This window comes from Cupressus sempervirens, chromosome 11 (assembly GCF_028749045.1).
Source record: "Cupressus sempervirens isolate cs-2001-9-10 chromosome 11, ASM2874904v1, whole genome shotgun sequence".
Taxonomy (NCBI): Eukaryota; Viridiplantae; Streptophyta; class Pinopsida; order Cupressales; family Cupressaceae; genus Cupressus; species Cupressus sempervirens.
This window is the reverse complement of record NC_143128.1, coordinates 220,008,702-220,152,880: the sequence shown is the minus strand read 5'-3', so window position 1 is coordinate 220,152,880 and position 144,179 is coordinate 220,008,702. Positions and strand designations below refer to the sequence as shown.

Genomic DNA, 144,179 nt, shown 5'->3' with positions numbered 1-144,179 from the left:
TCTACTTCTATAAGTGGTCATGAAGAGATGATTGCACTAGTACATTGAGCATAGAGACTCAAGGAGACTAAGCTTTAAAGGAGGGCAAGCTATCAAAGTTGCAGAGATTGAAGGCTAGGCAAGGGTATTAGCTGAGAAGTGATCTAAGATCTACAAGATAAGTTGTATGTTGTAGTCAAATCAAAGATTATCTAATACTCTCTATCAATTGTATTAGATCTAAAAATCCTATGGACTTAGGTTGATTTAATAGCCATTTATTAATCCTTTAACAAGGTGGCATTCCAAGTGAATGTTCTAAAGTCCTCTAACTAGGCCCACATCTAATAGGGTGGTTAAATCCTCTAACAAGGTCACATTTAATAGTGTGTTGTAAGCCTTTAACAGGGTAGGCCTTTCAGAGGGCATCATTTTAGAAGAGTAAGAATTGAGTAGCATGTTACTGGTGGTTTTTTTTAAATTGGGTTTCCACGTAAATCACTATGTTATGTGTTGATTTCTTATGTGTTATGCCTACATGTTGATTTGCAGTAACTTGCTAATTAGAAAAGTCAATGCTTGGATCAATGAATGGTTGAATGGGCTCACTATACTTAGTGAAAAGTTTGGACATGACATTTGGACCTTGAATAACTTATTCACACCCCCCCCCCCCCCACCTCTCAATTATTCCAAAGAAATTTTAACAATTTGTATCAGAGCCATCTACTAATTTAGTTTCAAGGTACTAGAAGCAGAAATATCAAGATGTCCAAGAGATAAGTTCCCAAGCTCAACAAGGACAACTTTGTTGCATGGTAGAGTTTGATAAAATTGCACCTTGGATCAATAGGTGAGTATGCTCAAAGCTCAATTAGAACATAACATGTAACTCTAGCAGGACTTCTTACTATAAATGATTTGAACAAAAAGAAGGAGCACAATCAAGCAATATTGGAGATTGTCTTTGCACTCAATTATGTAGAATATGATGACATCAAAATTTGTGACACTACATTCAAGATGTGGAAAGCCCTATCAAATATCTATGGAGGAGATCAAAATGTCCAAAGAGCAAAAAGAGAATGCCTAAGAGGAAAGTTTGATGACATGAAAATGAAGGAAGGTGATGATGTTGCCCAATATGTTGCAAGAATGAAAGAAGTGGTAAGTGCAATAAGAAGTCTAAGTGGTCAATTGGAAGAAGAAACTATCATCAGCAAGTACTTAAGAACTCTACTCCCTATCTATGATATTAGAGTTTTAACCATCCAAGAGCTAATGTGTGTACAAGGAAACACACTAACCTTTGAAGGAATAGTGGGAAGACTTACTACATTTGAGCAATCCAATTTTGATAACTACAGACCTGAGAACCTTGAATCTACTTTCAAGGCCAAAATGATGATAAAAGACACTGAGGAGGAGACATCAAGAAAAAGGAGAAGAAAATTCAAACATGCATCTAGTGATAGTAGTGTAGATGAGGAAGATGTGGAACAATTAGAAGCACTACTAGCTAGGACATTCCATAGAGGCAAAGGTAAATTCAAAGATAAGCTCCCTATCATATGTTTCAATTGCAATGAAGTAGGTCATATTGCTGCAAGATGTACACAGAAGAAGAACTAAAAAGAAGGAAATAAGTACAAGAACAAAAGAGAAGATGATAGCAAAAACTACAAGGAGAAAGGCAAGAGATTCTACATTTTTGAAGAAGATTCTGATGAGAATGATGATGAAGTAGTCTATGTGGCCCTGAAGGATGAATCAAACAAAGAAGAAGATGAAGCAACAACATTGGTTTCCTATGTAAACAAGAATGACAAGTGGATCATAGATAGTGGATGCTCACATCACATGATAGAAGACAAAAGTAAGTTCATTACCTTTACTCAATATGATGGAAGTAGCGTTAGATTTGGTAATGATTCTCCATGTCAAATCAAAGGAAAAGGCTCTATTAAGCTCACAGAGAAATTTTCATGTGTTAATGCATATTATGTTGAAAAATTGAGCTATAACTTGTTGAGTGTATCACAGTTAGGAAATGTAGGTTGCAAAGTTAAATTTGGAAACAAAACTACTAAGATCTATGACACTAATGGAAAGCTGATAGGAAAAGGTGAACAAACTAGGAGTAATTTTTTTTACCTAGATATTGAAGATGCAACATGTCTTGTTGCTAGACTTGATGATGTGTGGTTGTGCAATAATAGGATGTGTCATGTTAACTTTGACAATCTGATCAGCATTAGCAAGAAAAAGAAAGTCAAAGGGTTGCCCAAATTGAAGAAACCTAAAAACACAATGTGCAAACAATGTCAACTAGGGAAGATGACTAAGTCTAGTTTCAAAAGAAAAGCATACACTTCCAAAGAGGTACTAGAGTTATTCCATACAGACTTATGTGGCCCAATAGAAGTGCAAAGCTACCTAGGAGTAGATACATAATGCTATTTGTAGATAACTATTCCAGGATGATGACTGCTATGTTTTTAAAGAAAAAATATAATGCATTTCAAATGTTCAAGAGGTATTTGGATAGAGTTGAGAAGGAAATAGGAAAGAACCTAAAATGCCTAAGGTCAGATAGAGGAGGTGAGTTCACATCAAAAGAGTTTGAAATATTCTACAATGACAAAGGTATCAAAAAGAAAACATTAGTACCAAGAACTCCACCATAGAATGGTATTGCAAAAAGGAGGAATAGATCAATTGTTGATTGTGCAAGAACCTTGATGATGGAGAAAAATGTTGCACTCAAATACTAGAGAGAAGTTGTAAGTACTGCAGTCTACATAGTGAATAGAGTTCAAGTCAAGAAAGGTACAAATGCAACACCTTTTGAATTATGGTTAAGTCACTCATCTAATGTGAAACATTTCAAAGTATTTGGTTGTAAATTCTATATTCTAAAAGCTACTAGAAATGGAAAGTTAGATGCTAAAAGTGATGAAGGCATATTCCTTGAATATTCCACAAGAAGTAAGGCATATAAGTGTTTGAATACCAACACTAACAAGATTGTGGAGAGTGAAAATGTAAATTTTGATGAGCATGTAGAAGTTCAAGTTGATGAGTCCAAGAAAATAGAGGATTATAGATCCTTTGTATACTTTTATGAAGGAATGACTGTCAAAGACAATGCTACAAATCAAGTTGGGAACTAGCAATAAATTTTAGTATCTGATGAGTCTCAAATAGTGAATGTCGAGCTACATTTAGAAGCTGAGCTGTAGAATGTAGAAAATGCACATTTTGATTTTGAAAATAGTATACAAGAAAAGAATGATGAAATTTCAGATGAAGAAGAACAAAATAGCTCTAAAGTTGAAGGATCAAACATGGAAAAAAGGATAGAACCTTGACTAGCCAAGTATGTGAAAAGACATCACACTATAGATCAAATCATTGGTGACAAGGATGGCAAACCAATGACAAGGAATAGGCTCAGGAATGAATGATGTCTGTTAAGCAAGGTTGAACCAAAAATAGTGAATGATGCACTACAAGATGATGACTGGTATAAATCCATGGAAGAAGAGATTGATCAGATTGAAAAGAACAAAACATGGTCTCTAGTTAATAGACTAGCTAATAAGAATTTGATTGGTACCAAATGGATGTTTAAAAACAAACTTGATGAGAATGGTGAGATAAGAAGAAACAAAGCTAGACTAGTTTGCAAAGGCTATGCATAAGAAGAAGGACTAGATTATGGAGAAACATTTTCCCCTGTTGCAAGAATGGAATGAGTAAGAACATTACTTGTATACACTACATATAAAAGTTTCAAATTCTACCAAATGGATGTGAAGTCTACTTTTTTTAATGGTATACTAGAAGAGGAAGTCTACATAGAACAACTAGAGGGATTTGTTGATGAGAAGAACAAGGATATGGTCTACAAACTACACAAGGTACTTTATGGATTGAAGCAAGCACCTGGAGCATGATATGAGAGGTTGCACAAATATCTTGAGAATATAGGATTTGAGAGAATAGATGACAATAGCAACTTGTAGATTAAAGCTAAATAAGGTAAACACATTTTGATATCAAAAATCTTTGTTGATGATATAATATTTGGACAAAAAGATGTTTTATGCAAAGATTTTGCCGATCAAATGAAGCATGAGTTTGAGATGTCAATGTTTGGAGAAATCAAATTCTTTGTTGGATTACAAGTACATCAGTTGAAACATGGAATATTTGTGACCCAATCCAAATACATCAAGGAAGTACTCAAAACATTTGGGTTAGAAGACTCAAAACCAATCAACACACCAATGGCAATAGGCCATAAACTATCTAAGAATGATGAGTCTACTGAAGTAAATTAGACATTATATAGGTCAATGATTGGAAAGCTACAATATGTTGTACATACTAGACCAAAAATTGCATTAGCTATTGGAAGAGTAGCAAGATTTTCTACAAATCCAAGAAAAAATAACTTAATGGCAGTAAAGAGAATATTGAGATACCTAAAAGGAACTGATGACTTTGGTTTGTACTATAAAAGGAGTAAGAAATTTGAAGTAAGAGCTTACACTGATGCAGATTGGGGAGGTAACATTGATGATAGAAAACGCACCAGTGGAGGAGCACTTTTCTTAGGAAATAGGTTGATTACATGAACCAGCAAAAAGAAAAGTTGCACCTCACAATCCACTACTGAAGCTAAATATGTGGCAGCTATTATAAATTGCACCAATATTGTATGGATCAAACATTTTCTACAAGGTATGAAAGAAGAAGTAACTAAGCTTGTGATACTTTATTGTGATAATACAAGTGCTATAAACATATCAAAGAATCCAATAATGGATGCTTTAAACAAAGCACATTACAATCAAGTATCACTATGTAAGATAGTTGGTGGAAGACAAACAAGTGAAGATGGAATTTGTTAGCTCAAAGGAACAGATTGTTGATATCTTCACAAAGGCACTACCTAAAGATGCTTTTGAGTATTTTAGAGGTAAGTTAGGGGTGATACCCCTAGCCAAGGCTACCTAAAGAAAAACAAAGACTACCCTACATCAAATGACCTAATTATAAAAGATTTTATATATTGATGCAGAGGATGTTTACTTTTGGATTCATGCATAAATTAGTTGATGTGGTGAAGTCCCGAATCAATCACAAGCAAGGTGATAGAGGGAGAAATCAAATGAACCTGCAAAGCTACACTTGCATACTAAGATGCTTATATGTCTTTGGCATTGTTGTCAAAGAGGAAGAAATAGTAGAAAACTAATCAACAACTATTGAAGATAAAGAATCAGAAAAGAGGGAGAAATTGATAAACAAGAGAAGTTGTGATCAAATGAAGATAGAGGGAAAAGTTGACTGAAGTAATTAGAGGTTGATCAGAATAGCAGAAGATGAGCAATATAGAGGGAGAAAGATAAAGAACAAGGATACAGTTGCAAAGAGGGAGAAGAAAAAATGAAACAATTAGAATAGTAGAAGGAGATGTGAAGCTACAATTATTTTTTGGCATTTGACTTACTGTTCTAACCTAGTTAACTTGTGGATGAATAGTTTAGTCTGATGGTTGATCAGTTTTTTTTTCCATCAATGCCAAAGAGGGATATTGTTGGAAATCTAATTGAAAAGCTCATTGTTGAAGATCAAAGAGGGAGATTGTTACAAAGGAGGAAGATTTTTGTTATAGAATATGTTTAATCATTGTTTTGTCATTGATGTCAAACTTGCTATTTATAGGGATGATATTTACTTATAAGATCCAAGTACTATCACTTAGTTGATTGATGAAGAGGATTTGATCAACAAGATGTAACAAGAGAACCTAAGGGAAAGGTTGAGTTATGATGTTGTAGTGAAGTGCAAGGATCAGCTAAGACAATGGTTAAATGATGTATTGATAACATGCTCAAGGATACAGAGGTTGGTCACACTTAGAAACATTGGAGGAAGAAGTTGTAACAAGGATGAATGCAAAGCTTAAACTAAGATCATTAGTGGATGTCTAGTAAGTTAGTTAAAGCCAAGAAAATTCTCAGTTGGAGCTGAGTAACAGAAAATTCTAGTGTGTGCCAAGTGATCTTTAGGTGCTAAGCATCAGGAAAAGCATAGTTGATGCCGAGTAACATAGTATGTGTCAAGCACCAATATTCAATGGTGCCGAGCTACTGCATTATTTCAAATGATGAAGATTTTCCAAATCTGAGCTGACACAATGGTTACATTGAATTTTGTGAATGAGTTGGAAGATAAGGATGATGAGCTAGTGGCACAGAATCCTATGTAAACCATTTTTGAGAAAATTCTAAAGGATTATTCAAGAAGTTTCTAGTGGAAACAAAATATGGGTTAAATGCAATGAATCCTACCAAATCCATATGAACTGAAATTAAAGAATGGAAGAATTGAACAAGAAAAGGAACTCCAAAAATTTTATTTAAGAAGTCATAGACCAAGAAGCAAAGAGCTATTGATATTGTTGCTGCTGAAAAGCCAAATCTGTGAAGTAGTTAGACGGGTGTCAAGGAGGAGACATCTAGGAGAAGGAAGAGCACAGAGGCTCTGCTTTTATAAGTGATCATGAAGAGATGATTGCACTGGTACATTGAGCATGGAGACTCAAGGAGACTAAGCTTGAAAGGAGGGAAAGCTATCAGAGTTACAGAGATTGAAGGCCAAGCAAGGGTATGAGCTAAGAAGTGATCTGAGATCTCCAAGATAAGTTGTATGTTGTAGTCAGATCAAAGATTATCTAATACTCTCTAGCAATTGTATTAGATCTAAAAATCATATGAACTTAGGTTGGTTTAATAGCCATATGTAAATCTTTTAATAGTGTAGCTTTCCAAGTGAATGTTCTAAAGTCCTCTAACTAGGCCCACTTCTAATAGGGTGGTTAAATCCTTGAACAAGGTCACATTTAATAGTGTGTTGTAAGCCTTTAATAGGGTAGGCCTTTCATAGGGAATCACTTTAGAAGAGTGAGAATTGAGTAGCATGTTACTGGTGGCTTTTCCCAAATTGGGTTTCCATGTAAATCACTGTGTTATGTGTTGATTTCTTATGTGTTATGCTTGTATGTTGATTTATAGTAACTTGCTGATTAGAAAAGTTAAAGCTTAGATGAATGAATGGTTGAATGGGTTCACTATACTTAGTGAAAATTTTGAAAAGGACATTTGGACCTTGAATAATTGATTCACACCCCCCCCCCCCCAAGTTATTCTAAAGCAATTCTAACATTGAGTAGATTGTTAAGCTTGGCAGACATACTTTTTTTAACTTTTTCTTTTGAACTTAATTAGTGTATCCATCCTTTGCAACCTTAAGTAGATTATCAATACACTATAATATCACTTTCTTAACAAATCCTTGTACTCATTTTCCATATCATAACTCAACCTTCCCTCTAGATGCTATTGTTACCTCATTTGATCAAATCCTCTTCATCAATCAAACAAATGATAGTTCTCGAATCATCTAAGAAATTGTCTTACTAACAAGTATCAGGTTTGACATTAGTGATAAAATAATGATTAAAACACATATTCATACTTGTATGAATCTATTTTCAACATTGATTCCTTTTCTTCTTTTTGATCTAAGCTTCTTTTTTTTGGTCCTTTTTTCCCAAAGTTCTCTGAGTGTGTCCATTTGATTAGGAGTGAGATCAGAGATATCCAAAACTCGAATCACTATGTCTTATCCAAATCAATTTCATCATCCAAAATTTCTTTCTCTTTTTCTTTATCCTTTGGAATAGGTGAAGGAATTATTTCCTTAACTTTAGTTATATCTTTAGTGCTTGGTTGAGGCTTGACTTCAACTATCATTGCACTTGGTTTGGAATCACTTGCAACATTAATAACATGACTAACTAGAGAAACACCAACAATTATAGAAGTACTTATAATGCCTTGCTATAACTGAGTCTAACTTGATCCTGAGATGAGTGAACCCTATAGATTGGTAGATGAAGTAGAGATAATAGTACTCATCTCTATACTTGGTAAGATAGATCCAATAGCCAATCGAGTGCTTAGTTGAACTGTGTTTAACCCAATGGTCTGATTAGAGAGATCAAAATAGGTGAAGGAATTCTTTCCTTACCTTTAGTTATATCTTTAGTGCTTGGTTGAGGCTTGACTTCAACTATCATTTCACTTGGTTTGGAATCACTTGCAACATTAATAACATGACTGATTGGAGAAACACCAACAATTATAGAAGTACTTATAGTGACTTGCTATAACTCAGTCTAACTTGATCTTGAGATGAGTGGACCCTGTAGCTTGGTAGATGAAGTAGAGATAATAGTACTCATCTCTATACTTGGTAAGATAGATCCAATAGCCAATCGAGTGCTTAGTTGAACTATGTTTAACCCAATGGTCTAAGACTTGAATGGATTCTTCTATGAACTTGATGTTACTAAGGCTTAGCTTGAAGAATTAGGGAGGCCATTACCTCTATTATAATCTTTTCTGGATCTGAATCTTCAATGTTCTAAATTTCATGTAGATCCTCACTGACTATTTGATCTCCCCTATCATCTTCATCATCATTCACATCATCTATTTGTATTATTTCCTTAGTGGCCTTCAAAAAAATCAATCCATAAATGTTTTTCCATGCATTTGTATTGGATTGCACAACAGTTTCAATATCATATGACAAAATTAAGAATACATTGAACTTAGGAGTTAATTTTTGTTCATGCTTTTTCAATGCCTCCTTCACTTCTTTGTTTGATAGGTTTGGTAGTAGCTTCCTCAAGGTTTGATCACATGTATCCTTGATAGTCATTACTACATTATCCCAAAGATGTGATACTACCTTAAGTAGAATATCAGGAACTTGTCCTCTTAATTCACTTGGAGATTGTTTTTATTTTGTCATCTTTGCTACTAAGGCTTCTTCTATCTGCATCTACTCTTCTTTATTTCTTATCTCACATTTAAGATATTTTAAATCTACCATACCTTCACCTTGCTTGAGTAGATTCAATCTTTCTTCAAAGGTTGGTTTTGACCATTTGAATGATATATGTTCTTCTTCTTCATCATCTTCAAGTCTAAGCTTCCTTATTGATTTGGTGGGTTTGATGGTGGTAAAAGCATTGGTTGACCTTGTAACTATCCTTGATGTAGTTTTGCCCTTTTTCTTAGGTGGTTCTTCTTTTGTTTCTTCTTATTCTTCTTCATGTTCCTCTACTTCTTCTTCCATGGCAATGTCATCACCCTTACCTTTTGTGAGCAGAAGAGGGAAACCAGATTTCATATTATCCTTCTCAATCTTATCTACCTTCTTCCTTCCTCTCTTCAGAATTTGAGGAATCTTGATTTCAAGTGAAATCTTTGTTTTAGCTTCTTCGTAGGTTACAAAATAAGGTTCTTCTTGGTCCACAGGTGCATTAACAAGAGATTCAATGATGTCCTTAGTATCATCAATATTCACCTCATAAGAAAGAGGTCTTACCCATGCAACTCTAGGTCTGACTACTTGTATATGTAATATATCATAGTCTATAAGGAAATATATGTCTTGTTCATAGTCTTCTACTAGTTGCTTAGGAATTTTGAATCTTCTTTGCATCCTTTCCTTGAAATTTTCAAAGTTGCATCCATGATGCCCTCAAAGTTGTCTCCCATTTCAGTTATGTACTCATTAATTTGATACACAATGGGTCTATCCTTCTTCCATGCTACATTTCCCTTGGAAGGGAAAAAATTATGAACATAAAAGAATAAGCAGACGAAAAGTGAACCAAAATTACATGGATTTGTCTTTGATGCCCAAATGCTTTCCATATTTTTACTCAACTAGTTTACTTGCAACATGGAGAGGTCAAAAGAAAGATTATTCTTGACTACCTTGTAAGCCAAGTCCACAACTTCACATGGAACATAGTTTCATTGGCTAGAACTGTATATCTTATGTGTAATCACATAAATACCAAACTTAGTTTCCATTTTAGTGACACCATTTAGCTTCATTTGGCTTTCATCCCACTCGACAAGAATCTTCTTTGCTAGCTCAACCTGACCTAGGGTTTTTGTAGTCTTGGATTTATCAAGAATGGGAAACCTAGTAACCCTACTAATCATTTTCTTCATGATCTTGATGGGTTGGTCAAGCCAAAATTACATATCATGAACATGACTTAAGATTAACCTAATCCATTTGATTTGAAAATTCTTTAGCATATGCAAAATATGGGTTATGCCCTTCACTTCCAAGTGTTTATGCTCAAGTTTGAGGTTGTTGTCCACACACAATGCATCATATGCTTGATTCAGCTCTAGTGTTCCTAATTCCTAAATTGAACAGTGATAAAAAGATTTGATGTCAAGAATTAACATTACCTTTGGTGAAATTTGTGAGTACGCACTAACTGGGTCCAATTCTACTACAATCATAGGAAAAACCTTAAACTTTGGGTCTTCATGCACAATGTCCCTTACTAATATCTTGGGTCCCTTCTAAACCTTGTTGCTAGATGAGGATGCCATAATGCTCAATGATGGAAGGATAATCCTTGACAAATTTTCTATGAATTGCTCAGGGCTTAAGGTTGCTTTGCCCTATTCACTCTTGAATTGATGTTGAAAAATGAAAATGTTTGATTCTTCCTTTTATTCAAAAATTTTCTTTAAGTTAGCATAAATGCATTGTACAATAGACAACTTAGTGACAAACTATTTAACTTGGCAGATATGAGATGCTCAGCTAATACCTTTAGTCTTCAACTCGGGTCTCCAACTTGGTAAGCATAAGCTTGGTTAGGTCTCTAAACTTGGCATACGATATCTACATTGAAGCTTAGTTAGAACCAACTATGACTATGCTCAATTTTTCTCAATAAGGTCATGCAATCCAAATTTTTCTTGGTTATGTGTAAGATACTTGGTTCAAACTGACTTTCAACATGGTAATCCCAATGCATCTAAAATATTGATTTGGATCTTCTTTCTTACTTGACTGGAACTAATATACTATGTTTCTTTGAATCATAGTTCCACTAATCTTAATGGATGATTAGCTTGAAGTGGTTGAATCACCCAATTCATTGACTTGGGTGTCAATGCTTGCATGACTTTGACTTGTATTCTCTAGAGATTTCTTTACCCATTACTGCCTCATTTGATTTCTAATATTGTCAAACTTTTCTTTATTTTCATCTTCAATTGTAAGTTGGTTCATACAGTTATTGGCTAGATGACCAAGTTCTTTGCAAACAAAACATCTCTTTGTAGGGTCTCTCTTCCTCATGTGATTTCTTATGTAATTTTCTCCAATGTATCCATGCTTACCAGACAAATATCATCTACACCATGTGTTATAATCCCAACCAAAGATATCTTTCACAATTTATTCTATTGGATTCCATTTCTTGGTTTTGAATTTTGAAGATTTGTGCCCTTGTTTGTTGCATTTGAAACATTCTCCTTCAAACTTGGTTTTCTCTATGCATTCACTTGCTCAATGTCCCTTCTTCTTACAAGTGTAACATTTTCCACTAAATTTTTATTTACCATTACTCCAACACTTGTTTAATTTATGCCCTATCTTTTCGCAATGATTACATGTAGGTTTTTTGTTCTTCTAAGATCCTTGTTGTGATGATTCATCTTCATCTGTATAGCCTAATCCAATTTTGCCTTTGTGTCTGAATTGAGTTTGTTTGTTCAATTGATTCATGTTTTCTTGAGATTTCATCAACCTTTCATTGGTTTTCCTTTCTATGCTAAGATCATTCTGCAATCTTTCATTATTTTTCCTCAAGTTGATAAGCTCTTGACTTTCACAATTGAGTTGATTTATCAAATCTACTTGCTAAAGAGATAGGTGATTAATTTCATTATTTTTTCTTCTATCTTTTTAGTTAGCAATATTTTATCTTCTTTGTCCATGTCTCTTTGTTCCATGTCTTCACACATTCTGACCAACTAAATTTCTTGTACTCCTTTCATTATTTTGACTTCTTCATGTAGAGTGAGATTATTTTCAAGTAGATCTTTAATTGATGCATCAGCTTCATCTGAACTTATGTCTTGACAAATGTCTTTAATTCTTTCTTCGATGTAGATATTTTCATTCATTTGTGTTACTAGCACTTTCCTTCTTTGCAAGTATTTAGAGATTTTCTCCTTCAATTTCTTCAATTGTTCCATGGCCATATGCAAATCCAACTTTACATTTTCAATAGCTTTCTCTAGTATATACACTTTCATTGCCTTTGATCTTTTCTCAAGTTGCTATACTTCTAATATAGGAGCCAATAGCTTTGATACCAATTGTTGGAAATCTAGAGTAGGCTAGGTGACTAAGGGGGACCTGGGGGGTGTGGGGCATTGGGGGTGGGGGTGTGAATCAGAAACCAATAAAACTTCTTACTTTAATTCACCATTTAATCCTTTATGAACTAATCTGATATAATTGCATGCATGAAAGGATGAAAGCAATAAAATAATCATAACACTTGATGCAATATTTGGTAACCCATAAACCTTCCAAATAGAAAGTAAAATTGGGGTGGGGATGATACCCACAAGCTTTAGTACTGCAATATAAAGTTGGCATGTTAAGGCTTACAATTGATCACTTTTGGTGATCTGCCCTATTAGGAGAAATAAGGACTATTAGGTCCACCTTGCAAAAGGATTTATACAATACAATGAATTATGTACTAAGTTAGGAGATTCTACATTAGACTATTAAGTCCACCTTATTAGAGGATTTTACTAATCCACCTATTAGGATGAACTAGTAGCTGATCTCTACTATGCAACTCAATTTTCTGAATGAGATTCCTTTAATGTAGAATGATCAGCTTAATGTGATAGATGAGACTCTTTTTTTCCTCTTATACTACTTGTAGCCTTTAGTCAATGTTCATCTTCAAATTTTCTCTATATCATACTCTTTTTCATGTTTCTTTTTTGCATATATTCATTTGGATTAGAAAATATATCTCACATTTATACCAATCCAAATAATTACCTTATGAGGTCAGCTACAATACAATATTAAACAATCTTCACCTAGTTGGCTCGATTCTAACAGTCGAGTTCAAAAGACCACTTGGGTGATATACTAATAAACGAAAACACAATGATCTTGAAAATCTCTAGCACTTGGCTAACACTGGTGCATGGTCTACATTGAACACTTGAGAGTAGGTGTGTAAATCGGTTAACACTAATGACTAGACAAGCATTGAAGAGCTTGGTTGATACTACAACAACTCGGTTACTATTGCAGCTTGGTCAACACTACTTTTTGCTTTTCTCAGTTTACACTCCACTAGCTCAGTTTACATTTTCTACAAGGTTTACTCTATGGTGCTTAGCAACAATGTAACCAACCAAATGACTAAGTGTTTTGGCACTAATTAACAACTAGTTTGTTCATAAGGTTAAGAATTTTGATCCCTACAAGGATGAACCTTTAAGGTTGTTGTTTCATACAATGTTTGAATCTAAGCTATCAATACATCAATTCATTCATTCACTTGGGATTTAGGAGTGAATATATTTTTTGTCTCTTGATGTGCCTTTATGATCTATGTCTCTGTAGTGATTTTTCTCAGTAGAGAAGGAAGGGTATCACTACCTAGCATAGTTGTTTCCTTCATTAAGACCTTCTAAGTTTGTGATGTTGGGATGAAAAATTGCATGCTTCATTTTTAGTCCCATTTCAAATTTTGAGTCAATACAAGCCCTATAAGTGCCCTTTTGATGAGATTGTACCCGACTATCAGTATGAGGCCTAAAAGGTGTTCAATGTTTCTAACACCTTCCATTCAGCCCATCTACCTATTCTATAATGATAAATCAATATTCTAAGATGTTTGGCAAAGTCCTATTTTAAGCCAATGTCTAATTTGCATTTTACCCTAAGTATCAAACAGTGACAGGAAGCCCTATTTGCACTTGAATATCTCGCACCCAGAATTGTGTCATGATTCGCCACTTTGGGAGTATCTAATATCCATACTGATAACTTATGTTTCAGATTTCAAGTCATTTCAAGTTCAGTTGATTAGATTTTGAATCCCTCAAAGTTGGTAGTTTACTATTTTCACACATTTGCAAATTGTTCACATTTTCGGGAAGCCCTTTTTGACGTGTTATAACTTTTGACCAGTTGACCCAAATGTTGAGATTCCTATTGTGTTGCATTATAGATGTCAGAGACTTGTTATATATCAATTTTTAAGTATTGATGAATCTGTTTGATTAGTTTTCAAATGCGATTCCAAATGCAATTTTTAAAGTTTTACTGGTGTCAAAAGGTGCAGATTGTTCAGTACCCCTGTTTGAGGTGTCATATCTTTGTATTTGTGATTGGTAGGACTAAATGGTTTATTCCCCTATGTTGTCCTTATAAAATACTATAAGTGTGTCTATTTGCAAGTCCTGACAAATTCATCTTCACACTTTTCCAGGGTCATTCCATTTGTAAAAAAATGATATTTCATTGATGTCCTATATCTTGCAAATCTAGGTAGTCAACTTTGTGCCCTTGCCAAATTTACCCATTTTTTTTTCCTGAGCCAAAACTATAGAATCATATTTTCCTAATGGCAAAGTACTAGTGTTCCAATTTTCAAAACCTCAAGTGCTTATTTGCACAATTTTTCGAGCCAATTCTGAGCCCAGTTTGTTGTTTTCTGACATGGTTTCTTGCAGGTAAATCTAAGAAGGCAACTTTGATAGTCAATATCTTTTGACTAGGAATTCTTCATGAGATGAGATTTGACAGGGTACAAGTGTGTGGAACAGATATTCAGTACGCCAATTTTTAGAACTCAATCAAGTGTTTGGATCAATTTCTAAGGCCAGTCAATGGACCTCCTGGCGCTAAATTCTCAATTTGCAAAATAATGGTAAAGTCATTTTTGAATGATCAATCAGCAGTAAAAATTTGTTTTCAGTCAATATTAGGTGGCGAATAGATCAATCTGAAGGATCAGTTGTCTGGAAACCAAAAAAAAATTTAGCCAGACCCACTTTGGGGCCCGGCTAAGTTCATTAGATTTGTGACAACTAATAAAGATCTGGTATGCTTTGAGAAGAGTGGTCATAATGAATTTGGTTGTTATAAACTTTGAGTATATGGATATGGTTTGGAGAGACCAAATGGATCTATGGAAGCATGGACTTAATGAATTCAGTTTGATATGGGTGACCCCTTTTTTCATATAAATCTAAATGGCTCGTGATCCATCATTTGTGTGCTAAGTTTGATATCAAACTTTCATATGATGAGAAAAGAGCACATGACCCATGCAAGGAAAATAAGAGGCATGAGGAAGTAATCTTCTGCCATATTATGCCATAAGCAAACCTGCAGTCTTTATTAGAAGCCCCACAAGTGGTTAATGAAGATTGCCATGTAGGCACTTAGAAAAGAGGGCCTTCACACATTCATGAAGATAGAACCAGAACCAAAGCAACTCCAAGTAAAAGGCATGAGCCTCATGCATAAAAGAAACCAAGGATCATCCACTAGTTTTAAAGAAGGAGACCCATATGTGCACAAGAAGTATAAGTGGACACGCTAGCACTTTGGAAGCCGCTATGCATTGAAGAGAAGGGTGCCAAAACAAAAGGAAACCCATGCCAAAGACTATGAAGAGCATCCATAAAAGACCCCACTACTGCCAAAACAATAGAGATGCTCGCAGTTGGCAATAGTCACACCACACAATGCAATGAAACCCACACATTTTTAAAAGGAAATACACCTAAGTCAAAGGCAGTAGACTTGGAGGTGGTTAATGACCAAAAAATCCACATGTTTAAGTAAAGAATCCATGTCAACTATAGGCGGCATACAGAGCACAACATAGAATGGATTTCTCAAGTTTTTGGGATAAGCGTTCAAGGAGCAGCAGTGATGAAAGAAAGGTGCCCACATTGAATGGAACATCATGCCTATAAAAAGAACCATCCAAGTTCAAAGCTTGCTGCTAAAAAAATAAGATACTCACACCTACAAAAGACAAAGCATCCTAGCACTAAGGTAAAGCCACCATTCATAGATTCATGCAATCAAAGTGTAAAACACACGCCGAAGATTATGAAGAAAGTCGACATGTTTTAGCATAGGGAAGGCATTCTTTTTTAAAATGTTGTAAACCTTTTATCTGACATTGTATGGGGTTAGGATTTTTAGGTGTTTAAATATTCTTGCACACATAGAATGAAATAAATAAAGAGAAGCGCCTTTCAAAAGGCAAAGCCAGTGCTCATATTGTGGGTCGGACCTAGATAGTTGGCAGAGGCCAAGTACAAACTTTTGATAGAACACAGTTGTAAAGGATGAGATTAGTAGATGTTGAAGGTGCTAGAAAAGAAAAAATTTTGCCTACTCGCTATGGTGCTAGCTAGAAAATTCAAGAGATTTCGGCTAGCGAGATAGTGACTAGCCGAAAAACTCAAAAATTGGCAAGATACAAATGGAGATTGTGGGTCCCGTGTTGGAGTAACATGGCAGATTTGGTAGCAAATCAACATGCGACAAATGGTAGCGATAGAGTGATCGGGTGATGATGTGCTAAGAAAATACTAAGACACACTAGATCATGCCACGTGGTAGATCTGAGGGTTCTTGTTAACTCGCCAAGCAGAAGATGCATGAGATTTAGCATAGCAAGTTAGCGAGAAGATGACATGTGGCATCCATTGTGCAAGCCTGAACCAATTAGAGTGTGCCACATGGCATTGGTCAAACATGGAGTTAACCCAAAATTAAAGAGGCTAGGAAAAATAAAATGATTTTAAAATTTTCATTTTAAAATTATTTTGTCAAGAGACTGACGTGCGGGATTTTTAAATTCAAAGGACAATTAAGCTAAAGTCTAAACTTTAGGTTAATTTAAATTTTTCAAATTTAAATTTGAAAAGTCATAGACCTGAAGTTTCTGGTAGAGGAGGACTTTTTCAAACTGTGATTCTAGAGGCTCCTGGTATGCAAAGTATGCCTTATCATATGTCATCAAAATTGTGAGAAGATGAACTTTTTGATTCTGAGGTTATTTTTTGCACAGGATGTAGTGGGTTCAGGTTATTCAAGGTTTTCTCTCAGGTTCTTATCTTGCAACTAAATTCAAGTATCAGAATTTAGTTGTGATTTTTAACATGGAAATAACTTGAATATCAGTAAAAGGTGGTAAAAAATGCAGTTAGGGTCAGGTTCACTTAGTAAAAACCCAATTTCACTGGTATTCTCATAAGGTGGATCAAATATTTTGGTAACTCAACATAGGTTTTCACCATTCAGAATGGGATATTTTCAAATCAGTTAGAACAATGATGAAACCAAAATTAGATCAAAGGGAGAGAGATTAGAGAGAGTCTTTTTAGTGAAAAGGAGGGAATTTCATGTGGATAGATGTTAGTTGCAGAACAGATCTGGGAATCCCTTCTCCTATATCTATCTCATTCTTTCTCTTTGTAAGGGTTCTAGTTTTTTGGAGAAAAGAGGCACATTACTGTGGTACCAAGGTTATGGATCCAGTTTTGGATGCATTCCCATGACTGAGAAACCATTTTCTTTCAGCAAATTTTTCTCATGCAAATAGCAATTAAGAAGTATAGTACAGATAGTTCTGATATGTTTGGTATTTTCATGTTTTCATTTCATGCATCTGGTTGTATTATTTCAAGCAGATTAATACAAGGAACAACAGATTGAGTTTCATCTTGAATCTTGTCTCCAGTCTCAGTGAATTTGTAATGTTTTATGACTTTTGAACAAAGAGCCTAGGTCATAGTTGTAGTCCCTTAAGGTTGTATGTTGTTTCATTGTTTCTGATAATTCAAGTAATTATGTAAATGCTTCATAGATTCAACAGGGTTGTAGATTTATTGAGAAGGATATCAAGTAAGAATGAAGTTTAGATTGAGCACAGATGTCTATTTACAAGTTGAATAGATAGATTTTATATCTGAATATATGTATAAGTATCAGATATCCATATGTATGCATTTGATTCATGGATGTGCCCAATGGTTAAGGCACTATTCAGCTACAAGATCATTAAAGTCTTATTGCAACATATTTGAGGGTTTTTTTGAAATCAACATTATTAATCAAATGTTGTTTCTATTTTATGTTGAAGGACCTAATTGTTTTTCCCTCACTCAACTTATGTGATTCATAGATCTACATTTAGCTATTGTATATCTATGTTATTGCATGAGTTATTAGGAGATATAAGGGTTTCATAAGCTTTGAATAGATTCAGGGATATGTTTGCACTGGTTTAGTATTAATTGAATCTGAGATCTACCTGCCTAGATCTTGCAGAGCCTGAAGTAGAAGAAGGGTCATGCCTTATAGTTGGCTTGTTGTCAGAAATGGCATGTTGACAATGGGAATTAGCTACCCCTAGATGTGTCACTTTCTCAGTGGGATAATTGAAAACCCTCCAGCGTTTTCAAACACCAACATGTGACATATTATATGTCCCAATTGGTGATGTGTAATCGTTAACATTATCCTGTGAATTGATTTAATATTGAATGTTTCTATGTTTATTATTTGTATGAAAACTCTCATTTATTTTTTATGCAGGTTAACCCTAAAGACATTCATAAAGGACTTGCATTAGAAGTCATTCTACTCTTCTTAAGGTATGTTATCTCATTGGTTCACTATAACTGTTGAGAGGAAAGAACATTAATTCTGTAAAAAGATTCTTAATATCTATATGTTGTATGTTACAACTCTTGAAGTCGCATAATCAACAAAACCCACATCAATAGGTAGAGACAACATAAAGGTTTGCATCTTTATTGTCAAAAACACATAATAAAAGCCACAAAAAAGGGACCTAATAGTCAAATTTAGCAAGTACAACTCATACCATGCTATACTATTTCCATATCCACACTCATATATAGATGGTTTCAATGGTTATATTCACTAGGCACAATCGTAATTTATCAGTATTAAATTTGTTGTTCATTTTTAAGGTTTTATCTCTAATATTTAGATTAATTCAAAAATAGGTTTTGAAGGGACCAAAGACCCTTTACAAAAGCTAAAGATAAAGAGGACACATCACCAGGTCTTACAAGGACCTGAAACCTGAAGTTCACCATAAAACATCAAAAAAATAGGTTTTATAGGGACCTGAAACCACTAGAGTAAACCAAATAGAAATAAACCCAGGTTTTACAAGGACCTGGAACCTAGAGTTTAAAACAAAAAGTTGGAAACAACAAAAAATAGAACTGGTAAACTAGCATAGACCAAAAACCAACACACTAGCAAACTTGACCAACTCTTAAAGAAGCTCTTTAATGATGTTTGCTTCCTCCTTGCCTACCTCCTTAGTACTCTGGATGATATCAACTGTAGTAGACCTAGGAACCTCAGGAGCCTTAGTAACCTTTTTCTTCATGCTCAGCCTTGTTCTCTTACTTGGAGCACCTAGACTCTTAGCTCCAATAATATTTAGAGACATAACCTCCTCATTGCTTTTCTTACCTAAACAAGTTGCTACAACACATAAACTAGAAGTAAAAAGCTCCATCTTCTACCCACTATCCTTGATCAAATGTCAAAGTTCCAATTCATACTCCTTAAGTTTATTAGGAATATTTCCAACTTGGCTTTCCAGATGGGCTCTCAGCATTTTTTCATGATCCAAATCTTTCTACATATCCCCAACTTTTTTCTTTAGCACACTAATATCATTATAGAGGCATGAATCACCTTGAAGAGAAGCATCGGCTTTAAGCTTGGATCTATGGAGGAAAGACAAGTTCACCTAATTAGAATCATCCATAATCCCTTTAGCAAACCTGTTCATAGATTCAATGGTAGTATCCTTGTTATCCTTGATATTGACCTGATTCTCAGTGTTTAAGTCTTGCTTCTCCTTAAGCTCCTCTTTATTCTCCTTACTCAGGATATGCTCTTTCATGATAAGGGCTTTTTCCATCATCATTCTTTCTAGTTTCTATGTCCTATTTATCCTCAGTGGAATCCTTTTTAGTATATGTAGGGTGAACACTTTGGTTCCCCTCTTCATGCCCCAAAGCTTCTGACCCAACATTAGACTCTATTTTCCTCTCTTTAATATTATCCACATTATCTATGTTAGTTGTACCTCTTCTTCCAAAATAACCATCCAAATTAAAATTGAGGTCCCCCATTTCCATTTTATCATCATCTTCAGCAGTTTTATTAGACTTCATAACTTCTTCCACATTTTTCTTCTTTATCTCTCTTTTGTTACTCTTCTTAGCATCCTTATTGTCGCTAACTCCATCCTCATTTTTAACCTTAATTTTCCTAGCATAAGGGTCGCTACCAAGAAATTTATGCTTCTTTTCCATAAGAGGAGAGAGTTTAACAACTTTTTTTAATAGTAATTTTCAATATATAAAATTAACCCATCATGGAGTATAGGTCTAGAGTCCTTTTTTCTATGGGCTTGGAGACTTTGAATCAAAGAGAACTTCAAATAAATGGGAAAGATAACCTATCTTTATATCGAGAGTGACTTAAAAAAAAAAATTAAAACTTGTGTACCCTCTTATATCTACCATCAAGGATGAAATACTCATGAATGTAGGATAAAACATCCCTCCATATAACCTTAATCTGGCTCAGGTCATAGAAATCACCACTCTTCTCTAGCTTTTTCTCCTCTTCATCACTTTTTGGGAATTTTCTTGAAGGCAGGATTTGAAATGTTGGTCTTCTTGCTAAATTTTAGACCCTCCATAGGAAGTCTTGTAATCTTGGCAAGAAATTCCTTAGACAATTTCATTGTAACCTCATGCATCATAACCCTATCTTCAATCCAATTCTTGTAAAAATACTCCATAATGTGGGGCTTGTAACGATGAAGCTTCTCAATATCTATTACTTTCCCTTTTTGTAGAATATCCCACATGGCCAAACTTTCCTTCCATTCCTTGCATGTCTATGGCTCTTTTTTTCCTTGAGTCTCCTCCCATCTTGTATTCGGCTCTACACCTACAACTAATCTGAGAAATGATGACCAAAAAGGAGAATAAATTATATTTAATTTCTAAGAAACTTTTAACCTTGAAAACATGCCCAGTTCTTTCCATGATGGCATAATTGTACCACCTCAGGATACACAGATAACCCACCATAAAACCATCACTTCTCATCATAAATTTCTCGATCTTGAGTGATCTTTCCTTCAATAGCATGTGCCATATCATAATTAACAATTTTCATCAGCTGACATTCTTTGCTAAGGTAATCTTGCCAACTCATCTTTTCTTCCCTTTAGATTGCTTAATTCGCTACCCAATCAGCCACTTTGTTACCTTCACAAAAAATATGAGTAAAAATAACATTATCAAAAAACTTAGTAAGGTCTTTAATTTCCATGATGTTTCCCTCAATGCTCCAAGTTATCAAACTAGATTATTATTCAACATATTCACAATATTAAGGGAATCCCCTTTCTAGCCATAAATTCTGGCATCTAGATTCCACAACCATCCTCACCATGAACAGAGTAGTTGTAGCCTCAACTTTATGACTATAGAATGACCTATAGGTATAGCAATAACATCCACTACTCTATTGTAATGGTCTCTTAGTACTCCACCACATCCTTCTTTTCTAGGATTTCCTTTTGTTGATTCATCAAAATTACCTTTAACCCATCCCAAAGGGGGAGATCTCCATTTTACATACTATCTTTGGTCATCTTGTTTAGTTTTAATAATTTTATCATTCAAAGGATTACTTAATTGGGTTTCATCAAAACAATTCCTTTGAGATGTGAAATTCTCTTTAATAGCTCTAATAATATTTTGACTCAAAACCCAATTAGGAGTTTCCTTATTTCTAAAGATTCTATTGTTCCTCTCTTTCCAAATACCCCACCAAAGATGGACAAAATATATCTTTTAGAGAAAACTAATTTTAGCATCATTTATAGGACATATCCAACTCTAAAAACACTGATCAATGTTATTATGTTGAACCCAAGATATTTTCCAATACTAAAGAAGATAACTCCAAACATTTTATCTAAATCTATAATTCAAAAAAGGTGATTCCTATCTTCTAAATCCAACTAGTAGACACAACATCTATTGACCAAATAAACCCCTATTTTCTACAAATTATCCATAGTTAAAGTTTTATTTTGAAGAATTGTCCAAAAAAAAATATTGATTTTAGGAATAAGTCCTTTGATCCATGCTTTAGGCCACATTGGAGAATTAACCTTATCCTCTTATTTAAACATAGAAGAGACCTTAAAGCATCCTCAAGGTTCAATCCCCCAAAATATAAGATCCTCCCACTAAGGATAAATGTTGCAAGCATTCAGGGCACTTTGGATATTGGAAAATTCTTGATTAATCACAGCAATATTAACCCACTCATTGTTAGTCCAATAATTCTCCACAAATTCACCATAAATATGTTTGCAAATTTCTATAGAATTCAAATCCTCAAAATCCTCAATTATAGGGTGATCCAAAAGCCACTCATCATCCCAAAATCTGACTTTACTACCATTACCAATTTTCCATTTACAACGTTTATTCAAGATATGTTTAGCACCTTGGACAACATTCCAAATAGAAAAAGAAGTGGGAATTATAGGGTAAGATAAAAAGTCTAAAATAGTAGGAACCTCATAAAGATACTTATGTTTCAAAATAAAGCTCTATATCTTTTTGTTATGATACACTCTTCACCCTTGTTTAGCAAGTAAATCTATATTCATACTTATTATAGATCTAATACCCAAACCACCACCCATCTTAGCTTTATAGATCTTTTCCCAAGCAGTCAAATCTGTTCTCTTCCTTTCCTTAGTTCTAGACCATAAAAAATTCCTTTGAATTTTATCAATTGCATCTGCAAATTTAGCTGGGATCCTAAAAAGACTTACATCATAAATAGGGATACTTTGAAGACAAGAATTGAGAAGAGTAACTTTACCAGCTTGACTCAACATATTACATTTCCAACCAATAAGTTTCTTATTGAATTTCTTAACAAGATCCTCCCAAAAGGTCTCTAAGGGACTAAGCCCTAGAAGGAGACCAAGATAGGTACACGAAAAAGATCCTACAGAGAACCCAAGAATATTAGAAATATTTCTCTATCTAAATTTAGGAGTGTTAATTAAAAATAGAGAGCTCTTATTCTAGTTAATCAACTAACTAGAAGTAGAGGAATAAATATTGAGAGCCTTTTTAAGACTTCTAGCCTCCCTAACATTAGATTTACCTAGAAAAATAGTATCATCCACAAATTATTCATGAGAGCATTTAAGAGGATGTGAAGATGGTCTCAAACCTTGACTTCCCGTCTTAAAACTAGCTTCCCAATAAATATTCCCAAACTATCAGCCATAATAGTAAAGAGGATAGGAGATAAAGGATCGCCATGTCTCAACCCCCTAAAGGGTTTTTAAAAAGTTTTGGACCTCCCATTAACCAACACAGAAAAAGAAGTAGTGGATACCATCTTCACAATTAACTTAATAGCATTAACACTAAAGCCAAAAGAAAGTAAAACCTTGTGAAGAAAAGTCCATTTGGCTAGCTATCATAAGATTTAGCAATATCATTATTCAAAATAAACCCCTTATTGTTAGAAAGAGATAAAGAATGGATATTTTCATAAAAGATATAATAGACTTAAGGATTTGTCTTCTAGGAGTAAAAATATTCTATTGCTTAGAATTTAGATTAGGAAGAATGCTCAGTAATCTCAAAGTGAGGACTTTAGAGATGATTTTATAAATCAAATTATAGAGACTAATAGGTCTGAACTATTCTAGGGAGTCAACTCCAATCTTCTTTGGGATAAGAAAAAGAAAGGTAGAGTTAATTTCCTTCAACATTCTTTTAGCTCCAAAGAATTCTTTGACAACATCACACACCAACTAGTTTCCACTCTTCATGAAAGAAAAACATAGGGAAACCATCTAGTCCAGGGGACTTATCTCCTTCAAAAGAGAAAATAGCTTTGAAAATTTCCTCTCCCTTTGGAATAGCACTTAGCATTTTATTTTGGTCATAAGAAACCAGATGGGGGATAGCTTCAAGCAACTCAACCTATTTAGTTTCATCAATATTTGAGTCAAAAAATAGCAAAGATGAAAAATGGAGACCATTTCATTAGAAATATCCTTTTCATTAGAATTTTTTTTTTCCTCCTTTAGTAAGGCTAGAAATACTATTTTTGGCTTTGTGTTTCATAGTAGACAAATGGAATTTTTTTTTATTTCTATGCCCTTCTTCTCGCCATATGGATCTAGACCTTTCCCTCCAAAAGATCTCTTTTTTAGAAATGATGTCATGGTATTCTGCCAACTTTTCATTTTCTTCCTTTACTAACTCCATCGAGTATCCTTCCTATTGAATTCTATCTTGGATAGATTTAAGATCATCTTTCAGATTTGATTTGCTTTCAAAAATATTCCCGAAGGATCTTTTATCAAATTCTTTAACTTCTTTTTGACATTGTTAAGTTTAGAGGCAACAAAGAACAAAATCGTTCCTTCAATATTAATATTCTACCATTCTTTCATCAGATCCTCAAATTGTGGGTGTTGAATCCATATATTCTCAAATCTGAATGGGAAATTCTTCCTAGCTTGAATAGCCTCCACTTTAAAAAAAAAAAGAGGAAAATGGTAAGAGGCAATCTTTTGAATAGGATTGAGATTACACACAAAATATTTAGTCCAATCTAGAGATATAAGGACTCTATCCAAGTGAGCTTGGATGCAATCATTTCCAACTCTTTTATTACTCCAAGTATAATCAACCCCTTGAAGATCTAAATCCATTAATCCTTCATTATTAATCAATTCCATAAAGTCCAGCCTTCCTTCTAGTTGACTAGCATTACCTCCTCTTTTTTCATGTTGATAAAGAGGAATATTAAAATCCCCCAACAATAATCATCTACCATAATATTCAACATTCTTAATCTTAGATAGAGAATTCCAAAACTTTTTTCGTGTTTCCTTATTATTAGGAGCATACACATTAACAATATACCAATAGTTATCCTAGGACAAACTTTAAAACTTAACCGCAATAAAAAATTTATTAGTGTCCATCAAGGTACCAATCAACAAAGAATGCTTCCACATAATCATTGTTCTCCTAGAAGCACCTTCAGAACTACTAGCAAAAATATAGTAGTTATTAAAATATTTCACATTTTCATTTGTATCTTTGTCCATTTTAGGTTTTTGGAGCACCAATGTATCAATTTTGTGATCTCTAACAAAATTTTGAACAACATCAAGTTCATGCATACTATTCATCCCGCTAATATTCCATGTGATAACTTTCATTATGACTTTTTAGCAGTAAAATCTAGAATAGTTCCCTCTTTCCCATCAGAAATATTTTGCAAACTTTTACTTTCCCTAGTCCTCCTAGTTGATTTTTTGCCAGGTTTCTTTAAAGTCCCAACACTCGGCTTCAATTTAAGAGAGAAAATTTCCAGTTTACTTCTTCGGGTCTCAACTCCTATGGGAAATGGGTTAGCTTTTTTTATCTATTTTCTTCCTTTGACCCTATTCCTGTTTAGGTTCTTTCTCTTTAGTTATCAGATAAAAACACTTAGAATCTAATACACTTTCAAAAAGAGGAAAATCTTAACATAGAGGACTCAACAAAGAAAGGATTTCTTCATTTTGTAATTCCTCTAAAATTTCAATCTCATCCAGTTGACCACTTCTTTCCTCAAGAATTTCTCCTTCCTCAGTTTCCTTAAAATCTTCTATTTCTTCTAGCTCGATATCCTTATTTTGATATATGACCATCTAATTCCTTGGAATATCAACATCCTTATTATCCTTGATACTCATGTCCTTAGTGTTCTAGATATTCTCCTCTACTTCCTTTAGCTTCTCCTTATTTAGATTAGCTTGATCATATTTCAGTTCATTCAAGACCACCTTATCGGGGAGGGCTTTAGGTTTCCAAACTCTTTTTTGAACCTTTTTTCCACATTTAGCATCTTTTGTTTATTTTAATTTTCAATAGACAATTTTTTGCACAATGACCCTATTTTTTGTAGACAAAACAAGCATTAGGAATATTTTCAAAAGTTATCTCTTTCACCCACTTTTCTAATTTTGAATTTAATTCCACCTTCTAGGCAAGGTCCTTGAGGTGAGAAACTTTCACATAGATTCTAGAACAATGAAGTTTAGATCTAGATGTCATCATATTATCAATAGCTATAAGTTCTCTAAAACAACTAGCTATACCTTTTAAAATGTCTTCATGCCAAAACTCAAGTGGGAGCCCTGGGAGTCTAACCCAAACCAGAGTAGTAAGGAAGAAAGCATCAGAGAGATCCATATTTGGTTCCCACTTTTTAATCATTAAGATTTTATTACCAAAAGATCAAGGATCTCCACAAAAACCATATTTAAATCTTCCTTGCAAGTAAAAAAAAAGGAAAGGAACCCTTTCATCATTAAAGCAATATCCACTTGACCACAAATAGCCCATTTCCTTTTAATCATTTTTTCTAACATCAATATTTGGGTGGGCCTCTAGAAATTTTCCAACTAGGGTAAAATCCATAGTCGAAATAAAATAATCAGCTATCGAATCCAGGATCAAGATTTGAAACCTCACCTTTTTCCCAATAGGATTTAGAAGTAATAGGTGGAAAACAAAACTTTCCTCCTGGCCTCCAAACAAGGAAGACCGCTTTTGTTGACCTACTTCAAAATCTTCCTTCTTCTACTCCTCAACACGTGATCCTTTAGCATTCTTGCCCACATCCAGTGAGATATTCCCTTCCTTTAGTGGGTCCCTATTTTGGACTAAACTTTTGGTCAAGGGATTAGAATGATCAGAATTAAAGACCCCACATCTTCTAGAATAGAATCCCAACAAAACTTTGTCCTCTTCTTGCTCCAGAAGTCCACTAAACCCTATATCTGACTTCCCTATAACCCCCTATTGAACTCACTGCTTCAAATTCCCTATACCACTAGGGTTGATCCCTACTGCTAAAGTCTTGCCAACTAGATTCTTACCTACCAAAGCTCTCCCTAACATCTTTGTAAAGTGTATGGTGAAATGGTTATATCTAATGTTAATGTGTATGGAAAAAAGGTTATCAATGATAGATCTAGCAAGTACAACCAATTGAATAAGGCTACAAGCATAAGATATTCTTGTAAAGAAGGATAATTTCACCTAACAAAAGTGAATTAGATAAAAATAGGGACAAAAATGCTAGATTGGTGTCTAACTTTCAAAGAGAAGGAAACGGAAAATGTTATTGCCCCTACAAAAGATGTAAGAGCTTAAACACTAGAAGACTCCTAATCAAAACAACTAAGATACATTGTAGGGACAATGGTCGCGTTGAAGGGGGGTTTAAATATCCTCCATTGGTAAGTTGTTTGTTATTTTTTTTAACAATTAATATACATATGAAATCACTTGATGATGAGATCATGATCATGGTTTCATTATGTTCATTATTTTTATATTGGTTGATCTCCCTAGGAAAATTAGTGATATGGGTGACCACATCCTTTGGAATATGGTATTGGAAGTGGAGGAACAAGGAGGTGTAGATATTGGTGTTGAAGATCATGATTCCATAGAAGTTGATGATTATGACTAAAAAAAACATTTGAAGATGATGATACAAATGCATTTATCCACAACACATTTGATATTGATGCAACTAACGATGATGATGAACAAATGATTATGATTATCATGATGATGATGGCCATGATGACATTTATGTTGTTAATGATACAAATCTACTTGAGACTACAAACATGGCCCTTTACAAGGGTTCCCAAACAACACTTCTCTCTGTTGTATTTTTGTTTGTGAATTTGAAGGCTATGAATGGTTTATCCAATACAAATTTTTCATGTATGCTATGGTTTCTCATACACACACATACACATATATTTATATGTGTATGTGTGTATACATGTTGGAATTATTTAGAATAACTAAGTGGGGGGTGAATCAATTATCCAAGGTCTAGATGTATAAATAAAACTTTTCAATACTAATTAGATCCACATCCATAAAACCTCAACATTCATGCATCCATTAAATCATGCAATACTTAAACTTTGTAGGTTACTATCCTAAGTCAAAACAACTTTTCAAAAATGTAAACATGAAATGCCATAAGAATATTCACACAATATGACACAAGGATTTTACGTGGAAACCCAATTTGGGAAAAACTACCAGTAACATGTTGCTAATTCTCACTCTTCTAAAGTGATGCCCTATGAAAGGCCAACCCTGTTAAAGGTTACAATACACATTGTTAAATGTGACTTGGTTAAAAGATTTCAATCACTCTATTAGGAGTGAGCCTTGTTAGAGGACTTTAGACCATTCCATTAGAATGCCACCCAATTAAAGGATTTACAAATGTGTGTTAGGTTAACCTTAATCCAAAGGATTTACTCCACACTAGTACAATTATTAGAAAGTAACAGTAGGACTTGATCTAATAAAAACTTACAACTCAATTGCAAATTATAGATCTTTGTTTCAGTCCTCCATTTTTCTTGGCATTCATACTCTTCAGCTCTAATAGCTTATTCACCCTTCAAGCATTCATACCCTTCAGCCTTATTGCTTTGTATGCCAACTATAGTCTCTTGTATTCGGCTACTAGATGAAACAATACCCTAGACTTCTTGTCTTCATTAGGTTCTCGCACATGATAACCTTTTCTTCTGACCCACTATCTCTATAAAAAATACACTATAGTATCAATGTCTTACTTGGTCTTAGTGCTTGTTTTATATACCAAATACCTCAACCTTTCTCTAGGTGCTATTGTTATCTCCTCTTTTCAAATCCTCTTCATCAATGAACCAAATGATAGATTTCAGACCAAAAAGAAATTGTCTCACTAGTAGGTAGCAAGTTTGACATCACTGACAAAATAATGAGTGTTCCATTATAGGTTCTTCACTTCAAAATAATCCCATATCAACAATCTACCTCTTTAGCATTGATGGAAAACAAATAGCAACAACAATACCAAAAAGAAAATAATATTTTTGAAATTTATCCCTCTATTAGTATATGTCCTTGCTCTATATAGTGTAATGTAAGCTTTATCAATCTCCTTTAATGTATCTCTCTTATATCTCCCTTATTAGGTACTTTTCTCCCTCTTTCTTATATCTCCCTCGTTAGAGTATCTTCTTCCTCTTTGACAACAATGCCAAAGACTCGTCATCTCTGTATGCAAATATAATCAATTCAGGTTCTCCCTTTGTCACCTTGCATGTGATTGTAAGTCTTCTAATTTAGCTCCTTTATTACTTTAGGTAGCTCCTAAAGTAATATCCATTGCATCAAGTTGTAAGATACAACATTCATCTCAGTTGATGTAGGGCACTACTCATACTTCTTAAGTATCTTTGGATAGGGGTATCACCCCTAGTTTACCTCTAAGATATTCATGTGCATCCTTAGGTAAATATTTTGTGAATATATTAGCTATCTATTCTTTTTTATTCACATATTCCATCCTCACTTCTTTGTCTTGAACCAACTCCCTCAAGTAATGATACTTGATTACAATGTGTTTTGTCTTTGTGTGCACCATAGGGTTCTTTGATATGTTTATAGCACTTGTATTATCGCAATAAAGTACCACAGGTTTAGTGATTTCCTCCTTCATACCTTTGAGTAGTTGTTTAATCTATACCACATTTGTATAATTTACTACAACAATCACATATTTAGCCTCAGTAGTAGATTGAGATATACAGTTTTGTTTTTTACTTGTCCATGTGCCCAATATCTTTCCTAAGAAAACCTTCTCCACCACTTGTGCTCTTTCTATCATCAATGTTTCCAGCCCAATTAGCATCTGTATAGGCTCTTAACTCAAATTTGTCATTTTTCTTGTAGTATAGACCATAATTTTTTGTTCCTTTTAGATATCTTATAATTCTCTTAATATCCATCAAATGATTCTCCTTAGGATTGGTAAAAAATATTGCAACAATCTCAAAAACTAATGCAATGTTAGGTCTGCTATGTACTACATATTGCAACTTGCCAATCATATACCTACACAATGTTTGATTCACATTAGTAGAATCATCATTCTTTGACAATTTGTGTCCTATCACCATGGGAGTGTTAACTAGTTTTGAATCCTCTCAACCAAAATTTTTCAATATTTCCTTAACATATTTAGACTGAGTGATGTATATACAATATTTCATTTGATATACTTTCAAACCAACAAAGAACTTGATATATCCAAACATAGACATCTCAAATTCTTTCTTCATTTCATTTGCAAATGCCTTACATAATGCATTTTAGCCTCCAAATATGATATCATCAACAAAAATTTTAGCTATTAAAATACCTTTACCTCCTTTTGTCTTCAAGTATAGATTTTTGTTATCATCAGTCTTCTCAAAACCAATCTTTACAAGATAATTATGAAGCCTTTCATACCATGCTCTTGGAGCTTTCTTTAAACCATATAAAGTTTTGTGTAATCTACATACCATGTTCTTGTTGTTTGGATCAAAAAAATCCTTCAGGCTATTCTATATAAACCTTTTCTTCTAATATACCATTCAGAAATGTTGACTTTACATCCATTTGATAAACTTTAAATCCTTTGTATGTAGAGTAAGAAACCAAAGTTCTTACTCCTTCCAATCTTGCAACTGGGGAAAATGTTTCTCCATAGTTATTTTGTTCTTCTTGTGCATACCCCTTGTAAACTAATCTTTTCTTATTCCTTATGACTTCACCATTCTCATCTAGCTTTTTTCTATACACCCACTTGGTTCCAATCACATTCTTGTTCTTTGATCTAGGTATTAGAGTCCATGTTTTGTTCTTCTCAATCTAATCAATCTGTTCTTTCATGGCTTTACTCCAGTGTTCATTGTGTAAGGTATCTTTCACTATCTTAGGATCATGCATGCTCAATGAACATGTATCACTTTTCATTCTATTCCTTGGTATTGGTCTAGATTCTTTATCTCCAATAATTTGTTCAGTAGGGTGATGTCTTCTAACATATTTTGACAATCTTGGTTATTCTCTTCTTTCTTCAATGGGTCTATCAACTTCAGAATCACTATGTACTTCTCTATCAAATTGATCGACATTCATTTCATGTACATTTATCTCAAAATTAGAATGTACCTCAACCTCTATTTGTAACTCAGCTCCTAACTATAACTCGATTCCTAGATGCAACTCGACATTCATTGTATGTGACTCGTCAGTCATTGAAGCTTGATGTTGATTTATAACTTGGTTTACAACACCTTCATAATTAGGCATACCTTCATTAAAATATATAAAGGATTTGTACACTTCAGGTTCCCTCATAGGTTCAGCTTCATGTATTCATCAAACTTCACATTTGCACTTTCCACAACTTTGTTAGTGTTAGTATTCAAACACTTGTAATCTTTACTTCTTGTGGAATAGCCAAGGAATATACCTTCTTCACTTTTAGCATCTAATCTACCATTCTTGAAATCCTTAAGAATATAGCACTTGCTTCCAAATACCTTAAAATATTTTACATTGAGTGAGTATTCATATAATAGTTCAAAAGGTGTTGAATGAGTACCTTTCTTGACTTGTACATGGTTCAAGGTATAGATAGTTGTACTTACAACTTCTCTCTAGTATTTCAAAGCAACATTCTTCTCCATCATTAGTGTTCTAGCACAATCTATTACAGATTTGTTCCTTCTTTCAGCAGTCCCATTTTGTGGAGGGGTCCTAGGTGCAGAAGTTTGTCTCTTGATTCCTCCATCATTACATAATATCTCAATCCCATTTGATGTAAATTCTCCACCTCTATTAGATCTTAGACATTTCAAGCTTTTTCCTGTCTCCTTTTCAACTCTAGCTAAGTACCACTTAAACATTTGGAAAGCATCTATTTTTTGTTTTAGAAACATAATTGTCATCATCCTAGAATAATCATCAACAAATAGGATAATATACTTGTCACCTTTGTAGCTTTGCACATCAATTGGTCCAAACAAATCAATATGAACTAATTCTATAATTTCTTTAGAGGACTGGGTCTTACTTTTAAAACTAGATTTTGTCATCTTGTCTAACTAACATTGTTTGCAAATCATATTGTCAGGTTTCTTCAATTTAGGAAAATGTCTGATTCTTTTCATGTTACTGATACTCGTTAAGTTATCAAAGTTAACATGACATAACCTACATTTCCATAGCCATACATCATTAAATTCTAAGACAAGACAAGTAGCATCATTCATGTCAAGATAAAATAGATTGCCTCTAGTCTAATCACCTTTTCCAATTAGTTTCCCATCAATGTCATAGATCATTGCTATCTTTTTCTCAAACTCAACTTTGCAACCTGAACTATTTAGTTGTGAAATACTCAACAAGTTATAGTTAAGTCCTTCTAAATAGTAAGCATTGTCACACATGATCTTTTCTTTTAGTTTGATTGACCCTTTTCCTTTTATTAGACATGGTGTGTCATTACCAAATCTTGCACTATTTTGATTATAATAATCAAGGGTAATGAACTTAATTTTATCTCCAGTCATGTGATGTGAACACCCACTATCAATGATCCATCTATCTCTTTTACTTTTGTATTTGTCTCCACTTCTATTATTCTTCTTCTCTGGACATCTAGAAGCAATATGACCAACCTCATTACAATTAAAGCACATGATGGGTAGCTTACCTTTGAATCTATCTTTGCTTCTGTGAAATATCTTTGCCAGTAATGATTCAAGTTTTTCTACATCCTCCTCATCTATATCACTATCACTAGAAACATATTTGACCTTTTTCTTTTTCTTTTTAGGTTCTTTTAATGATAGTTTATCTTTGAAAGTAGATTCAACATTTTGAAATTATCAAAGTTAGAGAGTTTAAAGGCAGTGAGCCTACCCATCAATCCTTCCAGGCTCAAATTACTACCAGGTATACATCTTTTTTCTTTTATGGAAGAAAATCTAATAGCATAGATAGGCAGTAGTGTTCTCAATACTTTTCTTATTACAATCTCATCATCAATGATACCATTAGCTCCTCTAATAGCATTCACACCATATTTTATTCTAGAGCAATATTTAACAATGTTCTCACCTTATTGCTTTCTCATGTCATTGAACTTCCCTCTTAGAATTTTAGATTTGGCTCTCAAAAAATTTGTATCTCCTCCATAAATTGTGTATAAAGCATCCCACATCTTCTTTTCAATGTCACAATCCTTGATGTTGTCAAACTCTAAGTAACTTAGAGCAGAGACAATCTCCGACATTGCCTAATTCTATTCTTTTTTCTTTTTCAGATCATCAATAGTTAGGGATCCAATAGGATCAACATGCTTAGTGGTGATGGTAGATTGTACATGGTCTCCAAGACCTCCTAGGTATAGCTTCATCAAACTTTGTCATGCAGGAAAGTTTTCCTTGTTCAATTTGGGCACCTCATGTTTATACATCTTGAACCCATTTCCTCTCAAGCACTATGGCTCTGATACCAATTATCAAAATTCTTTAGAATAACTAAGAGGGGGGATGAATCAATTATCCAAGGTCCAGATGTATAAATAAAACTTTTCAATAATAATCAGATCCACATCCATAAAACCTCAATATGCATGCATCCATTAAATCATACAATATTTAAACTTTATATGTTATTGTCCTAGGTCAAAAAAACTTTGTAGGAATGTAAACATGAAATACCATAAGAACATTCACAAAATTTGACAAAAAGATTTTACATGGAAACCCAATTTGGGAAAAATCACCAGTAACATGCTGCTAATTCTCGCTCTTCTGAAGTGATTCCCTATGAAAAGCCAACCATGTTAAAGGTTAGCCAACCATGTTAAAGGTTACAATACAAATTTCTAAATGTAACATAGTCAAAGGACTTCAATAACTCTGTTAGGAGTGAGCCATGTTAGAGGACTTTAGACCATTCAATTAGAATATCACCCGGTTAAAGGATTTACATATGACTGTTAGGTCAACCTTAATCCAAAGGATTTTCTCCATACTGGTACAATTATTAGAAACTAACAGTAGGACTTGATCTGTTAAAAACTTACAACTCAATTGTGGATTATGGATCTCTGTTTCAATCCTCCATTCTTCTTGGTATTCATACTCTTCAACTTGAATAGCTTATTTACCCTTCAAGCATTCATACCCTTCAACCTTCTTGCTTTGTATACCAACTATAGTCTCTTATGTTTGGCCACTAGATGAAGCAATACCTTATACTTCTTGTCTTCCTTAGGTTCTCACAAATAAAAACCTTTGCTTCTGACCATCTATCTCTATAAATAGAGAATTTATATATTTTTTCGCTTAACCACAATTGTCCATTCTAGGGTTAGGTAGGATTCAATGAATCTAACCATTTTTCCATTTTATTCCTTTAGAAACTTCCTCAACAATCTTCCTTGAATTTGCCTCAAAATTATTTACCTTGAATTTTGTGCCACCATCTCATCATAGTTATCTTCCACACGCCTCACATAATTCAAGAATGAAAATTAGTCATCTCAAATTCATCAAATCTTTGATTTAACACTGTTTGCCATCACTCGACATCCATATTATTCTATCACTCGGCCAACACTAGTTCACTTGGTAAAAACTAAAGTTTACTAATGCCTAGCACCTCTTGATTTTCACTCAACTTCCACTGATTTCTTCTTGGCTTGCATAGACTACTCGACAAAGCTTGGCAGACACTTTTCTTACTTGATCTTCTTATAGTGTTTTCTTAAGTAATATTTCATTTTAGACTTTAAGTGGATAAACAATACACTATAGTATCAATGACTTACTTGGTCTTAGTGCTTCTTTTATATACCAGATAACTCAACCTTTCTCTAGGTGCTCTTGTTATCTCCTCTTTTCAAATCCTCCTCATCAATCAACTAAATGATAGCTTTCAGCCAAAAACCAATTGTCTCACCAATAGGTAGCAAGTTTGACATCATTGACAAAATAATGACTTTTCCATTATAGGTTCTTCACTTCAAAACAATCTCATATCAACAATACATACATGTGTGTGTGCGTGTGTGTGCACTCCATTATTTTCATTAAATGGTGAAAAATGTACCATTAATATTGTTTATATTAACAACTTATATTTTTTGTTGTAGATTGATTAAAGAGTTTTTGTTACCACCATCAAATACTCTCCTTCGCTCACACCAAGAATTATGTGCCACTATGAAAGATATTGGAATGGGGCAATAGATACTTGTCCCAACGACCATATTATTTACAATAAAGAACATGAATTTGTAATAGAATGACCTAAATGTTGTATGAGTATATATTGACCAGATCAAGTAACAAAAAATGTCCCTTGCAAATTTGTTCATTACATCCCCATTATTCTATGTTTGCAATGATTATTCAGGTGCCATAACTTGGCACAATTTATAGATTACCATGCATGCAATAGAAGTTGAGATGACATTATTCAAATGCCTATGGATGGTATGGCATTTATGGACATACAAGAAAAGTAGCCACAGTTAAAGATGAACCTTGAAATCTTAGACTTTCATTGGTAACAGATGATGTAAATCCATTTGGAGAGCTAAGATCTATTTACTCGACGTGGCCTATTTTTGTTATCAACAATAACCTTCCTCCATTAATGTCAATAAAGAGGGATCATATCATGTTGGCAATGATTGTTCTAGGTATTTTATCATTTTATAGTTATCTACATGAAATTATAAGTCTTGCAACAAAATAGTTGCAATAATTATGCAATATTGTTGTTGTTCATTGAACTAGATAAGTACCAAGTTAAAGATATGAACATATATATTGAGCCTCTTATCAATGAGTTGGTGGAGTTATGGAATGGTGTCACTATGTACAACATTAAAATTTCAACTCCATGCAATGCTTTTATGGAAAATACATGATGCCCTAGGGTTGACACATTTTTGTGGTATGTTATGGTGAATTCAAGTTGCACGTGATAATTCTAATTATTAAAATTAACATATTTAATACAATTGTATCGTTATCTTATATGTCTTCAAATAAAGGGAAATTTTTCATGTCCAGTTTGTGGTCCAAAGATGAAATCTTGTTATTCAAAAAGTTTAGGAAAATAGGTTTTTGATGAGTATAGGCACTTCCTCCACAGAGGTCATAAGTTTTGAACTACTAGAAAGCACATTTTCAATAGGAAAGAAGAGAAAAAATCAAAGTCACAAAGAATGACACCTCACCTATGGAAGTTGGAATATAATAGAATAAATCATCGAGATAATGTCATTCCATCTAATGGTTTCTATTTGAAATTTATATTTTGATATTCTCTTTTGTTTACTAATGATGTAATTGATCTCATGAAGGTCATCAAGGCTTTACTGAGCACCTTTTCAAGTGACTAAAATGTTATCCCAAATAATTTAATAGGTTTCCCTATTATGAGGACCTACAAATCGTACATATATTTGATACAATACATATTGGAAAGAATTTAATAGAGACATTGTGGAAAATATTGGATGGAAGGCATGACAAAGAAAAAATTGTCAAAATTTCTAGTGGCATTCATGAATCCAATCATGCACTCAAAATTTTAATTTAATCAACTAATAATGGAGACTAGATCAGTATGAGTTCCCTTCCCTGGTTTTTAATGAAGTAGTAAAGTAATTCCATAAAAGAAGTCATATGAAAAACTAGATTTCTCATAAGATTTTTTGCAAACATAAGCAATCTCATAAAAAAGAAAGATGATATTGGGTCAGGGTTCAAAATGCATGATTGGCATACCTTCATCAAGGTAATCCATGTTCTTCTCTACTTACAATATATTTGTAAAACTACTTGTACTTTTCATTTTATTTTGTTAGAAAATAATGAAATCATCAGTTTATAATTGTTACACTACGTGCTACCCTTGTCTCTCCCTGAGAACTTTGATAATAACATCAAAAAAGTGATATGTGATCTTGTAAACTACATGATGTAAGAAGTGATAGCTATTCAACTTGTTGTATATATTTATTATATTCATGATATGTCTTTTATTTTTTAAATATCTGTGTCTTGAATCTCTTGTAGATAGTTGTCATCCAAGGAAATCTTTAAAAAATATATTAAATATTGGAAGACAATAATTCCTTAACTAATGTATGAAATGAAAAAGTGTCTACATCAAACTTTTTTCAATTCATAAGAACACTACCTCATAAACTAAGTTGAGGATATTGAATTGCGTGGTCCTATACAAACTAGGTCAATGTATCTGGTGGAGCGACACTTGAAATTTTTGAAGGCTTTGGTTTGACATAGAGCACATCTTGAAGGTTCTATGGTGTAGGGATATATGGTTTACTAAACTATGGTGTACATTACTCAAACTCTTTCTAATCTTGAAGTAAAGACCCATATAGATTGTATTAGGGATCCAAACCCCACTAAAAAATTCCAAGGGGAGTACTTGGTGGAGAAAGGTAGATTGAGGAAATTGAGAGGTAATAAATTACACAATGTTATTGTAGTTAATCATTTCTTAATCTTCTAAATAAATTAGTTATAAGTCATGTACTTTTTTTTTCTGCAGTTGCTCGAGAGCAAGATGCACTACATTTTTATATTGTAAATAATCAAGATTGGATGACGGTATGGATCGAATGATGTCAACAATCTAGTTGCACATTACCATGGGAATGTGTGTCTTCATTGGTTCAAGAAGCTCACCATAATGGATATTCTAATATTACATAAAGACAAATAGATTTAGCAAAAGGTTTAAGAGATCCCAAGTACATTGAAATTTATTAATCACCTGCATGTTTGTCAACTCATGATACAATAATTTTAAGATGTTTGACATATTATTGCAGGTGAAACACCATGGATATGTTATGCAATGGTTATAAATTTTACATCAAGAAGTTGGATTTCATGAAGAAAATAGGTGATTATGGGATTAGTGCAGTATTTTGAGTCACTAATATTTCTTCTAGAAATGACTTACATCCTCAAGAGTCTAAAAAAATTGATACTATGGCATCTTGGATGTTATACTTGAGTATGACTTTGATCCTTTCAAATTAGTTCTCTTCATTGTCAAATGGTACAAGCTATGACTTAATCAAAATGATCCTGATAAAATTAACATTGAACAGGATAATGGATTCCCAATTATTAATACAAGGTTGTTTGAGCCAATTGGGGATGAGCCTTATGTTCTACCAAGCCTGTGTGAGAAGATATTTTACTTGGAGGTTTCACATAATCTGGGTTAGTCATTTGTTGTTACACATGATCCAAGATGAAGGTTGATAAAGTATCATGCAATAGAAGAAGAAGATGTTGAGGAAGAAGAAGGAGAATATGGTATAGATGATGGTCACGATCGAGAGTTAGTTGATCATGATCTTTCTTATAAAAATTTTCTTGAAGAAGATGATGATGATGATGATGTTGAACCTACTACTACTAATGATGATGATGATTATGTTGTTTTTGTTGTTGTTGTTATTGTTGTTGTTGTTGTTGATGAGGATGATAATGATGTCAATAATGATGATGATGACATTTGATGTTGTTGTTTCTAAAAATGATGATCATGATGATGAGATGGATGAAGACTATCAATCACATGAATGAAATGTACAATCATGTGATCAACTCTTATGTTATTTAATATTGATTTCTTGGTATAAATGGACAATTATGTGATCAATGCTTAATTTGATTAATTTTTTATGTACCTTTTAATATTTTTAATTCATGTGTGATTCTTATGGTGGATGTGATACATTCAAACTTATTTTTGGTGTTGATTTCATGTTTATGTTTTGTATGATGATGCCACCCTTGGTTGAATTAACATGCAATGGACTATTGACATTGTCAACCCAACTTTTCTTTAGAGTCCTTTAAAGACAACATAATGTAAAGGTAAGGAGTACAAAAAATACATGATGATTATGATGTTTGCATATTTTACTCCATGTTGTCTACTATGTAATATTGAGTATATGTATTACAATTTTTTAAACTAACATAACATAATTGAATTACATGTGTAGGAACCCAAACCACTTTCACGAGCATCCCACATAGTCTCATGGATCATCAAGTATAACTCAATATACTGTATAGATTAGATTAATGTCTTTTATCATTTGCAAAATATCTCTCTCATTTCATTGAGTGCAAGTACCAACAAATAGGTATTTATCAAATGTGTCTTCCTCAAGTGAGGGAAGTATAAGAATGGAACAAGAAAGTGAGACATGTACTATGTCTACATTAAGGAGATCAACTAGAGGCCAAAAGATCATAAATAAATTCAATAAATGCATAAAATTATTCCTTTCTCAAGGGGGCTCATGTTCTTATGATGTTGAGAGAAAAGGTGACTCTGAGGTGTCCTTTAGGTACCAACATCTATAGAGATAGTGGGTCCCTAAGGAGCTTCCTCCAACAAACATTGATTTTTGTGTTGGAGAGAGGATATATCATATAGTATCATTGTCATTACATGGTTTCAACCTATTTTGCATGGATGGAATCAAGGTCTCTTACAAAAAAGTTGTCAAATTGATGGAGTATATCGAAACTTGTTAAGATTATAGTAGTTGGATGCATATTGTTTTTGATAAGATAAATAGGTTTTACAAGGATCATGAAACTTGAAAGTTAAAACATAACAAGTGGCTGATAATAAGCATAAAAATCCCATCCAAAGTTCAAAAGCCAACCAAAGGGCTCGTTAATACATAACAAGTGGCTGATAGTAAGCAAATAAAGTCTAGCCAAAGTCCAAAAGCCAACCAAAAGGCCAATTCAATAGACAGACAAAAAAGCCTACTAACTAATAAGCAATAGCAGTAAAAAAGTCCAAAAGATAGGAAAACAAAAATCTAAGTTAATCCTCTGTCTTTCTCTCTAGCTCCTACATTATTTCCACTGCTTCATAATCTTTGTGTATCTCTTTAGCCATCTACTCTTGTTTCATCTAACCTTCCCGATCCAAGTTATGTCGGTAGTTACATCCTCTTCCATGTTGGATGCATATTGTTAGATATAAAAAAATCATGTATAGGGATACACTCTCAACAAATTATATACAAAAAAAAGAGAATACACAAAGTAAAAGAGTAGCTATTTACATTGATAGAAGGCTAAAATAGTTAAGAAATATTGCAAGTTTTATAAATAGTCCGTGAACTGCTTCAACTATTAAGAAACTCAATTGCATATTTGAGACACATAAGGGAAATCATATATTTGTATGTGTGATAAAATCAATACGTGCCGGGGACAATCTACTTATCGATTACAATTTGAATTGTACATATACAAATAAAGTTGTTATCATGGTCATGGTGGTACATACTATGCACCATTTAAATAATTGATCATTGATTCCAACATACCATTAAATTTTTTATTTTTTTTGCTAACATTTCTACTAATATATGTTTCTACCAATTAGATTTGTGTTAATATGTCTTAATAAATCTTTGTTGAAATATAGATCGACTACATTATGGATCAACAACCACATATATGTGATGATGATGATCCTCATGGTATTTCTTCTTCCAAATAGGTAAAACTCATTGTTATTTTTTATTATGTTTTTTTCTTCACTACTATTTTGTAGTTTTAAATATAGTGTTAATAATCTTGTTCTTACAAATGATTATTGATTAGAGTAAGGAAAAGGAGAACGTAGTCCCTGAGGAGTAGTCCACAAAGGAGAACACATTTGCTATTGATTTTACATCAACCCCTAATCCTATGGTTGAAATTCGAAAGGCCCTTCATAAAATTTCATTAGAATTGCAGCGATTGGAATCTCAATAGCCTCAAACTTCTCAATCAGTGAGGAGAGGAATTGAATTGATGTAGCTAGCTAAAAGTTATCAAGTAAGTATTAATGTAATTTTTAATTATAACAAGAGTTCAATAATGATATATATATGTATGTATGTATGTATGTATGTATGTATGTATGTATGTATGTATGTATGTATATGTATATATATATATATATATATGTATATATGTATATATATGTATATATATGTATACATATATATATATGTATATATATGTATACATATATATAAATGTATATATATGTATACATATATATATATATATATATATATATATATATATATATATATATGTATATATATATGTATATATATGTATACATATATGTATATGTATATATATGTATACATACATATATATATACATATATACATATATATATATGTATACATATATATACATATATATATATACATATATACATATATACATATAAAAATATACATTTATACATATATACATATATACATATATACATATATACATATACATATACATATATACATATATACATACATATATACATATATACATATATACATATATATACATATATATATATACATATGTATATGTATACATATATGTATATGTATACATATATGTATATGTATACATATATGTATATGTATATATATATATATATATATATATATATATATACACTACTCCTTTAGTTATGTCATTAACTAAAATACTGATGTGTTAGTTTATAGGCTTTTCTAGCTGGTGATGTACCTCATGTCCCTGATGATGGTGCTTTAGTTGGTTCAAGTAAATGACAAAATTTATTTTCCACTTGTCTTTTTCTCAAAATATATGTTATTTATGCTCTAAAAATCTTGTTCATGTTATTTTATGCTACAACAATCTTATTTTTTACAACCTGTTATTGATCATATGTTGACACTGCCTACAATGAGGACTAGAATGTCAAATGTATTGCCAGCTACAATGTTGACAACATGCACCATGGCCACAATCACTACTACACCACCTATGAGTACATAGATCCCTATTATCCTCTCATTTTTTATACGTATATTTCACTTAATCTAACTATTCTTTCTTAGGAGTTTTTTTTCAAATTGGATTCATTTTATGCAGTTGGAGATGCCACACAAAATGAGGATGAATTTGTTGGATGTACCTATATTAAATGTATGGGAAAGGCGGACAATTGTGTCTTTCTCATGAGTGATGAGGATGGACTTCCCTTGAGAGTTTCTCAGGTTCTAGGTACTTTAGAGATTGCTCCTTTCTTACAATCTTACACTCATAATTAGGTTACCTCAAAAAGCAAGGCAGTAACTGTTGATCCCATGAAAAATTTAACGTTGATTTTTTTCATATATTAGGGCCACCATATGTAAAGGGTGGAACATTCTATCTAGTCTAAAATTCCCCAATCCTTTTTCTTTATTTCATATAATTGCTAGAATAGTTTTCTTTTGATCCATTTATATATGAATCTAACATTTTTTTTTATTAAAAGGTGGCAAGCCCAAACTCCACAATTAAAGGAGGCTCTCATTGAGAGTACAATAAGCTATTTTGGCCCTAGTGCATTTTAGAGAATTAGGCACTTTAGAAAGAAGGGCACAATTTGATGTCTATTAGAGACCACTACATGGCTACATTAGAAAAGAAACCTAACTAAGAGTGCCCCCCTTGCATTCATATTTTAGAGTGGGACAATATTAAGTTGGATGGGGCAAAGAGATTGAAAAGACATAAAGGACATGAACAACCAATCGATGAAAGAAGGTATGTGATACTATTAAGAATTTAATTATATATGTACTAATTACTCTTTGTATTTATATGACTTAACATATTTTAAACTTTTCATAGATTTCCTAACACATCAAAGGCAATAGATTCAAGAAAACAAAAGCATGGGCAACACAAGCTCAGCTTTGGTGGTTATTCAAAACTTGTTGCACAAGTAGTAAGTATTAGTAAATAAAAAATAATATGTAAATATTTAAAAATTGCAATGAATTATTTTTGATGAAATAATGTAATAAAATTTCATGATACCAAACAAAAATGTAGGGTGTGGAGTTCAAAAGAAAACTCTCAAAAAAGGACAATAAATTAGCCTACAAACATGGCTATGGAGTTGTGGCTCAAAGATTATGAGCTGAAATGAGTGCACAAGATTTTGATGATGGATCCATCGTGGTATTTGAAATTGAATACTTTACCGATATTTCTATTTGATGTTAAATTTCAACATGAATTGAGTCAAGGTATGTGACATTGGAATGCAACTTGGTGCCAATCTTGGTTGTACACCATCCAAACATGGTGCAGTTGTTGGTTTGGATGTGCATGCATAGTGGTCAAGGTATACATTTGGTATTTAATTTTTTATATTAATAAAAGAAAACAACTTAAATTGGAATTGGTGTACTAATATAAATTTAATTATTTTAGGTCATGTTTGGATTAATGCAACATTTTGTATTGCAGTTGTTGAGGATGTAGATGCTGTTGTTCATGATGACAACATTGAGTTTGAGGGTGCCAAGCAAGATGATGTGGCTGGATCAAGTAAAGAGTGCCATGATTATGCTCTTTAAAGTACTCAAATACTTGTAACAATCATAATAAAATATTCTTAATTTAACCCTTTTATTTGTTATTGCAGAGGACCCCGCTTTTGTATCATTAGAAAAGAACCAGGCATGCACACCATAGATCATGAGCAAAGCATGAAAAAACTATTGACGAGGGACATGAATTTGATGACATGGATGTTCCTCTTCAAGATTACAAGTGTCATTCTAAGTAAGCCTCAAAGAAGAACAAAAAATTATTGTTATTTAATGTGCAACTTAATTGTTAATTACTAATTTTTATGTCTCAATGGACTTAATTATGTGTTAATGAATATTCATGAACTATATAATGTGTTAATGAATGTTGATTATTGTTGTGTGTTAATGAATGTTAATTAATCTTATGTGTTAATGAATATTATTATTTCATAATTAATTAATATTACATTTTTTAATGGTTGAAAGAATGAATGAATGATGTTAGATGTGAAAGGGGAATTTAGATTGATTTATTTTTTCTTTTGGGGGGGAGAGCGGGGGGGGAGTGAAATTGAGCTTCCACCTTCACATGGTTGGCCTTGTTTAGTAGAGAATACTAAAGTATTCTAAATAAGGTTGTTCCTTATCTAGGGTCTCAAATATACCTAAACACTTGTCACTAATTATTGTAGGCACACAAAGATTACAAAGGACATCTTTTGGTTGGTATTATTAATTCTAAGCAATTTTTTTTTTTTGTGATTTCAATAGTCTTAGATATTTTATTGCACTTTGTAATGATTATCTTTGTATTAACATGACAGGGCTCATCAATGAAGGTTGGAGAACAATGAGGGGGCATAAATAGGACACAAAGATAGCCTCATCATGGCTTACAATCAAAATGGGTAGTTTTCAAGTGAAAGCACAAGTTAATCTTTTCCTTTGAAAATGTTGCTCCAAGTTGCAAACAATAAGATGCATTTCCCATCCCAAACTCATTTTTGACCAATCATTTTGTTATTGTAGATATACAAACACATACTTCTCTAGCACTCCTCTTTCTACACATTTTGCACTTCATTATTGGGGCCTTATATATTTTAGGCATATACATAATTGGGCCATCTCTTCATATATTTGTCATTTCACTTCATCAATGTGCTTTTTCTTCTAGTTAGCTCACCCTCCTAATTATTTAGCTTAGGCTAGAGATTGTTCTCCATATTTTGAATCTTCTTTACGTATTGTAAGTGTTAAATCATAGTTGATCTCGTAAAAGGGGAAGAACATTTTCCAACCAATTATATCTCATAGTGAACAAATATTAATTTTGAGGTTGCTTATATTTAGGTGCTTCTAGATTCTTTCCTATTGCCTCAATTGTTTATCTGACATGTTTGTTGCTCCAAAAATCACACTCATACATAATCCCTTTCTTGCCTAATTGAAATGAATATTACACATTGTAGAGACCTACTAGATGGTTTGACACATAGCAAAGAAGTTGAAGAGTGTAATGGAATACAAATTTACACCTTGTTGAAATTACCATTTAGTATTAGCCTCACCTTAGCCTATGACTTGTAAACCCACATAATCTACCTAAACCCACTCAACATAAAGTTTAGAATGAGATTTTTACAAGACTATTAAGGTATGAAATACTTTAATAAAATTTGTTAGTTTAGTAGCATTAGTTTGATTAGTCAATGTCAAAGTTTTTTACTAGGTTGGATAGTGTTAATGTACAAGGGACAAGGGAGCTATGACTTTAGGATTAAGAATTTCGGCATAGCATCCATGGTTAAGAATTTCAGCATTACAACCTCAGAACACCAAGGTCAAGTTAAATATTGTTCAGTTTTTTAATATTTGGGGCTTTGGTGTATTTTTGGTAATTTTGTTATTTGTTGATAAAAACTTATATATTTTGTTACACTTTTTAAAGATTTATAAATGCATTTAAGGTTATTCATTACCCCAATTTGGTACAAGTAAGGTGTTAGATCTTACTACATTTGTACATAAGCCCATTGTTTCATTTCCTTGGAATTCATTATTTCATTTGATTGCTTAGCAATCTCACTGTAATAAAAAGGATTCTAATATTTATATTTGTTGCATGCTTAGATTTTTGTGAATCAATAATATGACCCTTCTATTTATAGTTGGTCAAAGATTACTTAGCTTTCAAAAGAGGTTGATAGGATTATTATTACAATTATCACTTAGGAATGTCTTTGGTGTATCCTTCACACTTGGGAAATAAGGAGGCTCAAAAGACATCTAAGTGAGATGATAAAATACACCTAAACATGATCTCCAAATAATTTTTGAAATATCTCAATTTGAAAGTCAAGATATATTTGAGCTAGAGCATTGGAAGTACATGTATATGCTGACACATTCACTCCATCCCTACCCATAACAATAATAATAGGCTTCCATGCACTTCAACCCTATCCATAACAACAATTATAGGTTGTGCATGACAAGTATATTTCTTCATGTAAACTAGTTTACTTATTTCTCGAATAGAGGGTATCAATTTAGCTAACTCCTTCGTAGTTGCCTTAATTGTGGCATGATTTGAATTCTCCATTTTCACTTTGTTTATTTTGTAGTATTCTTTGACTTGGGCGTTTTCTTTCTAGACCTTTCACTAATCAATTTTCATACCAATTTTTTCAAAAGATATCTCTAGCTTGTTGGTTAGGGGTTTGCATTTATTTATTGCAATAACTCTAAATCCAAATTTCCACTTCTTCATATCCATGATGATGCTATCAAGAGTTCATGCAACTTTATATTTAGTTATTGACTTTCATTCACTATAACATATTTACAAATAACACTTTTCACTATTTTGTTGCACATTACAAAAAGAACTTCAATATAGTAAAGAAAATTTTATTTATTTATTTAATGGTATAGAAACATCCTCAACCCCAACTTTTAAGTCTTTTAGAATGTATGAAAGGAAATAAATTAATAAGTTTTAAGTCATATGACAAACATGGTGGAGTTAAATAATGTAAAGGTGTTATATTTTGAGTAAAGACTTGGTTTGAGTAATAACATCATAGCTTATGTGGTTGTGGCTGTGGTTTTTGTAGAAATAGATGTAATTTGAGTTATGCATTATGGTCTTTGATAGGGGGATTTTCTTCTTGAAGATCACATTTGATACACCTGGCTTGAGTGCAATATGGATAAATCTCTGGCATTAATCTTTGATCCCCCTCGCAATGGAAAGAATTTGATAGCTACAAGAGTCATCTATTCCCTTCTATAAGTTAAAAATTATAGCTTTAATTTTTAACATACATAACAAACCAAATGACTCTTGTGACTATCAAATTCTAGCCATTGGGGGGGGGGGATCAAAGACTAACACCACATAGCTATTTGTCCTGCACTCAAGCTTGGTATCTAGAAGGTTATCTTTGAGAAGGTGATGACCCTAACAAAGACCAATCATAGGTTGTCATAACTGTGATAGAAAAATGTCGGACATGTAGCACAACAACAGACTTTTTGGCAACCCATTATTGTAACTTGTGATGCTTTTCCATCACTATTATAGTAACAACATCGTAAATTCCATTGCACTACAAGGGCGACCAAATGGACTTTCTGACAAGTTGATGTCTCAAGTTTATGATAGCTTACCATCACTTTAACAACAATGCCATCAAAAATTCTATCACAATACAAGTGTGATTGATGGAGTATCTGACAAAGAGGCATCACAACTTTACAACACTTGTCCATCACATATATAACATCTCCATCGAAATGTTGTCAAACATCAACATCAAATGACGTGATCTCTAACAAAATTATGTCACAAAATTGTGACACTTGGCTATCGTAATATTTGACATTATCTTATTTTGCAACGGATTCTATGTCACACCATATGACCATCAAAAGTGTGATATACGACGATATTTACTATCTCAATTGTGGTAGATATACAATAGGTTGAGTTTCTATCACGCAAATGAAAGATTGGATTTGACGCTTTCAATTGTCGATCATGTCATAGTTTCCTATTGCAATTGTGATATTTTCACATCAAAAACCACCCTCAAATGTAGTAGCATTTTACAAAAGGTTTATCAAGAGTTTTAGCAATACTTTTAGACTCTTGAATGAATAAAGAGGGGATATGAAAGAGTTTAAATGGACTACAAGGGAATATAAGAGTTTTAATTTGTTGAAATAGAAGTTATAGAGCAACCTATTTTAACAGTTCCAAATTCTAATAAGATGTTTCAAGTAGACTCTAATGCTAGTGGTACTGCAATAGGAGCTATTTTGAGCCAAAAAGGTAGACATGTTGCTTAGTTTAGTGAGAAGTTAAATGATAGAAAAAAGAAATATTATGTTTATGCTCAAAAAAATTATGCTATAGTTCAAGCATTAAAGAAGTGGAGACATTGTCTTCTTCTTAAGGAGTTTGTCTTGTATATTGATCATCAATGTTTGCAATATTTGAATAGTCAAGGAAAGGTGAATTAGAGGCATTTGAAGTGGGTTAAATTTTTGCAGAGTTACATATTTTTTTTGAATCACAAAAGAGAGAAGTCTAATAGGGTTGTGTATGTTCTTTGTAAGAGACAATTTTTTCTAACAAAGATGTAGATTGAGGTGGTTAGGTTCAAGGAACTCAAGATTTTATATCCAAAGGATCCTGATTTTGGTGAAGCTTGGAAATCTTGTACAAAAATGATTACCCTTGATAGGAACAAGTGGTTGGATTTCATCATCTAGAATGGAATACTACTTAAAGGAAGTCGCTTATGTATTCCAAGGAGTTATATGAGGGAAAATCTCATCAAGGAGAAGCATAGTGGATGATTGGTTAGACATTTTGGTTGGGATTGAACTATTGCTTTTGTTACTGAGAATTATTATTAGACACAATTGCAACAAGCTATCAGGTAGTTTGTACATAGTTGTAGAGTATATTAGACGGTGAAGAGAGCTAAGCATAATACAGAGTTGTATCAACCATTACATGTACCATATAAGTCATGTGAAGATGTTGGCAAGGATTTTTTTTTTGACTTACCAAGGACTGAACGAGGGCATGATTTAGTCTTTGTGGTGGTTGACAAGTTTTCAAGGATGACCATTTCATTCCCTGCAAGAAGACTAGTGATGATGTTCATGTGGTAGAGTTATTTTTTAGAAAAGTGGTGAGACTACATGGTCTACCAAAGAGCATAGTTTTAGATTGAGACACAAAGTTTGTTAGGTATTTTGGTACACATTATGGAAAAAGTTGAAGACATATTTGAAGTTCAACTCACCACATTATCCACAAATTGATGGACAAATAGAGTTTATGAATATAAGGAGTTTGGGGAACTTGTTGAGATGTTTGGTTGGAGATAAGCCAAAAGAATGGGGTTTGATTTTACCACTAACAAAATTTGCATATAATAATGTCAAAATAAGCATTGATGAATCACCATTCCAGATTGTATATGGAAGTAGTCCTAGAAATATTTTTGAATTGAGGATTTTGGATAAAGGAGAGCTAAGTAGTGTTGAAGTTGAGGATTTTGCAAATATTTAAAGAACATCCATGAAGAGGTGAGGCAACATATCACAAAGATGAATACATAGTACAAGGCTAAGGAAGATGAGAAAATGAGGTATAAGGAATTTCAAGTAGGACCAGAAGTCATGGTTCATTTGAGGAAGGAGATATTTCCAACAAGTACATATAACAAGTTGAAAATGAAGAAATTTGGACCATCCAAGATACTAAAGAAACATGATTCAAGGAATGCCTATGAAGTTGAATTGTCCATTGAATTGAATAATTCACTAGTATTAACATTTTAGATCTGATAGTGCAGCATGAAGGTGTTGAAGATGAGATCCCAGAAGAATAGTAGAGTATTATGAAAACTACTTCAGCTACAAAGGAGATTGCAAAGATATTAGACAATCATGTTGGTAGAAGCACAAGGAATATAACATATGAAGAATATTTGGTCAAATGGAAAGGATGAAATGTAAAAGATTTATCATGGCTAACAAGGGAGGAGGTTAATCATATTAATTTTCCTTTGAACTCCTGAGATGTGACAGGGTCACTCCTCAAATTACCCTAGATGTCTGATGCATGAGCATCTTAGGTGAAAGGCCAATCTTGCATCACCCAAAAATATTTCTATTTTTGTCTTTTCCATAAGGATTGTTTCAATGCAAAGTTATTATTTATGAAAGCCTAGTGTGTTTACTAAGTTGGTCATATGATCTTAGAATGTTGCAATTTCATAGGTGGAGGTTCATCTTAGATATATTAGTTTGTTAGATGAGATTCATTGCCTATCATATGTATTGGAGAAGTTATTGCAGATTTTTGGGATGCATTTTTTGTATACACACTTCAAGCTCAGTTTTGAAGCCCTAAATGACTCCAAAGTGAGGTCAAACCTCAATCAATGGCCACTTGCATGATCAACCATTGTAGAACAAAACTTGTCAATTCCAAAAAAGGAATTCTAATAGCCAATCAAGTCAATAGTTTGTAAGTTATGGTCTCTAGAATTTGGGCTACTCGAATATGTAATTTGTAAATTATCTTGAGCTAATTCTATGTAATAAAATAGTATAATTTTAGGTTGGTCGACCTGAAGAGTTAGGGCTAAGTGTCTAGAACCTTCTCGAGTAGTGGAAAATGCCTATATAAAGAAGGCCCATAAGTTTTTTTGGGCAGTTCTAGGTGGTATTTGTGGCTCTATCTTGAAGAATATTGTAATGAAAGAGTCCATGTGGCTTTGAATATTGTATTTCTGAAAATATATAATTCCATACTTTAGAAGATAATATGAAGCCCATTTTCTATTCTTGTGAAAATTCTATTGTTTCTCTATTTTTTATGTGTGTTTGTGGTGTTAAGGGGAGCACGCCTCATCAATAAAACGTAGTTTGAAAGCAATTGGAGAACACACAATATGATAACCCTAAGAGATAGTCTAATAGAGTCTTCTTCCCACTAAGAAAAATTATACACTGAAGTTCATTTTTTCCACTGTATAATTTTGATATAAATTAAATAAATTTAAATATAGTCAATATCATTTACAATAAAATATTAAAATAAATTATTTTGATTTCTCTATTTTAGTTAAGAATAACTTTATATTTTCATGGGGATGTTTACCCATGACTTTTTGAAATGTCTAGAGAAAAATGATAAATGAGAATAGAAAAAGTGTCCAAGTAGTTTATGAAAAAAATGGCATGCAAAAAAGTTGAACAACAACTACTAGTCAAATATGAGAACTTGCCCTGGACGGGCGCACTCTGGCAAGTTTTCTCGGCTAGCCTTGGCAATTTTTCCTTCGCGGCAAGATAAGAAGGATGCGGAGACTGCAACTACCCCAGACCCTACTGATGCTGCTGATGGTTGGACTGTTCCCAGTCCGCCTCACAATCCCACCGATGCGTGGGGATTTCCTGATAAAGATGATCCTCCTCCCTCTGCTGGTACTGCCTTGATAGCTTAAAAATGTTTTTTTTTTATGAATAGTTTATAGTTTTTGGCTGAGGCCATGTTGTTTATTTCGGCTTGGGCCGTTTGAACTCATTCGCGGGGTGATCCTGTATCCTCCGGCCCCTTTTTTGTGAATTGTAATCTTAGTAAATTTTATTAATTGAAAATGACTATTCATCAAAAAAATATGAGAACTTGTCCTAAATCATGACCAATAAGAAACTAGAATTAATCAACAATACAAACATGTTATGTGACAAAAATTATTTCCCTCCTCTTGACATGTACCTTTTTTTATTGTAAAATTTATACATATTTATGTAATCATCAGCTCCAGAAATAACTTTCAAATAAGTTAAACAATGACTTATAGTCAAACTAGGCTAAACAGCTTCAAGAGAACCTGTCTAAGTATAACTTTAAAAGTGTAAATAACTTTATTTTATAACCTTAATATATTATTCCTTTGAACTTTCTCGTGTACGAGTCCAAAAATTTATACGCCAGAGTTTCAAATATAAACAAACTCAAGACAAAAAAAATTGATGCAATTAAGAAAGAATGTCTAAGTGACGTGTTGGACAGACGAATAAAATGCGCATGAACAACTGTGAGCAGGCATCAACGGTTCAGAAACTTTTAAAACACACAATTTCGTTGTCTTTTGCTTATTCGAAGAATTCAAAAACCAGAAAAAGATAAAGAAACCCCTTGATTTTACACCCAATTATCCGTGCCAACTTGTATTGACTCAACATTTCTTCAATGCCAAAAGAAGCAATCCAAGAAAAGCCAAAAGAAACCATTGAAATACCAACAGAAATCATAAAAGGGCACCTGGAGAAGCTACATTTGCGCTTCGGTGCAAACAATGAAATTTTTCTTCACATTAATTATTTATGGAGGAAACTTTACAATTTTAAATTTATTTTTTGAGAGGTATTTGAACGCTATTGGAATATGCTTAGGTAAACTTGCACTTATATATTATATATTGGAAATAAAGATCTCGATCGCATAGGTTTATTATCTTCCTTTACAAAACCCAAATATCAATGTTTATGAAAAATATTTCTTGAAATAAAAGAAATTCATCCAATAATTTGTCATCTGCCTCTATCCCGCATAATCAAATAAAAGCTGTGGACTGTGAACATTTAATGCAGAGTTTTAGAGTAACGCTATTGGATCCATTATCTGTCTTGGTCCAGTTTTTTGCCGGCCATAAGAAATAAGAAGCTAAAACATTCTATTAGCAGACCAATTGATAATATTGGATCCATACTATAGATATCATTATCTTCTCCAATTAGGTGCTATTTGAATCGGGCTGCAAATATTTAGCAATTGGTTGAACATTTCGCAGGATTAATTGAAGAAGTCCAGCTCAGGCTGATGGGTTTTCTCAGTGCTATTTTGAGTCTTATTGGATTTGGATTTGGCATTCCAATTGGGTTGTTCATTGGATATTTCATGTTCATATATTTTCAGGCAAATGATGTGAAGGTGAGTGCCCGATTGACTGCTTTTCGAATGTATTCATTTTAGATATTTATACAAATTTCCATGGATGTCGTGTTGATTTGGGTATTCATAAGCGTTGCTTATTATCCATTTATAGCTGACGATGGATGTAGTGTTGATTTGGGTATATGTAATGATTGTTTCTTATTCACTGATATCTAGTGTTCTGGCACAGTCAATCGCCCTGTTTATTTTGGCTGTCTGGATCTTCAGTTTGTGTGTACAAGCATATATGTCAATTGCTCTGTTCATTTCCCATGTTTGAATTTTTAGTTTAGTGTAATTGTAAGGCGGCGAGATTATTGTGTATATGCATGGGTACATGTATATGTGCATCGATTTTGGTTTTTAAAAGGATTACTCCTTGTATATACAAGTCATCTGCACTATTAATTTGAGTGTTTGAATTTTCAGCATGTATGTCTATGTTTTGATTTTCAGTTTTTATGTGTGTGCAAGCGGGTCCAATTATTGTGTGTATATGTATATGGATGTATCCATAGACCTGGGGTTTTTTAGTAAGGATTTTTCCTTGTATCATGTGATGTTCTGGCTGTCGGCTGGCTTGTTTGTTTAGGTATTTAAATTCTTAGACTTCATGAAATTATTTTCGCTCTACTGATTTGATTAATCGATTGGTTATTGATATATGCATGTGTGTGGGAACTATTGTGGGTAGGCATCGATGCATGGCTGTATGCATCCAGCTAGATTTCTGTAGGATTGTCCCTCATCCACGGATATTTGTAGTTGTCTAAAATGCAACTGGCCCTGTAGATTGGGTATTGGAATTCTGTGTGTGTGGATGTTGGGTGGTTATTGTAATTTGTGTGTATTCATCAATAACATCGATTTGGTTCATGTAAGGATTGTGTCTCATCCTCTAATATCATAGTTCTGGAAAAGTGAATTCTTAATATGGGTATTGACATTCTAGTTTCAATGTATTTATTCCTGTTGCATTTATTTTATTGGCAATTGTAACATACCGGTTGCTGATATATGTATCAATGGGATGATTATTATCTCAATAGGTTGATAACAGGTTGATTGTGTTGATTTGGATTCCATTAAGATTGTCTTTATCCCTTGATATTTGATGTTGTGGTAGACCATGCAATCTATTGTTTGATAAGTAGGAGATATTTTCCACAGCAAGTCAAATTTGTGATTTTGCTATCAGGATTTAACTGTGTAGTTTTTGAGTCAAATTCATTGACCCATGTTTCATGAGTAGTGATTCACATTATTCCATCTCTCATGAGAATAAATGGAACACTTAGCACTCGTTGGATCTAGGTGATGCTCATAGAGGAGAAGCATTGGGACTTCCGGAAGGTCACCCGTCCCAGTACTACTCCAGCTCGAGTGTGCTTAGCTACAGAGGTTCCTCAATGAGCTTGACTCAAAAACTATACAGTTAAATCCTGATAGCAATATCACAATCTATTGTTTGTTAACTTTGGTCCTTAAATTCTTAATGTGCACATAAATCCATATAAAGATGTGTGCATTATGCATGCATCAATAAGGATTGTGTCTCTTCTCTTGATATCAAAATCATAGCCAAGTGAATGTATAATTTGGTACTTTTATTCTGGTCTTGGTGTACTCATCTTATTGGACATTTTAGTTTTTCTGTTGCTGATATATAGATGTGTGGTGGTTATTTTATTTGAAGGTTGATGACTGGGAGCATGTTTTGATTTTGGGTTTCCTTTGGGATTGTCCTCATCCCTTGATTTTTGATGTTCTGCCAAAACTGATAGGCTTGTCAATTTGGGAAATGTTATCCTTGATGTGCTTCTATATACATAGAAATATGTGTGCATGCATCAATACATAGATAGATCATGAATTTAGGTTTCTGTACGAGTCCTTCCTCATTCCCAAATATTTCAATTCCTGGCAACATCAAGTGGCTCTCAGTTTGGCTATTAGCATTCTTAGTTGTGGTTTACTTATTAAGAGCTGTGTTGGTCGTTATCAGTATGTGTACATACATGATGATTTTTTTATGCACATAATTTTGGGTTCCTTTAAGGATTGTACCTCATCCCCCAATATTTGTTCTAGCAAAGACAACTGGCTTGTTGATTTGACAATTTTCTCTCTTAGTCCCAACAAACCTTGCTGTTGTAAAAATTTGATTGAGTTGACTATTAGATTGACATGTTTTTTAATTAATCTCTGTATATATACAATAATGTGTTATATGTGGTGTGGCTATTTCACACATATATGAATTCTTGACATGTATTGATTTCCCATCCATAAAGACAGTTTCTCATACAGTGAGAAGTAGAACCAAAATTCTGCCATAATCATCTGAATTTATAATTTGTGATTAGCAAATACTATTTGCAGTTAGACCTTGGTCTTAGATATTGTGACAAAGGGGCATCCCTTCCATCAAATCACCATGGACTTCCACCCAACCTTGCCTATTGAGGTATACCACACACAGCAAATTGGATGTGACATTTTACCCCATTTGAACACTTTATCATGTTTCTTCCATTGGGATATGCCACATGCAACAAGTTGGATGTGGTTTCTTACCTGGTTTCAACATTTAGTCAATTATTTTGGAAGTTTTAACCTGGGGCTCTTCCTTGAATATCCAATATTTCTGCATACAATTTGATGCTATTTATGTTCTTCTTGCTGTTCTATTGATTTGATGGTAATTAATTGGCATCCTTGTATATTCACAAGTTTTGAGTTTATGACTGATTTTTTAAATTAGTTTGTTTGTCATTGAGAAAGACACTCTTAGTTTTGATTCTTTATTAGTTTGTTGGAAAGTGCTAATGGTCTAAGCTGAAATTCACTGTGAATGCCTCATGGATATGGCTTCCAAGATTCAGGGTTTTGCCTGCGGCGTCTCATGGTTGCCATGCTGTTATAATTAAATTTCTCTCTGGTCACTGGGTAATCAGTTTAGATGCTACACACTCATTTTATCTTGTCAAACTATCATCCACCTTGCAAGTCCTTTTAAATACAAGGTGTATCAGTTCCCTGTGCTGTGCTCATGATCCGTGACGACCTAATTATTGCTAGCTTTTCTTGATAAATCATAGAAGTCTAACAAATGGTATTAAAAATGTTGTAAAAATTTTAAATTATAATATGAAAATCCAAACATCAAGCCCAGTGATGTCCAGATATTAGTCTGAGGGGTGGAATCAAGCAGAGTTCAACTTACAAGTTTGACTGTATTCACAGGAAAATAATGAACTAAATTGTGTCAATGTAGCTTCTGGATTTGATTAAGTTTTTTTTTACATCAATATTTCAGATCACCTACTGTGATCCATCAGCAGGATGAAAGCAGAGGAGAAAGTGATGATGGATCACAGTGTGTGATCCATAAGGTTGATGTAAAAAACTTACACAATCAAATCCAGAAACTACATTGACAGATCTAATGGATTGTGGAAATCTACTACCTCTTATGAACTAAATTATTAAACCTTAATTAAGCCAGATCTCAATGTAGCAGAAGCCTATGGTGTGTGTTGATCTTTTACTCAGCACTAAATGTAACCATTCCTGAACTATTGATTGGTTCACTTACGAAGTATTTGCACATTTGGTTAATGTGATCTTTGTTCTCCATTCACTGGCCTAATTTAAATTTAGTTTCCCTCTTCGCACACAAGAGTATGGGGGAGTTAGTGTATGGAATCTGTTCTTGAAAGAGCTCTAGAGCTTTCCATTTCCCTGCAGGTCTTTTTATCGGAAAAATGTGACACTATGCTGCAAATGTCAGCACTCTGTCTCCTATCTGCTAGATCCCTAGATGAAGGTTACTTGGGAAAGATTATCTCACCAATGTCAAAGTTGTAAGTACTTGGGCCTTGGTGCATGTTCAGTGCAAAATCCTATGTTTTGAAGAAAAAGGCAAACTATTTGGACGGGAAAGTCTGTTAAGCACCTCAGGGGAAGTGAGACTCATTACCTTCAAAACAATAAGCTGAATAGAATAGAAAAGCTAGATGTCATAGATCGTAAGTCATGTATAATGTTTTGGACATTGATCACCTCCAGAGCCCTGATTTGTAAATATAAGAGTGAATGAAATGAAATGTCATTTGCAAAACTGTATCCCAAATTAGTGAGGCTGCTTGTATATTTGCAGTGATGTTTTCCCAGTGGGATTCGTAATGGGCACACAGTATTGGGTATTACCCACTGAAATAGCATTATGGATGGTATTTCTAAATAAAAGTTGGGTAACAAAGGCCGCAGCAGGGGAGTAGTGCCCTGCACAGTATGGTCTGGTTGGTGTGATGAACTGTCTGTCTGCATTTCAAAACTCTTGTTATTTTCTTCGGAGATTATGAGCAGAGGAGAATTTAATTCCTACATATCGTGAACAATATTCATGTCATCACCAATTGTTGGAGACTTCTATTTATTCTGGAATATTGCAATGACCCAATGTTGTGCATGAACCTCACACAAAAAGGAGTAATCATCGAGCTGTGAGGAATGAGCTAGCAAGTGGTTTTGTTTGGTGAAACAGGTGTGTTCTTTATATCGTGAAGAAACAGTAGGCAGGGTAGGCTGCATATTGTTGATGTGAGTTTTATTCCAAACAATCATCTCTTAAATAATGTCACTTCTTATGCTATTCTTGCAAAGTAAGATAAATAAATGTCTTCAAGGTTCCTTCAATTGTGGATTTTCACTCAGTTTAATTATCTCATATGTTGGTTATCACAAATGGACTTACGCTACTTATTCAATGGATATCAATTTACTTCTATAGATTTGGCTTCACAATGTGTAATGAAAATATAGTTTTATTATATTTAACTTTGAACTCTCAACTTGATCTAATTATGAATGCAAGGAAGTATGGATGAACATGGACTCTACTATATGCAGTCTTGTCAGTGACTCCACCCACTTAGTGCAAGCTTCTAAGATATACTCAAAATATTTTCAAATCAATAACTCTTCTTGAATCCCATCAACGGATGCAAACTAAAGACTAGATACCAGTTGAAGTTAAGTATTTTCACTAGCTAACCATGCATGACACACAATCAGCAAGAGGCTAGTGACCTAGTTTTGTTCGAGTCCAGCAAGTAAATGTCCAAAATTTCTTTCATCCAACTAAACTACTTCTAAACAACATGACATGAAATCTACTCCAAGTAAGGAATTGAAGAAACCATGCAACACTTTAAAGCAACATCAAGCAATCCACCATGAAGACCAACGATGAATCATCAATCACTTTAATAGAATTATGGAAACGATTTCATCAAGACTCTCCCTTAGCTAACCTACCTCTACTTCTAGCTCTCTAATCTAATGCTTCTAATTTCCTCTAATGAGTTACAAACGAGGAGGCCTTGATCTTTCATAGTAGTTTAATTACAATGAAGGGGCAAGATTCATCCCTACAAACCCATTAGGGTTTCTATATTATCAACCAATTACAAGAGGAAACCACTTTGCAGTCAATAAGAAAATTACGGTGCTTTTGATAGCCAATGAAAAAATTGTACACTTAGCATGATATGATTGAAACATGTGTAACTCAAATTTCCTGATTGGTAGAAGACAACTAGGTGCCATCTCATCATCCTCATCTTGTAGACTTGATCAACCTCTTGATGATGAGAAAATATCTCTTGATAGTCAACATTGTCAAACCCTAAATAGTGATGGCATATTCCCAAATTACTTCATCTTCTCATTTTTTTTCATCTTTCACTCTTGGAAATATTCTCATTTCGATGACTTGGATTACTTGCATAGTCATGAGCTTGATCTTCATCTTGACTTAGATCTCTCTCCCCATTTGGAGTCCTCAGGCTTGAACCATCTCCTCATAGCATCCACTTGCTGTCTTGAATATCTCCTTGTCCTCCAAGCTTTCCTGGCTTCTCCTTGCATGGTTTACCTTGCAAGAAACGAGAGGAGAGGCATTAAGCTTCGTAAAACTTATAAGTATAACAAAATGAAGAAATCTAAAAGCTTTCATGATAATTGCGTTAACCTCAAGATCAAACCTCTCTTTCTCTTGCGAATATTAGAATTAAATTATGCTGAAATCCCTATAAAAACCAAATTTTCCCATCCATTACATGCCTAGATTTTGTTTTTCCATTACCATATTTATCTTTGATTTTGTGGAAAACCTGCCATGTATATCCAAGATTGATACCCACAAGGCAATTAGCTACCTTCTCAAAGTGTTTTATTCATCCTTCAAGTTGATTTGCTGCCTTAGGAAGATATTTCATTGCCTCAAGAAGGAAATCACTGCTGTATCTGAGGTAAATCTACCTTTGCTTGATGTTGAAAATGAACTCTCATCTCTTTCTTATATAGGCGATTGAAGGTAGAAAAGGTGCCATTCCTTATGCTGGCTGACGTGATTATTATGAGGCAATAAAATCATTTTGTTTAATTTGTTTATTATCCACTAAGGCCAACTTTAACAAGAAAGCATAATGATTTTTAAAATATTTTAACCTTTGTCTCAACAAAATTGCAGTTTATTCATGCTTTTGCTAGTCCATCTCATGGGGCGGAATATGCTATCGGAGAGGAGTTTATCCTTTCAAGAACTTTCTTCACTTAACTTGGCTTCAATCCTCCAATACATCATCGTCCCTTCTTTATGGAATGTTTAGTTTGTGGTTTAATGCATTTCATGAATCCTAGATATAGGCAGAGTCAAGGGTTGCAAGAGGATTTTGATTCCATTCTCATCAAAATTGCATCTCCTCACCTCCATTATGCCTTCAAGAGACCTCTCCAAACCTCATCGCCATCATCATATAGTTCAAAGCTTCACGCTGCAATTTTGGTTAGCCACCAACATACTTCCACATATCCTATATCAAAGTGCAGAAATCACCCTTGTGAGAGGAAAGAATCTTCTTACAGTGGTAGAGATTGCCACCCTTTGAGAATCTTTGATACATTGTGGCTCCTCAATCCCCATTTCTCCCAAACTTAGTCCAATTTAGTCCTATCTTCTCCCTTTGGATCAAATTGTCATTAAGTTAGTCTTTGTCCAAATCAACATCTCCAATTTTGATCTTTCTCCCCTCCAAAATGAGGGAAATTTTTTTGGTCTAGATAAGAATTTAGGATTCCTTAAGGCATGTGGAATTTCGCAATCCTTGACGAATCTTCCTCATCAAATTTTACTTTGTTGTTCCATCTCCAAAATACTTGAAACCTCATTCATCTATGCTCATTCTCCTTTCCTTTTCCATATAAATGGGTATTGAATTGATGTTTGGCATTCTAAATGTAGGTAAAAATCTTAGGAGGTTGAGGATTATAATCCTTGGAGGGTGGCAAAATCCGCCACCCTTCACAGAATTCTCCATGATCATTTTTAAGTTAACTTCAGTCTTTATCCTCTCACAAGCTCTTCAACTTTATGAATTTGTAATTTCCCCTTTTTAGTTAGTCCGATGTCTGTGAGATTAGTCCATCACTATGAACCTTGTAGGGTAGTCGTTTGGATAGAGGGCACATTGATTCACCCTTACCTCCTATTTTGGGACATCTCTTGAGTGCAGAGCAGTTACCAGCTAGGTGTAGGCACATCAACTTTGTTTTGGTTTAGTTTGAGGGACTTAATATTTATAGTAAGTCAATTATCCTTGAAATTACTATAATTGGTAGTGGCTACTAGAGGTAATCATGCCATAGTGCAGAGCAGCATTAGTTGCAGTTTCCTTCTACCTATGTTTGGAGTGTTTCTTAGGACTTACTAGTCACAATAATTCAATAAGGGTCACTCAATTTAGCAAGGCATCTGATAACCAATCATAACCCCATTTACAATGGTAGTCTATGCTTTGACTTAGGAATTATTAAAAAAGGAGTATAATTAATGATATTAAATATTATAATAAATTTATTTAATAAAGTCACTTTAATGATTTCAAATGACAATGGGGTCATGATCCATCAATTAGTTCTTCAATTGCCTTAATTTTATTATAAATGGTGTAGTAGAGAATAAAGTAATATTGTATTTAGCACTTGTTAAAGCTTGAGCGGGTTGGGTAGTAGGAGGTGAGGTAATGCATCGGTTGGTTTTCCCAACCAACCGACCCTTTTATAAGCACTTGGAATATTGTCAATAGGATCAGGATGTTTTGGTATGAATAAAGTAAATCATTTCCTCACCAATTCGGTATTGTGCTATTAGTACATTGTATGTTTTTCTCTGTATACACATCTTTATTATGCTGTGAACTTGAGTAGAATTTCCATTCTACATTTTTGGTGTCGTTGCCTAAGTCCGAACCTAGAGGTCATTGGCAAGATAGGATGAAGTAATGGGAAGACCCTTCCTACCATGTATACAAGTAACAAATAGTGACAGAGAAGAGGAGGAAATAGGTAGGGAAGATCAGTTGACATGCAATCTAGTGATGGCTTGGGAAGTTGCAGTTGATTAGTATGTACAAAGGGAAGCCCGTGAGATAATGGTTCCTGAAGGTACAGTATGCAACGAACTTTTGGTGCCACCAGGGGTGTACAATCTACTGAGACAAATTCCTCACTTGTTGGCATGCAACTTGTTACGTGTTGAGGAAGAAAGAGTCAAGACAGAAAGGGAATAGAGGAGGCAACAAGTACTTCAATAGTTTGCTAAAAGAAGGACAAGGGAACGCAACTTGGAAGATGAAGGGAAACATACAGTAAACCAATTCATGCCCCTGATTCTAAACAAATATCCTAGGCGGGTACCAGAGGAAGAAACTGAGGAGGAAGTCACCTTAAGGACACTACGTCTCCAACAATAGGAGGAGAGATGTCGTAACTTAAGGGGAGGATAGAGGGATGCCACTAGAATCCAAGAAGGGTTGATTGAGCATACAATCGAAGGAATAGCCAATTTGGCTATCTTGGAGACACTAGGAAGGAAGTTAGGGTATAGAAACACAGAGACCCTTGCATGGAGAGAACTTCTATAGGAGAAAAACCCTGGAGAAGAAGATACTTGCAGGTCGAGTAATCAAGAATCAAATTCATCGAGAGGAAACTTCTAGTCAGGAGAAAGTGTTCCATCAGGAGGGAGCATTCCATTTGGAGGAAGGGCATCATCAGGAAGGAGTATTCCATTAGGAGGAAGCATTCCTTTGGGATGAAGTATTTCATTAGGAGGAAGTGTCCCTGTGAAAAGAAGCACGCTTGGAAGCAAATCGCTAGGAAGCAAACTGCTAGGAGGGGGTATTCCACTAGGAGGAAAAAAGGCCAACATAATGGCAATCATAGTTTAAAAACTCGGTATCGGCAATATCTTGGCCGACCAAAATTTTTGAAAAACTTGGAATCGGCAACAACTTGGCGAAACATTCGGCAATAAATCGGCACTTTTATCAAATATTTGAAAATATAAAATTTCTTAAAATATTCTTAAAACGGTATACATACACCAAATTTGTAGAATATATAATAATTTGAAAATTGAGATATCCACCATATATCATTCAAAGTTTTTAGTTAAATAGTAATTTATAGCAAGAGGAACTTAGTAGATTAACATACTGCTAGAATCGTATACCAAAATATAAGTACAACATTTGAATATAAATAAGTTCGATACATATAAGTCAAACTCTATGAAACTACTACTTCTGAATACATATTAAGTTCAAGTTTCAATATCAATGAAAATTGAAAGTAGCAATCATAAATTGCGTCTACGAGTAAAACTCAAAAGAGATCGTTGTTGTGGCAACATCCTCAGCAGGTGCCCTAATAGGTACCTCATGCTCGATAGAAGCCTCTGATGGATGACCAAGCTCATGTTCCTCCTCACGTGCTGCCATATCTGCATCCCACTAATCTATTTCTCTCTCAAACTTAGCTAGTTGCTCATCTGTCAATAAAGGTTTACTAACATCCACATCCTCGCCATCAGGAGGAGCAATCCAATCGGCTGAATATGGATCAATGTCATCCAAGTCCAGTGCTTCATATGAAGCTTGCCCTTTCACCTTCTTCTTGTGCAAGAGAAGGTTGTACTTCACATAAACCAAGTCATTCAGGCGCTATTGAGTCAACCTATTATGTTTCTTTGTGTGTATGTTCTGAAAAGTACTCCAATTTCTCTCACAACCAGAAGCATTACAAGGCTGCGATAAAATTCAGATGGCAAGCTGTTGAAGATTAGGCATTGTGGCACCATAATCTTCCCACCATAGATGTGCAAGGATAAAAAAACCCATTTATGATGTGGTAAACTTCCAATGAACTTCACGAGCGAAATAAATGGTATGATAAAATTAAACACATGTTTTTTTTTAATCTAAGTGGAAGGTGTATCTCCGATTGCAATTAGGAGAAGAAAACAATGGCCCCTCTTCCCTCTTGTAGCTCTACAACTCATCAAGTATGAGGTCTCTAAGGTCCGTATCAACAATCAATCTTCGAATACATGTGTCCAAGCCAATTTGAACCTCTACATCTGCTTTAAAAGTGTTGGAGAAATAGTACTTGGGGTTCAAGAAGTAGGCAGCTGCATGAATGTGTTGGTGGAGTTGTCGGTTCCACCTACGATCAATGATGTTCCATATGGGTCTATATTTGGTCTCAGTTGACCTATACTAGTGTTGAATGGTCTCTCTTGCCCTATCCATGGCCTCATATAGAAACCCCATGGGATTTTCATCCCCATCCACAATTCGTAGAACCTTCACCAATGGTTCTGATACCTGGACATAATAAAACATACAAAAATCAGCCAAGGAAAATATTTCAAAATTAAATACTAAATCATCAATTAATACTTGAAAACTTACTTTGAGGGTCTCTTCCATCAGTTTTTCAAAGCTAGCATCAAACACAATCCTCACAATCTTCTCTACTTCAAGCTTCCTCACATAAGGACTCTCTAACCATTTCTTATCAAGAAACATGCACCTGAGGTCTAGTAATGTCTTAGATTTGCTTTGGAAGTTTAGAAAATTAGTAGCCAATTGTGTAACCCCTTCCCATACAAGATCCTTACCACTAGTGTGCTCTCTCATAAGACTCAAGACCCATGTATGATTGTAGATGTACTTAGCAATATTCTTTCCATCTTCAACCACCTTCTCCACCCAGCTCAGTTTCCCTAGATCCTTAAGAAGCAAGTCAAGACAATGGGTAGCACAAGGGTTCCAAAATAATGTGGGATGTCTCTCCATGAGATGTCTACCGGAAGCCACATATGTAGCTGCATTATCAGTCACAATTTGGATGAAATTAGCCACTCCCACTTCTATTACCACCTCATCCAAAATGTTACACAAATTTTCTGCATTTTTTACTTGATCAGACGCATCAACTATTTTTAGAAATACCAACTACCACCCTGAAGCAACTATAAAGTTAATGAGCATCCTGTTCCTTCCATCTATCCACCCATCAAATATGATAGTGCAACCTTTCTATTCCCAAAATTTTCTTTGCTCTTCCACAAGGTGATGAATATTTCTTACCTCGTCATGTAATAACGGCCCACTCACCTCATAGGGAGTTGGGGGCTTGAACCCCTTACCAGACAAAGAAATGGAAGTTACCACTTGATCCCAATATGGACTACATAAATGATTGAAGAGAAGAATGGAAGTTACCACTTGATCCCAATATGGACTACATAAAGGATTGAAGAGAATATCATTGCGGAGCCAAAATCTTGCAATTGCCACCTTTGTCTTCTCATGCATCTCTTTATTCCATGCAATGCCTAACAAGCTAGGTTGAGCACCTAGAGTGTTACGTGGACCCAAAAGTCTGCTAGAGACCCACTTGTACTTCCCGATCCTCGTATCCAAGGCCCAATAGAAGAAGAACCCTCTCCACCTGTTTCTAATCCTGTAGAACTAAAAGTCCCCATTGGGGCTTCCATGGCCTCAAATGTCCTCTTTTTTTTGCCTTGTGCATATTTTTGCAGGCTTGTCAAAGCCTCTCTTAACCTCTTTTGAACATACATCACATGGTGTAATATCATTGCATTGAATCTTCACAAGATGGTATTTTAATCAGCTTATCCCTGAAGTCATATGCTTATGGCAATGGATATATTCGACGTGTCCATGTTAGGATAAACCACGGACAGAAATAAAAACTACATGCAAATATAACCAATAACAGAAAATAATAGAACACACAGAAATGAACACAAGGCACCAAGATTTAACGTGGTTCACCCAATTCCTGGGCTACGTCCACCAAATAGCAAGTCCGATCTTATTACAATCTAGTGATTACAACCTGATTACAATCCGTAATCCCTTACAGCTCAATACCGCCGCAAGAACCAATTTCGTATCACAACACATTATGAAAAATACCCAACCCTAAGCCCTTTTATACAAGTATTAAACCGCTTTAGGGTTATAACATGTCATCCATATGTCAGCCATAATATGTCGGCTACTGCCCAAAAAAAAATTTAACCCCACTATTTATGAAGTATGTACAGTACTTTCTTGATCAGTCACCACAATCTAACAATCTCCCACTTGGGGACTAATCAGGCTCCACACTAAACAACAATCTCCCACTTGGAGACTGATCTTGTAGCAATACAACTACCACATGGGGCTCCCACTGGATCAAACCACCCTGGACTCTGTTGTTCTTTTATTCACTTTTAGTCTAAAAGACCAACTGAAGCTGAAGAGGAGTTCAGCTTCTCCCTTGTTACAACCTTCATCAACATATCTGCTGGATTGTCATTAGTATGTATCTTCTCCAGCTTTAACTGTCCTTCCTCCAAAACTGACCGAATGAAATGGTACCGCAACTGTATGTGTTTGGTCTTAGAATGCAGAGCTGAATTCTTAGCAAGATGAATGGCACTTTGACTATCTGTAAAAAAATAATTATCCTTCTGAGGATGTCCCAATTCTTCCAAGAAGAACTGAAGCCATATCATCTCCTTGGCTGCCTCTGTAGCAACAACATACTCTGCCTCTGTAGTGGATAAAGCATTAATCTTCTGTAACCTAGAAACCCAGCTCACGGCTGCCCCACCAACAGTAAAGACATAACCTGTAGTACTCCGCCTGGTATCAATATCCCCAGCCAAATCTGAGTCAACATAGCCCTGTAAATCAGTAGTAGAGCCCCCAAAGTGTAAACACTTATTGGATGTTCCTCTCAAATATCTGAGAATCCACTTGACAGCATTCCAATGCTCAAATCCTGGATGACTCATATACCTGCTAACTACTCCCACGGCATGTGCAATATCTGGCCTAGTGCATACCATAACATACATCAAACTTCCTACAGCTGAAGCATAGGGTACCTTGGACATCTTATCCTCCTCTTCCTGTGTCTTGGGACACATCTCCTTAGTCAATTTCAAATGACCAGGTAAAGGTGTGCTGACAGATTTAGCATTCTCCATACAGAAACGTTGCAACACCTTCTCAACATAATCAGCCTGAGATAGCGTCAAGGTTCTGTTCTTCCTATCTCTGCAAATCTTCATACCAAGGATTTGTTTTGCTGCCCCCAAATCCTTCATAGCAAATGCATGTGCTAATTGGCGTTTCAGCCCCTTAATATGATCCATGTTAGACCCAGCTACAAGCATATCATCAACATATAAACATAAAATAATGTAGCTATCATCATCCAACCTCTTAAAATAAACACAGTAATCTGAATGACACCTATTATATCGATGCTCATGCATAAAATTGTCAAATTTCAGATACCATTGCCGAGGTGCTTGCTTCAAGCCATATAAACTTTTCTTCAATTTGCACACTAAGTTCTCCTTACCTTTGACCTCAAAACCCTGTGGCTGAGCCATATATATTTCTTCATCCAAATCACCATGAAGAAAGGCTGTTTTAACATCCATCTGCTCTAAATGCAAATCTTCAGTAGCCACAAGACTTAAAATAGTACGAATAGAAGTCATTTTAACAACAGGAGAAAATATCTCATCAAAATCAATTCCCTTTTTCTGTGCAAATCCTTTTACAACTAACCTGGCCTTAAATCTTTTTTTACCTCCTTCCTCTTCTTTCAACCTGTAAACCCATTTATTCTATAAAGCCTTTTTACCTGCAGGCAACTTGCACAAATCCCATGTCTTATTTTTCAGCAAAGAGTCCATTTCATCTTTCATTGCAGACTCCCACTGAATCTTAGTATCCACCTGCACAGCTTCATCATAACTTTCAGGTTCACCAGCATCAGTAAGTAAAATAGAATACAAAGAGGGAGAAAACCTTTGTGGAGGTCTAATTTGCCTTGTTGACCGTCTAACATTCACTGGTGTGTGTGGTATTTGTTGTTGCAGTTGTTGCACATCATGAGGAATGGTTGGAACATCAGCTGTTGGAGTATCATCCAGCACTACATAATTATCTTCTTTTTTCTCATGTTGCTGCAACAGATCTTTGTACAACACTTTCTCATTGAATATGACATCCCGACTTCTAATAATTTTAAGATTTTCAAAATCCCAAAGCCTATAACCAAATTCATTAATGCCATATCCAACAAAGACACCTTTCTTTGATTTAACTTCTAGCTTGGTTCTATTTTCAGAGTCTATATGAGCAAAAGCTTCACAACCGAAGGTCTTGAGAAAAGAATAACTCACCTTCTTACCAGTCCATGCTTCCTCTGGAATACCACAGCCCAAAGGAGTAGAGGGACCTCTATTAATCAAATATACTGCAGTATTGACAGCCTCTGCCCACATGTGTAAGGGCAACCCAGCATGCAACCTCATGCTCCTTGCACGCTCCATTATAGTCCTGTTCATGCATTCAACCACTCCATTTTCCTGTGGAGTCCTTGGAACAGTTTTTTGTCTATGAATACCATTAGTGGAGCAATAATCTTCAAATTCATGACTACAATACTCACCACCATTATCAGATCTGAGACATTTTAATTTCTTACCAGTCTCATTTTCAACCAAGCATTTCCATTTCTTAAAAGTTTGAAATACATCAGATTTTTGTCTATGGAAATAAACTCATACTTTTCTAGTTGCGTCATCAATAAATGTAACATAATAATGAGAGCCACCAAGGGAAGATAACTGAGCCGGTCCCCATACATCTGTATGCACAAGCTCTAATTTCTCCTTTTTGTTTTCCTTCCCTGTCTTTACAAAACTCACTCTCTTTTGTTTTCCATACACAACTTTCACAGAAATCCATATTCACACATTTTAGACCTGGTAAAACTTTCTTTGAATGAAGTATTTTCATACCTTTCTCACTCATGTGCCCCAGTCTATTGTGCCACAACGCTGTATTAGAATCTACAGCAGCTATTTGTTCTCCTTGCTCAACTGCAGCAATTGTTCCTGAACATTCATTTTTCTCTGAAACAATCAAAGTAGAAGGAACAATATGACCTGTACAAAGATATAAGGTGCCTACTTTCACACCTTTTGCTACTACAAGGGAACCTTTTGAAACCTTCCAATTTTTATCATTAAAAGTAACTACACAACCCTCATCACCGAGTTGCCCTGCTGAAATTAAATTCCTACTCAGCTTTGGAACATGTCTTACCTCATGTAGTAGCCAATGATTCCCATTCTGCAACTTAATTTTAATTTTTCCCTTTCCAACAATTTGACAGGGTTCATTATCCCCCAAATAAACAAGCCCAAAATCTCTTTGGACATAATCAATGAAATAACCTCTATGAGGTGTAGCATGAAATGAAGCGCCAGAATCTAAAACCCATGAATCATCAACACTCTCTAAACAGAAGCAAAGCATCCTCTTCGGATTTGTTACTTACCACATTTGCCTCCTTGTCTCCATCTGATTTATCTCCTTCATTTTTCTTTCGATTCCAGCAATCTTTCTTTTTGTGCCCTGGTTTCCCACAGTACCAGCAATCATTTGGTCCTCTTGATTGAGACCTCCTCCCCTTTGACTTTCCTCTTGATTTCCCACGATTTCCAGAGTTACTTCCTCTTTCAGTCGTTTTGCCCTTGCTTTGTGCATTCAAAGCACTTCCTGATGTAGATCCACCTGAGGATTTCCTACGAGTTTCCTCACTCAAAACAACACCGATCACATCATCATATTTTAGGGTACTAGATCCGCCATTTTCATATTAAATAAACGCTTCATGAGAAATACCTTGTTTGAAGCGGAGGGCTTTTCATATAGTGTCGCTAGGGTTTTCATCAAATCTTCTGTCGTCTTTGCTTTTGTAATATTAAATGCCACTGATGGTGCCAAGCATAATCGAATGCTTCCGAGTGCCTTTCTATCCAAAAGATCCCATTCAGCCTCTGACATAGTTCCTTGATTCTTGGCTTTGCCTTCCAACGGCTTCCATAAATCCTTCTGATATAGATAGTCTTCCATTTGCATCTTCCATAACTGGAAGTTTTGCCCATTAAACCTGTCAACCCTCAGCTTACCCTCATCTGCCATCGCTCCCACTCAACCGTGAGACTCCCACTTAACCGTGAGACTTTCCTACAGAGGATAACTGAAAAACAACCTCGCTCTGATACCACTTGTTAGGATAAACCACGGACAGAAATAAAAACTACATGCAAATATAACCAATAACAGAAAATAATAGAACACACAGAAATGAACACAAAGCACCAAGATTTAACGTGGTTCACCCAATCCCTAGGCTACGTCCACCAAACAACAAGTCCGATCTTATTACAATCCAGTGATTACAACCTGATTACAATCCGTAATCCCCTACAGCTCAATACCGCCGCAAGAACCAATTTCGTATCACAACACATTATGAAAAATACCCAACCCTAAGCCCTTTTATACAAGTATTAAACCGCTTTAGGGTTATAACATGTCGTCCATATGTTGGCCATAATATGTCGGCTACTGCCCAAAAAAAAATTTAACCCCACTATTTATGAAGTATGTACAGTACTTTCTTAAGTACTTTCTTGATCAATCACCACAATCTAACAATCTCCCACTTGGGGACTAATCAGGCTCCACACTAAACAACAGTCCATTGATTACCCTCGAGATCCCATGTTTCCATAAAGGATCCTCAACTCTGCCACCATCAGTCATCCTGTTTCTATAGGTATATCACCGACACTGCAAGAATGAGAATGAACAATCAAATATTAAATAAGTTTGATATCAAACATAGTTTGCAACAATTTTAAAGCAATATGAATATATAGGATTTAATGATTAAATAATTTTTTCAAATAGTATATTCATTAATTTAATGACATTTAGTGTTGTATTAAATAAATAGTAATACAATATACAAAGTTTTAATTTCATGAACTTCATAAAATTTCATATTGTATTTACTATTTAATATTATTTATTTAAAATTTTAATAAAATAATAATAAATACTAATAGTAATACAATATTACAATTAATATCAGAAAACGATTTATTGTTTACTCATATTTTTATCAAATTAATATTAGTATAATTTATAAATTATAATAACCAGTTTATATAAAATTAAAAATATAATCTCTTCATATTTGTGTGTAAAAATAATTATTGAGTTCGGAAATATAGAAAATGAATAGAGTACAAAATAATATTATAGAGGTAGCGGAATACAAATATTTAATCTATATTTGTGTGTAATAATTATTATTCAGTTCATAATTATTTTAGAAAATGAAATATGCACACACAAATTATTCAGTTCAAAAACTCATGCTTGATTATAAGCACATAGGATATAGTCTTCCAAGGCAAGTTCACACCTAGTATATCTTCTTCGATCCCTCGTGCCAAAGATCAATACCAATCTACGAGAGGAAATGACCCAGTTTGCGGTGGGTGCCGAGTAGAGTCGAGTCTCAACCATATACCTAAAAACCGTCTTTATGCAATGACTTGCACACTGCATTAAAATCTAATTTTTTTCGTCATTTTGTGTTGACTTGCTGATCGATGATTTTAACTGCCGCCTTTTCTGGTTACTCGTGATTTTAATTAAAAAAGAATGTTGCGATTTATTGGAAATAACGTTGCCAAATTTTTCAGCGTTTAAATTTTTTTTCTTGTTGACTCACGATAACTCTTGATTTTGGCATTATTTTTTCGATATTTTAAACTATGATGGCAATAGACAAACAAAAAATTGCCTAGGTTTACGGGGGATGGTTTGGAGGATCCTACGCACCACTGTAAAACATGCATAACCATATGGCAAGCTAACAAAGAGAATAATGCAAAAGAGTGGCTAAAAGCTTTCCCTACCACACTAAGTGGTATAGCCATTGACTAGTATATAGATTTGGAGGAAGGAAAGAAGAACACATGGAATAATATCTGCATAGCCTTTGAGGAAGAATTTGGACTTTTGAGGGATGATAATGAAATAGTGACGAAGATTTATAACACAAGGCAAGGAAAGAGTGAATCGGTTAAAGCCTACAACAAAAGGTTAAAAGAGCTGATAGGAAAACTTGACAACAAGCTTGCGAATGGACTAATGAAAAGGTGGTTCATTGAAGAACTGATACCATCCCTTAGGAAAAAGATGAAAATAGTCTCACCATCAACCTTTGTGGATGTGTGTACTTGAGCAATGGACATAGAAAGTGAGAGCAAGACTTCCAAGGCAAGAAGGCATCAAAGTGCGAGTGAAAGTTCAGAAGAAAATGAAGACGAATCCAAAGCCATCCAAGCCCCGAGAAAAGACTTGAGGTGATTAATGAAGGAGGTAACGGGGAGTAAGGAAGAGGAAAAAAAGGGAGGGAGCTATGGTGTACCGACTGTAAAAAAGGTCATACAAAAGGGGCATGTCCAAAGAAACCATTTTGCAAGATTTATTAAGTGTTGGGACACACGATTAAAGAATGTCCCTACAATATACAAACAAGGAACGCTCAAGTATTCTTCACACAAGGAGAGCAATCTACACCACCCTCCACCCCTCCAAAGAACACAAATACAAAAGCCTCACCAAGGGGATATAGAAACAATAGAAGAGGGGGTAATAATAATAGCAATAGCAACAGCAATAATAGCACGCTCTGGTGAGCAATCCAGTATGATTCAAAAGGAAGACCTATGATCTAGTGTAGGAGGTGTAATGAATGGGGACATTTTGCACGAGATTGTCAGAATGGAGGAGGACATGATGGAGGAATGTTGTGTAAATGGTGTAGACCAGGCAATCATGAAGATGTGGATTGCCCCAAATGAAAGGGGGTGAATATGTTAGACATTGAAGAACCGGAAAGTGAAGTCTTTGCCATCACAAGGATGCAAGCCAGGAAACTGGCCTACCCGGATGCTACTACGGAGAAGGAACGATTTCAAGAAGCAAAGAAAGACATTCAAGAAAACATGGGAGAGGAACGGAAGGCAAGGCCAGATAAACTTACTATGGATAGAGGTGTACTAAAAATTGTGAGGCAAGTTCTGGAAACCACCATCCCAGTGAAAATTGCTGATTTATTGGAAACATTACCTCAGCTGCAAGTAGCATTAACACAAGGGGCAGTTCTGGGAGGGATACCCTCTAAGGAAGAGAAGGAAGGAGAAGCACAAGTCTGGATAGAAAACAATACCCTATTCATTATAGGAACAGGGAGAACACCAACAATAGTAGAAATGGAAATATTAAGATACAAACTTTCAAATACTATTGTTGATGGAGGTTCCGGTGTAAATGTCTTATCTAAAGAAACATGGAAGGCAATAGGGAAACCCATACTCTAGCAACCTACATTTCAATTGGTGGGAGCAAACCAACACGAAATCAAGCCAATAGGGACCTTGATGGGACTAAAGGTCATAATTGGTTCACAACAATTTTTTCTTGATTTGTTGTTATTACTTTAGAAAAAAAAGGGTAGGATGCCTTGTTGGGAAGAGGATGGCTGGTCACAGAAAAAGCCACCCATAATTGGAAATGGAACACTCTATCCATTCAATCAGAAGGAAGAAAGTACATCATAGACCTGAAGAACTAGTCGGTAAGTTAGGACATGGCATCAAATTTAGAGGGAAAAGACCATGAAGGGATGGAACCGAACGAGGAAGGAGTGTTGAGATTGGGGTAATGCTTAGAAGATGAAACGAGTTCCCTTAATGGATTATTCCATTGGTAGATGGGAGATTATGAAGTGCTCCAGGAAAAATGCAATATGTTGCAAATCCAAGAATCGAAGTCGGAGGAAAGTTACCCAGAAGGGTATATGAAGTACAGAGAAGGTGCGGCAACCCTTAGCAGGACAACACATCTTTGAGAAAGAGGTAGAATACAAGGAGGCCAAGCTCTAGAATTTAAACCTTGGGGAAGAGGATCAACCCAAGAAGATTCTGATAGGGGATGACTGGGACCCAATATTAGAGGCCATAGCTTTTAGAATCTTCATAGAGTACAAGGACGTCTTTGCCTGGACATACAGGGACTTGAAAGTGGTGCATCTGAAGCTATGTGTCCATCGGATTCCATTGACACCTGGAGCAAGACCAGTACAGAAATGGCCTTACAAAAAATGAATAAAAACTATGCAGACATGGTCCAAGAAGAAATCACAAAGATGTTGGAAGAAAGGACAATATTCAAAGTACAAACAAGTGAATGGGTAGCCCATATAGTCATATCATTAAAGAAAGATGACAACCAAATTCAGATATGTGTGGACTTTAGATGTTTGAATGTGGTGATTATAAAAGATCCTTTCCCTATCTCTTTTACTTATAACATTTTAGAGGAGGTGGTCAGCCATAAAATGTACTCTTTCATAGATGGATTCTCAAGATATAATTAGATTAGCATTGTGGAGGAAGATAGACTACATTTGTTGTTAAGGATGGGGTATATGCCTATAATTGGATGTCGTTTGGGCAATGCAATGCACCAGCCATTTTCCAAAGAATCATACTACAGATCTTCGACAGTCCATCAGTAGGAAATTTTAAAGCCTTTCTGAATGACTGGTCGGTTTATAGTGGGAAGGAGCACCACCTCAAAATTGGTGAATGCATGGATAGATGTTGAAGAGCAAGGTTGGCTCTGAATTTGAAAAAATTGCAGGTTCATGGTTCCTCAAGGAAGACTTCTTGGTCATATTGTTTGCAAAGAAGGATTGAAGATAGATCATAACAAAATCAAGGTTATTCTAGAAATGGAGGCTCCGTCAGACGTAACAAGTGTCAAATCCTTTTGGAGCGTGTAGGGTACTATAGAAGCTTTATAAAAGGATTTGCAAAAGTATTGCTGTCCCTAGAAAAACTAACTAGGAAAGGAGAACGGTTCGGGTGGGAGGAAGAATAGGAGGACGCCTTACAAGAATTAAAGAAGAGACTAGTCGGAGCCCCAATCCTCATATACTCGGATTGGAACAAAGAGTTCCATGTCCATGTGGATGCATCCAATTATGCAATAGGTGTCACTTTGGTACAAACTGGGAAGGAAGGACTTGATCACCCGGTGTATTTTGTGAGCAAGTTTCTATCAAAAGTGGAGCATAACTATAGTACCACCGAAAGGGAAGCATTAGGTATGGTCTATGCCATACAAAAGTTTAGACATTACTTATTAGCTACACCCTTTACATTCTATATTAAATAACTTATAATAAATTTATTTAATAAAGTCACTTTAATGATTGAAAATGACAATGGGGTCATGACCCATCAATTAGTTCTTCAAGTGACTTAATTTTATTATAAATGGTGCCTAAGTCAAACTATGGAAATGCATAGAAAAGTATATGTGGGAATATATCTTTTATCCCACATTGGTAAGCAATGTGGTTGAGCTCTCACAAGAAAGAATAAAAAGGGACTTAAGAGCCCATTCTTATATATTGAATTTGATCATATTTTTGCTTTTCATAGTAGGTGAATTTTATGAGTTTCTCCAGGAAGGGTTTCAAGGAGCCATTGTTAATCAGCTTTGAGGTGGTTAGAGATTTCACTGAAATTGCAGGTTGTGCTTGCCATTGTTCTACATCAAACTTTCAGAAGTTTGTGCAGTTACAAGGGTCTTATCTAATCATTTAGGGATCAACTTGAAGACATTTAATTGCAGATTGAAAGGGTTTTGCGAGCAGTCATTTTTCAGATTTTATATCCTTCTTGCTTTAGCTAGCACATGTCCATAATATGCAACATTGATCATCGTTTTCAGGGCATATACCACTGATGTTTGGGGGTTTATTGTGCAAGTTATCCATTGAATAGATAGGGCGATCAAATTATTGTTGTCTTCTGCAAGTTGAAAGACTATATCAGACATCCATAGCCACATCCCAACTATTAACGAATCCACATGCTCATTGTGGGAAGAATCGATCTTTTTAGAAGGCTGTTTGGTGCTTGTTTCAGAGGTGTTTGACATCTTTTATTACTGTTCACTAGTTCTGTGCAGAAATTATAGATTTTCTAATCTGAATGAACATCCAATAATTTGGAAAAAGCTACAACAGTCGCATTTGTGCCCAGCTTTACAAATAAATGGTGTATTCTTCATCCTGGGGTATGAATCTTTGCAAACTATTGTGTTCTTGTCATCTCGATGTATATTTTGAATTGCTGGGTAAAAAAAAAAAAAATTACAGTCCATTATACTTGTAACAAAAGTGACATTATTGTTAGTAGTTAATTATATTTTATTGTACTTGCAATGTTCTTCATTTGTATAACTTCCACATTGCAAAAAACTTTCAAAGTTGAAGGAAATGTCATCAATTGCATTGGTTAGAACCATCGGGGTTCTTACAGAATTTATCATCTCTTCACCTCCTTGCCTTCATCATTCATGTTTAGCTGTTAGTTCAATTCACAGATCTAAGGTGAAGTTTGGAGGTGTTTGAGGAATCAAGATTATGGATCCTAGGAGGTAGACCGATTCAGCCACCTCCTCAGGATTATTCTTTGGTTCACAACCTCTCGAAAAACAACATTTTTTGCATTTTTCTTTGCTGTGTTTAACGCTTTGAACATGAAACTTTTTTTGCAATGAGCAAAGTTTTGAGGGCTCAGAGAAATTTTCCTCTATGGCTGATAGAATCCGTTATTCTTAGAGGGATTTTCCTCTTTGCATCATGCTTTCCATAGACATTTTCTCAGCTTAGAGGGTGTGAGGATTTATATAAATATAACATTTAAGTATATTTTTAACTTACTCTAAGTTATATTTACATAAATAATATTACGATGTTTAAGATAGGTTTGTGCTTCATAGGAGCTATAACAAAGATTCTAGATTTTGAGAGTTTTCAAAAAATTCTAGACTTAGGCAAATTTTAGGATTCAAGATGCCTTCAACCGTGTTACCTCCCTCGACCTATCCTGGCAATGTAAAGGTCAAATTGAAGTCAGTACAAGGATTTTCTAATGATTTTGACTCATTTCCTGACAAATCACATGGTTTCAACTCCATCTCTTTGACTAGCTTAGCCCGACTTTTTCTTACATCCCAAACAAGATTGACTTCCCAAAAAGCCAAAATTGCTCAAATTCACTCTCGGACTTGGAAACTTGAAATTTTCTACCAAGAGTACCTAAGATCACTACTAATGCTAAAGAAAAAAGAGGGGGTTCCTGATTTGTAATGGGTTCATGATATGAAAACCTCATAACACATTTGAAACTGGGAATTTGAAAAAGTGTGGAGTTCTCTCCACTTTCAAAATGTGAAGATACTTATGCCCTATAATTTCTAGTGGACCATTCTAGTGAGAGCATGAGTGAATCGGTCTCATTTACCGATTGTGATGGAAAACATGTTATAGGAGGTACTGAAATGGAGTAATAGACTTCACCTTGACTGAAGTATGAACATCACCATTATTGACAATATCTATCAAAAGGTATACACTCCTTTGTTTGCTTGTCTAGTACCTTCAAACCTTTAAATACCTTCTCATTGAAAACTGCACCTACTACAAAGAATCCTTTTAGCAATTAGATCCCATAATCGGAAACCAAACTGGTACTTGCCACAACCGACAAAAATACACTTCTATAATTTTGGTTCCAATTTGGCCCTCTTTTACTTAGGAACATGTGTAAAAGGATCATGTCGAAAGACCCAAAGATGTGAGTATCAAATTCTCTTTCCCATCCATTCCTACTTTGGAATACCAAAATTAAACTTAGATGGACTCCAATTAATTAAGTACAGATGTGTTTTAGACTTTTGCCTAAAATTCTTTGCCCAATTAGGCATTAGGAGCATATACCAAGCCCTCTCAAGAATTGGCCGGTTAGCTTGTTAGTTGCTCCATTCTCTCAAGGAATAAAGGAGACGCTTTTACTTTCATGGATACCATTATACACACAAAATTTATCAAATTCCGATGAACAAAACTTGCCACTATTATTCGTTTGCACACATTTAATTTTATGCCCAATTTGATTCTCAAGTAAAGCCTTAAAATTTTGTATTTAGAAAATAATTCTGATTTTTGACTATGCATAGGACATCCAACCTTTCTAGTATAATCATCAAGAAATGTAACAAATTAATCAGCACCTCTAATAGACATAACTCAGCGGGTCCTAAAACATCCAATAAACAAGCTCCAAAGGTGCAAATTTCTTCTCTTAACCAGTCTTCAAGAAGATGACCGACTTCTATTGTCCAGACTCCATAAAGACAATGCTCACAAAATTCTAAATCAACGATTGCAAACCTGGTAGTTGTTCCTCTTTGAACATAACATCAAGTCCTTTCTGATTCATGCATTGGAGCTTTCAAAGAAAAAGCTCCGAGTTGCTTTGCATGAGTGTCATAATAGCTCCCAGTTCACCATTATTCTCTAGAACATGTAAATTACCAACTTTATTTCTCTTTGTTACCACCAATCCCTTGGTTACTTTCCAACAATCTGAAGTAAAGAAGATATTGCAAATTTGAGTGTAAAGCTTACTCATAGATATCAAATTCCTCTTAATTTTAGGAACATGATGAACATCTTTTAATAACCATTTGCCGCCATTTTTTAATGGGAACAAAATATCACCTTTTCCAATTAGTTCACAAGCTTTATTGTCACCTAGAAACACTCTTCCAAACTGGCCTTCTTGGTAGTTTGTGAAATGCTCCATACATGAAGTGGCATAGAAAGAGGCTCCAAAATTTAAAACCCAACAGTCTGAAGTAGTTTCACTTGTTGATAACACCAAAACCCTATCATCCTTGTCATAGGTAGTATTAGCTTCACTGTCCCTCACCTTTTTCCTGTGACTTCTTGTAAGGTTGACGCAGATTCGCCACAAGACCAATAGTCACCACTTCTTCCTCTTGACTTCAAACGTTTTCTAGATTGAGACCTATTATTATTTTTACTCCTATCTTGAGGCCTTCCCCTACTAACACTGACCACTATTAGAACATCATGAGGAGGATTCTTGATTCTTTCTTATCGTATCTTCACTGAGAAGAGTGGCTGCAGCATCATCAATATTTAGTTTACTCTTGGCAGCCACTTGGTGCTAACTAGCATCGTAACTACTCAACTATTAGGTAACAAAAATAATAAAAGAATAGCCTTAATCTCGGTATCGAGGTTAATGCCCACTAAAATCAATTGGGTAACCAATGTGTTAAAGTCATTAAGATGATTTGACACAATTCTAACTTCTTTCATTTTCAGATTGTATATGATGCACGAGCATCTTGCATGGGGAAATTTAAAAATAAAATTAAATAAATAAATAAATTGTGGAGGAGAGAGAAAGTGAAAAAAATAGAAAGAAAAAAAAAGAAAAAAAAGGACAAGGTGCATAGGTAGCTAAAATAGAAAAAAATAGAAAAAAGGTGTTATTCCATTTATCAAGGTGGCATCTTAGAAGTTTGTGGAAAGTTTTTAAATCATGCATTTAATATTTGTTGTGATCCACAAAGGAAATGTAATTTTCTAATTGGGCCACATGGCAGTGCTTAGTTGTATTTGGGTGGGAATTCTAGAAGGTTGTGGATATTGTGTAGGTGGAATCCTAGAAGGTTGTGGATATTGTGTAGGAGGAATTCTAGAAGGTTGTGGATAAATCATGCATTGGGTGGTGAGTTTCTATTTAAGCAAGGCATATGAGCATTTCTAATCAAGCTTTGGAAGGTCAAGCTTCAAGGTGTGAAAGCTGGAAGGTGTGAAGGCTTCAAGGAGTGAAAGCTTCAAGGTGTGATCTCATTTTAGTAGAAGCTTAGAGAGAAGGAGGAAGCGAGGAGTGAGTTTTCCTAAGTCTGTGGATAGAGCGCTGAATGTGAAGCAATTTACAGCAAGGTTGTGGTGGAGTTGTGAGTTTGTGAGAAGGGCTAGTGGCTGCGGTTTAGAAACAAGGAGGTTGCTTGGTGGCTTGCGAGCACAAGTTGAGATCTTGGAGGTTTCTACTAGAGTGTGGATCTGGACTAGCTTGGGTTTGGATTGGATCTTGAGAGATCTTGCAAAAATGTTATTGTAATTGCTATTGGATTTTCAAGTATAATAAAATTGCTTGGGAAGCATTTTGTCATCTCATTGTCTCCATATTGTTGAATTTTTGGTTATGAGTTGGTAGAGTGGTGTGGCCCTTCATCAAGTGGTATCAAAGCGAGAGTTCCTGAGTGTGTGGACAAATCGCCGAACGTAATAAAATTTGCACCAGGACCTTGGGAGGACATGTAGATTGATTGATGGATGCAAAGATGGAAGATTGATCTTGTTGAGGCATGATTGTAGAGAGTTTGTGAATTGCAGATCCGTGGTCTTGGACTTTTGATGTGGTTCCTGATTGTTTGTGCGAGCTGGTAGGTTGCGATCTGACTTGCAAACAATTCAAGGTTGTCACAAGGTGTGTGGGAAGGATTTGTTGCAGAGGGTTTACGAAGATCTTGGGAGATGGCTCCGAGAGGATTGGACCCTGAGATGATTGCAAAACTCCATGATATAGTGGAGAGGAGGTTTTTTGAGATGACTGCTCGGCTTGAAGCTAGCTTGGCTGATCGAGTTAGGGATGGGGTGAGGAAGGAATTCCGTGAATGTTTGTTTTACTATTCTGATCCAGAAGAAAGTTGTTTGGCCAGTTAAAAGACTTGTTCGTGAGAGAAGATGGCATAACAAGGTCAAGGTGGAAGAGGTTGGTTTTGTTGATCAATTGTGGAGCCTAATACAGAACTTGCAGAGGAGCTAGAGTTTGTTGGTGAGGATATTCCTAACCTTGTTGATATTGGGATAGACATTGGTTTTCATGATCAATCGGTTGGGTCTGACATGGAGATTGTGGAGCACTCAGTCGTGGATGATCTAGTTGTTGTTGGTGGTGACTTGTATGTTGCAGAGCATCTTGTTGTGAGCAATGAGACTGTTGGTGTTGTGAGTTTGGCATATGTTGCTGCTGATATGGAGTTTGTTGCTACTGGTGTGGATTCACTAGTTCCTGATGTGGATGAGGGTTTGTTGATGAAGTATTATGTTCAGTTTATTCTTGGGAGCAAGCATGCTGATTGGATGATTGAGATTCTGGTGTTTGATAGAGTGATGCAGATGTGGAAAATTTGCATGTTGGTTTTCTTGTCCCTGTTGAGGTGGAAACCTTTGGTGAAGATGAAGATGGTTGTAGATCTTTCTTTTTGGCATCAAAGTGTGGGACACACTTTTCTATCTACCAGGGGAGTCTAATGTAGGAGCATCTTGCATGTAGGAGCATCTTGCATGGGAAATAAAAAAATAAAAAATAAAAAATTTGTGGAGGAGAGAGAAAGTGATGAAAATAGAAAGAAAAAAAAATAGAAAATAGAAAAAAAGGAAAAGAGATTTCTATTTTCAAGATGCATAGGTAGCTAAAATAGAAAAAAATAGAAAAAAGGTGTTATTCCATTTATCAAGGTTGCATCTTAGAAGTTTGTGGAAAGTTCCTTAAATCATGCATTTAATATTTGTTGTGATCCACAAAGGAAATGTAATTTTCTAATTGGGCCACATGGCAGTGCTTAGTTGTATTTGGGTGGGAATTCTAGAAGGTTGTGGATATTGTGTAGGTGGAACCCTAGAAGGTTGTGGATATTGTGTAGGAGGAATTCTAGAAGGTTGTGGATAAATCATGCATTGGGTGGTAAGTTCCTATTTAAGCAAGGCATATGAGCATTTCTAATCAAGCTTTGGAAGGTCAAGCTTCAAGGTGTGAAAGCTGGAAGGTGTGAAGGCTTCAAGGAGTGAAAGCTTCAAGGTGTGATCTCTTTTTAGTAGAAGCTTAGAGAGAAGGAGGAAGCGAGGAGTGAGTTTTCCTGAGTCTGTGGATAGAGCGCTGAATGTGAAGCAATTTACAGCAAGGTTGTGGTGGAGTTGTGAGTTTGTGAGAAGAGCTAGTGGCTGCGGTTTAGAAACAAGGAGGTTGCTTGGTGGCTTGTGAGCACAAGTTGAGATCTTGGAGGTTTCTACTAGAGTGTGGATCTGGACTAGCTTGGGTTTGGATTGGATCTTGAGAGATCTTGTAGAAATTTTATTGTAATTGCTATTGGATTTTGAGTATAATAAAATTGCATGGGAAGCATTTTGTCATCTCATTGTCTCCATATTGTTGCATTTTTGGTTATGAGTTGGTAGGGTGGTGTGGCCCTTCATCAGTATAACTTCTTTATAATAAATACCTTATTGGATGCTGAAGCCATCTTATACATTGAGGAAAGGTTTTCCCACAACTCTTTCGAAGTCTTCTCCATTGAAACCTTGAATAACAGGTTATAGACAACAAGAAGAAAATTGTATCTATTTCCTTCTTATCCATTTCTCCCAATCTTCATTAGCCATCATAGTTGGCATCTTTTCTTTCCCTTCAAGTGTGAGTGAGAGATCCTACTTTATTAGAAGTCATTCATTTGCACCTTCAAAAGGCCAAAATTTTAGCCCGAGAATTTCTCTATCTTCAGTTCATAACTCAAGAAATTTACACCACTTTCCAAACCAGCCATACCACCAAGCTCTGATACCAATTGTACATATTGAAGAACAACTGACATGAAATGAGATGTGCAAAACAGAAAACAAGAATAGAGAAAAGGAAATGCCATACACAGATTTATAGCGCTTCACCAATTGGCTACATCCACTTCCAGCAAGGAAATTCTCTTATTAATATCTCAGTATTTACATGCATATTGTACAACCACATATGACTCATACAAATCATATAAATAACACTCAACCACTTACTTTAAAAGATCTCGAATGAGAAATGAAATGTTACAGCTGAAGTGTCACAATCATTGGGCTTCATATCCCAACATGATTGAGGGATAAATGTTGTTCTCAAGTTAACCGGCATTTTATAGATAAATCCTATGTATGTTTGCAGTCATTTTACATGCTACTTTGCGAATTCTTGATATATTATCTAATTACTTCCAATTTCCGGAATGATTGTTTTTCTTGAAGTTGGACTGAAACTTGTTTATCATGACAAAACATTTGATGCAGTATCTCGTTGATTTCTTTTCAGGAACCAATAATGAGGTCAGTTGGTGAACTAGATTCAAAGGCTCTGCGTGGTCTGCTGCAAGAAATTCCACTATGGGTTAAAAATCCCGATTATGAGAGAGTATGAACATACTACCAACTTGGGTTATGTTTGTTCTGTGTCATTATGATGCTCTTGTTTTATAATGAAGCAAAGAAGAAATTCATCTGATGCTATCTTCTGAAGCTTTGATATTCTGCAGGTTGATTGGCTTAACAGCTTTGTTTCTGAGATGTGGCCCTATCTTGATAAGGTAACTTATATTTTTAGGTCCCATCATTCTATCATCTTTGCATGCATAAATCCTATTGTTTTACTATTCTGATGGGAACCATCAAACTTGTAAGTTGCATATCAGTCATGAGGCTTTGAATACCTACTAATAACAAAATGTCAGGCTTTATATTCAGATATTTGACTTTGATGATATCCTTAATACTTATCTTTGTTTGATTTTCTTCAGGCAGTTTGTAACATAATAAGAGAAACAACAAAGCCCATCATTGACCAATACATTGGAAAATACAAGATAGAATCTATTCAATTTAAAGCTCTTACATTAGGCAGTCTGCCACCTACACTGCAAGGTTAGCTGATCCTGTTTAGCTCCTATTATTGACTTATTGAAAAGGATGTATATCCATTCTAATTTTCTTTTTCTTTGTGTCCTTTCCATAATTATTTTTAAGTGCACAATTAGTAGTTGGATTCGTACATTCTCTCCATGGTCTGGTAATCTGAGAATCTCTCACTGTTAAGAACCAGATATAAACTGATGTAAACAAAAACACAGGTACATGAAACACTTTATAGAACTTGGACCTGAAAATATGCAATTGTTTTCTTTTCCTGAACATTCTTTTTCAACCAAAATTCTGGATTTTCAGGATTGGAACCACAATATTTAGAGTCTAGATTCTTGACCTTAAAGAAATCATATGATAACTGGAATGAATCACCCATGACAATATTGTATTTTATAAAAAAAATCAGATCTATATAATAAGGAAGACTTTAATGAAAGACATAGTTGTCAGCTTTGGCCATATCCAAGAGCAGTAATTGTGCTGCACCTGGCCAATAAGTCCTGCAGGATCCCACTCATATCACTTTTCTAGCCTAGAATTGTTCACTTGAGGCTTAAAATCTTTTATAACTCCTGCAGGCTTCAGATCTTTGTGCAACCAAGGTTCCCTTTGTCCCTTGTAGCCTTGTAGGGTTGACTTATTTTAATTTCTAACTGATAACAATTTCTGATGTTGATTAGATAATTTATGAGCAGTTGCCTACAAGCTAATTAACTACATTACCCAAAGCTTTTGGGACAGCAGGATGGGAATCCAGAATGGTTTTTTTTTGCCATTTTTGAGGATGGCAAGGGACGATAGAGGGGATGGCTTTATAAAAAATAAAGGAAATTTGAACTATAGGGGGAAATTTTAAATATTGATATGATATCATTGATAAATCATTCATTATATATGTTATACATAGCAATTGAGTTGAGTTGAGTGTCCAGATGAGAGTTGATTTGTATACAAGATGTAACTTCATAGTTAATTCAAATTGCTTTCATACATTCATAAATATACTTAATTGAATTACTATCAATGCTTGTAATATGAATATCAAAATGCCCAAAGGCTGCAAGTTTCAACAAAACTATCATATATGTCAAAAGTTTCAAAAGAGTCAGACTCAAAAGTAAAACAAAGAAAAAATGCTTCTGCCCCTAATCTTCATCAAACCAGTGTACTTTGAGTCACTGCCACTGTCAATCTCAGCCTAAAAGGCCGCCCTTCATCAGAATCTTGACTAATCTCTCATGTGCCTTGTCCTCGTTAATTTGGCATCTTTGTAATTGATATCCGGCCATAAAGCTAGACTCTGTCAATAATTTGGAGTTTGATGACCCTCAAGTTGCAGAGCACTATGTAGAACCACTAATTTCACTCAGCTAGGGATAAGCCTATTCCTCTTGATACTAGTTCTTCTTTGTAGTAGAGGACCCATCAACCTATGAAAGGAGGCAAATAGAACAAACCCTCAACTTTCGTGCATCTGACCTAAGTCATTGCCACCATCCAATAGGGTTTTTTCAAGCCATTACTGGTCTATTCATCCTTGCCTCTGCTATGTTGAAGTATGGACTACTATGATTTGTGAAGGCATTCCATTGTTTTCTAAGCATATCATACTTCTAAGGTGAAAACTTTTGTTTGAAGGGCCTTTATCAACCCATGCTTCACATTTTCATCATCATAAGGCAACCTTCCAGGTTTGGACTCATACCAAATTATGATCCTAAGCGAAAATCACTTCCTTCATCTTTTGAATCATGTTGTCAAATGTATCATTATTTAGCCAAGACTAGGACAGTTCATATGAGCACATATAGTGACACCTACAACAAGTGAGTTGAAGGAGCAAACGTATTTGCAAAGAGAAAAGAAAAATATTATCAATCTTGAAGTTAATTGACAACTAGGAAACTTGGAATGATTCAACAATAAAATTAACATTATTAAAATCAATATTTTTAATAAATCTTAAAACTGAACAATGTCTTACCTCATAGGGGACCACCAATTATCATCAAGGATCCTTTTTTTGATTGATTTTCCTTCAACAGTACTTGAATTAAGCCATTCACTTTGAATTCACCACCAACATTTGTAGAGCCTCATGCACCTCAATCATCATCTCTAATAAAATAAAGTAACTGACATATCTTGTCTCCACAGGTTCGAGAAATCCTTTATATGAAAAGTGGCTGAAGAGAGAAAGTGAGGTGTGATGGCTGCAAATGAACATTTGAATATTTCTATCTTTTCCCACCATTTTCTTTACCCAATCAAATTTCCCTATGTCTTCCAATGTATTGTTCAATGCATGAACACAACATAGAGTCAAAAGATATTCTTATAACCACCATGCACCATCAAGCCAACCAATATGCACACGTGTTAAATCAGTGATCACCTAAATGACATTCTAGGTCCCAACCTCCATTTTGGCCTCTCTCAAAATATCAAACTGAGTTTGCATTCTTGTGTTTCCCTGAAAAATCAAGGGCTCTAAGAAAATAATATCGAATTGTGCATGTGACTATGATGTTGATGAGTGCCTGGTGTCTAATACTGGTCTGCCCATCCATTACAATAGAACAACTCATTGTCCTCCATCATCAAATAAACCTTAGAATATGCTTTTTCAAGGGGTAATGCAAGCTAATGATCTTTAGGTACAAAATGGCACAATAGCTATATCTTTGGCCATTTTTATGAAGTAAGAAGAATGAGCCCCACAAAATGGGATGGAATAGGCATAAAGAAGATCAGAAGTGGAAGACTCTATCATATCCCATTCTTGCACATTGAACATATTTGAAATTGTCCCTTCTGCCGACTATTACTAGCCATACTCTTTCCTCTTGTGGCATTTGCACTATAAATACCACTCAATGCTAGTGTTGGAAGACATAGACTGAGGCATAGATGGTTGTGCGGGATATTGCATTGGTATGGGCTGTTGAAACATGTAGCTTCGGTTCAGGCAATATTTCTGATCGTTGGAGAATATACTCATGTGTATATATATATATGTCTATATGATTTGAATATTGATATGTATATATGCACGAATATAATCTGCATTATTCATGATGATCGCAATATTCAGAACCGATTTTGCATATATATACTGTGTTTAATTTGAGATTAATCTCAGTAATGATCACATTACATTCTGATCGTTATCAATTGCATTGGACATTGTTAAGTCTTGGATAAATTAGTTTTGTTATAACTAATCAACGGGTGTGATCATACCACTGATCAGGTGCATTGGTGAATGGTCATGTCTCCATTTGGAGACATGCCCATTCACCCATATACCCGACCACCATTGTATATATATTGTTGCTGCCTGATATTGCAAGCATCAAAATTCATTAATGTGGGCAGATCGGAGGTGGTATAGATATCAAGGTTGAAGAAACTTTTATCATATCTTTGCATTGTTATTATACATATTGTGAAGCACATCAGATCCTTCATTAGCAGAGATAGTACTTGAAATAAAAACCATACATTTATTAGCACTGTCATAGAAATCTGTAATAAACTTTACATGGTATCAGAGAGAGGCTAAGGAGAGATCACATTAAGTTTGTAAGGATCAGATTTCACTTTAAATTCACAGTCCATTTTCTCTACCAAGATGACAAACGTATTGAGATTCAAACATCACCTTGCAAGTGCTAATAACTTTCAATCCTGGAAATTTCGTATAATGATGTTACTGAAAGAAAACAAATTGGAATCTTTTGTAAGAGTGGATAAAGAGGAACCTAAAGATGATCCTGAGAAATCAGTATGGATCGAGAATAATGAAAAGGCCATGAAGATAATTGTGGATGCTGTTCAAGACCACATAGTACCTATTGTGGAAAAACATACAACAACATATCGTATGTTTCGAGCTCTTGAAAATGCATTCATAATCAATAATATTGGCAGAAAACTTGCTCTTCAAAGGAAAATGATTAATGTTAGCATGAATAAAGGAGAAACCATAAATGCTTTCTTCATGAGAAACATAGATTTAAGAGATCAATTACCTGCACTTGGTTATGAGATTGACAATCAGGAATTATTCTTAGTAGCATTAGGAAACTTCCAAACTCCTGGGAATCTTTTGTACAAGGCATAAGTGCTAGGTCTAAAATCCCAAAACTAGATCATTTAAGATCAGATTGTCTTCAAGAAGAATTAAGATTAATGATTAAAGGAAAACACAAAACCTTAGATGAAGACGTTCAAGTTCTTTACACAAACTCTCATAAGAAGGGAAAGAAGAAGAACAACAAAAGGAAAAGAAACTTTCACGGAAAAGGACAATCTAAACAGAAGAAAGACTTGTCCAAAATTCTATTTTTTAGATGTGATCTATTTGGAGATTATACAATAAATTGTCCCGGTCGATCTAAACCTCAAGTATCTTTTACAAAATCTGATAAATGAAATGAAGAACATGAATCTGAGAAATATGCCTTCTATTTAGCATTGTCCAGCCAGATTTCAACCAAATCTAATACATGGATAGTTGATAGCGGATTTTTAAGACACATCACTGGATATCAGGATAACCTAGAAAGGATGCAAATAGAAACAAATGAAGAAGTTACAATTGGTGATGATTTTGCACATTCCATAAAAGGAATTGGGAACTGCACCATAAAATTGAAATTTGGAAGTTATATTCAACTTTTTGGAGTTCTTTATATACCAGGTATTAAGAGGAATTTAATATCTATATCTACACTTGAAGATGATGGTTATAAAATTGCATTCATGGACGGTAAAGTACTAGCTTGGCCTAAGGATTCTACCATAAAGAATGCTCTAACAATAGGAGTACGACAAGGACTTTTATATGAGCTATGCACTAAGACAAACCTTGTATTTGTATATGAGACCTCAAATTCAAATGAAATATGATGTAGAAGATTATATCATATCAACTTTCATGCCCTAACATCAATGGAGAAGTTAGTAACCAGAATGCCTAAATTAAGCCATATTCACAATGAATCCTGCACAGTTTGTGCCTTAGGGAAAAACATCAAAAAGTCATTTTCTCATAGTTTGAGCAAAACTAAAGATGTGTTGGAACTAGTACACTCTGATCTATGTGGACCCATGTCTCTACCATCTATAGGAGGGTTCTTGTACTATGTGATATTTGTTGATGATTTTTCAAGGAAGACATAGATATACTTCCTTAAGTGTAAAGAATCTGAAGAGATTCTCTCTAAGTTTAAAGAAATCAAAACAATCATTGAGAACTCCTCTGGGAAGAACATTAAAATTCTGAGAACAGATAATAGGAAAGAGTACACTTCTTAAATAGTTAAAGAGTTCTTCAAACTTGTTGGAATTAAGAGGGAGTTCACAGTCCCCTACAATCCTCAACAGAATGGAGTTGTTGAAAGGAAGAACAAAACTATTGTTGAAGCTGCTAGGGCTATGATTTTGATCAAAACTCGAGTATGTCTTTTTGGGCTGAAGCATCTAACACAACAGCCGATATTTAGAATAGATGTCCTCACTCATATTTGGACAATAAGACCCCTGAAGAAGCGTTTTTTGGAAAGAAACCTAACATCAGTCACCAAGGATATTTGGATGTCCTGTGTATGTTCATGTACCTAAGGAGAAGAGGAAAAAGTTAGAACCTTCTGAAAGAAAAGGTATCCTTATTGGTTTTAGTGAAACGATAAAAGGATACAGAGTCTACATACCTAGACAGAAACAAATAGAGGTAAGCACAGATGTAATTTTTGAGGAAGACATTGCTTTTAGAAAAGCCAAAACTTTTGATGAACTAGATACATTTGATGTATCCCAAGAAAAGGCTCCTGCTCCTAAGATCTGGAGGGATTACCCTAAAGAGACTTCAAATGAAACTGAGATTCTTCATGAGACTCAAGAAGAGAGTCTTGATCATTCTAAAAGGCCACTTTGGGCAAGGAAAAATATACAGGAAGGAGATGGATTTGCAGCACCATGTGGGATTTTCCGAGAAAGCAAGAGGCCTAGAAAATTGACATACAATGCTTTCATGTGTGAGAGTCCAAACCTTGAACCTTCAAGTACTTTTGAAGCACTTAAACATCAAGCTTGGAAAGATGCAATGGTGGAACATTATCAGTCTATACTAAAAAATGATGTTTGAGACATAGTTCCTAGACCTAAGGGAAAATTTGTTGTGTCTTTAAAATGGCTTTTCAAAGTTAAGTATGTTGCAGATGGGAGCGTTGCAAAACATAAAGCTCATTTTGTGGCTAGAGATTTTTTTCAAAAGAAAGGAATCGACTTTGAAGAAAATTTTGCACCACTTGCTAGTTATACCTCTGTTAGAGCTGTAATAGCCATCGCAGTAGTCAAAGGTTGGAAAATCCATCAAATAGATGTAAAAACTGCTTTTCTTACTGGGAAAATCGAGGAAGAAGTATACTTGGAACAACTAGAAGGACTTATGACACATGATGCTGTCTCTTATGTATGTAAATTGAGGGCTTTATATGGACTCAAACAGGCTCCTCAAGCCTGGTATGAAAGGATTGACAAATACTTTTTAAGTCTTGGATTCACCAAGAATGTAGCTGATCCAAATCTTTACTTCAAAGTAACTAAAGGTGATATGCTAATCCTAATTCTTTATGTTGATGACCTTCTGATTACAGGAGCAGAACATCTCATTAATCAGTGTAAGAAAAATTTAGCTTCTAAATTTGAAATGAAGGACTTAGGAATTTTTCATTACTTTCTTGGATTGGAAGTACGTCAGAATTCTAGGAATATCTTTCTACATCAAAAGAAGTATACTATTGATATTTTGAAAAGATTTGGAATGTGAGACTGTCAACCTATGTCGACACCTATGGAACCCAACTTACACAAGCTAAAAGAAGCAAGTGCTGAATCTAGACTAATTGATCCTACTTTATACAAACAGATAATTAGGTACCTGATTTATCTTGTAAATATTTGACCTGACATTTGCTATGCTATGAATGCATTGAGTCAATTCATGTGTGAACATCATGAAATTCATCTTGTTGCTTTGAACCATATATTAAGGTATCTCCAAGGCACTATCAGGTATGAACTTAAATACGAAAATACCAGATTGAAGTTACATGGATATACTGATTCCGATTGGGTTGGAAGTGTAAAAGACCAGAAGAGCACATCAAGATGTTATTTCAACTTAGGATCAGCTACGATCTCTTGGATCTACAGAAAGAAAGCTTCAGTTGCTCAGAGTTCTACTAAGGCTGAGTTTATTGCAGCAACAATGGGAACTAGAGAAGCAGTGTGGCTTTGGAAGTTTCTTTCTAACTTATTCTGTGAGTCTATGAAACCTACCAATATTCACTGTGATAACCAAAGTTGTATCAAGTTTGTAATGACCCTCTCTATAAAGGCCACAGAAACCTTCAAACTGAACTTAGGAATTTTGTCAAACACTTGGCGTGTAACAGTAACAATATTCAGAATATGGTAATTTCAGATTTGATACTTTCAGAATATAATCACAGAATTACAATATATATAAAGCCATTGAACTGTATTTCAATTACAATGCAATAAATTCTGAAATTATTTTATTACCAATTCTGGACTGATTATTACAATGACTGTATGACAGCAAATTTACCCAAAAATTGACATATATTTCAGAATGCAAGAACCTGGTTTGAAGAACTATGGAAGAACACCACGTTTTGCTGCAGATCGTTGATGAAGACCTCCAACCGCACCCCCAAACTGTCTTTAATTTGCTGCTGCTGCCCAAACTAGCAGGGCCGTACCAAGCCGTACCTGTACGGCTGCTGAAATAAAATAATATTAGGGTTTTGGGACCCCCAAATGCAAGGAAAATGGGCGCCTAGGGTTAGGTAGTAACCCTGTAAAACCAAAAAAATAACTCCAAGGGGTTGAGGAGATATGAGCAATTATGTGGTTCTGAACTCTGCTTTGCCAATTCTGAAAATGCACTTATTCTGTCTTCAAACTCTTGTCAAATGCTTCTCCAATGATAGGGCAAATCTGAAATCCTTACTCCAACCAAAAACAAACCCTAACAACGAATTCTCAATAAGCTCCAATGAGATGGCTGAATACCAACTCCAATTATGCAACAATTCAGGCGATATTTCACACCCTCAAAGTCGCCAATCCAAGGGAGTGATTCGTTCCCAAAGATCGAATAATTTGCAGATCCAAAGTCCACAAATGTCTTCACAATGAAGAAGTAGAAGAGTTCTCCAATCCAAGCATGTCCAAATGAGAGGCCCAGCCCTCTATTTATTCACTTTTCTAAGAAGTTGCTAGAACTTCTAGAAACATCCTTTATAATTTCTCATTATAATGCACTTTTTTTATAATAAAGTAATTTTATAAAATAAAAAGTGCAACTCAAATTAAAATTATAACATGTGGGCCCCCAATATCACATAATGATAAAATATAACCTCTTAACACTTCTTCAAGAGCAAGATATGACTATCTGATCTGCAGAATTGACTCTCTTTCCACACCATTTGCCTACGAGAGTCTGTAATAGGCAAATCCATGATCAATGCCATGTCGAACTAAAGAGGGGACATTACAGTCCGCCCCTCCTGAAATTGCTTGGCCTCAAGCAATCTCAACGCCGGGTGCTGCAAAATAGCCTCCCCCTCCCAAGTAGCATCCTCAACAGGTAAATCTTTCCACTTAACCAAGTATTCTCTGATCACCCTTCTACGAAGCTGCTTTTCTCTGCTCTCCAGGATGGATTCTGGTACTAAAATCAATTTTCCCTCATCGTCTAAAGGAGGTAATACTGCAGAAGGCACCACATTCTGACCCAACGCCTTCTTGAGGCGTGACACATGAAACACATTGTGCACTCTGCTGTCTGCGGGAAGCTCCAACTCATAAACCACTTCACCAACTCGCCTGATAATCCTGAATGGTCCATAATAGCGTGGCTTAAGTTTCTCTGCCCCATTCTTCTTAAGAGTAGATTGCCTGTATGGCTGCAACATGAGGTAAACCATATCATCTACCTCAAAACTAAGCTCAGTTCTCTTCTGGTCTGCATACTGCTTCTGCTGGTTCTGAGCTCTTGAAATATTGTCTTTGAGGGTAGCAACTATATCCTTACTCTCCTGTAATAATTCACCTGCACTGGGTACCCGGCTGTCGCTCAACAACAAATCCAAGAAACTAGGTGCTTCATAACCGTAAAGTGCCATGAAGGGTGTCATCTGTATAGTCATATGATATGTAGTATTGTAACAATACTCGCAGAGATATATCCATCTGACCCAAGCTCGCTGCTGAGCTGCCACATAATTCCTTAAATACCCTTCCACCCATTTGTTCACAATTTCTGTCTGACCATCGGTTTGTGGGTGATAGCTAGTGCTGGGTGTAAGCTCCGTGCCACATAACCGGAATACCTCCTGCCAAAAGTGACTCATGAAACGGCTATCCCTATCACTCACAATGTTCTGAGGCAAGCCATGCAATCTGAAAACCTCCCGAAAGAAAACCTCTGCCACCTGAGCTGCTGAATGTGTAGTGGTGATAGGAAAGAAATGAGCATATTTCGTTAATCTATCTACCACCACATAAATACAATCTCGTCCTTGTACCTTGGGCAAACCTGTGATAAAGTCCATGGAGATGCATTCCCACTTCCTGTCAGGAATCGGAAGTGGCTGTAGGAGCCCTGCCGGATAGCTGTGTTCTTGTTTGTTTTGCTGGCAAACAAGACACTCTCGAACATATCGCAAAACATCAGCTTTCAGCCCTTTCCAAGTGAACCGCTCTCGAACTGACTTGTAAGTCTTGAAGTACCCGGGATGGCCTGCTGTCGGTGAGTCGTGAAGTGCTCTCATAATCAGTTGCTTAACCTTCGATCCTGGGACTAGGTAAATCCTGTTCTTGTAAATGATCAAATCATCCACAAGTGTGTATCTGGTATCAATCATTGTCCCCTCTACTATATCGGAGGCCCATGTATCCCTGGCATACTCTGCTATAATCAAGTGTCGCCAATCCTCTGATATCTGAACCATAAGAGTGAGGTGTGGCCTTCTAGATAGAGCATCTGCAACAACATTCTGAGTTCCCTTGACATATGAGATGTCAAAATCATATGCCTGCAACTTACTTACCCACTTTTGTTGGCGATCATTCAGGTCCTGCTGTCCCAAGAAATGCCTCAGACTGTTATGATCAGTTTTAATACAAAACTTGCTACCCACAAGATATTGTCTGAATTTGGCCAAAGCATGCATGATGGCCAACATCTCCTTATCATATATACTGAATGAACGCTCAGGGCCTCTGAGCTTCCTGCTCTCATAAGCTATGGGGTGCTTATTCTGCATAAGTACAACACCTACTCCCTCTCCAGATGCATCACATTGAAGCTCAAATGGCTTCGTGAAATCAGGTAATGCTAGAACTGGGCACGTAGTCATTATCTCCTTAAATCTCATAAAACAGTCCTGTGCCTTCTGAGTCCACACAAATTCCCCTTTTTTCAGTAAATCTGTCATGGGAGCTGCATGTCGTGAGTAGCCACTGACAAACCTGCGATAAAAACCACATAAACCAAGGAACCCCCTTAACTGTGTAAGGTTCTCTGGTGGAGGCCAATCAACAATAGCGCGTATCTTTTCAGGATCCATCCGCACTCCCTCTGCACTAATGATGTGTCCTAAATATAACAGCTCGGTCATCCCTAAGTCACATTTGGACTCCTTTGCATACAAGGACTCCTTCTGTAGAATGCTCAACACCGTCTCCAAATGCTCTAGATGCTCCTGCCATGATCGGCTATAGATCAAAATGTCATCAAAAAACACCAGCACGAATTTCCTCAACTGATGGTGGAAAACTCTGTTCATAGTGGACTGGAAAGTGGCAGGTGCATTGGTCAGGCCGAAAGGCATGACTACAAACTCAAAGTGCCCACAATGACATCTGAAAGCAGTTTTCTCAATATCCTGTTCACGGACTCTGATCTGGTGATATCCTGATCTCAAATCAATTTTCATGAAATAACAGGCCCCATGCAATTCATCTATCAACTCATCAATGCGAGGAATAGGATACCTGTTCTTAATGGTTCTCTTATTTAATGCCCTGTAATCAATACACATCCGAAGCGTTCCATCCTTCTTTTTTACCAAAACAACAGAAGATGCAAAAGGTGACTTACTAGGTCGGATGTGCCCCATAGCTAGCAACTCCTCAATGGTCCTTTCGATCTCATCCTTGAGTCGCTTTGGATGTCGATATGGTGTGATCATGATAGGTTTAGCACCTTCCTCCAGTTCAATAATATGCTCAATACCTCTGTCCGGTGGCCTGCCTGGTGGAATCTCACTGAATACCTTTTCGTACTTAATCCTCAACTTCTGAATATCAGGATGATATTCCACCTTATGTTGCTCCTCCTGTGTAGGTATCAAAGTACAAACTGCTGCCCACTCTATATCATTATGCCTAGTTAATCTCTCCAGCCGCCTAAATGAGATAGTCCTGATGTCTCCATTACGGATAGCCTTTAGCACATGAATCCTACCATTCATTTCGAATTGTATCTCCATATCCTCTAATCTCAGGGTAACCACCTTCAATGAATGTAGCCACTGCATCCCAAGTACTATGTCCATGTCACCCATGTTGACCACATGATAATCCGCCTTAAACTCATAGTTGTTCAAGCGCAAAGGTAAGTCTCGTACTATCCTGTCACAACGAAGAGTGTATCCATCAGCTACCTTGACTCTTAGTCCTTCAAACTCCTCAGTAATGAGTCCACGCTTCTCTACAAATCGTGCATCAATGAAATTATGCGTGGCACCTGTGTCCAACAATGTAATAACCTTCTGTCCAGCCAAGACTCCCCGAAGTCTGAAAGATCCCTCTCTCTGGATACCAGACAGTCGTGCTTCCTGTAAATGTAGCTCTGTTTCCTGCCTTTGCCCTGCACTGTCTATCTCCTGCTCTCCCTCTGCTTCATCAGGATCCTCATTATGATGTTCTGAACCATCTGAATCTGAGCCTTCGTAATAAGCCCACATTGCCCGGTTGGCCTTCCCTTTTGGCCTCATAGGACAGTCATGGCCGTACTCATACGGGCCTTTGCAATAGAAGCATAGCTTCTTCCTACGCAAGTCATTAAGTGTCTCCTTGTCCAGCCTCTTACTTTCTTCCTTAGGTAGCTGTGCCTCTCTATGAAAGGGTTTCCTGTCCTTATCTTTTCCTGAAGGGAAACTCTTTGCCTAAAATTTATTTTTAGAAGCTGAAGAGGAATCCATGTCACGAGCTTTCTTAATGGCTTCCTGCAAAGTGGGAGGGTTGAGAGCTTTAATCCACCCTCTCAACGGATCAACTAACCCATCCATAAATAAAACCAATAGCTTTCGTTCAGATACATCTGTTACTAACACTGCAAGTTTCTGAAACTCTGAAATGTATGTTTCCAATGAGCCCCACTGTTTAAGTTGGGCTAATTCCTTGAAATGGAGTTCTGGATCTTTCTTATCAAAACGTTCAATCAGTCTCTCCGTAAACTCCACATATGAGGTAATGTGTGCATGACCCATAGTGATCATACCATGATGCCACCATTCGTGTGCTAACCCATCTAGGTGGATTGCTGCATACTTAATAGCTTCTTCCTCAGACATAGGATTCAATTGAAAGTATGTGTCAAGCTTTTGAACCCAAGCTCTTGCTGTAGACTTCCTCGAGCCATCATAATATGGTAACTGTAGTTTTCCTACTTTCTTTCGTAGCTCATAGTTCTGAGTCCTGTCTTGTCCACGGGGCATATGCTTCATCCGCACATCCATATATTCTCTAAAGGTGATTGCAGCTGTAAAATCTGGTCCTCCTGCTTCCCAATCTCTCCTCAGCTGATCCTGTATGTCAGTGATCTGGGGTTCTGGTACCGGCTGCTCTGGAGCTCTAGGAAGGAACGTAGGAATCATAGGCCTCGAACTTACTGTCCGAGCTTGCTGGGGGGCATGACCGAAATTGTTCCCAATTTGTTCGCCTCCATTATGTCTCTCATCCTGATTATTCCCATTCTGATTATTTCCTCCTCCTATGTTAGCGTTCAACCCCATTTGTCGAGCCATCATCTGCATCATAAGCTCCATTCTCTGATTCTGTTCTTGTGCTCTTTGTTCGGCTAATCGCTGTCCCTGTGCCAGGGTGTCTAATAACTGTAAAAATCTTTCCTCTTGCGGATCTGGACCGGCATTCCCGCCTCTATCCATATTGTAGTCGTAGTCTTGATCAAAAAATACCTCCCCTGTGTCTGTATGACTGGATTCTATGTCCACCTGGATAGATGAGCTAGACTGTTCGCTCTGCAGGTCAGAAATCCTATCTTGTCTTGCTTTGGTATTGCGGAAATTATAAGGCCTTTGTCGCATGCTCTGATTTTAGTGTTTTGACATTTCGTCAAACACTTTCCCTCCTATCCAGCTGTTCCAAATTCCCTATAACACCTCCACAGGATGGCAGGACTTATAGCTCTGATACCACTGTAATGACCCTCTCTATAAAGGCCACAGAAACCCTCAAACTGAACTTAGGAATTTTGTCAAACACTTGGCGTGTAACAGTAACAATATTCAGAATATGGTAATTTCAGATTTGATACTTTCAGAATATAATCACAGAATTACAATATATATAAAGCCATTGAACTATATTTCAATTACAATGCAATAAATTCTGAAATTATTTTATTACCAATTCTGGACTGATTATTACAATGACTATATGACAGCAAATTTACCCAAAAATTGACATATATTTCAGAATGCAAGAACCTGGTTTGAAGAACTATGGAAGAACACCACGTTTTGCTGCAGATCGTTGATGAAGACCTCCAACCGCACCCCCAAACTGTCCTTAATTTGCTGCTGCTGCCCAAACTAGTAGGGCCGTACCAGGCCGTACCTGTACGGCTGCTGAAATAAAATAATATTAGGGTTTTGGGACCCCCAAATGCAAGGAAAATGGGCGCCTAGGGTTAGGTAGTAACCCTGTAAAACCAAAAAAAATAACTCCAAGGGGTTGAGGAGATATGAGCAATTATGTGGTTCCGAACCCTGCTTTGCCAATTCTGAAAATGCACTTATTCTGTCTTCAATATTTCCTTGATGTATTTTGATTGCATAATGTAGATACCATCCTTCATCTACTGAATTTGCAAGCCAACAAATAATTTAATCTCTTCAAACATTGACATTTCAAATTCATTACTCATTTCCTCAGAAAAAGATTTACACAAGTCATCATTTCCAGTAAATAATGCATCATCCATAAAGATTTCTACCAAAACTATCTTCAATTATGGTCCTTCTCTGATGTATAGGCTGTTGTTATCATTAGTTATTTGAAAACCAATCTTTATCAGATAATTATGCAATCTTTCATACCATGCTCTGGGGGCTTGTTTGAGACCATAAAAAGCTTTATGTAATCTGCAAATCATATCTCTTTTTCTAGGATCTATGAAACCTTCAAGTTGCTCAATGTAGACTTGTTCTTCTAAGATTCCATTCAAGAATGTTGATTTCACATCCATCTAATACACTTTGAATCCTTTATGTACAACATATGCAAGTAGTGTTCTAACACCTTCTAGTCTTGTAATAGGAGAAAAAGTCTCTCCATAATCAATACCTTCGTCTTGAGTATAACCTTTGCATACTAACCTTGCCTTGTTTCTTGAAACTTCTCCATATTCATTCAACTTGTTTCTGAATACCCATTTTGTGCCAATTACATTTTTGTCCTTGGGTCTAGGAACAAGAGTCCAAGTTTTGTTCCTTTGAATTTTCTCAATCTCTTCATTCATTGTCTCAATCCAACTTTCATTTTCCAATGCATCTTTAATAGTTCTAGATTCAAATTCAGTAAGCAAACATGTACCTTTTAATTTGTTCCTTGTTATTGTACCTTTTGACTGATCTCCAATAATTTGTTCAGGTGCATGATACCTTCTGACATATCTAGCAAGTATAGGCTCCTTCCTTTTGGATTTAGGACTTATTCCACTTGGTTCACCATGCTCAAAATGATCTTCATGCTCGGGTTCAATTGCCTGTAACTCGGGTCCTTCAAATGACTTGGTTTGCATTGGTTGCAACTCAGGTCCTTCCGACTGTGACTGGGGTCCTTCAGACTGTGACTCAGGTTGCACTGGCTCCAATTTGGGTTGCATTGGAGATTTAGGTGACTCAGGTGGTGAAGACTGCTGATTTCCAATTATATTTTCTTGAACATCTGGTAAAGCATCAGGTTCACTATAGACAAAATTTCTATAATTTTCAGGTTCTTTTCAGCTTTGCTCTTCACTCTTTTCTACAAACTCATCAATCTTTACATGTGCACTTTCCACAAATTTGTGCGTAGATAGATTTAGACATTTGAATGCTTTGATGTTATTGGAATACACTAGGAATATGCTTTCATCACTTTTCACATCAAATTTTCCTTTTCTTGACTCTTTCAAGATATAACATTTTCTTCCAAATACTTTGAAATAACAAACATTAGGTTTATAGCCATACTATAGCTCATAAGGTGTTTTATTTGAATCCTTCTTTACTTGAACTCGGTTCAAGGTATGAACTATTCTACTAATTGCTCCCTTTCAGTATTTGATTGCAACATCTTTCTCTATCATCAAGGTTCTTGCACAATCCATGATTGATCTGTTTCTTCTTTCTGCTACGCAGTTTTGTTCAGGTTTACCAGGTGCAAATGCCTACCTGTCTTTTGATTCCTCTTTCATTGTAGAATTCATTGAATTCATTTGAGATGAATTCACTTCCTACATCTACTCTTAAACATTTTACTTTCTTTCCTGTTTTTTTCTCAACTCTAGCCAAGTGCCACTTGAACTTTTGAAAAGCTTCATATTTATATTTTAAGTACATAACGGTCATCATCCTAAAATAATCATCAAAAAACAAAATGAAATACTTATCTCCATAGTAGCTTTCTATGCCAATGGGTCCACAAAGATCTGTATGAAACAACTCCAAGACTTCTTCTGAATGATAATTCTTGCTTTTGAAACTTGTCTTTCCCATCTTTCCAATTTGACAATTTTTGCACATGCCCATATCTGGTTTCTTTAGGCTTGGAATGCCTCTCACTCTTTTGTTCTTGCTTATGTTGACTAGGTTATCAAAATTCACATGATATAACCTTTTATGCCACAACCAACTTTCCTCTACTTGAGCTAGGAAACATAAATTTTCTGTTAGATCTAAGTAGAATAGATTACCTCTTGTTTGATTGCCAGTTCCAACTAGATTTCCTTTTCCATCTAGCAACTTGGCCTTCCTATTCGTGAATTCTACCTTGAATCCAGTGTTATTCAACTATGCCACACTAAGTAGATTATGTTTGAGTCCTTCAACCCAATAAGCATTGTCATATCTAAGTTCATCAGTTAATGCAATACAACATTTTTCCTTCACATAAAAAGGTTCATCATTTCCAAATTTGACACTACCACCATCATAGTGTTCCAAGTGCTCAAATTTAGATTTATCATCAGTCATGTGGTGAGAACAACCACTATCTATGATCCATGTATCATTCTTGCTAACATGAGAAATAAGGGACATTTTATCATTTTCATCATTTGATTCATCAATAACAACAATGTAAACAATTTCATCTTTATCACTACTATCAGAATCTTTAGCCATATAACAAGATTTCTTACTTTTATCCTTGTAGTCTTTGTAACTTTTGAAATCTTTCTTGCCTTTGTATTTATCATGCTTCTTTTCTTCTTTACCTTCTTTGTTTGGACACCTTGCAACAATGTGACCAACTTCTTCATAAGAAAAGAAGATCAAAAGTATTTTGCCTTTGCATTTTCCTTTTCCTTTAGGGAATCTCCTTGCAAGCAATGCTTCAATGACTTCAAGATCATCATCAGAACCATCTTCATCTCCACTGTCAGACCTTTTTCTTTTAGTCTTTTTAACTTTCTTTTTGAGTGATAGTTTAGCTTGAAATGTAGAGTCAATGTTACCAAAGTTAGGAACATAGTTATCAAAATTATCTAACTCAAAGGTTGTCAATCTTCCCACTAGTGCATCCAAAGTTATATCATTTTTGGAATCACATCTCGTTTCTTGAATAGCTGAAACTCTAATTGCATAGATAGGAAGAAGAGTTCTGAGTACCTTTCTTACCACCGTCACATCATCTATCTTTCCTCCTGAGGCTCTAATTGCACTCACACTAGCTTTGATTATTTCACTATATTGTGCAATGTTCTCATCTTCTCTCATTTTCATTTGATCAAATTGTCCTCTAAGACTTTTTGCCTTAGCTCTCCTCACATTGTCATCATCTCCATAGACATCTTTCAACTTGATCCACATTTCATGAGTAGTACCACAATCTTTTACTTCATCAAATTCAGCCTAATTGAGAGTAGAAGCAATGTCAATTATCATTATGTTATGATTCTTCTTTTCAGCAATTTGTTCCATAGTTAAAGGTCCAGAAGATGTAACATACTTAGTGTTCAGATATGTGTCACCTCTCAGTCACTGATGGTTGCCAAATGCAGCTTCATGAGTTCCTGCCATGCTTACAAGTCATCTCTGTTCAACTTGGGAATCTCTCTTCTGTAAGACATCTTGATCTTTAGCTTAGGTCCTTGAAACCTTCTCTGCACGCACCAAAAGCTCTGATACAAATTCTGGAGAATATGAGAGGAGTAACTGAGAGGGGAGAGGGGAGGGGTGAATCAGTTACTACAAAAATAAATCCAAGGTCCCTTAAGATGTCAATACAACACAAAACCAAACTGTGCTGAAATTGAAATACTGTTGTAACTCGGTTAAGATAGGAACACTCAATTAACACTAAGAATTATTGTTACTCAGTAAACACTAAAATAATTGCTTCTTAAGATGTTTAGTGTGTTTAACCATAACTAACTTAGTTGCAAAAACATAAAACAAATAATATAAACACAAGAGACACCAAGATTTAATGTGGAAACCCAATTTGGGAAAACAACCAATTGGAACTAGTTACTGTTTTTCACTCTTTTGAAGTGAGCTCTATTAGGAGCTAGCCCTATTAAAGGTTACAAAACACACTATTAGGTGCAAACCTATCAAAGGATTTAAATCACCCTGTTAGGAGTGGCTTTGTTAGAGGTCTTCAAACACTTCAGTCTAGAAATGCCACCTTGTTAGAGGATTTACAAAATAGTTGTTAAGCTAACTCTGTAAGAGATTTGATTCACTGCTACAATTATTAGAGAGTAATAATAATTTGGCATGATTGGTGATGCAACTCACTTTACTGATTTTAGATCTCATTTTTGGCTTGGATATTCGATCCTCTTTGATTAGATTAATCTTTGCAGCTCAGTCAACTCAGAATACTCTGTTATCCTTCAAGTTCGCTTCTTTTCTTCATCTTCTTCTCTTTTACACACATTTAATCCACAACTTGACCTTATACTTATATCATTTACTTTGTCAAGTCGGCTTGAATACAACTTAAAAAAAATTAATATTCATCCCTTAAGTTGGCTAGACTTAACAAATAAATTCATCAAACTCAATATACTATCAGAAGAAAATCCTTTGTTAGCCGACCCAACTCGGTCAATACTAACTCAGAAAAGACTTTCTGTCAAACTTCCTTTGGTAACTGAGTCAGCTCGATCAACACTAGTTCCATGCCAACTTTTCTTTGGTAATGGAGTGAATGCAATTGACACTATCTTCCTGCAAACCCCCTTTGGTAACCAAGTGAGCTCGGTTAACACTAGTTCCATTTAGACTTTCCTTTGGCAACCGAGTGAGCTTGGTAGACACTAACTTTGAACTTGGTTATCATTGGAACACTCATCATACATTGGAACTTCCTTTAACTTCCGAGTGAGCTCAGCATACATTGATTGCTCAAAATATACTTGACATTTGTGTAACATCAAAGACAATACAACTGAATGATTGTATCCAACACAATCGTGATTTTGACATCTCTTATATCAAGGAAACTTAGAATGTTGTTGCAGATGCTCTTTCAAGGAGGCCTCACTTATGTGTAGTTACAGAGATTTTAGATGACTAGAGACACTTGATTATCACTGAGTATGTCAGGGATTAGTGGGCTTTAGGTATTTTGGATGACACTATTCAGGATGGTAGCTATTCACATGTGGATGAGTTGATCATCTACAAGGGGAGGATATATTTGATTCCAAGGTCAAGTGTGTGTGAGATTATCTTACAAGCATTCCATGACTCTCCTATGGTTGGTCATCTGGGGTTCTTCAAGACATATAGACAAGTTCAAGAGATATCCACTTGGAAGGGGTTGAAGATTGATGTTGAGCTTTATGTTTGAGAGTGTTTATTTGTCAAGTAGAATAAACAAGAGCACACTTATCCTGCTAGTTTGTTGTAGCCACTTCCTATTCCTAAGAGGAAGTGGGAAAGCATTTCTATGGACTTTATTGTGGGCTTGCCTAAAGCCCAAGGCCGGGACTGCATTTATGTGATAGTGGAGAGGCTCACAAAGTATGCTCATTTCTTTCCTATTACTACTACCTATCCAGTTGTGCAGCTAGTTGAGTTGCTTTTTCGACAGATATTTAAGTTGCATGATCTACCCCAGACTATAGTGAGTGATCGCGATGATAGGTTTATGAGTCATTTATGGTAGGATATTTTTAGATTATGTGGGAGAGAGTTGATTCCTAGTGTCAGTTATCACCGATAGACAAATGGTCAGACTGAGATTGTGAAAAAATGGGTTGAGGGTTGTCTGCAGAACTATGTCTTTTCTCAATAGAGGGATTGGGTGAAGTGGATTCATCTATGTGAGTACTATTACAATTCCACTCACTACATGACCATTCAAATGTCTCCTTTTAGGGTTTTATATGGGTATGATCCACCCAGCTTTATGGATTTGTTGTCTAGTAATAGTAGAGTGCAGGGAATTTGTTATAGGATAGTTAGGAAGTGGTGAGATCTTTGAGGGACAACATTCAAAGAGCGCAGAATCAACAAAGGCAATATGTTGATCAACAAAGTACAACTCGTACTTTTTAGGTGGGTGACATGGTCTACCTAATGTTGCAGCCATATCGGCAGTTTTCTATTAAGAGTGGATCAGAGAAACTTAAGCCGCATTATTATAGTCCTTCTTGTATAGTGAGGCATGTTTGTAGGTGGCATATGAGTTAGATTTGTTGGAGGATAGTAGTGTTCATAATGTGTTTCAAGTTTCGCGCCTCAAGAAGGCTTTGGGCAGACATGTGGTGCCATCTCTTATGTTGCCTCCCCTAGAAGATGAAGGGAGACTTGAGTTGATTTTGGAGGCGATTCTTGATACTAGAGACAAACAGTTGCAGAGGACTATCAGAGAGTTTCTAGTTAAGTGGCAAGATTTACCGAATGAGGATGGCACTTGGGAGCTTGAGGATATTTTATAGCACCCTAGATTGCAATTGCTTGGGGACAAGCAATCTTGGGGAGGGAGGACTATAATGTCCCCATTTTAGCAAGATCCTAAAGTTTGGGTTTGTTAGCTCATCATTGCGACCCTCGTGAGTTGAGATTTGGAATTGGGGGTCCTTGTTATGGATTTTCTATTTTTGCACTTGTTATTTTTAGTAAGTCACTTTTGGTCAGTTACTTTTTTTAGTAGGACAGTTCTGGCCGGGGTGGTTTCCTGGCATTTTTGCTCTTGGTCTCTAGATGAACTATTTAGTGAAGTCATATTTATTTCAATTTTAATGAGACTTAATGAATATTTAATGCATTTTTAATAATTATTGTGCTTTATATTATAAAATAATTGGACTTTATATTATAAAGCTATTTCTAAATGAAAAGTGTGATGGTGAAGCTGGCTGGCACAAAAAATAGTATTAATATGACTTCATTTGGGGAGAATTGATCATTCTGGAATATTGATTTTGTTTTGGAGATTTGGCTAAGGGTTTTTGAGAATTTCATTGTAAGTTGTGTTGTTGTATACAATTTGCTAAATCCTCCTATTGTATTATTGTGGCTAAGTGATTGGTTGCTGAAGATTTCCAATTGCATTGGAAATTAGAATAAAAATTTTTGCTTGCGATTATTGATTTGAAGAGATTGGTGATAATTTCGAAAGGGGGTATATGGGGACATCGAATTGCATTTTGAAGGTGGCAATACATCTTAGGGTCTGCATACTCCTTCACAAGGGCTTGTGATCAAGTTTTCCAGCTCTGTGATTTAATTTGGCACCTACAATTACAATTCAAGGGCCCACATTAATTGTCCAAGATACTCCTGTGTGTAGCCAACTTGCATTTGCCATTTTTTATCCATATTTGTCAGTTTGAAGGGTTGTGATTTGTTGTTGGGGGTTAATTGACCATGGGCTATAGGCTTGTATTGGTCGCACCGATATATATTAGGAGAGGTGAATTTGGAATCCATGACTAGCAAGAAAACTTACAATTTCAAGTACCAATCCTATAATTTGTAATTTCAGTTTTACTTGTTCAATAAAGACTGCAAAGTGGAATCTAAAGTTTATATTTTAATTCCATATTTTCCATATCATATTTCTTTGAAGTTGTTACTTATTTCTACAAAAGGGAAAACAACAAAAAAATCATATATACAGAAAATTACAAATAAATAAATCAAAATACAAATACCAGTTTGTGCATCAAAATTTATAGTTGGATCTAGTTCAGTTCTTTACAACACTTTTTGGTTTGGAAGTAGGAGGTAAACAGCTTACACAGTTTTTCCTTCCTACTTTGACAATGCTTTCAAATTTCACATGACATTGCCTTCTATGCCACAACCAATTGATATCATTTTTAGCTATCATGTAAGTATTGTCAACAATTTTGACATAGAAAAGATTACCTCTGCTTTGTTCTCTTGTAGCTAAGAGTTGCCTGCCTTGTCAAATATTCTGCAAGACCCTTTGTTAAATTCAAACTTGTAACCTTTGTCCATTAGTTGGACCACATTCAACAGGTTATATTTTAATTCTTCCACTTGGTATAAGTCTTCACAAGTAGTGGAATCATTCAAGGTTACAGTACCCTTACCTATCACTGTACATGGTGAGTTGTTGCCAAACATCACCATTCCTCCATCGTAGGCCTCAACCTCGTGGAACTTGCTCCTATCACCAGACATATGGTGCGAGCAATCATTACCTATTATCTAGTTCTTGTGGACACTGGTATTGGTTATCAAAGCTCTCTCCACCTTTTCTTTTGTAATGGCAAAAAAGGATACTTCATCTTCTTGACTCTTCATTTGTCACACCTTCTTCAGCAATGCTCCATCTCTTCTCCTTCTCTTTGGAGCTTTGCAATTTTTTTTTTTGATCTCCTTCACATCTTCTGGACATCTAGTAGCATAGTGTCCTACCTTTTTGTAGTTAAAGCATTTGAAAGGAAGCTTGCCTTTGTACTTCCCTTTTCCTCTAACCATTCTTTTCGCAAACAAAGCCTTCAACTCTTCTTGTTCGGTTTCTTCAGCATATATACTCTCTAGTTCTCTTCTATATTTGGATGTGCTTGCCACCTCCCTTACTTTTTGTGTTGCAGTCAATGCAATGGAGGCTTTGAATGCAGTTTCAACCTTAGGTGGTTGACTATTGCCGAAGTTGCTATGCTCAAATGCAGCGAGCTTTCCTACCAAGGCATCAAGAGATACCTCCATCTTGTCTATTGTTCTTAGCTCTTGAATGGTTGATACCCTTATGGCATATTTGGGTTGCAAGGTTCTTAATATCTTTTTTACGTACTCATCTTCTTGTAGTACATCTCCAAATTCTTTGATGGGTAGCATAAAATCCTTCACTCACTTACCATAGGCTCATGTGTCCTTGATGGCTTGCTATGGTTGGAAAGAATTTAAATTTGAATTCTTCCAAGTATTCCTCAATGTGTTAACCCATCACCATTAATTGTAAAGATGAGTGCACTCCTACCCTCTTCATGACGTGGCAGTCATAGGTATCTTGCTCTATGCTTCCTTTCCGACATGGCCAAACCATCTTGTATGGCCACCGGTCGATCTGATTTCCTTTCTGCTTGGCATCCTTTTGCTTATACTGTCTTCTCTTAGCATATTCTCATCTAAGTGGATCTCCTTTATCATTGCCTCTACTGGGCCTGGACTTCATGTCTCTCTGATCACCCTTGTGAACTGGAGTCGCACATCAATGTTCCTTGCCATTTGTTGCTCCCTACCAGTCTTAGTTACTTCTTGTGTCTTGACATCAATGACAACATCTTTGATAACTGAGTTCATTGGTCAGTCTACTAATCAGTCTTCAAGGTTCAAGACAATTATGCCAATAGAGGGGACTATATTTCATTATGCATTTCAATTTGACCAACACAACAGCTACTTTTCATTCTTGTATGAACAAGGTGTTATGAGACTAGATGAGAAAGTTTCTCCGTATAGTTTATGATGATATTCCTATTTTCAACAAGACTTAGGAGGAGCACATCAGAAATATTGAGGGGCCATTAATATTTTGGAGAGGCAAGTGCGTTTTTAGCATGATAGAGTTGTTATATATGGGTCACATTGTTAGTATAGGATAAGTCGAAGTTGATCTAGATAAGATTTGAGCTATTGTTGATTAGTCCCACTTGAAAATCTCACACAACTGCATATGCAAAGGTCAAGTGGGACTTAGGTATTATTAATGGTACCATCCAAGATGAAAGGTATATAGTTGTGAAGACCTTATCATTTACAAAGAGAGGATATATTTGGTACTAAGATCAACAATGAAGATGAAATTTTTGAGAGCCTTACATGATGTTCACATGGATGGGCACCCATGCTACTTCAAGAAATAAATGCAGATTTAGAATCAATTTACTTTGAAAGGACTCAAGACAAAAGTTCTTATTTATGTGAGGGAGTGTCCTACCTGCCAACAAAGAAAACATGTACACTTCTTATGTTGCAAGTTTTCACACATCGTGACCCCCTTGCTTGTCTGGGTTGGCAATTTTGGTTGCAATTTTGAGCTTTAGGTCTTGTATAGGAGTCAACTTTTGAAGTTTGCAGTTTGTTGCTAAGGTTTGATTTGATCAAGTTTGGAAGAGTTCATCAAGTCTTGAGAACTAGGTTTAAGTGATTCATCAAAACCATGCTGGTCGCCATCTTCTTTAGGTCAAGACAAGCCAAGTTTAGAAATCTTTCTTGTCAAGGTCGTTTTCAACCCTTTGGAGGATAATGAAACCAAGAATTGAATGATGAAAGCTTGTTTCAAGGTGTGAAAATGAAATATTCATGATCATGATAAATTTTTCATTGCTAAGAAAAAGTTTATAAGATGGTCAACTATGAATTTCCACCCTTTGACAAGTTGGAAATCAAAATCTTTCTTGCGCCCTTTGAATTCCCATTCTTGGAGGTCAAAGTTGACGAATGATGATATAAAAGAGAAGAGTGGAATTTTTCCAAGGAAACCACAAAATTCCACCAGTTATAAAATTTCATAGGGTGGTTTGATTTTTCCACCCTCCAAATAAGATGATAAGCAATGCAAGTAAATGGGAATGTAGGAGGAAGAAAATCGATGAAAGTAAAATCTTCTAACTATTGAATTTCGACCCTTGGCGATTTTAAGTGCTGAACCAAAATATTATGGTAGAGGTCAATTTTCCACTATTAGGAAAATTTACAAAGAAAATAAGAGTGGGATTTTATGAAAAAGGCAGACCTTCATGGCATTGTTCGATTTTCCACTCTAAGGGGAAATTTACAATGAAAAATAATAGTGAAGAATGCAATTTCTTGGTGAACCATGGAATTCCACCCTTTGTAAAAAATTTGATGGTCAAGGTCGAATTTCCACCTTTTGAAGGGTAAAGTTCAAGGCAAGATTACACTTGAAACCACCCTCATTAAAATTGAAATTCAAATCCATATGAAGTCAGCCACCTTTGGAGGGTAATTTTAATGCACAACCTAAGTAAGGCATAGCAGGTTGGCCTTGTAAGCCCAAGGGTGTGTCTCTTCACATGAAGCCTATAAAGAGAGTCAAGTGCAGACATCTCAATCTCAATTCAAAAAACAGAGCAATCATTTGTAGCAAAAACAGGGAGAGGTGTGAGTTTGAGCAGAGAAGAAAATGTTTAGAGCCTAGGTGACTGAATCTAAGCATAAACAGAAGAAATCAGAATCACCTAATGTATAGAGTGATTGAACTCATCAAGAAACAGTAGAATTCAGAAGAAAATGCATAAGGATCAGATTAATGATCTGATTATAGGAAGAAAGAGGTGAATTTCGAGATAAAATCAGAAATAATGATAAGAAGCCTGTCATAGAAGATGCAAAACTCAGAGATCTAATCTCTCAAAGGTGGGAAACTAGATGAAGAAGGGGTGAGCATCAGATATAAGAGCAGAAATCTACCTTAGAAGAGTGTGAATCATAATAGAGTTTGGGAAATTCTGTGAAGAGAAAATCAGAAAAATGCAACTCAAAACAGGAATACTGCAAATTTGATGGCAGAGATCAGATTAATACAAAGCTGAATTGGTTTTGGAGAATGTTCAAGTGAGTTGTGGGTTGAACTGGAGATTTTCACCTTATATTTATAGTTTTCAACAAGAAAAAGTTAATGATCAAGGTGGACCAAGCTAAAAAACATTTCCTGCGCAGATGACTTAGTAATTAATCATGCAAACAATTAGACACATAAATTCCACCCTCAAATGGAAAAATAAAATTTCAATGCAAAATTGGAACATAAGACAATTGTCTGTCATGGGTGAGGAGGTGCAAACTTATAAGGATATATACATAGAAGCTCCTTACAAATCAACCAAACACACCAAGTCAAGGCTGAAAATCAGATTTACCAGCAAGAAGGCGAACTAAATCAGAGGTTGAGGGGAAAGGAAAACTCATCAGAAAACCCTAGCAAAATTGATCAAAATTTCCTTCAAGAGGAGTGAATGTTCCAGAATTAAATACCAATTCTCAGCATTTAGGTGTGAAATTCCGTGACTTGCAGTGTAAAAACCTACAAGACATCATGTACAGTGAAAAATAGAAGTAAAATAAAACATGGAATCAAATTGAAACTGAAAATTATGTTCTTTGGAAAGGATGTTTTATCATGAAAATGTTTCAAGTCTTTGCAATTTCACCTCATAAACTTAAGACAAGTACCTTATATTGTTTTGCAAGTATTGATGCATGGATATGATCATAGGAGATGATGCACAAGTGAATGCACAAAGGAAGGAGAGTTTGAAGATCCTACTTGAAGGAAGGAATCATTTCAAGATCAAGTCATCATATGAAGGAGAAACATAAGAACAAGTTTGAGTTCAAGGACAAGATTCACATCAAGAGGAATTCAAAGACCACAAAAAATGAAAAAATCTACAAATGAAGAAGATAATCATAATCTTGATTTTCTTTTTAAAATCCAAGATTAGTAAGAAGTAACCAACAACATGTAGGTCCACAAGTTCAAGACGTTAAGGAGGATCAAGGTCAAGGTATCAAGACTAGAGAGATTTCAAGAACAATTTGAAGGGAAGACTTCCAAAGTAACGAAGGATGAAAATAAAAGACATTCATGACGATGGAGCAATTTGGGAATATGAACCGTCGCATTTAATTGAAGGCTTTAATTGTAAGTATCAAGAGATATCAATTTGTTGTCTTGAAATGATGAAGGTTAAAAGAACATATTGAGGTAGTGCTCTTTCATCTTTAACCAATTAAACAATTCCAAGTAAACATGTCCAAGTTCATCCAACGAAATTCATCCACAAGTGGACATGTGGAAGGCATTTGATTATTACCACAACAAATTTTCTCTATGGTTCATCCTTTAAAGGATATGTATTCTAAAGCAATGTGCTTTTCTTGTTGGCCACCATTTAATATTCATAAATGGTTGTTGTAGGAAATCCTAATTAGGGTTGCTTTGAATTATCTTGGCTCTTGAACTTGAATCAATCTAGGTTGTTGGTTGTACTTGACGCTTGTATAAAAAGGCTTTCTTATTTCATTTTTAGTCGAGACTTTTGTGAAATTTGTGCATAAATACAACTTAATCAATCGCAAATATATTGAAGCTTGATGAAGACTTGTCTTATTTTGGAGTGTTGCATGGTTTCCTATTTCTCATTTAGATATAATTTTTTTATGTTGAGAAGTTGAATGAAAGATGTTTATCAATGGTGAAACCTCTCATGCTCCTACCTTTTGTTAATTGTTGACTGCACGTCGCAATGAAAGGCTACGATGAAGTTATTGCAAGGCAACTTCAATTGCTTCATGCACATTGATTTCACATGCTTTATGGTTTTAATGTGTATAGGTGATTTGAAAATCGTTCTTGCATCCTTAGAAGATTTGCATCAACTCTATGTAGTGTTCTACTTGCGAAGCAAAGTCTGGTTTGGCTTAAGTTCATCATCAAGTAGTCTCTTGCATTAATAGAAGTAGATTAGATTTCTAAGCCCAATATCTTTTGTACTTTGTTTTTTTGGTAGGTTAATAGTTGGAAGGGCCACCACCTAGATGGAGGTCACAAGGGAGACCTTCCCATTCAACAAAATTTAACTTAGAAGTCACATAATCAACCAAGTCACAAAGACCACATATATGCTACTTTAGGCGATTTGAACATGGATTTTCATCATGAGAACCTTATGGTCTTGCCATTTGAGAAAAATCCCATTGAGAATATGTTTTTCTCTTTATTTCAAAGTCATTGCTATGATTAGTTCAATAGCTCACATCGCAAAATCATTTGCCTTTTGAAAGTTGAGAGATTTTCATGAAAGAATAGTGCAAGTTGCCACATGATTACAAGAATATCCAATCATGAAAATAAGTTGCATGTTCACATTATAAACCTTGGGCTTCTTTCACCTGATCATATAGTTTCCATATTGTTTAGCATTTTGAATTTCCTTGTTCAAGAGAGGATAGAATACTTGGTATTTTATTTTGCACATTGTAGTGGTCACAAAACTCATATCAACACTACTTGGTTTGTTGCAGCCTCTTCCCATTTCTGATTAGGAATGGAAATATGTTTTTATGGATTATATCACAGGCTCACCCAAGGCCCAGGGAATGGATTGTATCCATGTTGTTGATAGGTTAACAAAATCGCCTCATTTCTCGCAACTTCAATCACATACACAATGGCACAGGTTGCTGATTTGTTCTTTAGAAAGGTATTCAAACTTCATGGGATATCACAGAGGATAATTAGTGATATAGGTAGTAAATTTGTAGAGTCATTTCTGGTAAGAACTATTTAGATTGAGTGAGAGTGAGCTCATCACAAGCACCATCACCCATAAATAGATGGGTAGATTGACATTACTAACAAGTGGGTGGACTATGGAAGGGTACCTTAGGAACTAAATAGTAGAGCAGGAAAAGGCATGGGTTAGGTGGTTACCCATTGGGGAGAATTCTTTAATACTACTTATAATATGTCTATTCATAAGACACCATTCATGGCTCTTTATGTTAGTGAGGCACCCAACTTCCTAGATTTGTTATTTGCAGATAGTAGAGTGCCTAAGGAAAAGGAATAACTTCAAGAGAGTGTGGTTAAACTGGACACCTTAAAGGAAAACATCTAGAAGGCCTAGAACCAATAAAAGCAGTATGTAGATCAAAACAGAGTTGAGTGTTCTTTTGAGGCAGGAGATATTGCGTATCCGATCCTATAGCCATATAGATAATCCACTCTAAAGAAGAGAGTGTAGACAAGTTGAAGCCATGTTATTATGACCCATTTAGGATCTCCCAAAGGGTGGGCGAAATGGCTTAGTCAAAGTTACCAGTGGAGAGTAGAGTTCATAATATCTACCACATGTCTTGCCTCAAAAAGATGTGAGGCATAATGTGATGCTTTGTATGGAGCTTCCCCCTCTTGATGAAGGGAAGTTGATTTTGGTACTTGAGGCAATTATTGACACTAGAGAGTGCACTTTGAGGAAGGGGACCACTAGAGAATATTTGGTTATGTGGAAATAATATTGTTGGAGGATGCAAAATGAGAGAGCAATTTGGTTTTGCGGTATCTAGAGTTGAGATTTCTTATGGGCAAGTAATCTTGGTTAGGGAGAATTGTAATGCCCCCTTCTAGCCAACTTCAGTTATTAGTGTTACTCTATTACAAGGTTCTCATAGATTAACAAGGGTGATTAGAGGATACATGTTTGGTTGTTTATCTTGAGGTTTAGATAACATGTTTAGAGTTGATTGGAGGACATTTAGGCATTATCTTTTTTTTTCCCTGTTGAAGGTTCAAAGAACCTCTTTAGCTAAGAGCCAAGGACTGAGGGGTATCCATTCTACCAAAATCTGTCTAGGACATGATCCCGACCTCATCCCTTATGGTGTCAGAGCCATGCACTCAGCAAGACATGATCCCTAGTGGGCTCATTCAAAACCATTCAACTTCACCAATAGATTAAGGGCCTATTGACATTGAGGCATTATTTTGAAATATTGCAAAATTTGCTAAGTTTTTGTAAATTGACTTTATAATATTAATTCACTCAACCCTTGTATGGATACCTATTTTTTGGTGAAAGAGAGTTAGATTGAAAGGATATATTTTAAGCTTAGTTAAGTGGGAAACCCTAAAGTGGCTTTGGAAAGGGAGGAAACCCTAATGAGGATATAGGGATTCACAGTGCTATTTAAAAGACATTTAGAGTTCATTTTGGGTTATCCTAATTATTATTTCTCTTTCCTCCAAAGGATTTTAGTTTAGCCTCCGGCTTTATAGAAGCACTTTGTGTAGAGAAAACCCTTCACAAAGACCTACATTTGCAGGAGTGAAAAGATTTCTTCAGCATATTGTGGAAATCTGAGCTCATGGGTTTCATTTGAGCACCAAAAAAGTGGAGATTTTTCTGTGATTTCTGGGTAAGCTGCCTCCTTTCCTGGCCACACCATTTGGGCATCATTTTGGAGTGTTTGAGAGGTCACTTTACTTTACCAATGTGGGTTTGCATTTTTCTCTTGATAGCAGAAAAGGAAGTTGTTCTTATAATTTCCAAGAGTTTGTGAGATCATTATCAGCAATTTTCTGCAGAACCAGACTGTGCAGCTCTTCAAGCTGTGGTATTCCTAGGCCAAATAACTTAGGGTTTGGGGGAGGTTATTTCTGCACTTTGGAGGCACCCAAGTCTTAATTTTCTTTCTAAGACAAAGCGTTGGGTGGAGATAGCAATTTTGAGGCTGCTGCAACTTTTTTTTCGAGTCACCTTGTTGGCGGCTACCTCTCTTTTTAGATCTATAGTTGGCTGTTTCTGAGCTTCATTCAGACTTCCAGAGAACAATCAAAGGGATTTTCTTGGGTATGTTAAAAGCTGCTATATTATACACTTTTCTGAACCAGGTTACTCTCATATACAGAAATCCTGTAAATTCAAACCTGCAGTAAAATCTAGAAATTATTGGTAAAAATGGTATTTGTTGTTTGCTCTCCTGCCATTTCTATCTGATAAGATTTTCTGGGTTACAAGTATATGTTTTCTTGAATTGGTTTGAACATATTTCATATAAGCACATCATAAATAAATAAACATGCAAAAAAACACGGATTCTGCAGATTATAGTGCTACAAATCAGGGTGGGATATTACAAGTTCTTGATCATTGGCATGTCCCTTGATTGATTCTCATGTTGCTGAATTTTGGTCTTCATTTTTTCATAATCCTTTTTGTTTAGTTCGAGTAAATCTCTTGAATAATTACATTTTGGTCATCTGTTAAACCAAATTCTAAATTAGCAATGGTTATACTCTAAGTTTCAGGTTTTGGCAAAATCTAACTTCCTATAATCATATGGGTGGCCTAGGTTGTGAAGGAACCACTGGAAAACCGAAGTGCTTAAAATGTATCCTAGGTGGATTCGAGTTGGAAAGGGGTGAATCCAAGCATAACTACAAGCTACACCAATGCATAAAAAACTAAATTAAATGTTTTTAAAACAGAAAAGTCTCCGAATACCTAATTTGAGGTCTTTAAACCTGTTTTGCCTCAATTCAAACACAAGTGAGTAAAACACAATTTGTTCCCTTCAAGCTGCCATTGTTGATTTTCGAAGGTTGTTGCATTTTTATCTGAGAGTATATCCTATAGGAGAGAATGAGTTGCATGGTGAAGATTTATTTATCAACAATGAGTAAATCCTGTAACTTGTTCCAATATTCGAACTCAATGCTAGTTTTAATCAAGTGAACAAGATGACCACATACTTGCATCTCCTAATATTTTCTTTACCCACAAAGTATTTAGCACAAAGACACTTTTCTGATTGAAGAAGGTGACACTATATAGAGTTGAAGAGGTTATTATTTGATCTAAGATTGCACTCAAAAGAATATTTCCAAATGTAGATTATAGAGAGTGTCGCCTAGAGTGAGTTTGTCAATTCATATCTTCAACAATCCCAATGTTTACACTCTTCGAGACAAGTATGAGAAAAATACTCATGAATTGTGTTACCTACATGGACAAGGCTCTATTTACCAACAACCTCTTTCAAATAAAATTTCCTTCTCCAATATGCATTTTATATATTTTAAATTCCATCTTTATCTTTCGCTGGTATCTATTACTTTATGTTTTATAATTGTACACATTGTATGCAAATTCAATAGGTTGTGAGTTCTTCAATTGACCAAAATTGGAATATATAATCTTGTATCCACTCAATTAAGTGCAAATGATTAGGTACAAAAATGAAGGATTTGGTTTCCATGCAGTCCAACTTGCAGTTCTTTACAATAAGGGACCTAATTGTCGTCGGTAGAAATTGTGTATCAGTCGACGGGTCCCTTCGGAAAGGTTATTGTTATGTCGCCGACGGGTCCCTTCGGGAAGGTTCTTGTTATGTAGTGACATGTTGTATGTGGCCGACGGACTCCTTCGGGAAGGTTCTTCGGAAAGTATTTGTACACCCTTCGAAATTATTTTAAATCATCATGAAGCATAATGTACTGTTTGGCATATGCGAATAATAATAAGAAGAGTTCTGCTATTCGTGTTCGTGTTCACTGTCTATATTCAATTCCTAATTAACCTATGCGGTAAACATTTGGCGCCGTTGCTCGATGGACCTGGTATGCAAGCAGGCGAATATGAATTAAATGCCGAATCAGTTGAACAAAGATAAGAATAAGCTGAAGGAAAAGGATGACATACGCATTGCGCAGAAAAATTTAATTTTGGCTCAGCAGACAGAGTGTCGAAGGAGATTTCAGAAGATTGCCAATGGAAACAAGAGTGCGGAAGGATTGTTGAAGGAGACTCGACAATGGCTTGATTTTGTGGAAGAAGCGAGGGAGGAGTTTCTGAACCTACATATGCCACGGGAAGAGAATCCTGACCTAAGGAGATCGACTTGCACGGCTCGGAGTGCCGAGGGAGCACAAGCATGGAGTGACCTCTTCGTCCGAGATATACTTCCAGAACGGACAGCTTCGGTTGAAGCGCGGAAGTCGAAAACAGCGCGGGTGTTGCAAACAACGTGGGTGTTGAAAACAACATAGGTGTTGCAAACAACGCAGGTGTGCAGAACAGTGCAGATGTCCAAAACAGCGCAGGTGTTGGAAATAGCGCGGGTGTACAAAACAGAGCAGGTGTTCAAAACAGCGCGGGAGCTCAGAATAGTGCGGGTGCTCAAAACAGCGCGGGAGTGCAAAACAATGCAGGTACACAACAAAACCCCCAACATATAGTGATAATGGCAAGTCCGAAAGAAAAGTTGCCTAAGTTTGATGGTGATGAAGCAGCTGATTCCATTCGACATTGTAAAACATGTGAAACGATCTAGAGAGCGAATGGCATAATAGATGCAAACGAATGGGTCCGACAGTTTCCAGCCACCCTACGGGGTGTTGCGATTGATTGGTTTACTGACACAGATCCACAGAAATTAAACACTTGGGATAACATTAAGAAGGAGTTTTGTGCAGAATTTCAAATATTGCGCAATGATAATGAGATCGTCAATGAGATATTCAATACCAAGTAGAAGAAGAATGGAATCGTATGGGTTTTTGCCAGGAGGTTGAAGGACTTAATCAGTAAAATGGAGAATAAGCCAGCAGATGGGCTCTAGAAAAGATGGTTCATTGAAGGCCTTCACCCAAAGCTGCAGAAAAAGATGAAGATCGTGCCACCATCGACATATATTGAAGCATACAATCAGGCATTGAACCTCGAAAGTGAACAGAAGACAAAGAAGAAGAAGAAGACCATCTCATCCGATTCAGATGAGGATGAGCCTTCAGGAGAAGATAGCAGCGACGATGAAGGCAGCAGCAAGAAAGTTCGTTCTCTTCAGAAGGACATGCTTCGAATGATGAAAGAGTTCAAAAACATGAACAAGGAGACTAAGGGTAATGACCTATGGTGTACGGAGTGCAAGAAAGAAGGCCATACGAAGGGATCCTGCCCAAAAGATCAATTTTGCGAGATTTGCAAGATTATGGGACACTCGATAAAGGAATGCTCTTTCAATTTGAAAACAAGAACACCGCAGCAAGTGTTCTTGACACAGAAGGCATCCCCGTCAGGAGGGAACGGGAACACCAGTACAGAAGGTGCCACATCGAGTGGATATAGAAACAACCGACACGGTCAAAACAACAACAATAGCAGCAACAACAATAATGGCGGAAGGAGTCGAATTCAGTATGATGCGAATAGTCGGCCGATAGTTCAATGCCACGCATGCAATTTGTGGGGTCACTTCGACCGAGAGTGCACAACGACAAACACACCGAAGTTGCTATGCCGATGGTGTGGACCTGGTGATCATGACGATGCTAAATGCTCGAAGTCTGTAGTAAACTTGATTATCGTCGAGACGGACGAGGAAGAAGTTCTGGCAATCACTCGGAAGCAAGCAAAGCTATACCCCGATCTGACGAAGGAAAAGAAGAGATTGGAGGAAGCACGGGCAAAGATCCAGAGAGCAACGCAGATAGAAACGGCACACCTAAAGGACACGCCGAGTACCTCCGTACGGAACTGCGCAGAACAGAACATTGTACGGCAAATATTGCAAGCCGAGATACCTGTCAGGATAAATGATCTGTTGCTCACTATGCCTCAGCTTCGATCGGCACTCATAAACATCATTCCCATTGCTAAACTCCCAAGAGAACATGGAAGGGAGCAGGAAAGTGGAGCAAGTACAGCGGACAAAAAGGAGGAGAGTGGCACAAGTGCAGAAGATTCGATGCTGTTAGCTCTTTCATCCAGACGCTATCCGGCGGTTGTTGAAATGGGCATTCTCGGGACTGTGCTAATGAAAACGATCGTATATGGAGGATCCGGTGTCAATGTGCTGCTAGAGGATACTTGGAAAAAGTTGGGACAAACGACGTTGTGGTCACCTACCTTCCAGTTGTTAATAGCCTATCAACATGGAATCAAGCCATTGGGAATACTCACAGCGCAACTGGTAACGATTGGAACACAACCATTCCTGTTGAACTTCGTCGTGATCCCACTGAAGCGGAGAGGATATGATGCTATTCTAGGCCGGGGGTGGCTGATACAAGCCAAGGCGAAGCACGATTGGAAGAAAAATACTTTATCACTTGAAAGCAAAGGGCGGAAGTACGTCATCGATCTACACACTCAAATCGTCGGGGAAGAAGCTCTATCGTTAGATTCCGAAGATGATGAAAGGAGGCAGAATATGGAACCAGATTAGGAGGGAGTCCTATGGTTGGAAGGAGGATCGATAGACGATGATCTGGATTCGATGAATAGTCTTTACCACTGGCAGATAGAGGACTACGAACTCTTTTCGAGTTGTAATATGTTAAGAGTCGACGAAGGTAAGAAAGAAGGAAATGAATGTCTGAAGAAACACAGAGAAGCCGACGGAGGAAATGAATGTCCGAAGGAACACAAAGAAGCCGAAGAAGGAAATGAATGTTCGAAGCAACACAGAGAAGCCGAAGAAGGAAACGTAGGTATGATTGAAGCTGAAGGAAAGAAGATACAATACGAACTCAAAAGGAGGAAAGATTCCACTGTACGACCACGTAGGAAGAAATTATTACGTCGAACCAAAGATATAGCAGAAAGGTACCGACAGCAAGGAAGACACACGATACAATCTGCACAGGCAACAAAGAGGAAGGGTTCAATAAAAGTTGTAGCAGTACAGAGTGAATGTGTTATTGATGGACAGAAGGGGCAGCTGACAGAGTCTATGGTAGCGAGCTTCGGGAACAAACTAGGCGATATGGAGATGACACAGAACAGGCGTAGTAGGTTTTAGCTCGGACAGTGGGTATTGAAGTATGACAGCCGGAATGAGATCAAGCTAAGCAAGTTCAAAATTAAGTGGGTCGGGCCATATCAGATCCGAGAAGTAGGGGACAATGGAGCAATAAAATTATTGACTTTGGATGGATAGGAAGTGCCTCAGGCAGTGAATGGGTCGAAGCTGAAGGTATACCATGGTCGAAAGACTTCTGCATCAGAGAATGGCCTTCGGGCAACCCCTTCGTCATTGCAGACCGACAATGCTGACGGTCGAAGGGAAAATTGACTTTGCTATTGAAAACCCAAAAAAAAAAAATAAAAAGAGAAAAAAAAAATTGGAAAAAAAAAGAAAAAAAAAATTTAAAAGGAAAAGCTACCGTACGGAATTTGGCCTGCTTACCATTCGGATTTCTCATATTATAAATTTGCCAAGAGTACGGTTTTCCCATGTACGGATTTCCTTGGAAAGGGTACGGTTTTTCCGCTGTACGGATTTCCTTGGCAAGTGTACGGTTTTTCCCTTGTACGGATTCTTTGGCAAGTGTACAGATTTTTATGCAGTACAGATTTCATCGGTTTGCATCCGTACGGTGTACAGATTTTAGAAGAAGTTGAGGTGAAGGCAATGTACGGATTTTTTTGGAGCTTGGAACAGTACGGATTTTAATATGTGATGTACGGATTTTATAAGAATAATGTAGTGTACAGTTTCTTAGGAGGTTGCCGTACGGATTTTGCAGTTTTCAGTGCCTGAACTGTCGATCACAAGATTACAGGAGTGCAATGATTCATGTAAGACTGAGAACAACTATATGGGTTTTGCACACGATAGCAGGCATTGTGTCTATCAATTTGGCACATTGGTGAACGGATTTGGGCCCCTAAAGCGCACACACACATGTACTTGAAGGTCTCTGCGAATGATGAACAGAGTATTAAAAGCAAGAACCTCGGTTGTGTTCAGATCTTGAAGCAAATGGAGATGCTACCATACAGGCACCATACGGATTTCGGGTTCTAGCCACTGTACGGATTTTCAGTATAATATAGTGTACGAGTTTTGCATAAATGATAAATATGGCATATGAATTTGGCGTACGACTTCTACTTGTTATTGCATTCAGACTTTGGAGGACGTTACAGGATATTGCATAAGGAAGGAGTCGATACGGTGCCAGGGTGTATGGTATAGCTGTACATTGGTAGCACAAAAGAGTGAAAGGAGGTTTTCTTAAAAAAATAAAAATAAAATGTCGACAAATCAAGAATGCCCAAAATGAGTATCAGATGATGTCATAGGCAAGGGGAAGCACTAGCGATTTCCAGAAAGAGTGTGGGATTAGTAGAAATTGCAAAAATAGTGTGTTCCATGCAGTTTCGTGTGGGTTTTGGAGTGCTAATTTGGTCTTGGCTGCAATAGGGAGCGCACCTGGGTGCTGCCCCAGGACCCCGCGGGGGCGCTGCCCCTCGACCCTACCGAGGGCGTTGCCCCCTGGACCCCCAGTTGTTGCAGATATCAGTTGTGGGAAGTGTGACCAATTGAGAAGACTTGAAGCTGCTACAGGCATGGATTGTCTGTGTACCAAAGGCACTGGGAGTAGGTGTTGGCCGAGAGGCTGTCTTGGTGGATGCACAGAGAGCTCGAGAGGAGTGAGTCATCCAGAAGGCAGTACAACGATACTTAGCTTAGTGGACCCAGTGTTGGACGCAGAGGAAGCAGCACGCGTGGCTACCAAGGTTAGCTTGAGGAAATAGTATTGTGTTAGCAGAGGCTACAAATGTAATGGAATGAATGTGGAAGTGATGTAACAGAAGAAGATTTTTTTTATAGTCACTCTGTTAATGTATTTTGTTTGTAATTGTCGTCCAGAGACGACTTTTTCTTTTGGGGGGGATGATGTCGTCGGTAGAAATTGTGTATCAGCCGACGGGTCTCTTCGGAAAGGTTATTGTTATGTAGCCGACAGGTCCCTTCGCGAAGGTTCTTGTTATGTAGTGACATGTTGTATGTGGTCGACGGACTCCTTCGGGAAGGTTCTTCGGAAAGTATTTATACACCCTTCGGGATTATTGTAAATCATCGTGAAGCATAATGTACTGTTTGGCATATGCGAATAATAATAAGAAGAGTTCTGTTGTTTGTGTTCATGTTCACTGTTTGTGTGCAATTCTTAATTAACCTATGTGGTAAACACTAATTACAATAGGAGATGACAAGGAATTGGGATCCAAATCTTGAGTGTACTGATTTTAATGTACTATTGCATGTTTTGCAAACAACTGTTAAGGATTTAATTAAAATTGGATGATAATGAATGAGATGTTTGTGGTTTCTAGGTGATTGGGGATGAGATGTCTTTGATTGCATTTATTATTTTCTTTTGATGGTAGCTGTTTTGCTAAAGGAGTTGCATTTGTAGTTTTCAGTGACGTGAGTTTGCAATTCCTTGAGCACATGTAGTATTGGGATGGGAGGACTTATTATGCCCCTTCTCTCAAAAATAAAACTTGCAAAAAATAGTAAGTCCCCGATTGTCTAGAAATAGTAAGTCGGGATATCACAGAACAGCTTTTGGAAAATGATGTTTATTAATATTTTATCTGTTTCAGTACAATATCTATACAATGAAGTTCGAACAAATAAATATTAAACCAAATAATATCTCATTCCTTTTTGGTGTTAGGTTTGTTGAGAGCCTTTTGAGCTAGCTGGAGATAGGGAATTCTATGATTTATTGCCCATTTTAGGGAATTGATGGAGCTGATTGGTGGTTACAATTGCTAAGAGTTTAATTCAAGCAACTTTGTGATGAAGTTTTTAGACACAAGGCACAAAGATTTGGATTGCTATCTTTGGCCATTTTCTTATTTAAATAGAAGAAATGTGATTTGGATGTATTGCCTATTTATCTATATTTCTCATAGAACGAAAGCTTGTGGATACTTCAACGGTTGATAAACCATTGAAGTCAGATTATTATGAATGATATGTTCATGGTTTCCAGGTGACGGATTGCACTGAGCATTTTTATTCAGAAGTAGCCATGTCGCTGAGGAGTCACAATTGTGTGGTTTTCAGGGTTGTGAGTTTAAAATACAATTTATGCAATTTTCAATGTGGTAGGGTCTGGGTTTGGATTTTTTGTTGAGTTTTTGTAGGTGTAACTGTAGATTTATGTTTATGGGCTGTACAAACCCTCATTTTGGGTGCCATAATCATACTGTGCAAATTTGGAGAGGTTTTGTACATTTTTGAAATAATAGGGCAAGAAATTTTCAGTGCTCTCTGAGTGTAGTGTGTCATAGCTTTTGCGTTTCCATGAGGTTGCTATGTATTTTCCACTGTAGCATCAGTATAAGTTTCCTTTCCATTTGGTTTGTTGTGAAGATTTTGTGGGTTTAAAGGATGCTTGGGCTTCAACAATGTAGTTTTGGTATGAGTTTTATAGTGATTTTGGATAGAAAACTTCTAGAATGATTTCTAGATCTGATGCAGTTAGATTTTGTGGAATCTCTATATTCACAACATATTTTCTGACAATAAAATTATGTAGCATCATTATAGTTTATTTGTATATCTTATTCAATTTTGGGTTCTCTATTTAGTTGGGAGATTGCTCTCAATTATGCACAAATGGATTTTTTTTTCTCGAGGGTTGGAATAAGACATTAATTTTATGGTCTATCCCTTTGCTGCAAGTTAATTAAAACTCATAGTTTATTGCATCTGGGACATTACATTCTCCTTATATGTTTCACTGACAAGTTGGATGTGCTTAGGGATATCTTCCCTTTTTCCATACTTCTTCGTCAATCCATATTTGTTTTTAAATCTCATTTTTCATATTCATGCTCTTTTCTATGACTTAATTATTTTTTTCAAAACAGGGAAGCAGCATTTGGTTGGAAACTTATATAATGATGAAATTTTATGTTCTTTATGATCTCGATAAATGATGAATAATCTTTCAACAATACAAGGTTTACTTTTTAGTGCTTTTAAAACAGTTGTCCTTCCAATCATTTGGAGTGAAAAAATTTTCATTTTGCATCCTAGAAGATTTGTTCTTGATTTGACTTGTGAGATTTAATGGAGCAGGAATCAAAGTATTTGACACTCGAGAGGATGAATTGATAATTGAACCTGCCCTGAGATGGGCTGGAAACCCAAATGTGATTGTGGAAGTAAAAGCATTTGGTATAGCGGCAACTGCTCAGGTTAGTTCTTATCTATGGAAGCTAGCAATATTTATTTCTTGCTAGACATCTTTGTGCAATGGAAATAATCTCTATCGAAGGTAGAAATATTTTGTTCTTGTTCGATATTTTTGGACAACGAAAGAAATCACTCATCATTAAATGAAGCGTATTTGCAGCTGGTGGATTTGCAGGTTTTCGCTGTTCCGAGGGTAACAATGAAGCCTCTTGTGCCAACATTCCCATGCTTTGGTAAGATATCAGTAACCCTTATGGAGAAGGTAAGCATCAGGATCTACAGTCTATTAGCTCAATATTTTGTTCCTATGGACTTTGCAATGATTTTTGAAATTCTCAGTTGAAGCATTATGTGGTATTGACTTTTGCACAGCCACATGTTGACTTTGGACTAAAACTAGTTGGGGGAGATCTTATGGCTATTCCTGGTCTATATCGTTTTGTCCAGGTTCTTCTTCGTTACCCCAATTTTGTTTGCATTTTATTATATAATTGGGAAGCAAAAACAGAATTCTGTACCAATTTCAACTTTTCCAAGCTCAATCAATAATTATACCAAGGATCTTGTAGGTACAAATTTGTAATATATATGCATGTATGGATGGAAGCAATATTAGTTTCTTCTAAATATGAGAAGCCATAAAAGAAATAATATAATGGTTGAGTAAAAATATATCTTCATACACTTTTATAATATATGAGTGATACTATCTACAATACATTGGTAGTTATATATCATGTATATATTTAACAATAGCATAGTATTAGTAATATCATTTAATAATAAAATAATTCTTAAATAATGTAAATAAATTATAGGTTGCCAGCTGCCAGGCCAGATTCTAGTACCAGTTTGGTATGCCTGTGGACACTTCATCAGTGACGTCTAAAAAGAATCTGCTACCATGATCCATTCGTAAATTATGGAATGACTATTATACAATTCAATAGCAAATAAATTTAATTGTATGATATATTACTATCAATTTGAAGTCAAATAAAATTGTGAACAGTAAGTTTTATTGCATGGTTTACCATTAGAAGTGAAAAAGATGTCAACACAAATTTATTATTAGTTAATTATATATTATATAGATAAATAATTAATATTTAGGTTCATCCCATAATGTGATGAATCCTTGTGGACCGTTGCTACCGAATTTCAAATCCTTGAGGACCATTGCCTTTGCAAGTTTGCTCTCCCTTGATCTAATGCGCTTGCAGGTTTATACCTTACCATTGATATGGTGGCATTCATGCTATGTGACTTAGTAGTAGGTGACACCTATGACTTTGTGGTCCATACCCTCACTAAGTTGGTGTGCTTGCTAGCTTTGTGCATCTAGTGGGCTATTATTCTCGTGGGTTTAGACTATTCTTTATGTTCATATTGGGGATTAGTGTTGGAAGCATTTTCCGTAGCACCAAAAGCTCGAACTGTTAATGACTGATACGATCACCAAATTTCCAAGGCATGAATCTCCAAGGGGTGCTGACCACCACGCCAGAAATCTCAACAATCTTCCCCTCAGTATTGATTGAGTCATCAACACCCATTGAAGGGAGACTCAAACCTGTGATCCAAGCCTCTAATACCACTTGTTGGAAGCATTTTTCATTGCACCAAAAGCTCGAACTTTAACGCCTGATACAAATGACCCATGACCGAAATCTCCAAGGAGGTGCTGACCACCAAGTCAACAATCTCAACAATTAGATCCCTCGATCGTGACCTCACTTGATCTAGGTCAAGCTTAAAAAGCCACATTCACTAATAAAAAAATGTAATTATATCATTGTTATATATCACTTTTATATTAGTTACATATGTGTTAGTTTATATATATATGTATGTTCATATGTCATTTAATAATGAAATAGTTTTTAGGAAACTAGATAAATTAAAGGAATTGTTCCTTGAAAAACGGCCAGCATGAATGAGATCTCCTGAGCAAAAAAAGACAAGCCATAGAAAGATATCAGCAAAATGGATTGGAAACAAAAGAAGAAGAAAGGTGAAACTTATTATGATATTACCATTAGGATTCATGTTTCATTAGCAATGGTTCATAGGAACTCATCAAGGATAACTTTTTAATATTGAAATCGTTTACAAATCTTGTGCTCAATCAAGCAACAACATGAGAATTGCAAGCTTATTCAATCTCCTTGTGAGCAACCACACTAGAAACAACATTTGGAATACCAAGAGTCACAACTTAGAATCCACCTTTTTACAATGAGACAAATACAACCAATAGAAGACCAAGAGTCACAAATTAGAATTCCACAAAGATGTCCCTCTTGGAATTTGAACCAAGTTCTCCACAATGAGAACTCATTGCTTCAACCAAGGTAAACCCCTTGGACATCAGAGATAACTTTAAGAAACCCCCCTTTGGAAAAATGTATAAAATCGTGGCAAATCCAACATTATTTTAGGGGCAAAAAATTAATTTGTATTGGTGATTTTTTTTTTAAATAGGAAAAGAATTAATTTTTATTGGCAATTTTTTTCCGTCATATAAAAATTTTGTAAAACTTTAGCGAATCTTTAATTATTTCAAAAGATCACAACCAAAAGTACAAATACCTAGAAACCATAATTTTATATCATCCAAAATACAATAACCCTTTTTAATAACTAGTAGATAATCCTAAATCAATGGTATAAATCCTATTTTGGGCTAAAATGTTAGAGAACAAGTAGTTTCAAAGAAAGTTTCTAGAATAATGACACTTGTCCCCAGTAAAATCTATTTCGGGCCAAAGATTAGAAGGATAAAAAGTTCCTTGGAAAGTCTTCGGAATACAGACACTTGTCAAGTCTATGTACTTTACATATAACTTGACTTAAATTTTTGCCATAGATTGGCAAATCTGACCATCGAATAAGACATACCTCAGAAATTGAAGGCGAAAATATTTAATTTATTGTCTAGAAAGATTGTATTCCATCGGTGAAGTCATCACCAAAATAAAAATAATTATGTGTTAAAGTGAGTAGCCTCAGTCAGATAAATTTGTGATCATTAACACTAACATTTACATGTATGTATATATATTTATAAGTCCCATTTGCTTTGACTGAATTTCGAATCACAGTAATATGTGATAAGGAGAAATGCATATTAAGGATCGTTATCCATTCCCTGGATTGAAATGGCATAGTTAGTATAGGGTGTAATTGTATTTCTCAGTGAATAGACATGAAGGTGAATGGTCATGTCTCCACTTTGGAGACATAACCATTCACCCTCATGCCTCTCTAAACTCATATTGCCTAGCATCCTTTCTTTGCTATCAGCGAAATCAATAAATGATTAGCATTGCAATTGAAGGTTGATGATATACAAGTGTGAAACATATCACAGTAACATAGTCTCTGATCTGACCAGTATTAAAATCAAATCTGTAGAAACCTAAATTGAATTAGCAACCATTATATTCAAGAATACAGTAGAGCTGTAATAGAAATAAATCTGATATAAATTTAATATTCATTTACATGGTATCAGAGCTAGGTCAAAGAAGATCCATATTAAATTTGAGAACTCAGATTGCTAACCATTCCATTCTTCTATATTCCAAACATGATCAGATTTGAGCAGCATCTTGAAGGAGAAAACAACTTAAAGCCTGGCAGGAAGATCTCAATAAAGAAATCATAAAATACCAGACTGAAAGGAATATAACTCAGTGTTTATATTTCAATCAGGGATTTGATGCGATCATGAAAGAAAATTACAAACTTGGTGATTTTGTCACCATTGAATTACGCGACAAAATAAAATCACCTCTGATAAAGTCTGGTTGAATGAAATTTTTAATCTTTGAAAAGTGTATAGTTACGGAACATCATTTTATTGGTTCAGTTATTTGCCTCAAGTCTGGAGATTACAGGTGTTTCTAGTGTGGAGATTTCAAGTCGAATTTCTCTGAAATTATTCAGTGCAGTTTTACCCTTCCAGTCAATAGATAATATATTCACAAGCCTCTGTAATCACTATTTGGGCATGCTTTAAGTGCGTACAACTGATTGTGATTGTGATTGATGGTGGGGACTTGTCCATTGGGCAAGCGAATTATTTGTATTCATCGAGAAGAAATACTATTCTCTTGAGTATCACCATGAATAGCTTGAAGTTGACATTTGAAGATTGTTTGCATATTCTTAGTTCAAAGCCAGTGAGAGTACTTGCGGAGCATGCAGACCCCAGAATGGTAGCAGTTTACTTGAGGATGAAGACCCAGCTATTTTTTGTCTAAAGTTATTAATTGTGATTTGTCTCAACAATCATGATAAAATTATGCTTCTATGGTAGGATGTTTTACAATCAATAACTATGCCATGTGCTTTTGTTGAGAAGGTTGTGTTTGGATTGCTACAAATCCATCAACATTTGCTTCCCTACAAGAAAAGTTTGGTAGATGAGCTTTTTTGAAGTCCTTGCAGCTTATGTTTAAAATTGATCCGTGTAAATTTATACTGTGAACTCTTTCCTCAAGGAGTCATGCGACTAGTCAAGGAAAATGCAGGGCACGTTAAATCTTCCGTGCAGGGCTGACACACTATTTCATCTCTACTGTCTATTACTACCCATCATTCAGAAGCGTTAGAATTTGTTTTTGGAAGAACTATCCCTTATTATGTCTGATGGCGCACATGGAGTAATCTTGTAGGTGACAACCTTTGGGAGATTACATGGATTCATGAGAAAGGGGATTTCACCATCTCTTCAGACAGCTTTTTTGGATCTAGAGCAAAGGGAGAGATGGAACCTAGATCTAATGAATATTCTTCAGTATCTAAAACATGATGAAGCCACCATAGTTAACAAAGTTGAGGCAAGAGGTCTTTCCTAGTGAGAGGAAGCAGACTGTAAGTGGATTTTGTCATTTTCATGTTTGGTTTAGGACTCCATCTTATGAGAGTAGGTCCAAAGCTGTCTTGAATCTAGCACTTTCACTCGTATGTGGATTATGCTAGATGATGAAAATCTCTTGGAGCAAGATATCTTCCATGATTGGGATCATGAGGGTAGGGTATGCTTCTGTGTTAGAGGAAGTAGCTAGGGTATTTACCTTAGTTGACCATTCATCTCAGCAAATATTAAATGAGGACATTATAAAGTTGATATCAGATTTAGAGGGACTAGAGCATGGAGATGATTTCTAGACAAGGTACATTATCATTGAAGTACAAATTGCTGATATTATCACTAAGTCTCATACCAAAGTAAAGTCTATGCATTTGGAGACTAGCTTGGAGTTGTGAAGAATAAAGCCCTTGCTAAGAGGGAGTCTTAGCATCGATGATTTCTTGAACTGTACTCTATTGGATTCTTCTTTCGGAGAGAGAAGCTTAAAGTAAAACCCTTGTTCTACCCTATGGGAGTAGTTATGATGGATTCACCCTCTCATATGGTTCATGGTGGATGTCATGTGTGTGACACCATGAGAACACCATGTGAGAGAATTTGCAGTGACTCCGTGTAAACTCTCTTTGTTGTGTGTGATTCCATGACTTTATAGGCCCCCCTGTGTGTTAGATTGTGGTGATTGATCAAGGAAGTACTGTACATGCTCCATAGTTCCTCGGTGAGGTTCGAGCCCTATTTTATCTGAATTTTGGGCCGACATGTAATTATTAATTATAACTCTAAAGAGAAAAAAATACTTGTATAAAAGGGCTTAGGGTTAGGGATTGTTTCGTTGTTGTGATGCGAAAATTGGTTGTTGTGGCAGTATTGAGCTATAAGGGATTATGGATTGTAATCAGGTTGTAATCATTGGGTTGTAATAATAGTAGACTTGTTGTTTGGTGGACGTAGCCCAAGGATTGGGTGAACCACATTAAATCTTGGTGTCTTGTGTTCTTTTCTATGTGATCTATTATTTTTTGATATTGTTTATATTTGCATACAATTGTTATTTCTATTCAAGGTTTAATCCTAACAAGTGGTATTAGAGCGAGGTGGTTTTTCAGTTATCCTCTGCAGAAAAGTCTCACGATTGAGTGGGAGCGATGGCAGAACTTTCGGTTATGAAAGATGCAAATGGAGGATTATCTTTATTAGAAGGATTTATGAAAGTCGTTGGAAGGCAAAACCAAGAATCAGGGATCTATGTCAAATGATGATTGGGATCTTTTGGACAAAAAGGCACTTGAAAGCATTCGATTATACCTGGCACCATCAGTGGCATTTAATATTACAAAAGCGAAGACAACAGAAGAGTTGATGCAAACCCTAGCAAAACTGTATGAAAAGTCCCCGCTTCAAATAAGGTATTTCTCATGAAGCATTTATTTAATATGAAAATGACAGAAGGTGGACCTGTTGCAGATCATTTAAATGAGTTTAATACTATTACTAGTCAGTTATCTTTTGTGGGTATCAATTTTGATGAAAAAATTAGGGCTCTCTTGATTTTGTGTTCTTTGCCTGAAAGCAGGGATGGCTTGGTAATGGCTGTGAGAAATTTTGTTCTTGGATCTAGTACCCTAAAATATTTTGATGTGATCGGTGTTATTTTGAGTGAGGAAACTCATAGGAAAACTTCAGGTGGATCTACATTAGGAAGTACTTCGAATGCACAAAGTCGAGGAAGAATGACTGAGAGAGGAAGTAATTCTGAAAATCGTGGGAAATCAAGAGGAAAGTCAAAGGGGAGGAGGTCTTGATCGATAGTATCGAACGACTGCTGGTGCTATGGGAAACTAGGGCATAAAAAGAAAGATTCTTGGACTCAAAAGAAAAATGAAGGAGATAAACCAAATGGAGACAAGGAGGGAAATGTGGTAAGTAACAAATCCGAAAAGGATGTTTTGCTTCTATCTTTAGAAAGTGTTGACGATTCATGGGTTTTAGATTTTGATGCTTCATTTCATGCTACACCTCATAGAGATTATTTCATTGATTATGTCCAAGGGGATTTTGGACTTGTTTATTTGGGGGATAATGAACCCTCTCAGATATTTGGAAAGGGAAAAGTAAAGATTAAGTTACAGAATGGGAATCATTGGCTACTACATGAGGTAAGACATGTTCCAAGATTGAGTAGGAATTTAATTTCAGCAGAGCAACTTGGTGATGAGGGTTGTGTAGTTACTTTTAATGATAAAAATTGGAAAGTTCAAAAGGTTCCCTTGTAATAGCAAAAGGTGTGAAAGTAGGCACCTTATATCTTTGTACAAGTCATATTGTTCCTTCTACTTTAATTGTTTTAGAGAAAACTGAATATCCAGGAACAGTTGCTGCAGTTGAGCAAGGAGAACAAATAATTGTTGTAGATTCTAATACACCACTGTGGCACAACAGACTTGGGCACATGAGTGAGAAAGGTATGGAAATACTTCATTCAAAGAAAGTTTTACTAGGTCTGAAATGTGTTAATATGGATTTTTGTGAAAGTTATGTGTATGGAAAACAAAAGAGTGAGTTTTCTGAAGACTAGGAAGGAAAATAAAAGGGAGAAATTAGAGCTTGTACATATAGATGTATGGGGAACGACTCAGGTATCTTCCCTTGGTGGCTTTCATTACTATGTTAAATTCATTGATGATGCAACTAGAAAAGTATGGGTTTATTTCCTTAGACAAAAATCTGATGTATTTCAAACTTTTAAGCAATAAAAATGCTTGTTTGAAATGAGACTGATAAAAAATTAAAATGTCTCAGATCTGATAATGGTGGTAAGTATTGCAGTCATGAATTTGAAGATTATTGCTCCACTAATGGTATTTGTAGACAAAAAACTGTTCCAAGGACTCCACGGGAAAATGGAGTGGCTAAACACATGAACAAGACTATAATGGTTCATGCAAGGAGCATGAGGTTGCATGTTGGGTTGCCCTTACACGTGTGGGTGGAGGCTGTCAATACTACTATATATTTGATTAATAGAGGTCCCTCTACTCCTTTGGGTTGTGGTATTCCAGAGGAAGCATGGACTAGTAAAAAAGTGATTTATTCTTTTCTCAAAACCTTTGGTTGCGAAGCATTTGCTCATATAGATTTTGAAAATAGAACCAAGCTGGAAGCTAAGTCAAAGAAATGTGTATTTATTGGATATGGCATTAATGAATTTGGTTATAGGCTTTGGGATTTTGATAATCATAAAATTGTAAGAAATAGGGATGTCATATTCAATGAGAAAGTGTTGTACAAAGATCTGTTGCAATAATATGAGAAGAAAGAAGATGATTATGTAGTGTTGGATAATACTCCAAAAGATGATGTTCCAGCCATTCCTCATGATGTGCAACAACTGCAACAACAAATACCACACACACCAATGAATGTTAGATGGTCAAGAAGACCTCCAAACAGATTTTTTCCCTCTTTGTATTCTATTTTACTAACAGATGCTAGTGAACTTGAATGTTATGATGAGGCTATGTAGGTAGATACTAAGATTCAGTGGGAGTCTGCAATGAAAGATGAAATGGACTCCTTGCTAAAAAATAAGACATGAGATTTATACAAGTTGCTTGCAGGTAAAAGGGCTTTACAGAATAAGTGGGTTTACAGGTTAAAGATATAAAACCAAGTTAGTTGTAAAAGGATTTGCACAAAAAAAGGGCATTGATTTTGATGAGATATTTTCTCCTATTGTTAAGATGACTTCTATCCATACTGTTTTAAGTATTGTGGCTATTGAATATTTGCATTTAGAGCAGCTTGATGTTAAAACAACCTTCCTTCATGGTGATTTGGATAAAGAGATATATATGGCTCAGCCACAGGGATTTGAGGTCAAAGTTAAGGAGAACTTAGCGTGCAAATTAAAGAAAAGTTTATATGGCTTAAAGCAAGCACCTCGGCGATGGTATTTGAAATTTGATAGTTTTATACATGAACATGGATATAGTAGGTGTCATTCAGATCATTGTGTTTATTTTAAGAGGTTGGATGATGATAGCTACATTATTTTATGTTTATATGTTGATGATATACTTGTAGGTGGGTCTAACATGGATCAGATTAAGGGGTTGAAATGCCAGTTACCACATGCATTTGCTATGAAGGATTTGGGGTTAGCAAAACAAATCCTTGGTATGAAGATTTGTAGAGATAGGAAGAACAGGAAATTGACGCTATCTTAGGCTAATTATGTTGAGAAAGTGTTGCAACGTTTCTCTATAGAGAATGTTAAAGCTATTAGCACACCTTTACTTGGTCATTTGAAGTTGACTAAGGAGATGTTTCCCGAGACACAAGAAGAGGAGGATAAGATGTCAAAGTTACCCTATGCTTCAGCTGTAGGAAGCTTGATGTATGCTATGGTATATACAAGGCCAGATATTGCACATGCAGTGGGAGTCTTTAGCAGGTATATGAGTTATCTAGGAATTGAGCATTGGAATGCAATTAAATGGATTCTCAGATATCTAAGAGGAACATCCAATAAGTGTTTACACTTTGGTGGCTCTACTACTGATTTATAAGGCTATGTTGACTCAGATTTAGCAAGGAATATTGATATTAGACGGAGAACTACAAGTTATGTCTTTACTATTGGTGGGGCAACTGTGAGCTGGGTTTCTAAGTTATAGAAGATTAATGCTTTATCCACTATAGATGTAGAGTATGTTGTTGCTACAGAGGTAGCTAAGGAGATGACATGGCTTCAGTTCTTCTTGGAAGAATTGAGAAACCCTCAGAAGGATAATTATTTGTTTATAGATAGTCAGAGTGTCATTCATCTTGCAAAGAATTCAGCTCTGCATTCAAAGACCAAACACATACAATTGTGGTACCATTTCATTTGGTCAGTTTTGGATGATGGATAGTTGAAGCTAAACAAGATACATACAGATGACAATCCAACATATATGTTTACAAAGGTAGTAACAAGGGAGAAGTTGAACTCCTCTTCAGCTTTGGTTGTTCTTCTAGACTGAACATGAATAAAAGAACAGCAGAGTTCGGGTGGTTTGATTCAGTGGGAGCCTCATGGAGTAGCGGCATAGCTACAGGATTAGTTTCCAAGTGGGAGTTGTTTAGTGTGGAGCTTGATCAGTCCCCAAGTGGGAGATTGTTAGATTGCGGTGACTGATCAGGGAAGTACTGTACATACTCCACAATTCCTCGGCAAGGTTCAAGGTTGGGCCAGGCCCCGAGTAGAGATTTAGGGTTGGCAGCCCCCAATATTTTGGGCCCTATTTTATTGGGATTTTGGGCTGACAAGTAATTATTAATTATAACCCTAAGGCGGCAAAAATACTTGTATACAAGGGCTTAGTGTTAGGGATTGTTTCGTTGTTGTGATGTGAAAATTGGTTCTTGCGGTGGTATTGAGCTGTAAGGGATTATAGATTGTAATCAGGTTGTAATCACTGGATCGTAATAATATCGGACTTGCTGTTTGGTGGACATAGCCAAGGGATTGGGTGAACCACGTTAGATGTTGGTGTCTTGTGTTCTTTTCTGTGTGATCTATTATTTTTTGATATTGTTTATATTTGAATGCAATTGTTGTTTCTGTCCGTGGTTTAATCCTAACACTGTGTACATTATTGAAAGATGACAATCTTTTAGATAATATACACTTGTATCCAATATTGTAAGGTGACAACTTTATAATGTTCACTATCATGATGAATATCATGTGACTTGATATTGTATACATGTCATGATAGTCTCTCTTGGACATTTTGATAGATATCATGAGATGTGATAACTGTACAACATTATTTTCTTTATGAGATAAAAATGGTGGATATTATGTGACATAGTATCTATGGACATGCCATGATATGTTATGGTAGACATCATGAGATGTGATGTCAATGCACATATTATAACTAGGATATGAGAATGTCATGTGACTTGATGTTCTCTATATTCCTTGATATCATTAGTTAGGTGATATCTCAATTGATTTATACTTGTTTATCTTCCCTAGCTAAGAGGGAGTGTTAATTCATAGTAAGTTCAGTCATATATTAGGGTGATGGATTGCTCTGATTTCACACATATGTGCGTGCATGTATGTATGTCATATATATAAATTGCTATGCTCAATAATTATCATACATCTTTGAAGTTAAATCAATCACCCTTATATCTAAATTGAAACTCCATGGCAAGTATACTGAAATCTGCATTAGCAGATTCTAAACATATTTATTCTTCTCTTGGAAAGATCGAGAAATGATCTCATAAATTGATTGAACAGATCAAGTAGTGATTGTTCATGTTGAGCTTGTCTTAGATCTAGTAATGATCTATAATATCAATTGTAAATCAGTAACCTGGATATATATATATATATATATATATATATATATATATATATATATATATATATATATATATATATATATATATATATATATATATATATATATATATATATATATATATGAAGAATATCACGTGACGATATTTTTAAGCATATTATATCCTCTGATATCACGAGTTTGGTGATATCACTTTTCAAAATCAGTTATGCTTATTAAAATATATATAAATATATATACACTTTATCTTCCCTTGCTAAGAGGGAGTGTTAAGTGAGTAGCCTCGGTCAGATAAATTTGTGATCATTAACACTGACATTTACATGTATATTATTTATAAGTCCCATTTGCTTTGACTGAATTTCGAATCATAGTAATATGTGATAAGGAGAAATGCATATTAAGGATTGTTAGCCTTTCCTTGGATTGAAATGGCATAATTAGTATCGGGTGTAATTGTATTTGTCAATGGATAGACATGAAGGTGAATGGTCAAGTCTCCAACCATTATATTCAAGAATGCAATAGAACTGTAACAAAAACAAATCTGATATAAATTTAATATTCATTTACATTATGTATCATTATTGGCGATTAGCCTAAGCATGGAGCCCAATTTTCATAAAGTGTGGGCGACATGGCCACCCTAAAAGTGAATTTATTTTGGCCAAATTCAAGGTCCTCGATTAGTGAAATTTGCCATTTGGCAAATACTTGCCAGTAAAGTTATCCTTGGAACCCATCTCTCATGAGAATGAATGATTCACTTAGCTCTAATTGCATCTAGGTAGGGCTGAAGCATTGGGCCTTCCCAAGAGGATAGCTCCAAATAACTGATCAGAGACATTTTTCATGGGCTAAGTCCTATTTTTTTGGGCCAAAAAATGTTGTGTATTTTCGGCATACTCTTAGCCGCACGAAAACGTTGTGCATTTTCAGCATCATAGGAGCTTGATGTCAAATGTGTTTAGCTTATCATAGGAAGCCTTTTTTTCTCATTTGATGTCGTGGGGCCAAAATTGCGGAATGTTTTCATGCTTATCGTGACATCGCAAGTCATTTGTGAAGGAAGGGATTCCTTGGTATGATGTTACGCAGGCCGAAAATGTTGTATATTTTCAGCATCAAATGAGCTTGGTGTCGAATGAGTTTGGCTTATTATAGGAAACGTTTTTTGCTCATTCGACATGCGAGGCCAAAACTGCTGAATGTTTTCGTGCTTTTCATAGGATCGCAAGTCATTTGTGAAGGGATTCCTCGGTGTGATGTTACATAGGCCGAAAATGTTGTGTTTTGTGCTTTCGTTAATTCTTTCTGATGACTATGATAGGACTTGAGAGCTGAATATTTATTGCTGAACTGCATTTTTGGGCTTCTACATGTGACGTAAATGCTTTTTCTTCCTACGTTGTCACTTGCAAAGGGTATGGGCATGATTATCTTGATTGGAGGAGCATTTATCAGCCCATTTTTTGTCATTTCATGATCAGATCTTGCATAGAATTATATTTTATTTGATTCTTGCTTGATGTGCACTCTGTAATCTTAACTCCAGTTGGTGGGAATTTGAACTCAATGATTGCGAATGAGTTATGCTTGATCTCTTTAAAAGGCAGCTTTGTATATTCTCCAAGGGATCTCTTTTTCTGATTCTTTTGCAAAATTCTCTTTTGTAGATGTTATTGCCTTATTCAATAGAAATCATTGTTTTTCTATCTACTTTCAGCCCAAATAAGCTTGTGTAATCTTTTGCCTTGTTTTTTTTGGATGTATTTTCATCATTTGTAGCACTATATGATTATGTTAATCTCATTAAGTAAATATGTTAAGTGAACATCTGAACATCTGTGGTCCTTGCCTAATTGTATTGTTTTTTGACTTTCATCCTGTGCTAAAGCTGATAAACTACAGGCAGTATTTAAGTGCAAATTATTGGAAGGAGTGGATCAAAATTCTATTCGGTGCATCACCTCTTTTTCCCTTTTAGCATTTTATTTCAGTAACTTTCTCCCCTTTTCCTCAAAAGTTTTAGTTTAGGTGCACCTTGATAGTAAGGAAGCCGACCTTCTCCGGAGACTCAATCTCACATTTCAAGGTCACTTGAAGGTCATACTTCAAGTCTAGGTGCAAACTTTTGTGTCAACAGTAACTGCACAGTCTTTGTCAATGGATGTTCTATATTCTGCATAATAAATGCTTCAATACCAACAGTTGGACAATTGTGGGTGTTACACTTTTTCTTTTGCCTCATTTAAGCTGGAGTTTCTCTACAATATGTACAATGCTTTGCAGGTTTCATTACCTGGTCAGAATTCGTTGACTATGTATGAAGCTAGAGATTTTGAATGATTATATTACAAGTTGATCTTTGATCTTCAGGAAAGACCTTGTTCCAAGCATTGAAACAAGTGACATGTTACACTGCACAATACTTTAATTTATGACAGATAGCATATATGTATGTGTACATCTATTATCTTATCAACTATCAATATCCCGTGGTAGTTTTTCCCATAGACCAAGGTTATGAGTTTAGATTTTTTTATGTTGTGTAATCCTCAGGTGTATGGCCGACTAAATACTCTCTTCTTTACTGTCACCTAAACTAATTATAGCATCATGTTGAAGAAGGTAGATAGTCTCCTGTAACAAAACTTAATTTACAAAACTGCTTACTCTCCTTTTCTCTATTGAGTTATTACTTTGGTTAATGCTCCTTTGGTATATGAATACACACTACGAGAGTAGGTACTAGATCCAATACAATGATACCTTATGCAAACAATCTATTAACTAGAGACTCTATACGTGTAACTTGTCACAACTTCTGAAGAAATACTCTGCAAGTACGCAGTTGTAGATTTGTTGATCATTTTTTAGTGTTTGAATACTGCACATCCCATGGAGAGTTTAATTTTACTGTATACCTTAATTGTCTTGGTTAATATGGCTCTTTATGTATATTTTGGCTCTTGATTAATATGATGCTATTTTATGATCAGGAGTATATTAAAGAACAAATTGCAGAGTTATACATGTGGCCAAAGTCACTTGATATACCTATTCTCGACGACTCTAGGTATTAATGTACCCTCCAAATTTTGATTTTCTTTTTAAAAGATTTTTGCAGTCTGTTTTGGTTGCAGCTTCACCAAAATAGTGCTTAAGAATTCATCATCTTACAATGTTCAAATGTTTTTATTGATAATGAGAAAAAGCAGATTAAAGAAGATTGACCCATTTCTGTATTAGATGGAGTAAAATTAGTTTATTGATTATGCAGGGCGATGAAGAAGCCTGTTGGTATGCTGAATGTGAAGGTGATTAGGGCATCTAACTTGAAGAAGATGGACATTCTAGGGAAATCTGATCCTTACGTGAAATTGAAACTGACAGGAGACAAGCTACGATCAAGAAAAACAACTGTTAAAATGAACAACTTGAACCCTGAATGGAATGAAGCATTCAATTTTGTTGTTAAAGACCCTGGGTCTCAAGTTCTTGAATTGTATGCCTATGATTGGGACAAGGCATGGCCATTTCTATTTTATTTTCATAAGTCACTGATACTCTTCTTTTCCTACTTGTTTTCATTTGTATTGTAGACGCAATATTTATGATGCTAAGTTGTAGTCTCTGTCTGTGCAGGTTGGTGCACATGACAAGATTGGCATGCAAATTGTTCCTTTGAAACATCTTACAGCTTATGAATCCAAGATATTCAATCTTGATCTGCTTAGAACTATGGACCCAAATGACCCTCACAATAAAAAGCCGCGAGGGAAAATTGCTGCGGAATTGACTTACAATCCATTCAAGGAGGATGAAAATGCATGTAATGTGGATGACAGTGGAAATGCAGTTGATAAACCTCCTGAGGGTACACCAGAAGGTGGAGGTTTGCTAGTTGTCACCACCCATGCGGCTGAGGATCTTGAAGGAAAGCATCATACCAATCCTTATGCACAACTTATTTTTATGGGCGAGAAGAGGAAGACACAGGTGGCTGCAATGCATTGGATTAATTTGAAATAAATGGTTCTTTTTCTTCGGTTCAAAAGGAAAAAAGATCAGTATTTCCATCTTCCAATGAAACTAAATTTTTTATTGTCTTCTTGGTTCAGCCATTAAAAAAAAATAGGGATCCAAGATGGGAGCAAGATTTTGAGTTTATGCTGGAAAGGCCACCTGTCAATGAAAAACTCCACGTGGATGTTCTTAGCAGAGCTATGGGCCTCAGCTTGCACTTTAAGGTACAGGTTCTTGATATTGCAGGAATTACTTTGCCCAACAGTCCATGAAAGATTATTTTTGTGTATCCTACTTTTTTTGTTGTTTCAAATTAATTTCCAGGAAGATTGAAGTGTATAACCCTCCCCAATCTTTTTGTCTAGAATCAATTCAAGCTGAATTGCTTACACAATACATTAGGTGGTCTTCCCTATACACTATTTACAGATGTTCTGTTAGTGTTACTCATTCTGTTAGTGTTACTCATTCCAATACTATTTCCCTTTTGATCATTGGATTCTTAGAAAATGAATTTCCTTAAGATTGCTACTTTCCCACCGGATTATTTTTATGTTTGATATCCATCTACTTTTACATGATATCAGTGCCTCCACACTCAAGCTTAAAAAATAATGTCTTCCCCATGGGCTGCAGACCAGATGGTTAAGGCATTAGAACACATGGAGTATGGTTGCAGGTTGAAATCCCCAGCTTGATGAGCTGCATGAGTAAGGGTAGCTCATGCAGCCAAAATTTATGGGGGCTGCAATATTAGGACGTCACAAATGTGTTTCTGGCTAGTGCCATTTCATCCCTATCAAAACAAAAAGAATAATATCTCATATTTGTTGGATACTTTATATCATCTAACATTGCTCTAGTCAAGTGCTCTTAGTTTGATCTCTTTGTTGGACCCATAATGGGAAACTCTTTTTGTTTGAGAACAGATGTGTGCCTCTGCAATGGAATACGTGTACACAGAAAAAAAGCCTTACAGCACCCATAGCTTATTCTGAATCACATCTATAACATTAGAATCTGAAAACGATGAGATCTTTTCCTGTAATTGTTGCAAGATAAGTCAACATTCAAATTCAGGATCCACAAATTTCCAGAAAACATTCATGAAGTATAACATACTGTTTCATGGAGAGTTTTCTCTCATATACATCCATAGAAACAAAAAAACTAATGCAATTTATGTATTAATTTAAATTTTCCCCAACCCAAATTTACCAGCTTAAATGTTACTCAATTCTCAACTTAATCTTCTGAAGGTAGACTTGCTAACATCCAGGGCTTTACTGATGAATTGACTTTCTGATATAACAGGAACATTTGGGGTACGTGGATATTAATCTATCAGATGTTGTACATAATAAACGGATAAATGAGATCTACCATCTTGTGGATTCAAAGAACGGAAAAGTTCATATTGAGATGCAATGGAGAACTTGAATAGAGTCAGGTACATTTGGAGAGAGTCAAATATTGCATTTTTTAAACCAGTTTCTTTATTGCCTTACATCATAAGAATCTGCTTTTGTAACAGTCTTCAACTAGCAATATAGTTCAACCATTTTTGTAGCATTTAATAGAAATGTGCATCATTCCGTGAGTATGGTATACGAGGCTTAGAAATTGTTTGGGATATATTATCATTGGACAGTAATTGCATTGACCCAAAAAGGCTCCATGGCATGCTCAGAACTGTTCAGAGCCCTCTGTAAGTTGTTTCACACATGGAATGTTGTTGTACTGCTCTCAAAATATTAGTATTCAAGGATAAAAATTGAGCTCAGGGACATTGTCTTTGTTTTTTCTGATGTAGTCAATTGTGCTTCTACCTTGTAAGATATGGAGTAATATAAATCTGTCAAACCACAGCAACTTGACGGAGTAGTTGGATTGCTGCAAGTAGGAAGCAGAGCTATGTTTTTAATTTGGCTCGATGTGATGGTCAGTTACTGTATTCTAAGACATAACAAAGAGAATCATCGAGAACTTATTCTTTTTGTCTTGTATATTCAGATCTCTTCCATAAGAACCTGTGCCACTGGTGTGTATAGTTTTTATTTGAAAATTACAATATAAACAAAAATCATAATTTAAAAATCAAACAGCTTCATATAGGACTTCCTATTACTTTGTGCAATAAGGATTACGATTGAAAAAAATTCGAACAGGAAAGAGATTCTTACAGGGGAAATCTGAAACCACACTGATACAATTTATTAATAGTTTCACATTTAATGGACTTTTAAAAAAAAATTCTACCAAATTCTCCTTAGATGGGAACAATGCTTTAAATATTAATTTGTAGCTATTGCTTCAATAGATCCTACTGCATTTATGCTAAAATTTTGATTATGGTTGCTTGACTAATTTTTAAAAATAATAAACATTGAGTAGGAGGGGCACAAGCAAAATATTAGACAACAAATGAGCAAGTAATTTAAGGCCAATTAAAAAACTTTGAGATTGCAGCAAGGTCAATAGTAGGGATAAATGGATAATCTATTCCAGAACCAGGAAATAACACAAAATAGAAAAAGAACAATTAACCTCAAATACAGAATGGTGAATCATTAGTACACAACCAAATGATTACTATTTTGCAGACAATGAAGAGGTGACTTGCAAACTATCGAAGTTCGAACATGTCATTTTGTTAAACTTGACTGCATAGCTATAAAATGGGGAAAACTATGCCACAAACGGTGAAAGCTGCACCATTTTTTATCAATGAATCACGATTGTCTCCAATCTCCCACATAATCCGCAATAGTTGATAGCAAGAGTTCACAAAACTCACATAACCAACAATGTCCATTTTCAAGCCTGAAGAATTATAGGTGCAAAACAGGCTATAAATCAGTCAGATATGGTAATACCCACAAATAGTGAAAAAAAAACGATAGTGAGTTTTCTTTTGGGTTTGGTTTCTGTTAACATTGATGAGTAACAAAAGGATCACCAATCTTTTATTGTGAGTTTCTTGCTATTCATAAAATGAAAAACTCTCTAATAGAAACACAAAGACTGCACATTATTTGTTATATTCTGAATTTTAGTTAACTAACCAATACATTTGAATATGCATCCAGAGTATTGGGTGAATACTTGTGTAATTTCTAATTTGAAGAACCTGTCTATACAATATTTTTTTGATGAATAGTCCTTTTCAATTAATAAAATTTACTAAGATTACAATTCACAAAAAAGGGGCCGGGGGATACAGGATCACCTCGTGAATGAGTTCATATGGCCGAAGCCGGAATAAACAACATGGCCTCAGCTAGAAGCTATTAACTAATCATAAAAAAAAAACACTTTTAACAACCTCAGGCTGCCAAGGCAGTATCAGCAGAGGGAGGAGGATCATCTTTATTAGGAAATCCCCACGCATCAGTGGGATTGTGGGGCGGACTGGGAATAGTCCAGCCGTCAGCAGCATCAGCAGGATCTGGGGTAGTCGCAGTCTCCACATCCTTCTTGTCTGGCCGCAGAGGAGAAATTGCCAAGGCCAGCCGAGGAAACTTGCCAGAGTGCGCCCGTCCAGGGGGAGGAGCCGGAGACCGGCCATAAGCCCGCCCAGGGGGGGGGAGCCAGGGACCAGCCAGAATCACCACGCGGTGGGGAAGCAGAGCGGCGCTTCCAACCGCCATAACCACCGCTGGGAGAGCAGTGGCGAGGACTCTGGGAGCGCGGCGTGTGTGAATGGCGGCCAGAGGACTGGCATCGGGAATGGCGACCGCGAGACGAAGAGGCATCGACCGAGGCATCCGGAGGCACTCTGGCAATGGTGCATGGAGCATTGCCCCAATGATTTAACAATTCCTGTAAGTGTGCAACTTCCAGAGAAACTTTATTAGCTTGCACCTGTATCTGCATAATGACATTGTTACAAATGCATGCCTTAGTGTACATTGCAATGTTAACATCCAAAAAACTGTGAGTGAATAAAACTGCATTCCTATCTTTCCATAGAGAAAACAAAATTTCCATCCTGAAGGTATGCCAAATCTAGGAGAACTTCCAAGGAATTATGGGGGAATCACCCAGCAGGATCATGTGCCATGAAAAAAGTTTGGGCCTAGAAGGCTTGAAAAAATCATGAATCCAGTGCCAATAATTCTGAGCACGCTTGCAAAACCAAAAAATATGCAAAAAGGACTTAGGTTGGCCACAAAAGGGGCATCTGGGATCAGGAACCCCAATGTGCTTGAGTCGAGGCCCTAGGGGAAGACCTTGGAAGGCAAGGCACCAAGCAAAGTGGGCAATCTTAGGTTCTGTAATGACATTCCAAATGGTGTCGAACCGTTTTCTCCATTGAGAAAGCAAAGAATGCAAATGCCACCATTGATTAAGCGTGTCCACCATCGGAAGGTGGGGCGAAAGCCATCTGTATCCCATATTGGGCTTATAATTGGTAAATGGAGTGGCAGGATACCACTTCCAATCATACCACCAAGGACGAACAGACTGAATCCCCACTTTATGAAGTAAGTGCACAGGGATAGAAGACAACAAAAGGTCATAAGTCTGGCAATCGGCACGAACAAGGTGGTATTGAACTTGCATATCCTCCCATGACCTGAAATTCATGGTGACTTGAAAAAATATCCTTGGTAGTGCGGATGCCACGTTTAAAGAAACACAAAGCACTGGCACCTTGAGTCTTGGCAAGAGGAGTACCTTGGACGAAAAATAGGGGAGACCACCAAACATTCTGTTGATTTAAGAACAACCCATTGCGAAACTCATCACTAACCCAACGAAGCCAAGGTTTAACAGCTTCCCAGTCTTTCTAGATGCTCTTTATAACAAAAGAGCCTTGTATGACCACTGGTTCACGCATAGTGAGACTTGTCTGTATAATATTTGAAGAACTCTATTAAATATTAAGACTAGTAATCTCCACAAAGAGGAATATAAAATGTACAGCACCTGTTACTCCCATGGACTTGCCAATAGCACATAATTCGATGAATTTTCTAATATGAATGATCTTTTTTTTACGAATCGTAAATCACCTGGGCTCGAATCCTGCAAAGCTTCTTTACAATAATAATAGAGTAAGATAAGTATTTTATTAGAGATGTCACCTACAAGGCATATAAAGCTTCTTTTAATAAATCAATATTTATTTTAAGCAATATTTTAGTTAGTTTTAAAGAAGGTTTGGTTAGATTTAATTCCAATTTTGTAGATAATTAAAATGACGAAATAAGAGTATTTTTATAAAAGGAATGAAAGTGCAATAAAGTGAAACATGTGAGAGTTAGAGGTGGGGATGTAAGAACATGCTACTAATAAATCTTAATGTACAATTAGTATCGGACTAATATTATTGTAATACATTCCCTCAATTTATCTAAACAATTTTTTTTATTTTAGACATGAATTTGATTTAAAATAGATAAAATATTAAAAAAATTATAGGCAATGCATTATTGTTAAAAAAGAGTAGATCTAATATGTCAATAGCAAGGAAAATAATAGACAATAAAATATATATATAGAAAACAAAGAAACACTTCATATTTATTTTGTATATCATGAAAGTGTATTATAGTGCCTCTCTATATATAGAGGATGTCCAATATCTATATGCTGGTAGAAATTTCTAAAGTTAATGATAAGAAACAAACCACTCTCTCTATGGATGGCTACGGGGTGTGGAGGAAGTAGTCACACTAAATCTCTGTGACAACATTGATAGTTCGTTTATGTCAATATCATTGATTATTAATCTCCTATCGTAAATGATTATCAAACTACCAAAAATAAATTCCTAGCTAATATTGAAAAATAACACAACTGCAACTTCACTTATAAAATACGGAAAGAAATGCGCAACACAATGAACACAATATTTTTGGGCAAATCGTCCCTGGAAAAAACCCCTAAGGGAAAACTAGTTCTACAGATGAGGAATTATATTAAACTTCAGCAAATCAAGAAATACAAAATTTTTTGCCTCTCATTGGCAGAACTCCAACAACCTCCTAATTTCTCCCTCTGATATTCTCCACTGCTATTCCCATGCTAACACTATGCCCTTGCTAACACTGCAAACTTACAAACTCATTTGCTAGCACTGCAAATGTTTCTTCAAACTTCTTTTTTTCCAAATGCCCCCTAAACCCCCTTTTATACTACACTCGTTGGTAAACCAACGGCCAAGATCGATTTACAATCAAGATATAAAACAACTTACCAACCCTAACAAAATTGGTTTCTAGTTGCTTCTAAAAGAAGTCAATTATTTAATAAATAGTTGTCCTTACTCTAACCAATTTGTTAGCAAAATAATTATTTACTAAATAATTGCATATGGACGAGCAGTTGTCCAAGCTACCAAAACTAACACTTCCTCTTAGCAAGGAAGCTATTATGCATGACATCCAACTTATCTCTGAAGAAGATGAATTTTGTCTTCTCCAATGCCTCAGTCAGAATGTCTGCTACCTACTCCTTTGTAGGTATGTACTGTAGCTGAACAACTCCCTATTGTACACAATTGCTGATAAAGTGATATCTGATGTCTATATATTTAGACTTATCATGAAACATTGGATTCTCAGACAACTTGATGCAACTTTGATTATCACAATGTATCATAGTAGTCTCAACATTTTGACCAAACAAAGCTACTAACAACTTTTGAAGCCATATAGCTTCACATGTCACCATGCTAGCTACCATGTATTCTACTTTTGCTGAACTTAGAGCCACAAACTTCTGCTTCCTGTTGAACCAAGAAACAACTCCTGATCCCAAGATGAAACAACCTAAAGTGCTCCTTTTGTCTATTGTACTTT

General features: G+C 35.7%; 1 protein-coding gene across 1 annotated transcript; it reads left to right on the top strand.

The window, feature by feature from the left end:
* The first annotated feature begins 51,793 nt into the window (after window positions 1-51,793).
* Window positions 51,794-139,153, top strand: LOC149528958 (synaptotagmin-2-like). The gene is made up of 14 exons (XM_089810013.1): window positions 51,794-51,954; window positions 52,353-52,492; window positions 81,912-82,010; window positions 82,132-82,182; window positions 82,393-82,516; window positions 121,978-122,096; window positions 122,255-122,356; window positions 122,467-122,541; window positions 136,344-136,420; window positions 136,625-136,871; window positions 136,990-137,343; window positions 137,466-137,594; window positions 138,685-138,820; window positions 139,022-139,153. The coding sequence occupies exons 1-13, from the start codon at window positions 51,858-51,860 to the stop codon at window positions 138,808-138,810; spliced, it is 1,740 nt and encodes a 579-aa protein (XP_089666139.1). The 5' UTR covers window positions 51,794-51,857; the 3' UTR covers window positions 138,811-138,820; window positions 139,022-139,153.
* Window positions 139,154-144,179: the final 5,026 nt, after the last annotated feature.

Coding starts and splice junctions, on each gene's coding strand:
- LOC149528958 (XM_089810013.1), top strand. CDS start 51,858: ATGAAATTTTTCTTCACATTAATTATTTATGGAGGAAACTTTACAATT. Junction 137,344..137,465: donor GCGAGAAGAGGAAGACACAG/GTGGCTGCAATG, acceptor TTCTTGGTTCAG/CCATTAAAAAAAAATAGGGA. Junction 137,595..138,684: donor GCCTCAGCTTGCACTTTAAG/GTACAGGTTCTT, acceptor CTGATATAACAG/GAACATTTGGGGTACGTGGA.